We start from the raw sequence: 129,348 nt of genomic DNA, 5'->3' as shown, positions 1-129,348 counted from the left end.
AGACCTGGCCAGCAATCAGGGCCTTCCTTCATTCCATTCTGCCCTCTGGTGGTCAGCACATGTCATAATGAGCAATTGAACTCCCAGTGGGTCCAACACCCGAGGGAACAATTTGCATATTAGCCTTTTGTTAGATAGGATTAGAGAATTCTATATACTTCTTGTATTCTGCTCCATCATATATTCACTTATTTTAAATACAACCTTTGGTAAGATTCTGTAACAAATTTTTATTTTGTTCCAAACTATACCTTAAAAAAAATCTATTTATTTATTAAATATTTTTACTTTCTTACTACTGGATAAAATGGTTGCCTCAGAAAGAGGCCATATTTCTAGCCAAGGAGAAACAGAAATGGGTTCCCAGGGTTTGGGAAGAAAAGGCCCTGTAGTTTTACTCACTTATCTCAATGATCTGGACCACATCCTGACACGTTGGCCCCTGGTAGAGGCTGGTGCACTCACACTTGGCCCCATCCCACTTGCCATCATTCTCACAGACTGGGGTCTTGTCCTGGCACCGATCTCCTCCAAAGCCAGAGGGGCATTTACAGACATTTCCGTTCAATGTCCCTCCGTTGTCACAGGTGACTGAAAGGAACAAGGCCCATCTTAACCACACATATTTGCATAATACTTTATAGCTTTCGACATATTTTCACAGACATGATCTAATCAGATATTTTCAAGAACCCCTGAATGGACAGGACAGTATCATCTCCACTTTACAGATGGAGAAGTGAGATGGAGAGAGGCTAAGGTTCCACCTGGAAGCAGAGTTGACCTGGCTGTGGCGTCCTATTTCCAACATACTTTACTTTAGTACTAAAAATCAAGGAATGAAAAAGCTGGTATTGCAAGAAATGGGGGCAACACAGTCAAGACTGAGGATGAGAAAAAGGGACACAAAGACTGGAAGAACCTAGGGGGACTTGACCAATCTGGAATCCACCAAGCTTGGGAATAAGCATGTCATTGTCCCTTCAATGCCTGCTTCAGAAGAGTTTGTCCTGGAAAATTTTGCCATTGTGAGTGTCTATGACTCATTTTTATTTGCTTGGACATGAAGTTTGAGGAGGAGTGTAAACTTAGCTTAAATACATACGAAGTGGTTATAGATAATGCTCAAATATCTACACCAACCAACTTAGAATATCTAAAGCTCGATTCATTTGGCTTTTCTTAAAAGATCTGTGCCTATGAAGACCAGTATTTGAGATATGGTTCCTCTGGGGAGGCACAGGAGTTGTGCATATACTCTACAAAGGACTGCCCTACCTCTGCCTCCTGGTCTACCCTCACCAGAGCAGAGGCCACATCCGTGACAGTCACATCACACAGTTTCTGTTTACAACCTTTGGTCCAAGACAGTCTCTCTCTCTCTCTCTCTCTCTCTCTCTCTCTCTCTCTCTCTCTCTCTCTCTCTCTCTCTCTCTCTCCTGAAGAATGTTCAGGCCTGATCTAAGTGCTTAAGCTTAGGCTTGTGCATAACAGCAAAAGCAGCTGCTGGTGTGTGTTCACCTAATGCCTAATAGTCTAAAAAGAAAGCCAACCTCCAGGGGACAGGAAGAAGACAGAAAGAGACCATCTGCCATCAGGTGATGACCAAAATTAGCTTTGGGCTCAGAAGTCATGCATTCACTTGGCATTCTCTGTGAAATACCTTTGGGGCTTCCTGGGAACACAAGGTCCAAATCGCCTTTCTGAAGATGCTCAGCCCATCCCCTGAGAACCAGAGTGAACTCACTAAGACAAAGACACATTGGAGAGAAACTAGAGAACAAAGCCATATAATAGGAAGGTCAGGCAAAGCAGAACACAACAGAGGAAGAATTTACAAAGCCCCGAGAAAATGCAATAGCCAAAAGCTGAAAAACCACCTTTCATTTTTATCAATTCAAGACAGATTGGGCAGTACCCTGGACAGACATAGGTCATATATGTCTGTGATCATATCTATAATTAATTTAAATCAGTAAAACTTTCAAGTATTTTAACTGATACACAGTAAATCCTCACTTAACATCCTCAATAGGTTCTGTGAAGTGAAATAATGTATAATGAAACCAATTTTACATAAGCTGATTGATATAAACAAGAGTTAAGTTACTATGGCATTTCATTATAATAAAACAACATTGAATGAGACGTTATTCGAGGGCCTGCTGTACTTTCTTTAATGCATGCCAAAAATCCTTTTTCAATCTGATAATACTGACAGGTATAATGGTGTATCATGTTATAACAATAGGTATGGCGTGTCTCGTTCTAACCAAAGTGAAGAGAGCTGAATGAAATCTTGAGAGTCAGAGAGAAACGAAGAACGCATAAGGATGAATATTCAATGACGTGGAGGTAGAGTTCAGAACTGGTAAAAGTGAACTTTCTTTTGCTTCTATGGTGGATGCTCAAAGGATAAGATAAAACAAAATAAAAGTGAATTGTGGTAGAGAGACAGTGTCTAAAGCCACATGTGAATATTATTGACAATATCTTCCTGCAAAAACAAAACAAAACTTTGCCCTTAAGCATGTGCAAAATCAATGAGAAAAACTTCTCTGAAATATGTAAAGATGCAAATGAAAGATACAAAGTTAAGGAAATTATAATATATAAAATGCAATGGGACAGGCACTTGCAGAGCATAAAAGGAAGGAAATAGGGTGTGTGTACACCTTACTGGGGACTGAAGGTGTCCAAGGAGAGAGATAAACTGTGTTGTACAGAAGAGTGGCCTAGTGAAAGAAGCATCAAGACATATAGAGAAATAGGAAGCGCGCGTCGAGCGGGGTAGCGGCGCTGCCTGTGGAGATCCGCGGAGGCCGACCGGATTCGTTGGCTGCCGTCCCCGCTGCCGTGCACTGGGTTAAAAACGACAACTAACGCCAACCATGAAAGATCCAAGTCGCAGCAGTACTAGCCCAAGCAACATCAATGAAGATGTGATTATTAACGGTCATTCTCATGAAGATGACAATCCATTTGCAGAATACATGTGGATGGAAAATGAAGAAGAATTCAACAGACAAATAGAAGAAGAGTTATGGGAAGAAGAATTTATTGAACGCTGTTTCCAAGAAATGCTGGAAGAGGAAGAAGAACATGAGTGGTTTATTCCAGCTCGAGATCTTCCACAAACTATGGACCAAATACAAGACCAATTTAATGACCTTGTTATCGGTGATGGCTCTTCTCTGGAATATCTTGTGGTCAAGAGCAATCTGAATCCAAATGCAAAGGAGTTTGTTCCTGGGGTGAAGTACTAAAATATTTGAGTAGACGGGGCCCTCTTTTGGTGGATGTAGCACAATTTCCACACTGTGAAGGCAGTATTAGAAGACTTAATTGTAAAAGCTCTCTCGTCACTGTGTTACACTTATGCATTGCCAAAGTTTTGTTAGTCTTGCATGCTTAATAAAAGTGCTGAGACTGTTATTAAGTAAAGAGCTGTCAAACATTTACTGAAAAGTAGAATTGGCCCCATGGCTGGATGTGAAGACAGCAAGGAAAGAAGCACCAGTCAAGTTGTGTTAAAGCACCAAATTAAATGACCTTTTTAAAGCTTAAAAAAAAAAAAAAAAAAAAAAAGACATATAGAGAAATAAATGTTTCAGTGATAGGAGGCAGAGGTTTGTATTTAATGGAAAACAAGTAAGAGCATTAGAAGTGAATGAGAAAAAGTTTAAGAAGAAAACCACAAAAAGGTAGATTGAAAAGTAATTTAAGTATTTAAAAAGTGAATTCAGAAATTACTTACTTGCTATTGTTGGTATAACACTAGAGACAGTGGTGACTGTCGTGGATGTAGCACTCTGAGTGGTAGGTTTTATTCCAGCTGTTGAGGTTGAGACAGTCGTGGTGGTGACAGAGGTTCCAGAAGTGGAGGAGGCAGAGGTTGTTGCACGGGTAGAGTGGCCAGGAGTAGACATAGGTGAGGTGGTGCTAGAAACAACTGTTGAAAATGTGCTAGCTTTTGCGGTACTGGTCATAGGAGAGGTGGTGGCAAAGGAAGATGTGGTAGGTGTGTTGGGCTTAGTAGGAGTTGAAGCAGAAGTGACAGGTGTGCTGCTTGTAGGAGTGGTAGCAATAGATGTTGCAGTTGTGTTGACCTCCTTAGGAGTTGAAACAGATATGGTGGCAGCACTTATAGTTGTGGGTGTATTTGATTCAGTGGAAAGTGTCATAGGTGTAGAGCCAACAACACTTGTTGAGGGAATGTCAGAAGTAGTCATAATTGATATAAGAGTGGTGGTGTCAGAAATAGTTGTTACAGAACTATCACCTTCTGTAGAAATGGAGACAGATAGAGTGGTGTCTCCTAAAGTGGTAAGAGAAGAATTCTTATCAGTAGTGGTGGGAAAAACTGTGCTGGAGGCAACCTGGCTTGTTGAAGATGAAGTAGACTCCATGGGTGTTGTCCCAGGAGTGATGCTGTCAGTAGGAGTTGCTGAAGGTCCCACAGTTTCTGTTGTGCTTGTCATCTGGGTGGTGCTGGCACTAGGAGTTGTAGTGGATGCAGAAGCCTCTGTAGGAGTTGTCACGGGAGTGGCACTGTCAGTAGAAGTTGCTGAAGATGCACCAGCTTCTGTAGACACTGTCTCCGTGGTGGCACTGTCTGTAGAAGATGTTGAGGACACAGTGGAATCTGTGGAGTCTGTCAGAGGAGAGGTGCCACCAGAATGTGTTGTTGGTGGTGCACTCGCCTCTGCAGTAGACGTTACAGGGCTGCTGGTGTCACTAGACACTGTTGAAGATGTGCTACCTTCTGTTGAAGTTGTATCAGGGGAGATGCTGCTGGCCAGAGTTGTTGAAGATGAACCAGCCTCTGTGGGTGTTGTCCCAGGAGTGATGCTGTCAGTAGGAGTTGTGCTTGTCATCTGGGTGGTGCTGGCACTAGGAGTTGTAGTGGATGCAGAAGCCTCGGTAGGATTTGTCCCGGGAGTGGCACTGTCAGTAGAAGTTGCTGAAGATGCACCAGCCTCTGTAGACACTGTCTCCGTGGTGGCACTGTCTGTAGAAGATGTTGAGGACACAGTGGAATCTGTGGAGTCTGTCAGAGGAGAGGTGCCACCAGAAGGTGTTGTTGGTGGTGCACTCGCCTCTGCAGTAGACGTTACAGGGCTGCTGGTGTCGCTAGACACTGTTGAAGATGTGCTACCTTCTGTTGAAGTTGTATCAGGGGAGATGCTGCTGGCCAGAGTTGTTAAAGATGAACCAGCCTCTGTGGGTGTTGTCCCAGGAGTGATGCTGTCAGTAGGAGTTGTGCTTGTCATCTGGGTGGTGCTGGCACTAGGAGTTGTAGTGGATGTGGAAGCCTCTGTAGGAGTTGTCACGGGAGTGGCACTGTCAGTAGAAGTTGCTGAAGATGCACCAGCCTCCGTAGACACTGTCTCCGTGGTGGCACTGTCTGTAGAAGATGTTGAGGACACAGTGGAATCTGTGGAGTCTGTCAGAGGAGAGGTGCCACCAGAATGTGTTGTTGGTGGTGCACTCGCCTCTGCAGTAGATGTTACAGGGCTGCTGGTGTCACTAGACACTGTTGAAGATGTGCTACCTTCTGTTGAAGTTGTATCAGGGGAGATGCTGCTGGCCAGAGTTGTAGAAGATGAACCAGCCTCTGTGGGTGTTGTCCCAGGAGTGATGCTGTCAGTAGGAGCTGTGCTTGTCATCTGGGTGGTGCTGGCACTAGGAGTTGTAGTGGATGCGGAAGCCTCTGTAGGAGTTGTCACGGGAGTGGCACTGTCAGTAGAAGTTGCTGAAGATGCACCACCCTCTGTAGACACTGTCTCCGTGGTGGCACTGTCTGTAGAAGATGTTGAGGACACAGTGGAATCTGTGGAGTCTGTCAGAGGAGAGGTGCCACCAGAAGGTGTTGTTGGTGGTGCACTCACCTCTGCAGTAGACGTTACAGGGCTGCTGGTGTCACTAGACACTGTTGAAGATGTGCTACCTTCTGTTGAAGTTGTATCAGGGGAGATGCTGCTGGCCAGAGTTGGTGAAGATGAACCAGCCTCTGTGGGTGTTGTCCCAGGAGTGACGCTGTCAGTAGGAGTTGCTGAAGGTCCCACAGTTTCTGTTGTGCTTGTCATCTGTGTGGTGCTGGCACTAGGAGTTGTAGTGGATGTGGAAGCCTCTGTAGGAGTTGTCACGGGAGTGGCACTGTCAGTAGAAGTTGCTGAAGATGCACCAGCCTCCGTAGACACTGTCTCCGTGGTGGCACTGTCTGTAGAAGATGTTGAGGACACAGTGGAATCTGTGGAGTCTGTCAGAGGAGAGGTGCCACCAGAATGTGTTGTTGGTGGTGCACTCGCCTCTGCAGTAGACGTTACAGGGCTGCTGGTGTCACTAGACACTGTTGAAGATGTGCTACCTTCTGTTGAAGTTGTATCAGGGGAGATGCTGCTGGCCAGAGTTGTTGAAGATGAACCAGCCTCTGTGGGTGTTGTCCCAGGAGTGATGCTGTCAGTAGGAGTTGTGCTTGTCATCTGGGTGGTGCTGGCACTAGGAGTTGTAGTGGATGCAGAAGCCTCGGTAGGATTTGTCCCGGGAGTGGCACTGTCAGTAGAAGTTGCTGAAGATGCACCAGCCTCTGTAGACACTGTCTCCGTGGTGGCACTGTCTGTAGAAGATGTTGAGGACACAGTGGAATCTGTGGAGTCTGTCAGAGGAGAGGTGCCACCAGAAGGTGTTGTTGGTGGTGCACTAGCCTCTGCAGTAGACGTTACAGGGCTGCTGGTGTCACTAGACACTGTTGAAGATGTGCTACCTTCTGTTGAAGTTGTATCAGGGGAGATGCTGCTGGCTAGAGTTGGTGAAGATGAACCAGCCTCTGTGGGTGTTGTCCCAGGAGTGACGCTGTCAGTAGGAGTTGCTGAAGGTCCCACAGTTTCTGTTGTGCTTGTCATCTGGGTGGTGCTGGCACTAGGAGTTGTAGTGGATGCGGAAGCCTCTGTAGGAGTTGTCACGGGAGTGGCACTGTCAGTAGAAGTTGCTGAAGATGCACCAGCCTCCGTAGATACTGTCTCCGTGGTGGCACTGTCTGTAGAAGATGTTGAGGACACAGTGGAATCTGTGGAGTCTGTCAGAGGAGAGGTGCCACCAGAATGTGTTGTTGGTGGTGCACTCGCCTCTGCAGTAGATGTTACAGGGCTGCTGGTGTCACTAGACACTGTTGAAGATGTGCTACCTTCTGTTGAAGTTGTATCAGGGGAGATGCTGCTTGCCAGAGTTGTTGAAGATGAACCAGCCTCTGTGGGTGTTGTCCCAGGAGTGATGCTGTCAGTAGGAGTTGTGCTTGTCATCTGGGTGGTGCTGGCACTAGGAGTTGTAGTGGATGCGGAAGCCTCTGTAGGAGTTGTCACGGGAGTGGCACTGTCAGTAGAAGTTGCTGAAGATGCACCAGCCTCCGTAGACACTGTCTCCGTGGTGGCACTGTCTGTAGAAGATGTTGAGGACACAGTGGAATCTGTGGAGTCTGTCAGAGGAGAGGTGCCACCAGAATGTGTTGTTGGTGGTGCACTCGCCTCTGCAGTAGACGTTACAGGGCTGCTGGTGTCACTAGACACTGTTGAAGATGTGCTACCTTCTGTTGAAGTTGTATCAGGGGAGATGCTGCTGGCCAGAGTTGTTGAAGATAAACCAGCCTCTGTGGGTGTTGTCCCAGGAGTGATGCTGTCAGTAGGAGTTGTGCTTGTCATCTGGGTGGTGCTGGCACTAGGAGTTGTAGTGGATGCGGAAGCCTCTGTAGGAGTTGTCACGGGAGTGGCACTGTCAGTAGAAGTTGCTGAAGATGCACCACCCTCTGTAGACACTGTCTCCGTGGTGGCACTGTCTGTAGAAGATGTTGAGGACACAGTGGAATCTGTGGAGTCTGTCAGAGGAGAGGTGCCACCAGAAGGTCTTGTTGGTGGTGCACTCGCCTCTGCAGTAGACGTTACAGGGCTGCTGGTGTCACTAGACACTGTTGAAGATGTGCTACCTTCTGTTGAAGTTGTATCAGGGAAGATGCTGCTGGCCAGAGTTGTTAAAGATGAACCAGCCTCTGTGGGTGTTGTCCCAGGAGTGACGCTGTCAGTAGGAGTTGCTGAAGGTCCCACAGTTTCTGTTGTGCTTGTCATCTGGGTGGTGCTGGCACTAGGAGTTGTAGTGGATGCGGAAGCCTCTGTAGGAGTTGTCACGGGAGTGGCACTGTCAGTAGAAGTTGCTGAAGATGCACCAGCCTCTGTAGACACTGTCTCCGTGGTGGCACTGTCTGTAGAAGATGTTGAGGACACAGTGGAATCTGTGGAGTCTGTCAGAGGAGAGGTGCCACCAGAAGGTGTTGATGGTGGTGCACTAGCCTCTGCAGTAGACGTTACAGGGCTGCTGGTGTCACTAGACACTGTTGAAGATGTGCTACCTTCTGTTGAAGTTGTATCAGGGGAGATGCTGCTGGCCAGAGTTGGTGAAGATGAACCAGCCTCTGTGGGTGTTGTCCCAGGAGTGATGCTGTCAGTAGGAGTTGTGCTTGTCATCTGGGTGGTGCTGGCACTAGGAGTTGTAGTGGATGCAGAAGCCTCGGTAGGATTTGTCCCGGGAGTGGCACTGTCAGTAGAAGTTGCTGAAGATGCACCAGCCTCTGTAGACACTGTCTCCGTGGTGGCACTGTCTGTAGAAGATGTTGAGGACACAGTGGAATCTGTGGAGTCTGTCAGAGGAGAGGTGCCACCAGAAGGTGTTGTTGGTGGTGCACTAGCCTCTGCAGTAGACGTTACAGGGCTGCTGGTGTCACTAGACACTGTTGAAGATGTGCTACCTTCTGTTGAAGTTGTATCAGGGGAGATGCTGCTGGCCAGAGTTGGTGAAGATGAACCAGCCTCTGTGGGTGTTGTCCCAGGAGTGACGCTGTCAGTAGGAGTTGCTGAAGGTCCCACAGTTTCTGTTGTGCTTGTCATCTGGGTGGTGCTGGCACTAGGAGTTGTAGTGGATGCGGAAGCCTCTGTAGGAGTTGTCACGGGAGTGGCACTGTCAGTAGAAGTTGCTGAAGATGCACCAGCCTCCGTAGACACTGTCTCCGTGGTGGCACTGTCTGTAGAAGATGTTGAGGACACAGTGGAATCTGTGGAGTCTGTCAGAGGAGAGGTGCCACCAGAATGTGTTGTTGGTGGTGCACTCGCCTCTGCAGTAGACGTTACAGGGCTGCTGGTGTCACTAGACACTGTTGAAGATGTGCTACCTTCTGTTGAAGTTGTATCAGGGGAGATGCTGCTGGACAGAGTTGGTGAAGATGAACCAGCCTCTGTGGGTGTTGTCCCAGGAGTGACGCTGTCAGTAGGAGTTGCTGAAGGTCCCACAGTTTCTGTTGTGCTTGTCATCTGGGTGGTGCTGGCACTAGGAGTTGTAGTGGATGTGGAAGCCTCTGTAGGAGTTGTCACGGGAGTGGCACTGTCAGTAGAAGTTGCTGAAGATGCACCAGCCTCCGTAGACACTGTCTCCGTGGTGGCACTGTCTGTAGAAGATGTTGAGGACACAGTGGAATCTGTGGAATCTGTCAGAGGAGAGGTGCCACCAGAATGTGTTGTTGGTGGTGCACTCGCCTCTGCAGTAGATGTTACAGGGCTGCTGGTGTCACTAGACACTGTTGAAGATGTGCTACCTTCTGTTGAAGTTGTATCAGGGGAGATGCTGCTTGCCAGAGTTGTTGAAGATGAACCAGCCTCTGTGGGTGTTGTCCCAGGAGTGATGCTGTCAGTAGGAGCTGTGCTTGTCATCTGGGTGGTGCTGGCACTAGGAGTTGTAGTGGATGCGGAAGCCTCTGTAGGAGTTGTCACGGGAGTGGCACTGTCAGTAGAAGTTGCTGAAGATGCACCAGCCTCCGTAGACACTGTCTCCGTGGTGGCACTGTCTGTAGAAGATGTTGAGGACACAGTGGAATCTGTGGAGTCTGTCAGAGGAGAGGTGCCACCAGAATGTGTTGTTGGTGGTGCACTCGCCTCTGCAGTAGACGTTACAGGGCTGCTGGTGTCACTAGACACTGTTGAAGATGTGCTACCTTCTGTTGAAGTTGTATCAGGGGAGATGCTGCTGGCTAGAGTTGGTGAAGATGAACCAGCCTCTGTGGGTGTTGTCCCAGGAGTGATGCTGTCAGTAGGAGTTGTGCTTGTCATCTGGGTGGTGTTGGCACTAGGAGTTGTAGTGGATGCGGAAGCCTCTGTAGGAGTTGTCACGGGAGTGGCACTGTCAGTAGAAGTTGCTGAAGATGCACCAGCCTCTGTAGACACTGTCTCCGTGGTGGCACTGTCTGTAGAAGATGTTGAGGACACAGTGGAATCTGTGGAGTCTGTCAGAGGAGAGGTGCCACCAGAAGGTCTTGTTGGTGGTGCACTCGCCTCTGCAGTAGACGTTACAGGGCTGCTGGTGTCACTAGACACTGTTGAAGATGTGCTACCTTCTGTTGAAGTTGTATCAGGGAAGATGCTGCTGGCCAGAGTTGTTAAAGATGAACCAGCCTCTGTGGGTGTTGTCCCAGGAGTGACGCTGTCAGTAGGAGTTGCTGAAGGTCCCACAGTTTCTGTTGTGCTTGTCATCTGGGTGGTGCTGGCACTAGGAGTTGTAGTGGATGCAGAAGCCTCGGTAGGATTTGTCCCGGGAGTGGCACTGTCAGTAGAAGTTGCTGAAGATGCACCAGCCTCTGTAGACACTGTCTCCGTGGTGGCACTGTCTGTAGAAGATGTTGAGGACACAGTGGAATCTGTGGAGTCTGTCAGAGGAGAGGTGCCACCAGAAGGTGTTGTTGGTGGTGCACTAGCCTCTGCAGTAGACGTTACAGGGCTGCTGGTGTCACTAGATACTGTTGAAGATGTGCTACCTTCTGTTGAAGTTGTATCAGGGGAGATGCTGCTGGCCAGAGTTGGTGAAGATGAACCAGCCTCTGTGGGTGTTGTCCCAGGAGTGACGCCGTCAGTAGGAGTTGCTGTAGGTCCCACAGTTTCTGTTGTGCTTGTCATCTGGGTGGTGCTGGCACTAGGAGTTGTAGTGGATGTGGAAGCCTCTGTAGGAGTTGTCACGGGAGTGGCACTGTCAGTAGAAGTTGCTGAAGATGCACCAGCCTCCGTAGACACTGTCTCCGTGGTGGCACTGTCTGTAGAAGATGTTGAGGACACAGTGGAATCTGTGGAGTCTGTCAGAGGAGAGGTGCCACCAGAATGTGTTGTTGGTGGTGCACTCGCCTCTGCAGTAGATGTTACAGGGCTGCTGGTGTCACTAGACACTGTTGAAGATGTGCTACCTTCTGTTGAAGTTGTATCAGGGGAGATGCTGCTGGCCAGAGTTGGTGAAGATGAACCAGCCTCTGTGGGTGTTGTCCCAGGAGTGATGCTGTCAGTAGGAGTTGTGCTTGTCATCTGGGTGGTGCTGGCACTAGGAGTTGTAGTGGATGCAGAAGCCTCGGTAGGATTTGTCCCGGGAGTGGCACTGTCAGTAGAAGTTGCTGAAGATGCACCAGCCTCTGTAGACACTGTCTCCGTGGTGGCACTGTCTGTAGAAGATGTTGAGGACACAGTGGAATCTGTGGAGTCTGTCAGAGGAGAGGTGCCACCAGAAGGTCTTGTTGGTGGTGCACTCGCCTCTGCAGTAGACGTTACAGGGCTGCTGGTGTCACTAGACACTGTTGAAGATGTGCTACCTTCTGTTGAAGTTGTATCAGGGGAGATGCTGCTGGCTAGAGTTGGTGAAGATGAACCAGCCTCTGTGGGTGTTGTCCCAGGAGTGACGCTGTCAGTAGGAGTTGCTGAAGGTCCCACAGTTTCTGTTGTGCTTGTCATCTGGGTGGTGCTGGCACTAGGAGTTGTAGTGGATGCGGAAGCCTCTGTAGGAGTTGTAACGGGAGTGGCACTGTCAGTAGAAGTTGCTGAAGATGCACCAGCCTCTGTAGACACTGTCTCCGTGGTGGCACTGTCTGTAGAAGATGTTGAGGACACAGTGGAATCTGTGGAGTCTGTCAGAGGAGAGGTGCCACCAGAAGGTGTTGATGGTGGTGCACTAGCCTCTGCAGTAGACGTTACAGGGCTGCTGGTGTCACTAGACACTGTTGAAGATGTGCTACCTTCTGTTGAAGTTGTATCAGGGGAGATGCTGCTGGCCAGAGTTGTTGAAGATGAACCAACCTCTGTGGGTGTTGTCCCAGGAGTGATGCTGTCAGTAGGAGTTGTGCTTGTCATCTGGGTGATGCTGGCACTAGGAGTTGTAGTGGATGCGGAAGCCTCTGTAGGAGTTGTAACGGGAGTGGCACTGTCAGTAGAAGTTGCTGAAGATGCACCAGCCTCTGTAGACACTGTCTCCGTGGTGGCACTGTCTGTAGAAGATGTTGAGGAGATAGTGGAGTCTGTGGAGTCTGTCAGAGGAGAGGTGCCAGCAGAAGGTGTTGTTGGTGGTGCACTCGACCCTGCAGTAGACGTTACAGGGCTGCTGGTGTCACTAGACACTGTTGAAGATGTGCTACCTTCTGTTGAAGTTGTATCAGGAGAGATGCTGCTAGCCAGAATTGGTGTAGATGAACCACCCTCTGTGGGTGTTGAACCAGGAGTGACTCTGTCAGTAGAAGTTGCTGAAGGTCCCACAGTTTCTGTTGTGCTTGTCATCTGGGTGGTGCTGGCACTAGGAGTTGTAGTGGATGCTGAAGCCTCAGTAGGAGTTGTCACGGGAGTGGCACTGTCAGTAGAAGTTGCTGAAGATGCAGCAGCCTCCGTAGACACTGTCTCCGTGGTGGCACTGTCTGTAGAAAATGTTGAGGAGATAGTGGAGTCTGTGGAGGCTGTCATAGGAGTGGTGCCACCAGAAGGCGTTGTTGGTGGTGCACTAGCCTCTGCAGTAGACGTTACAGAGCTACTGGTGTCAGTAGACATTGTTGAAGATGTGCTACCTTCTGTTGAAGTTGTATCAGGGGAGATGCTGCTGGCCAGAGTTGGTGAAGATGAACCAGCCTCTGTGGGTGTTGTCCCAGGAGTGATGCTGTCAGTAGGAGTTGTGCTTGCCATCTTGGTGGTGCTGGCACTAGGAGTTGTAGTGGATGCAGAAGCCTCGGTAGGATTTGTCCCGGGAGTGGCACTGTCAGTAGAAGTTGCTGAAGATGCACCAGCCTCTGTAGACACTGTCTCCGTGGTGGCACTGTCTGTAGAAGATGTTGAGGAGATAGTGGAGTCTGTGGAGTCTGTCAGAGGAGAGGTGCCAGCAGAAGGTGTTGTTGGTGGTGCACTCGCCCCTGCAGTAGACGTTACAGGGCTGCTGGTGTCACTAGACACTGTTGAAGATGTGCTACCTTCTGTTGAAGTTGTATCAGGAGAGATGCTGCTAGCCAGAATTGGTGTAGATGAACCACCCTCTGTGGGTGTTGAACCAGGAGTGACGCTGTCAGTAGAAGTTGCTGAAGGTCCCACAGTTTCTGTTGTGCTTGTCATCTGGGTGGTGCTGTCACTAGGAGTTGTAGTGGATGCTGAAGCCTCAGTAGGAGTTGTCACGGGAGTGGCACTGTCAGTAGAAGTTGCTGAAGATGCAGCAGCCTCCGTAGACACTGTCTCCGTGGTGGCACTGTCTGTAGAAAATGTTGAGGAGATAGTGGAGTCTGTGGAGGCTGTCATAGGAGTGGTGCCACCAGAAGGCGTTGTTGGTGGTGCACTAGCCTCTGCAGTAGACGTTACAGAGCTACTGGTGTCAGTAGACATTGTTGAAGATGTGCTACCTTCTGTTGAAGTTGTATCAGGGGAGATGCTGCTGGCCAGAGTTGTTGAAGATGAACCAGCCTCTGTGGGTGTTGTCCCAGGAGTGATGCTGTCAGTAGGAGTTGTGCTTGCCATCTTGGTGGTGCTGGCACTAGGAGTTGTAGTGGATGCGGAAGCCTCTGTAGGAGTTGTCACGGGAGTGGCACTGTCAGTAGAAGTTGCTGAAGATGCACCAGCCTCCGTAGACACTGTCTCCGTGGTGGCACTGTCTGTAGAAGATGTTGAGGACACAGTGGAATCTGTGGAGTCTGTCAGAGGAGATGTGCCACCAGAAGGTGTTGTTGGTGGTTTACTAGCCTCTGCAGTAGATGTTACAGGGCTGCTGTTGTCACTAGACATTGTTGAAGATGTGCTATCTTCTGTTGAAGTTGTATCAGGGGAGATGCTGCTGGCCAGAATTGTTGAAGATGAACCAGCCTCTGTGGGTCTTGTCCCAGGTGTGATGCTGTCAGTAGGAGTTGTTGAAGGTTCCACAGTTTCTGCTGTGCTTGTCATCTGGGTGGTGCTGGAACTAGGAGTTGTAGTGGATACAGAAGCCTCGGTAGGATTTGTCCCGGGAGTGGCACTGTCAGTAGAAGTTGCTGAAGATGCACCAGCCTCTGTAGACACTGTCTCCGTGGTGGCACTGTCTGTAGAAGATGTTGAGGACACAGTGGAATCTGTGGAGTCTGTCAGAGGAGAGGTGCCACCAGAAGGTGTTGTTGGTGGTGCACTCGCCTCTGCAGTAGACGTTACAGGGCTGCTGGTGTCACTAGACATTGTTGAAGTTGTGCTATTTTTTGTAGATGTTGTATCAGGAGAAATGCTGCTGGCCAGAGTTGTTGAAGATGAACCATACTCATTAGGTGTTGTCCCAGGAGTGTCATTGTAAGCAGGATTTGCTGAAGATACCTCAGTTTCGGTTGTGATTGTCATCTGGGTGCTGGTGTCATGGGTGTCAGTAGGATTTGTAGGAAATGTAGAAGTCTCTTCAGGTGTAGGCATTGAAATGGCACTGTCAGTAGAATTTAGTAAAGATGCATCATCCTCTGTAGAGGCTTTCAGAGGCGTGGTGCCACCAGAAGGCTTTGTTGATGATGCAGTAGTCTCTGCAGTAGATGTTACAGGTCTACTCGTGTTACCAGACATTGTAGAAGATTTGCTAGTAGATGTTGAAATTGTAGCAGAAGAACTTTGGACGCCAGAATTGGCAGCCGGAATTGTTGAAGATGAAGTAGCATTTCTGGTCTTGCCTGTAAAAGATATTTTTCATGAAAATTCAGATATCAAAATTTATTGTCTGCAATGAACTGGACATAGTTGTGGACCAATTTGGGTTTTTTACCCTCTCTTTTAAGCTGTTTTGAGTCTCGTTGATCATGAACTCTCTTCCACAGACCACAGCTGATTCCCTCAAATCTTGGAGAGTTTTCTGTAAGGCCTCTGAAACTGAGCAGTGAGGGGCTGTAAAATATTTCTCTTTCCCAGCATGCTCAGTGTTGTTCCGATATTTTTGGTTGATGAGGCACACTTTGCTGTGCCTCGAGGGCTGCATTGCTTCACTTGCTCTATTGCTCTGCTAGCATTTGTGGTCCTGGAGGTCCTTCTGAGGCATATACTGTCCTCTGTTCTAAACAGCCCTGCCCTCACTGAATTCTCAGAGAAAGGGAAGTTAGTGTCCCAGAGTTATAATACTTCTTCCCTGTCTGGGGATCCTTCATTCTTTCAAAGATTTTGAGTGCTCTCACCATCTTTTGGAAAGGGCCTAGGTGGGTTAGTGCCTTGCTTGTTTCACAGTCTAGAAGTCAAGCATCATGACCTAGTACACACACAATTAAAACAAGGAATTTGGGGATGAGGCTTCACAGGCCTTTGTGGAGTTTGGGCAATGTCGCATGTTGCAAGTATAGGACAGGAAACTCCTGTTCAATTCAGGAGTCAGACTTCAGAGAAATAAGTGTTTACTTGTGACGAAGTGCTTCTCAATGGAGTGTAAGCATAACTGACTGGTGCCAGTTCTAGGCCTGGCCCATAAAACTTCCATCATGGTCCCATTTGCTCTGCCTGTTGGAGGCCAAAGGTGAGGAGGCCCAAAGGAATAGTGAAGTCTCAGGAATAAGAAACATAGATCCCTGAATCAGCACATGAAGGAAAGCTATCTGCTAACCAGGAACATCTACCTTGTGTTGTTACATGAGCATAAAAACACTTTCTATTTTGGTCAAGCCATTATATTTGGGACATATTTGTTACAGAAGATACAAAAATGTCATAATACAGCAAAGAGCTGAAACAGACACAATTACTCTCACCATCCTTAAGAAATTTAAACTTTTAGTATAAATATTTTTGTATTAAATAATCTATTCATATTAGGGATTTTATATATTTGTACTGTTTAAAAGAAGTTGGCCTATTGGAATAAATGCCAACCTTGTAGTTTCAATTTAAAATATATATTTGTGTTATTGATTTAGACCTGTCATCTTATATTAAAATCTTGCTAGGGTTGTAAATAGTATTTGAACATTTAAAAGAACTTAAGATTCACCATATAAATTTATTTATTAGGTATGTAAAATTACTTAAGTTTTGGGGAAGTTTAAAAATATATAAATTTAAGCAAATGAATGAAACTGGGTTTGTACCGTGTACAAAAATTAATTTAAAATGGATCAAAGAGCCGAAACCGGTTTGGCTCAATGGATAGAGCGTTGGCTTGGGGACTGAAGGGACCCGGGTTTGATTCCGGTCAAGGGCATGTACCTTGGTTGCGGGCATATCCCCAGTAGGGGGTGTGCAAGAGGCAGCTGATCGATGACTCTCTCTCATCGATGTTTCTAACTCTCTATCTCTCTTTCTTCCTCTCTGTACAAAATCAATAAAATATATATTTTTTAAAAAATAATAATAAAATAAAATAAAATGGATCAAAGACCTAAGTATAAGACCCAAAACATTAAGTTACATAGAAGAAAATATAGGTACCAAACTTATGGACCTTGGTCATAAAGAACATTTTATGAACTTGACCCCCAAAGGCAGGGGAAGTAAAAGCAAACATAAATGAATGGGACTATATCAAACTAAAAACCTTCTGCACAGCAAAAGAAACTGACAAAAAAATAAAGAGGAAGCCAACCATATGGAAGGTGATATTTGGAAACAGTAGCTCTAACCAAGTTTTAATTTTCAAAATATATAAAGAACTCATAAAACTCAACACCAAGCAGACAAACAACCTAATCAAAAAAGTGGGCAAACAACCTAATCAAAAAAAGGACCTGAAAATTCACTTCTACCAAGAAGACATACAAATAGGCAATAGATATATGGAAAGATGTTCAATCTCACTGGCCATTATGGAAATGCAAATCAAAACTACAATGAGATAACACCTCATACCTATTAGAGTGGCCATTATTAACAAGATAAGCAGTAACAAGGGTTGGAGAGGTTGTGGAAAAGGGGAACCCTCATGCACTGCTGGTGGGAATGTATACTGGTACAATCACTATGGAAAGCAGTCTGCCGATTCCCCAAAAAATTGAGACTAGAGTCAGCAATTCCTCTCCTGGGTATATGCCCTCAAATCTCAAAATCATGTATTCACCAAGATATATGCACTGCTATGTTCATTGTAGCATTATTCACAGTGGCCAAGACATGGAAACAACCAAAGTGTCCTGCGATGGAGGACTGGATAAGAAGATGGGGTACATATGGAATACTACTCAGCCATAAGAAAGGATGAAATAGTGCCATTTGCAACAACATGGATGGACCTTAAGAACATTATGCTAAGTGAAATAAATCAATCAGGCTGAAACCGGTTTGGCTTAGTGGATAGAATGTCGGCCTTTGGACTGAAGGGTCCCAGGTTCGATTCCAGTCAAGGGCATGTACCTTGGTTGCGGGCACATCCCCAGTAGGGGATGTGCAGGAGGCAGCTGATCAATGATTCTCTCTCATCGATGTTTCTAACTCTCTATCCCTCTCTCTTCCTCTCTGTAAAAAATCAATAAAGTATATTTTTTAAATAAAAATAAATAAATCAGAAAAAATCGTAGGAAGCAAATGCACTCTTTCTGGGCACCTGTGGTTGCAGGGGTGGGTTTAAGGGGAAAAACTAGAGGAGATACCCAGGAAGACATATGATTTCATTCATATGTGGGATGTAAAACTGAAACTCATGAACACAAACAGCAGTGTGATGATCGCCAGAGGGAAGGAGGTGGAGGGAGAAGGGAGTCCTCATATATGGTGACAGAGGAAGATTTGACTTAGAGTGGTGAACACATGGTCCAATATATATAGAAACCCATACTTGAAACCTATATGATCATGTTGACCAATGTCACCCCAATACATCTAATTAAAAAAGAAGCCAGACACAAAAGGCCACATATTGTATTATTTCATTTAAATAAAATATCCAGAATAGGCAAATATGTTGAGACAAAAAGTAGATTAATCACTGACTGGACCTTGGGGAGGAGAAGAATGCAGTGTGATGGCTAGAAGAATGGGGAACGATGGCTGACAGGCATGGGGTTTCTTTTTGTGGTGATGCAAATGTTCGGGAATTAGTGGTGATTGTTGCACAACCTTGTGACTATGTCAAAAATCACTGGTGAATTTTATTGCATGTGAAATTATATCGCAGTAAAAATATTCTTCTGTCTTAAAAAATATGAAATGAAGTCTTTAAATAGAAATTTTAATGTGTTAATTTTATAAATGCAACTTCAAATTTTAAAGGAACTTAATTAGCCAAGTATGTAAAATACAGTACATGCTAATAAAGACCCTCATTGAAGCTATTCGACTTCACTTCAGGCCAAGATGGAATAATGGGGGTTGGCTTACCCCTTCTACCTAAAACAACACCTAGCCCCTAAACAACCATTTAAACATGCAAAGGATACAAAACAATGATTTACAATACACTAGATGCCAGGCAACAAAGGGCAGTGGTTCCTGAGAAACGGGAAACAAATGGGGTGAACCCTTCAATCACCCTAGCTTACTGACTTAAGAACAAATTCCAGGTTGCAGTGCAGGGAGAGAGAATGCAGAGAGAGCCTAGAAAGCTCCCTTAGTTAAGGAGATAGAAATGAGTGTCTTAGGAGAGCTTTTAATACAGTTCCTCATGTTGTGGTGACCCCCAACCATAACATTATTTTCGTTGCTACTTCATAACTGTAATTTTGCTACTGTTATGAGTCATAGGAAGCAAATGCACTCTTTCTGGGCACCTGTGGTTGCAGGGGTGGGTTTAAGGGGAGAAACTAGAGGAGATACCCAGGAAGACTCCCTAGAGGAGGTGGGCCTTGTTGATGGAGTGGGGTTAGGGGTGGGAGAATTAGAAAAGAAGGCACTTGAGTGTATGCTCCTTAGACTACCTCAGGAGGAGGACAAAAGTAAGATGTTGGTGGAAACAGGGGATGGGTGAAAGGCCCAGGACAAGTGTGGGCAGGGGAGGATGGAAAAGGCAAAGGAGCCCTAACTAGTTTGGCTCTGTGGATAGAGAATCGGCCTGTGGACTGAAAGGTCCCAGGTTCAATTCCTATGAAGGGCATGTACCTTGATTGCAAGCATATCCCCAGTAGGGGGTGTGCAGGAGGCAGCTGATCAATGTTTCTCTCTTATTTGTTTCTAACTCTCTATCCCTCTCCCTTCCTCTCTGTAAAAAAAAAAAAAAAAAAAAAAAAAAAAAATCAATAAAATATATGTTTTTAAAAGAAAAGGCAGAAGGACAACTTAAAGACAGATGACTGAGCATTCCTGCTGGGAGTTGTAGGTGAGAGAACCCTTCCCAAGGCTGGATAGGAATGGGCTGGGTGGAGAGAACATTGTGTTTTGTTGGTTTACAATATAACCAGGGTGTGCTGGAAGAAGAAGAGATGGGCAGTGCTGAGAGGGTTTGTCTTCCAGGAAAAGACAAGTGGAGGCCACCTGACATCCCCAGCTCAGAGAAAACCCTGTTCCTATGGGTTGGTTTGAGCTAAGAACAATATTGGTTCCAGGATTATGCTCAGGTATACTTTCTTCTCCTCCTCCACCTCATTTCCTCCTAGGAGAAGAGCTGATGAGGGTCTGGGGCCAAGGCACCAGGAGCTCTCACTGCTCCTAACATCTTAGCTCAGGACAGTACAAAGTCAAGGACATGATGGTTTGAATGACATCCACCGGACCTGGTATGAGGCCCCTGCTTTTGCCTCCAAACATCCTTCCTTCCCTGGTCAGGCCACCCCAGGATGGCATTTAAAGGTGCTGGGAGTCCTGAGGCCCACGGTTTGGTTTCTGCCTTGGATCCCCTTCCTCTTCCTCTGGGGACAGGAATGGCAGAGGGAGCTCCTGGAAAGTCCAACAAGACCTTCTGCCAACCCCAGTGCTGTTCCCACAGTCATGGAGCCAAGAGTTGCTGAGTTGTAAGGACCCTAGAGGGCCCTTGTCCTTTAGGGGGAGAAAGAGGCCAGAGATGAAATCAGTTGCCCGACGGTGCAATAACAGTTTCATGAGAGGATTAGAATCTGGAGCTCCTGAAACTCCATCTTGTGCCCATTTGGCTACAGCAGTGTCCCTCTCCTGGTTCTGGGACACCCAACAGTCTTGGGACATGAAGCAGGGTGGGATGATGCAGAAATGACTACCAGGATAAGAGTTAGATCAGAGATTTGAGGCATTTGTCCCATGTAAAAAAAAAGACCATAGGCACTTAGTGTGGGATTGTGCCCATGGGATTCTACCTAATCTTCTAGTGTTAACAAGTCGGCATTCTTTTTTGTTTTATTTTAATCCTCATCCAAGGATATGTTTTATTGGTTTTAGAGGGAGAGGGAGGGAGAGGGGGAGGGAAGGAGAGAGAGAGAGAGAGAGAGAGAGAGAGAGAAACATTGATGTAAGAAATATCAATCAATCCTGTACAAGCCCCGACCGGGAATTGAACACACAACCTAGGTATGGCCCTAACAGGGAATCGAACCACAACCTTTTTAATTTATGGGATGACACTCCAACCAACTGGGCCACCTTGGGTACAAGTTGACTTTCTTATTCTCACTTTCTGGAAGGGAAACTGAGGCTGAGGGAGTCTAACTGAGACGAGTTCCAAAGCCCTTATTCTTTCCCCAAATCTCAGTGGGGACAATAGAAGAGGAGGGAGGTATAAGCTGCACCCAAGGCAGAATGTACCCCCATCTGTGCCTCCAGGAAGCAGCCCCTCGTAGGCTGTGGGCAGATCTCAGAGATGCTGCTGGGGCTGAGGCTGTGAGGGCAGTGGGGCCAGGAGCCACTCACCTTGTACAGCAGTAGCATGGAGAGACAGGAGCTGGAGAACAAGAGGCAGCAGGTAGAGTTTCGTTGTTATTATCAGTCTAGACATTGGAGCTCCGGAGAGTAGAGTGCTTGTCCTTCACCCTACCCAGAATGAGCAAAATAAACATCAGCCAAGGAACCTTAGAAATAAATAGATCCTAGAGCACTTTGCTCCCTGAGATGTTAGAGATGTAGGGCAGGGCTGAATCTGAGTCAGTCTGGGAGCTTCACACATGACAGGCCAAAGGGCAGAGGAAGGAGGAGGCCCTCCCTGACCAGGAAGCACATAGGTACAGCCCAATAGAGGGGCAGGTGCAGGGTCTGAAGCAGCCTGGGAGAACTGAGGAGACCCCTGGAGGGCAGTGAGAAGTGGAGGAGAGGGGAGTGGGCCTGAGTCCGAAAAGAGAAAGGTGCCCTGTGTTTGACTTCATCCCTCTGCTCAAGCCCTCTTCACTGCTCCTATGGATCACACCCACCTCCTACCCAGGACATAGGGAACAGATCATGGCCACATCATCCTAGCATGAATAAGAATTCTTGGGTCTGTGTGCCCAGGGATCTGTGGGTTCACAGGTGGACACGGGCCCTCATGGCCATCTGGAGTGACCTGGGCACCCCCTCAAAGTCAGCAAAGCCAAGTGCTGACTCCTTTGCTCTCACCCCTTACTCCCTGGGCCAAAGGGCCACTTCTTTCCCCCCAGAGGTAACCCTAGGCTCCTCTGCCCTAGGAACCCCAGGCTGAGGTGGGCCTGGCTCTGCCCAGCCTGGAGCAGGAAAAGGACACCATAGTCTGCATGTGGGCATAAGAAGGGGTCAAAAGTGTCCCATGTCTAGACTTGACATCCAACCGTTGCAGGAGTGCTCTGCAGGAAGGACCTTTCCAGAGACCCAGGCCTGCATTAGGCCCCTACAGGAAAGGAAGGGAACACCCCACACTCTGCTCTTTAGACTTTTTTTATTGGTAGGAAAATTCCAAAGTTAAGAATCATTGTGGATGGAGCAAACAAGAATGAGGAGGTGCCTGAGCAGTCTTGGGACTCCTGGGTAGACGGAGAGAGCTGAGAGGGGCTCACTTCAGGGTAGGGCCCAGCTTGCCAGCTCTGAGCTGACCACCTTGGGCCTTGACATCTGTTTCCTCTTAACCTATGCTGAGCTCTCTGTCTGCTACTGCCTTGTTGTCCAGATCTGGGTGAGGGTTGAGAGGCCTTGCTCCACTCTTGAGCAGTTATCACCTCCCTGGCCCTCTAAATGCACAGCTGGAGGGTGGGAGAAGAGGTGAGGCTAAAGGGACCTGCAGTGATGGCCATGGAGTATGAGTGACTGCATCTGGACCAAGTGTGCCCTGCCCTTCTCTGGAAGCCCCAGGGTGGCGGAGGGCAGAATAAGGAAATGCAACCAGTTCTTAGCTGGGGGCGGGCCCCTGAGTCACCTCTGGTCGACATTCTTCAGGGAAGGCCGGAAGCACTATATGTGGTTTCAAGGCTGAATTTATCATTCAAATTCTGATCTATAGTGAGAGGTACTGGAGTGAGAGTGAGCCTGGGAGAAGCTGGAGAGTCACAGAAGGTTGGGGGTTCCAGTAAAAGGAATAGTCCTATGTCTGTCCTAAGCTGCACATCCCACGGTCCATCCATTCTTCCACCACTGCAGCTTATGCATGAGGTGGGAGTTGGTCCACTGTGACAGGAGGGGACCAGAGCAGCAGCATCCTGATGTGTCTTGGTGTCAAAAGTCATGGACCATAGTGGGTGCAGGTCTGACTGGGGTCAGGATGGAACAGGAGGAGGAACTGCTCAGAGGTCAGCAGTGCACAAAATGGCAGGGCATGGGCTGTGCATGAACTGGAGGAGCCAAGACTGGAGGTCATCAGCGCTGCCTTTGGGGACTCAATGTCAGCTGGCTGTCAGAGCGGGTGTAAGATGAGATGGCAGGACAAGTGTCACCCACAGCCTCACCAGTTCTGGCTGAGGTGCCTTCTCGGCCTTTTACCCTCCAGGTTTGCCCCCATCGTTGCCTCAGACAAAAGACACCTTCCCAAATGCCTGTGCTCTTGAAACTTTCAAAGATGGCTTCTCTTTGTCACTTTCAAGACACACTGTACTCTTATCTGCCAACAGAAAGGTGTGAGCAGTTGGTAGCAGAGGGGGCTCAGGAGGCCCTGACACTCAGCTTCCCTATGGTCTGAGCATGGCCAAGCCCTGAGTCAGGGAAGGGTTGCCCAAAACAAAGAAAGTGCCTGGGGATATCACCATGTCCTGCTTCCCCTTTACTCCCCTCAGTGGGCTTCAGTTTCCTTATATGTGAGATGGGGGCATTGAACTAGAATCAGAGTGGCTCCCTTTGCTGACTGCCAGCCAAGGCCTGTGCTAGGTGGCATTACATGCCAACCTTCTCTGCTGGATCTTATCTATTCTACAGCTGGGGAAAGTGACGCCAGACAGTGCATTCCCAGTGTCTTAGTGGGAATGCCAGTGCCCTTGACTCTGAAGCAACCGAAGAGATTACAAACAACCAAAGTGATTACAATTTTATTATACCATTCAGGTTCAGCACACAAGTGTTAGTTTCCATTGCCCTGTCAAACCTTATCAGACCAGCAGGCTATTCTTTGCTTTACCCAGAACTGGGAGGGACTGAATCATGTGGACCTTGGATGAATCCTGCTTTCCTCATGAGGCCCAGCCCCAGAAGCTCACAAGTGCAGTTTCCTCTGGAATCATCCAAAGAAGACAGTCAAGACAATCACTGAGACCACCAGCAGCTTAGTTCACAGGTTTCTCCCCTGTACCAGTGAGTACCTGAGTTCAGACATTTGGTGTCAGCCCACCAACATCCTTCATACCCATTCTCTCAAAAGAAAAAGAAAAATCAATGTTGATGCACAGGAAACTAGGTCTCCCTTTGAGAGCAGGTTTTGGACACCTTCCCTGACTCCCCAAGGATAAGGGCAGTGAGACAGTAGATGGACCCCATTACTGCAGAGCAGGAATTCAGAATCTGAATGAGAGTGTTGGTTGCCTCATTCCAGATGCAAGATGTCCACCCATCTAATATCTAAGTAGCTGGCACCTTTATGAGCCTGTTACCATGTCTTGGTTTTGTACTTCAAATTATAGTCTCCTAAACTTACTGATAGAAGTAATAATGGCAGCCAGCTCTCTCAGATGACTGTGGGAAAGGTGCAGTTCTACCCCCAAAGAGGGTGAACACTGGACTTAGAGGGGATGAGTACTCACAGGCATTGGGGAACACTTTTCTATAGCTGGCACTTGCTCTGGACAAGTTCAGTTTCAACTTTGTCCACTGGTGCGCTTTGTCACACAGGCCAGCTTTCCATCCACTTCACCATTGGGGAAGTAGAAGAATGGAGAGTCTTTATAAGGATAATGGACTAAGATCTGACGTGGTATGAGGGTCATTGGAAAAATCAGTTGTGTTGAAGGAACAAATAGTAGTGGTGAAGCCACTGGATCCTTCAGTGAAGGTTGTGATGATAGTGGAAGGCAGTAAGACAGAACCTGATGAGGATGTGGACCACCACCAGGAGTGGCAGAGTATCAACAGAAACTGTGAAGGTGGACAAATCAGAAAAGGTGGTGTAGAGAATTAGCTTTTCCATAAAACTGTTGCTGATTGGCCAGAGATCAAGGTGGTAGGGGATAATTCACCAGAGCTTGATGTGGAAACAGGACTTCCATTAACAGTGATAGAGAAGGTGACAGATGAAAGTGGAGTGAGACAAATCAAATACGGTTCTGTAGACAGTGAATACTTCAAGAAGGACTGAGGATGTTTGCCCAGAGGCCATGGTGGTGGAAATTAAATAACTAGAATAGATGGAGGAGAACTATTTGCATGCTCAGTGGTATAGAAGGTATCACATGGAACTGTTGAATCTGAAGGAGACTGTAAAGACAGTGGATTCCACAGTAAAGAATACCTACTTGTAGTGGAAGATCCTTCAGATTTTTTAAAGGAGGTTTCAGAGAAAACAAATGATTTGGACAAATCAGAGACAGTATAGTAGAGAGTGGACTCCTCTATGAGTCATGTCTGTTTCTTCTGAGACCAATGTAGGTATAGAGTACTCACTGGGCTTGATGGGGAAGCTGGACTTGCATTGTCTGTACTGTAGAAGGAGCAAGTAAAAAATGTTGCTGTATACCTTTGAGATGGTTGTGAAATTTGATGCTGGAGGAAAAAAATGTTGGTAATCCACCAAAAGTGGTGAAGAGTCACCTAGGCTTCATGTAATGGCAATGGTGTTATCCAGAATAGCTGTATGTTTTGATGAATCAGGGATGCCCATAGAGAATCTGTAGATTTGGACAGTTTGGGGCAGTTTGATCTAGACCTTTGTATCTTCTGTGGAATATTATAGTTCATAAGAACTTTGAACTATAATAAAAACTTTGATTTTTCATGCTGAGACAGTAACAGTAGTAATACATGACCAGGGCTTGAAGGATATGCAGCATTTCCAACATCTGTGGTAGAAAAGACTCCAGAGGAAAGGGTTGATTTGGGCAAATCAAGCATGGTTGTGAAGACAGAGGGTAATACACTGAGTTGCAGCACTGTGTCCAGTGGTCATGGAATTTATAGAAAATATGTTGGGATTTAAGGGAGAATAACTTGTATTGTAGGAAGAGACAGTGGATTCTACAGCAGTAGATGTGGCTAATGGTCCTTTATCACCAGAGAGGTCAAGAATTACTGGAATCTGATATGGATACATTCTCAGTGAGGGTGATTAAAGATGACTCTGTGGACTGAGAAGCATCAGAGATGATGCTGTAGTCTGTGAATGTGTCATTGATTTTAGTGGTAGTCTGTCCCAGATAGCTGCAGCCCATGATACCGAAACAGAGCTTTACTTTACAGGGGTATGGAAAGTGTCAGGGGAATCTGTAGACGTGGGCAGTGTGACCTAGACCTTTGTCTCTTCTGTAGAATATTATAGTTCATCTAGAGAGCAAGGTGTCACTAGATAATTTGGAGGCAGAGGTTGATTGTGATTGATGAGTTAAATTGCTAGTAGTATGGCTATATGTGGGTAGCTGCCCATTGTCTTCACTATCAGAGAAGTATAGAGAAGGATTCCAGAATGCTGGTGACCCTTAAAGCTCTGGCAAAGGTCAAAGCTATGCACCCACTGTTTAGTCTAGGCAATGGTAGCTAAAACAACTTCCCCAACAGATAGTCCTGTAAATCATTACTGATAAGATAGTCTGCCTATTACTGAATTGCCTGCCTAAGGACTATGGGTGTATCCCAAACCTGAATAAAAGAGATGGCAAGGCCTGAGCAAAGCGGAGTCCTTCCTTGGGCTTCCACCTGGCCCCCAATTTCCAAATTATTATTTCTTATCTTGTCTCTCATTTGTGTGCTGCCTCCTCCAGAGCCCAAACCCAAACCCTGAACCACGCAGGATGTGGGACACTCACAGCTATAAATTTTGACAAATCTGTATGGTTGTATAGAAATTATATACATTCTGCCCTGAGTACCTGAGCACACTGGGACATTTTCATTTCCTTGGATGCTCTGACATAAATTTGAGCAGATAGTTATACTCACACTACAGCCCCAAAGATTATTTTGCTCCTAATGTTCTGTGATTTGCAGACCACACACTCACCTTCCATCATCTGGCTGATATTTAGTCTAACAGGTCTCTCTTCCCCATTCTCCTTTATATTTAAGACTCCCCTCTATCCTAGCAGTTTCCATTGAGCCAGAAGGAGGAGGAGAGCTAAGGCATAATTCATTCCCTGTCCTTTGTCTCCAGATGCTCTTAGACTAGGGCTAGCCACTCTCCCTGGAATACTCCTATCTCTATCTGGCCATCCTGTGGTCCTTGGAACCTAGCCAGGTGAGCTCCTCCTCCACCCTCAGTCCCACAACCCACTCAATGGGCTACAATTGACTAACAGTAAGAGTCCTGGGCCTGAATCCTTGGACTGGAGGGCTTCTCTGTCTTCTCTATGCCACTTAGAACATGTGACTGTGCATGTAGGACTCTTTTTTCCTATGTAAGATTGGACTGAAATAACCAAGATGGCAGCATAGGTAAGCACCTGAACTTGCTGCCACACACAACCATATCAAAACTACAAATAAAAGACAAAATGAATATCATCCAGAACCATGGGAAAGCTAGCTGAGGGGAAATTCTACAACAAGAAGGAAGGAGAAAAGTGCATTGAGCCCGGTAGGAGATGTGGAAGTGTGGAGGTATGGAGGCATGCATGAAAGGGGCTAACAACTGGGTACACTGTTGTCTTTTTCAATCAGGAGGGAGATATAAGCTCTCAACTGGTCTGAACTCCAGTTATGGGTGAGACTCTGGGGACCCAGACTCATATGGAGAGAAAATGGACTGTCTGGCATTGGGCTAAAATAGGGGTGTCGAACTCAATCAGAGAAGGGGCCAAAATCTAAAATCCAGCCTAAATCGCGGGCCGAATGGTTTACTGAACAGTCATAAACTGACAATGTTAACCAGAAATGTGAATTTAAAATGAGTGGAACAATCTTTTCCTTAACAGTGCTGTTAACCAACTCACATGCTATCAAGGATTTGGCCCGCGGGCCTTGTGTTTGACACATGTGGGCTAGAACATGAGGGTGGCTTTCTCTCAGAGGTGCTTTGCAGTGATCATTGTTCCTGCACGGCGCCGCGGGATACAGAGACCCAGGGGCCTTTTCAGGGCAGACCTGATGGGCAGCAATTGCTGTTTGCCCTGCCCTGGTGATTCCCTGAGACCTGGACCACCCAATTTACAACCCCACCTGTGCACAGAGGCTTTTGCATATGAATGGCCTAGCCCAGTGGTTGGCAAACTTATTAGTGAACAGAGCCAAATATCAACAGTACAATTGAAATTTCTTTTGAGAGCCAAATTTTTTTAACTTAAACTTCTTCTAACACCACTTGTTCGAAATAGACTCACCCAGGCCATGGTATTTTGTTGAAGAGCCACACTCAAGGAGCCAAAGAGCCACATGTGGCTCAGGAATCCTAGCCTTTTGCAATCTAAAACTAATGAACTGCAGCTGGGTCAGAGAGCCCCAGAGCTTCCAAAAGAAGGCCCAAGGCTCCATAGCAGCTTGCATTGCTTCACATCGGGGCCTTATCTAGGTACCTCCAAACCCAATCTAAGAGGAGGAATCTGCAGATCTCTCTGTAGCTTCTATTGGGTGGCCTCAGGCAGTGGCTGATTTTGCATCTCTTTGGAGAGCCAAGAGCCAGTGTACCCAGTGATCAGAGTGAGACCATCCAGATTATAACTCTTCAGATCTATAAGAGACACACTCAGGGGGGAAGTCTCAGTGAGCACCAAAGCCCCACTGAAGCAAGGGTGTCTTCAGCACAGAAGTTCTCCCAGCATAGATACAATTGGTCCTCACAGCCAATTGGCCTGGATATCAATTCCTCCCAGTGATACCAACAACAATCAAGGCTTAACTACAATAAGACTGTGCACACAGCCCACAAAAGGGTGCACCCAGAGTGTCCATCACAGATAATTAGGGAGACTGAGCCACTGGGCCCTATAGGACACCTAGCACACAAAACCACTCTATCAACACAGGGAAGCAGCCAAAATGTGGAGACAAAGAAACAAGTAACAAATAAAAGAAATGGAGGAAAGCAAACTACTGGAAATAGAGTTCAAAACCATGGTTATAAGGTTACTCAAGAATCTTCTAGAAACCTCCAAGAAATATAGTGAGACCCTCAAGGATATGAAAAAGGACCAAGCCCTAATCAGTTTGGCTCAGTGGATAGAGCGTTGGCCTGTGGACTGAAAGGTCCCAGGTTCGATTCTGGTCAAGGGCATGTACCTTGGTTGAAGGCACATCCCCAGTAGGAGGTGTGCAGGAGGCAGCTGATTGATATTTCTCTCTCATTGATGTTTCTACCTCTCTATCCTCTCCTTTTCTCTCTGTAAAAAAATCAATAAAATATATTTTGGGGGGGAAAAGAAACAGGACCAATTAGAAATTAAGCATACACTGAATGAAATAAAGAATGATATATACAGTGATCCAAGAGTAGACTAGAGGACCCCAAGAATCAAGTCAAAGATTTGCAATACGAAGAAGCAAAAAAAACACAATTGGAAAAGAAAAAAGAATCCAAAAATAGGAAGATAGTACAAGGATCCTCTGGGACAACTTCAAGTGTATCAACATCCTAATTATAGGGGTGCCAGAAAAAGAAAGAGAGCAAGATATTGAAAACCTATTGAAGAAATAATGACAGAAAATTTCCCCCACCTGTTGAAAGAAATAGACTTACAAGTCCAGGAAGCACAGAGAACCCCAAACAAGAGGAATCCAAAGAGGATCACACTAAGACATATCATAAATAAAATGCCAAGTGCAAACAACAAAGAGAGAATATTAAAAGCAGCAAGAGAAAAACAGTTACCTACAAGGGAGCACACCTAGTCAGCTGATTTCTCAACAGAAACTATGCAGGCCCAAAGGAAGTGGCAAGAAATATTCAAAGTGATGAACAGCAAGAACCTTCAACCAAGATTACTCTACCTAGCAAAGCTATCATTCAGAATTGAAGGTCAGATAAAGAGCTTCACAGATAAGAATAAGCTAAAGGAGTTCATCACCACCAAACCAGTATTATATGAAATGCTGGAGGGTATTCTTTAAGAAGAGGAAGATGAAGAAAAATGTAAAAATAAAAATTATGAACAACAAAGTGACAACAAATATATATCTATCAACAAGTGAATCTAAAAGTCAGGTGAATATATGAACAACAAATACATATCTATCAACAAGTGAATCTAAAAATCAAATGAATTAAAAATCTAAGGAACAGAAAAACTGGTGAATATAATAGGATTAGGGGCATAGAATGGGAGTGGTTTCCTGTGCCTCAAACCTTACACTAACAACTTCATTTGTTTTTTAAGATTTTTTTATTGATTTATAGAGAGAGGAAAGGAGAGAGAAACATCAGTGTGAGAGCAAGACAGCAATTGACTACCTCCTGCATACCCTCTGTTAGAGATCAAGCCCTCAAATCAGGAATAATTTAAAAAATAAATAAAAATAAAAATAAAGTGAATAAAAAATCTGATAAACAGAATAAACTGGTGAATAGAATAGAATCAGGGGCATAGAAAGGGAGTGGACTGACAATTCTCAGGAAGAAGGGAGTGGGAGGTGTGGGAAGAGTCTGGGCAAATATCGTACACCTATGGACGAGGACAGCGTGTTGGGGGGTAAGGACATGGGTGGGGTGGGAACTGGGTGGAGGGGAGCTATGGGGGGGGGGAGAAGAACAACTGTAATAATCTGAACAATAAAGATTTTTTTTTTTTTTAAAGATGGGACTATATTTTTCCTATTTAAGATGGGACTAACCCTGGCTCCTCTTCACCCTGCCTATGAGATGAATAAGATCCAATATGGAAAGAATCCTTGTGACAACAGTACCATAAAACTATGGGTTTTTAGAAATTCTACTTGGTTTATAGGGTGTTGTTTTGAGAGGGCATGGCATGTGGTGTCATCTCTCCTTCAGCCCCCCACTCCTCCCCAGAGGTACTCTGGAACTGAATCTTTCTCACTTCCCTCGTTGGCCGCTGGAAGAGTGGACCATGGAGGCGATCAGGACAGTGACACCCTTCACCATCCCTGACACCCCCATTCTCACAGTTCTGAAAGGGACAGTCTCAGGGAGAGGACAAGAGCTGGACCAGGACTTGAGGGCTAGGTAGGCAGGGAGTAAACAACTTAGTCAAAACATGTCATTCACATCAAGCATTCTAGATCTTTGGTTTTGCAGACCATCATCAAAACATCAGGGGAAGAGTGCCATCAATGATTGATTAATGCAGTTGAGGTGGGAGGTGCCTAAGATTTTTGAAATTCTAAATTAATGAAAAAAAAATTGAAAAGATTGTTTGTAAGCCAGTAATTACATTTGTTTTGCTCAATCTTCTTGCCTCTGAGTTAGGTTGGGTCTAATTCAGCATGGTGGAAGCAGAGAGGCTGAACTGGGAAGATTGCCATGGATGGTGGGGGCTTCCCTGGATGGTGGGTCTGAAGAGGATTGGGGAGAAAGCATACTTGCAGACTCTGGTCAACCCAATGCAGAGGGTGGCAGGGCTCAGAGTAAACCCAGGCCACACAGTAGAATCTTAGAGCTGCCCTCTTCTCCCACTTGTCTCTCCCTTTAATGAGGACCCTTCTGGCACTTTGAGGGGGCTTCTTCCACTTGCCCCTTGGACGGCCCCTCTGTATCTCACCTAGAGGCAACCAATCCTTGCCGTTGTGCACCTAAAGGAAAACCATTTCTCAGCTCTGCAGTCCACCTGTTCAGGCTTTCATCCAATAACAGTTACTGTGGCCGCCAGAAGCTTTCTAGCCCTGGGTATCAAAGAGAAATGAGCCCCCACCCCTCACTGGGCTCCTAGCCCCAAAGCAGGGATAGTTGAGGTCCTTGTGAAGAGAGAGTGGGGCCAACGGGGCTGGGAGGAAGGGGGAAGGAACAACCCCCCTGCCTTTTTTTTTTTTTTTTTTTTTTGTCAAGAAAAACTTAAAAAAGAAGAGTAATATCTTTCTTCTTCTTTTCCTTCTTCTTTAAAAAGGGAGTTTCATGGATTTAGGCAGTATAAATTTTATTGGAATTTTTAAGTTATGAAAGTATACAAGCAACAATGAAAAGGCATATATAGGCAGTTTACGATCATGTCCCTAACTGAATCACAAAGAATGAATAGGGATGGGGAGAGGTAGCACTTACTGGCTCTCTGTCAGATTCCCAAACTCGCCCCGTCATGGCTGTAACTGAACGACTGTGCACACACTGAGCAGGCCTATGGTGTGCCTTCACCCCTCTCGGAGAACAGAGAGGAGAGAACATTCCTGCTCGGTTCAGCCTGTCCCAGCAGGAGATCAGTGAGCACTTCTGAAGTAAATGAATAAGGAAAATTCTGCCAGATGTTTTCTCTTAGTTATTTAATTTAATCTTGTGAGCCTGGCCACGCGGGGAAGTTGATTGGAGTGTCATCCCTTCACCAAAAGGTTTTGGGTTAGATTTCGAGTCAAAGGCACAGACCTAGGGTTCGAGCCCTGGACGGGGAGCATATGGGAGGCAGCTGGCCTCTCTCTCTCTCTCTCTCTCTCTCTCTCTCAACAATGAACATATCCTCGAGTGAGGATATATGGGCTTGTGAGGTTGATATTAATATTTCTGTTTTACACATGAACTGAGGTTCGGAGGGGTTAAATACTTGCCAGCTGGTAAGTTAGAATTTAAGCACAATTTAAAGGTGATTTTTTCAGTTGGTCCGAAGGTTGTGGGTTATTGTTAAGCTGATTAACATAAAGGTGATTTTTACTTTCAGCACAAGGAAAGAGTTTGGAGAACAGAAGAAGAGAACATTTTCAAGCTGAGGGAACAGCACATGTAGAAGCTCAGAGTGCACGCTTGGGCTGCAGCTAAACACTGAGATGAGCGGAAGCAGTGAGAAAGCTAGCAATGTCGGTGGCACTCTGGACTTGACTGAGCAGCAGTTCAGAATGTCGAGCAAAATGCCATGATCCCAACTGTGCCTGGATTGACAGGACAATGAGGGCAGAGGCAGGGAGATCAATGAGACTATGGCAGTGACATAGTGGGCTACCGGGGGACCCCACCCCCACCCCCGCAAAGCCAGGATTCACATTGGGATGGACTCTGGACATCCTGCTCTCTTTTGTGTTTATTCCTAGGTTGATGTAACTCCATTTTGTTGCTATTCAGTCTCTTCTTAGCCATCTACATCTCTAAGATAGTTGCCTCTCAGGGCACACCCAAGAGTTCTGAGGGCCCGAATCCCTGTCCATCTCACCAGGCTGCTCTTCCTCCTCTGGAATCTCTTTAGGTCCCAAGACACCACCGTCTCCTACTCATCCTTTCCCTCACTTCTGCTGATCTTCCCTACTCATTAAGCGGAAGCCCTAAACTCAAGGCTGTGCTGCACCCCCCTGCCTCCAGGCAGGCAACCCCTTCCGTGCCCAAGGCTTTCACTCACTCCTGGGAAGGACAAGGAAATACTGCCCTGAACAGTGTCCTCGGTGAGGAACTTCAAACCCATCGCAGTCCAGATTCTGGTGGCACTGGTGTTCTCAAAGGATGTGGCAGAGTAGGAGAGGCTGTCCTTCCCAAAGCTAACCTTCAGGATCAGGGATGTTCAACTAGGAAGCTCAGCAAAGAAAGGCACAGACATTTTCCAAAGAAAGAAACTCAAATGGCCAAAAAGCAAATAAGAAGAAAAGAGTAAATCAAATGCACCAGTAAGTAGAGAAATTCAAAACAAAGCAAGATACTATTTACTTTTACCTATCAAATTGCACCCCTTCAGTGATGTTAGATGATAATGATAGCTAGTGTTGATTGGGACATTTTCATAGGATGTCAATGGGAGTTAATTTGGTATCATATTTCTAAAGGGTGATTTGAAAATATATATCAGGGACCATATACGCAGAGGCATATCCTTTTATTGTATTATTCTAAAAATAAATTTTATTGATTTTTTTTTTGAGAGAGAGAGGAAGGGAAAGGGAGAGCAAAGGAGGGGAGAAACATACATGTGAGAGAAATATTGATTGGCTGCCTCCTGCATGTGAACTGACTGAACTGGGGATCGAACCCACAAATGGGTATGTGCCCTGACCAGGAATCAAATCCTGTCATCTTTTGGTGTACAGGAGGATGTTCCAACCAACTGAGCCACACCAACCAAGGCAAGGCATCCCATTTTAAGTATTCCATTTCTAGTTATTGATTCCAAAATACAGTAATCTGATGCAGATTAAAACAAATTTTATAAAAGAATGTTTATTATATCATTAATTATTATAGCGGAAAAGGAGGGTGAACATGTTTAAGAATCAAAGAATGGGAGATTAGATAACTCTGGCATTCCATAGAATGGGATGTTGGTCAGCCATTAAAATATGAACTGCCTGTAGAATAAATCTAACTACACATGCACAAATAAAATGTTAACAATGTTTATCTGAGTGATAATGTTCAACGAGATTTTCTTCCTTTTGTTTGTCTATATTATCTAAATGTTCTACAACAAATATGCATTCATGTTATATTGCTTAAAACAATAAAATGTATATGCTATTAAAAAAGCCAGGTGTGCCCTGGACGTTGGAGAACCCAGGGAAAGTCACTGACTGGGATGATTCCTGAAACATAGTGGCAACCATACTTTGGTAAAAACTGCTGTTTGAATTTTAACCCTTCTAGTTTGGCTCTTGCACCTGATTAAACACTGGGGGAGAGGGGGAGAAGCTATTTACCTTAGCTTTCAGGTGGAGACCTGGAGGCTAAGGCAATTTTCCCTTGCCTGGGACCAGGAGCACAGGAGATTAATTCCCACTAACTCAGTAACCTTCAGAGATAGAAACTGTAGATAACCTCTGAGCTCTGCTTCTGTGTTATCGGCTATCACAAGATAGGGCCACATTCTAATGTCCAGCAGGATGTGACTAGCAATGACCCTGCGGGCTGACCCCAGTCTTTAAAACGTAGTCTTTAATATTTAGAATTTAGAACAAAGGAAAATTCCTGTGGTTTGAACCTTTAAAAGGGATTGCCTACCCCTGAAACGGTGCAGTCATGGAGACCATCTGCATGTGGTGCTCTCGCGGCTGTCCTGGCCAGATATTTCAATACATCTTTGCCTGCTTTTTAATTAATCATCAGCCTCCGGTGGTCTTATTTTGAACCCAAAGTTCAACCCCACAACAATTCCCACGCTGAGTTCCCCACACCCCTGTGGTCAAAAGTCTTAACGAAAATAATTTGCCAGGGTTGCAACCACGCTTGCCATCAAAGACACCAGCTCTCCTACCAAACAAGTAAAAGTTGGCACTTTCTTGCCCTGTTTGCAGTTTCTATTGCTTCCTCACAATAGATTTTTTTTTTCTTTAAAAGATAATCATTTGAGTAAGGCAGTTGGTCTGCAGGCAAGTCTTTCACATGTGGCATTCTTGGGGAAAGCCCCTGCAAGGCACCTTCAGATAAGAAATCTGAAGACTGCCACTGTACTATGAGATTGCCTCCTTCTACCACCTCCAAACGCACTTCTGCTTGTGGCGAACTCTGTCAGCCAGGTTCGAGGATGGAAGCCTGGGCGTGCCTCTAGGATCAGCAGCTACACAACTGTTGGGGGTCTTACGCAGCTAACCTTTCTGAATGTTCATTTCCCCTGGTGGTGAACGATGGTGGTGAAAATGGTGGTGAACGATGGCTGCCCTGACCATCCTGCTCATTCTAGGGTACTCTACTAGAGAAACAGTGTGGCCACTGGGATGTGGTTGGGCACCCAGTGCTGGGTGCATGTTCAGCCTTGCCCCGCACAAGCTCAGTGGCTTGGGCCTGTCTCCTTTTCTGTAAGGTCATTCCTACCTGGCAGAGTTGGCTCTTTCCTCTCCCCTGCACCCACTTGTGGAGAGTGGATGGGCTTCTTGGTGCCACCTGCCCCTGGTCCCCTGCCTTTCTGGAGAGAGAGCACGTGGCTGCTGCCGCAGCATGAGGTAATGGATTGAACTGTGTCCCCCCGAAGCTATGCCCAAGGCCTAACCCCTGTACCTGTGGATGTGACCTTATTTGGAAATGGGTGTACTGAAGGATAGTAAGATCAGATCATCTTGGACTTAGGGTGAGCCTGAACTATATACTGGTGTCCTTACAAAAGAAAGAAGAGAGACACACAGTAAAGGCCATGTGAAGACAGAGGCAGAGACTGGGGTACGCCACCACAGTCGAAGGAGCCAGAAGCTGGAAGAAGCAAGGAAGGGTCCTCCCCTCGATGGAGGAAGTGGCCCTGATGATGCCTTATTTCGGATTTCTGGCCTCCACAACTGTGAGAAAATGAATTTATGTTCTTTGAAGCCACCGAGTTTGTGGTAATTTGTGGCAGCAGCCATAGGAAGCTAACTCACATGGACACCCTGGGTTATAGCAAGTGGTAAAGAATGCGAGCTCTGGGGCCAGGCAGCGTGGGTGTAAACCCTGGCTCCTCCACTTTATGGATGGGCAACCTTGAACATGTAATTTAGCATCTCTGAGCCTCAGTTTCCCCGAGTATAAAACAGAAATCAGTAACAGCACTTGCTCTTGGATTGTTGGGAAAGTTAAATGAGATCATGGACATTTAGAACGGTGGCTCCCATAGAGCAGACCCTCAATGAATATCAGCAATTGTGATGATTAATATAATAGCTAGACTACAGGGTCAGTGTGGCTTCCCAATTTGCTGTACCCCGGGGAATTTTTAAATCAATATTCTAATTCTCTCTGTTGCTATGTATGGCTTTGTCAGTTCAGAATTCATTGAGGCCTTTGAGTAACTATTAATACTTTCTCCCTGTACTACTCAACAGCCACCAAACTCTAATGCTACCTCTCCCTCCAAACTCTAATGCAGCCTCCCCCATCACCCCAGGCAGGAGCAGCCCCGGAAATGGCTTTGTAAATAGTGGGGGCCCCTGTGAGTGGGGGCAGGTGGCCTCCAGGTACCATCAGACCTTCTGGAGTGCCCTTGGAATGGCCCATCTACACTCCTCCATCACACTAGGCCCCTTTCAGAGCCTCCAGGCTGGGGCTGGGGTTCTTTCTGCACCGTTCTCATGTCCCCACCTAAAAAACTCAACGATAAACTGCTTTATGCATTCTGCCACGTTCAAAGCACCCAGCACCTGGCCAGGCCAAGCCATGCCAGGGAGTGTTTGCTGAATGAGTAAGTTTATTACTACCGTATAAAACAGGACTTGCGTTTAACTGCTCTAAATTTATATCACAAAAGTTTCAAAGGTTGCCCCTTGAAAATCTGTTCTCACCATTACCACACTCTACCCAATTTTATACTTGTCCATCGTTTTTACTTCCGCCTTCACTTGTCTAGGCTACAGAGACCCTGCCCCAGCCCCTCCAGGACAGCTTCTGTCCCCTGCTGCCAGCCTGAGGAGCTCTCCTCTCCCACCCTCACTGTGAGCACTTTGGAACTTCGTGTACACAAAACAAGATCCGCCTCCAGTCCTCCCCTGGATACAGCACTGTCTGGACTTTGTGGCCCCTGCAGCTTATGGAGATTGTAGAATGCCATTCCTGTGCTCCCACCTGAGCCCCACACTACAGGACAGCTCCACCCAGAAATCCATGGTCACCCCAAACTCTACAGGCCCACCTGGAGGCCATTGTCAACCACCAAAAAGAGACCCTTGCCTCCCATCACGCAGGATCTTGGACCACCTGCCTTGGGGCCTCCACAGCCCATCATCAAATGGACCCTGCCTCTCCATTTCCAGGGGAGTTGGAATCAGGCCAGGATGGCTCTCGGTGCCTCTCCAATCTGCTCTGGCCAGGGCGACCCACCCAAGGAGGTCCTCTCCTGTCTAAAAGCCCCCTCTTGGCTTTAATGCTCCTGTCACCCAAAGATGTTCCCTCACCATTGAACTTAGCCACCAAACCTCATGCCCACTCAGTACATGCTCCCTTGCCTTGCAAGCACCCTACACTCTGCTCGGTTCCCCTGCACAGCCACACATGTGTTTTTCCTACTGTGTTTCCCCGAAAATAAGACATCCTCCAAAAATAAGACCTAGCGCATGGAAAGATAAAACATCCCCTGAAAAAAAGACCTAGTGCAACTTTGGGAGAAAATTTTAATATAAGACTGTCTTATTTTTGGGGAAACAGGGTACCTTCTCAGACTGGCATTCTTTCTCCTTACTGTTTACTTGTCCAAAACCCCATCAGTCCTCATTGTGAACTGGAGTACCCAGAGGAGGGTGCAGATTACGAACAAATAAAACTACAGATGCCATAGATGATCTCTGACCCGACCTCTGAACCCCTCCCTGAGGAGCCAGAATACCTTCAGAGGGTGGGGGTGTGGCAGAGGGCTGAGGGCCTCCAGTGTGGGGGTGGGGCAGCTCAAACCTAGTGTTAAATGGCTAAGGTCAAGTTAATTATTTGTTGTGTGGCCCCAGGCAGGTCATTCACCTTTTCTGAGTCTCAATTTCCTGTCTGTCTTCACTTCCTTACCCAATCTTCCTTGTGAGAGTCATATGAATTACCTGCTCTAAAATGGCTTCATAAGCCGAAACCGGTTTGGCTCAGTGGCTTGGGGACTGATGGAACCCGGGTTCGATTCCGGTCAGGGGCATGCACTTTGGTTGCGGGCACATCCCCAGTGGGGGGTGTGCAAGAGGCAGCTGATCGATGACTCTCTCTCATCGATGTTTCTAGCTCTCTCTCTCTCTCCCTTCCTCTCTGTACAATAAAATATATTTAAAAAATAAAAATAAAAAAATAAAATGGCTTCGTAAATAGTGGGGCCCTCTGTGAGTGGGGGCAGGTGGCTTCCAGGTACCATCAGACCTTCCGGAGTCCCCTTGAAATGGCCCTATTTGCCCCACCTCCTCACCCCTGACAGCTCTCTGCACTTATCATAGATGCATTTTGACTCTTTTGCTTGCTAACCGTTTCACCTGTATCAACGCCTTAGGAACAGGAGCCTTTACTTCTAAGGGTGATTGTCTCTAGTCATGGCTAGACCCACAGAAGCTGTGCACATGCTGACTGTTGGGCCCTTCTTCTTCATCATCATCATCACCACCACCACCACCACCACCACCACCACCATCCCTCTCCTCAGATAATCTAACCAAGGAGTGACCCAGAATCTGCTCAGGAGTGGAGACAGGAAGGACCCTCCTGAGATCAGCATCCTCCCTTCCCCTCCTATAGCTTCCTATTCTGTTTATTACCTTAAAGCTAATATATCTGTATGCATGTATTTTTATATAATGCCCCTAAACTCACACACTTTATACTCACAGCCCTCACTCCTCTCCCCTTAGCTCCTCCTGGCCTGTACCACTGCCCCCAGCTTGTCTGGGTAGGGAAAAGGAGGTATGTCAGGGCATGACAAGCTGAAGTGGACTCCCAGGGCCTATGCTCCCTCCTGCAGAGACCCTGCCCACTCGCCATCCTTTTTAACTCCCTGCAGGTCCTTCAACTCAAGAGTTGCCTCTTCTACCTGGGTCCCTGGGCTCCATCCCCCATTGCCCCTGGCCCCAGTGTCTGCCCTGCCCACCCTTCCCCAAAGCTCTTCCTGCCTCTGGGGAATCAAGAAACTCTGTTCTGCTTGAGGGAACCCACTGGAAATCAGCTTGCAATCAGTCACTTCCCAGACAAATGACCCTAACAAGATTCAACAAGGACTCCAGAGCCTGTCTGCCCCTCAGCCCTTGATTCATGAGGGGCTTTCCCAGGGGCCCCTGTGGCTCTCCCCAAATAAGCAGGAAGCTGTTAGATGCCTGTGGAAGTCTTCATTCCCAGGGTGGGCAGCCTGTACTGCAAATACCTCTGTGAGGCCAGAGTCCTGGCCCTCTGGGCAGAAGAAAAAGTCCCTCTTCTCCCAGGGGAAGGCCGCAGAGCAGAGGGGGTAGATTCCAGCCCCAACTTAGCCCCTGGGCCAGGAGCTTTGGGCTGGCCAACAACTGCACAACCACAGGCCACACCCCTTCCTCAGGTATCCAGGTGACTGTGTTAGCATCCCAACAGTAGAATGAGGTCATGGTTGGTGCCCAGCCCTTTGGCAGCACCATCCACTGGAAGGAGGAAATAGGGAGGCCAGCACATGCCAAAGAGCTCCAGGCCAGGCTGGGTCTCATTCACCAGATGTTGTGGCAATGGTGGGTGCTCAGAGCCAGAGAGCCAGTGGCAAGATCCAAATCACCAGTCCCTCCTAGAGAGCAGTGGCCCCCACTGCAGAATCTTCCCTATCAGGATTGACCCAGAAATGAGCGCCTGCCAGGGAGGGGTCAGCTATAAAAAGAATCCAGGAGACCTTTGCCTTGGGGAAGGACAGCTCCTGGCACAGGGTGAAGTGCAGTAATGGGGCTGGGTGGGTGGTGACAAACGGAAGCCTGTCAATCCTCTCCCCTCTAACTCCTGGAGACCTGGCCACCCAGAGCCTGGATCTTTCCAGAAAGCCAGTCACAAATGGGGCAGGGTCAGAGGGAAGGACAGGAAGCCAGAGGTGTGACGTGTGACAGGGACCAAGAAATGCTAGGGAGAGGGTGACTATGGAGGTAGGGAAGACAAACTCTGGAGGGAGCGGCCAGGAATAGGCCGGGCTGAGTGAAGGGCCCTCCACCCCAAGCCCAGAAAGGCCCCTTTTCCCTCCAGCCTTCCTTCCCCATCGTTTACCCCCAGCTGGCCCCTTTCAAAGAAGCACACACCTTCTCCAAAGCTGATGATCACCAGACCCTCTCCTGAGAGGGGCTCCATTCACACCTAAGGTTTCATGGTCCTGGTCTCCACCCCTGGCCACTGCCAAACCCTTGAGAGTCCTGGGAAAAGGGCCCAGGAACCTATCCCAAACTCCCACCAAAAAAAACCTCACACTGTCAGCCCCGGCACCCTCAGCTCCAGTCTAGCAGGCCTAGCTACCCTCGTGTGGGTGTGTCTGCCACCCAGGCTTGGGGAGGCCCAGCTTACCCACTGGCCCAAATGGCAGTGCACCTAGTCCGGACTGCCCTCCTCTCTGACCCAGCCCTAAGCTCCTGATGTCAAAAAGGGAAAAATACAGATAAAAACCCAACAGGCTCCCATGGAGAGGCTTCCCACGCCCCAAGACAATGGGCCTCCCAATCTCTATGTCCCCTATAAGAGGCCCCTTCCTTCCTGGGAAAACTAGCTTTCCCAGGCTCTCCTGCAACACCTCCAACCAAGCAGAGGCACCAGGAAGTGAGGAGACACACAGACAAACTTCGTTTGCAATAAATGTTATATTGTGTTCCAAGGGAGAATTGGAGAATTGCAGACTTCCTGTCCCCCAAAGAGATCTTCCTGTCCAGGAGGCTAAGGCTTCTGGCTTCAGAGGTTACTGCAGAGACAGGGGTGGATGCAGGAACAGGGAGAGGAGGAAGAGAAGCTGGGAAGAGGGTAGAAGGCAGGTGAGGCAGTAAGAAAGGGAGGGAGAATGAGGGGGATGAGGAGGAGGGGGCTGAGGAAGCTTCTCCATCACTTCCCCTAACCCTTGAGGATCTGGGGGAACCCAACCCCCACACCCCCACACCTCACATCTATAGGTATCCAGAACCCTTTGAAAGGAGAGGAAGGTATGGAGCTTCAGAATGGGGGACGAGAGCCTGGGGAACACAGCTGGGGGGTTCTAAGGTGACAAGGGCATCTGTACATGACTAGGGACAGGAGTGTTGGGGGAGGAAGGAAGATTTAGGACAGGGTCACTGAGGTGGAGAGTAAAGACTTAGGGCTGAGGGTATAAGGATGGGGCAGGGGAGAGTGAGTACAGATCAGGAGGAGGTCAGGGCAGGAGCGGTTTAAGAAGTGGTTTCAGTGGGGGAATGGGAGTAAAGGCTATGGCAGAGAGTTCTCTAAGGAGGGAAGGAGGCTGGGTAATTTGGGGAAGGACAGCTCCTAGCACAGGGTGAAGTGCAGTAATGGGGCTGGGTGGGTGGTGACAAACATTACAGCTGAAGATGAGGAATAGAAAGAATGGAATGCTCACAGGAAAATAAAGACTGAGGCCTGAGACCCAGCCAAGGCTGAGAGAAGCCATCTAAGCATGAGGACTGACCCAGGAATGGGTACTGGGATAGAAATTGACAGAGCACTTCTGGTTTTCACAATAACTGAGCCGGTATCGGAACAAGTGTGCTATACGAATTCTACAGGTTTGGAGAAGTTAACAGATTTTCCCAAAGTCCAACAGAGGAAGAGCCTGGGTCTGAACTGGGACTCCAGATGGGTTTCACCCAAAGTGGGAGAAAGATGGAGGTCAGAGGACAGTCAGATTTTGCCCAAAGAAATCAGGACACGGGGCTGCGTGAGACCTGGGCCATCTCTTGAACTGGACACAGTGCAGGTGGTGCCTTCCTGCTGCCTGGGACAGTGAGGAGGGGATAACACACAGCTCACAGCTGGGACAAGGCCACCTCAGGTCTCTGGATCTGTACCTGCCAGGGTATGTGAGAGAGTGAATGAGAGCAGGGAGCCACCCTGCTCAGACTGGCTGGGAGGTTTCTGCCTCCTGGTCCTCGTTCAGCTGCCTGCCCTGTGGAGAGCTCCGTACCATCCATCCCCCTTTTACCCCCTCACCTTCATATTGGTGTTCACAGTCTCCAAGGCCACGTGCAAGTTTTCCTCCTTGACTTGAGAGAGAGAAAAGCAGAGGGGAAAGCACATGGAGGGAAGGAAATGTGAGTTAGGCAGAACTCAGGGGTTCCTGTGCTTGCCCTGCTAGGGTGGCCTGTGCAGGACATTGGCCTTCGGCAGGACGGACATGGGCAAGCAGGAGGTAAGCTCCCCAGCAGGAGGTATATGTCTGTCCTGGGCAAGGGAGTCTTTGGGTCCTGTCCAGCCCCTGCCCTGCTCCTCCAGGAGGCATGACTCACCTGTTCTGTCATCTTCGAAGCCCACGTTTATAAAAGTCCCCACGGTGTACTCATCACTCAACTGGAACCATTTGCTATCGTAGTCCCAGGACCTGGTTCAGGGTACTCGCGGTCAGGGTAGGGTTGCCAGGTCTGAGACCCCTTTGCCACTCTCACCCCCAACCCCCAAAGAGCTCACCAGACTCCGCCTTGGCCGGGCCTCTTCCGGGAATGGGAGTGCACTGCGAAGACGACCAGGGCGGCCAGCAGCAGCACCACCACCACCAACATGGCCCCCACGAGGCCCCCAACCAGTGCCTTCCAGGCAACAGACATCTCGCAGCGTGGGCCGGAGAACCAGTGCGCGTCCGTGGAGAAGCAGCTGGAGGAGGGAGCCACAGATCACAGACCCTGGCCACCTCCCTGTGGTGTCCATTCGGGGCACTGGGGACACCGCGGGGTGCAAGCAGGTGGGCGGGACCCCACCTTAAGGCGACTGGGGCAGGGGAGGGGGCTAATGGTAGACCCAGCGGGCTGTGGGCGGGACTCGGGCCAGAGCGCAGGCCTCACCGGCACGCGGGCCCGCTCCGCTCCAGAAGGCACTGGCCCTGGTTACAGTCAATGGTGCCAGGCAGGCCTGACGTGCAGTTGGTGACGCAGCGGAGCCTGTTCGCCTCCACCAAGGGGAAGTACCAATCCTCATAACCCTGGGCAGCGGCTCGGCGGCAGATGGCTGGGGTGGGGATAGGGGGCAGACAGACAGAGGAATCATCCACTCTACTCAGGGGCCTGGTTATAACGACTCTGGAAATCGTTATATTTCCAAGAGTGGGGTGTGGTGGGGTAGACCCTAGGATTAGATGAGGGGAGGGCAGGCCCCCAGGATCCCCACCCTCTTCTCATCTCCTCTGCTGCCCCAGGAAGGGGCAGTACTGCCCGGGCCACATCACTGGCCTCCCTAAAAGGTCTCCCCATTCTCCCCAGGGAATTCCAATGGGCAGAAGTCCCTGGGGGAGGGGTCATGGCCTCAGGGGCCACTTAGGCCTTTCCTCACCTTTCACAGTTAGATCCGTCCTGGTGGTGTTGTTCACCTTGATGGAGTCAGGCTTAAAACACAGGGCTGGGGGACACAGGCTCAAGTGGAATCGGGTAGGAGAGGTCAAGGATTCAGGGCCAGGGAAGCAGGGCAAACACAGGGAGGGCAGCAAGGGCTTTGTTGGTAAGGGGGGTGTATGGACGGGCTGCAAGGGAAGAATCCTTTGGCCTTCCTCATGTCTCTGGGATAATCAGGGGTCCTCAGCCATCCTAGAAATCTTAAGAACTGTCAAGGGGTCTCTTTACAGCACCCAAGCTCTGGCAAGGTCCTTCTTAGCCCCACTCTTGACCCAGTTGGCTGTGGGCCTGTGTCCCTTCTCAAGACCTGTTGGAAGTACCACAGGGTTGGCACCTGAGCCCAGGAGACCCCTGTCTGAGATGGAGCAGACTGGGATGGTGGTTGTGACTCTGACTCCTCCCTCCAGCCTCAACTCACTGTCATTCTGGCAGCTGTCCTGATCCTGAGTGAAATTCTGGAGTTCCTCCTTCAAAACTGTCTTCACCTTCTCATACTCACTCCCCAGCTGGACACTGAAGGGCAGCTCCAGCAGAACCAGGTAGTCCACCACGATGCTGCCATTCCTGATGGGATCAAGGGGGTCAGGTATCTGGCCTGCGGCACAGTGATCCTTAGTAGGACACCTCTAGGACAAAGCATGGGTGCACAGGTGTTGGGAGGAAGGGGAGCAGAGGCAATAGGTAGGGATTCCAGGCAGCAACCCTGAGGTGATCAGCCTGGGAAGGCAGGACAAGGAATGATTGCCATTCTCTTGCATTGCCTCAAGCCCTTATCATACCAGGCCATCCTGGGCACTATATCTCGCTCATGCTGACACACCAGCAGACCAGGTACCAACCAGAGAGAGAACAGCTACAGTCCAGACACTAGACTTCCCACCAATCCTCAGGCACTACTCCCTACATGTCCCATGTAATCCCCTCCTTCCAATGAACTCAAAATGTAGGGATGGCGCCCAGCCGCAGTGGCTCAGGGTTGAGGTCACGGTTCGATTCCAGGTCAGCGCACATACCCGAGTTGTGGGCCCAATTCCCAGTGTGGGGTGTGCAGGAGGCAGCCAGTCAATGACTTTCTCTATCATTGATGGTTCTATCTTTCCCTCTCTGAAGGAAATAAAAAAATATACATGTTTATATAAAAAGTATGGATGGCATCCCTCTTACAGAGAAATTGCCCCAGAAAATTATTTCCAAAAAAATCTGCCATGGAGTAATTCCCTTGCATACTCTGTTCATCCCTCTCTTTATGAAATCTGATAATTCCAAAAGCAAGGATTCCAGCCTTTCTTCACAACAACTTACCCCATCTAGCACTACCTCCCCAGCCCCAGAAGAGTCTCCTACCTCAAGGACAGGATCTCCACATTCGTGAACCCCGGCACGTTTTGGTAAATCTTCTGCACCTGAAATGCCAAGGGTCCCCTGGGCTCACATTTGAACCACCAGACCTAAGATCACCAGGGACCCAAGCTGAGCTCCAGGTGAGAACCCATAAGTCCCCTCCTATTTCTCCTCACCTGATGCTTGAAGGTGTTGCTGAAATCCATGTAGGCCTTGGAAGTGTTATCATTAAGCTCCGGGGAGAATTCCTGTTGGACAGACACCTCCATGCCCACTTCGGCGTCCACTGTCTCTGTACACAGAAAGCCCTTTTCTTGTCATTTGATCTTCCATTTGTCTGACATCACCACCCCAACCTAAAGGTTCCTCTCATAGCCCTTCTCCATGTTCCCTGAGGGCTAACTGAATAGCAGGATAGATAGAGGTATGAATTCTGAGATGAGTTGTCCTAAGATGGGAGAAAGAATGAAGTCAGAATGCACAGAAGTCAAGCCAATGGTCCCTCCCTTGTCAGCCCCAATGGGAGGCAAAATAATGGTTCCCAAAGATGTCTATGTCCAGTCAAAACCAGTTTGGCTCAGTGGTAGAGCGTTGGTCTGCGGACTGAAAGGTCCCAGGTTTGATTCCGGTCAAGGGTGTGTACATTGGTTGCAGGCACATCCCCAGTAAGGGGGTGTGCAGGAGGCAGCTAGTCGATGTTTCTCTCTCATCAATGTTTCTAGCTCTCTATCCCTCTCCCTTCCTCTCTGTGGAAAATCAATAAAATATATTTTTTTAATAAAATAAATAAAAATAAAAAAGATGTCTATGTCCTAATGCCAAGAACCTGTGAATATGTTATGCTACATGGCAAGGAGGAACCAAAGTTACAGATATAATTAAGGTTACTAATCAGCTCACTTTAATATATAAAATTAACACAAATTATCCAAAGCCCAATATAATCATAAAATCCTTAATAGTGGAAGAGGAAGCAGGGAAGATCAGAATCAGTCTGAGGAAGATGTGAGTAAGGAAAAAAGTCACAGATGTAGTGCTGCTGGCTTTGAATATGGAAAGAAGGGGCCTTGAGATAAGGAATGTGGAAGGTAGAAAGGAAAAAGAAAGTGATTCTTTGAAAAGGAATGCAGCACTGCTGGAGCCTTAATTTTAGCCCAGCAAGACCCATGTTGGATTTCTAATCTACAGAATTATGATATAAGAAATTTCTGTTGTTTCAGCCACAAGTTTGTTGTAGTTTGTTACAACTGCAATTAGAAACTAATATAGCTCTGAGCAGACAGGCTGGGAGGAGACCCTAGAAGGACTGTGATCCCAGTTACTTCCTGGAGGTGAGGGTAGAAAAGAAGCATGAGATGGGATAAGGGACGGTATGGGAGAGAAGGCAGGGATAAAGGGATTGGGCAAAACAGAATGGGTCCCTCCAGGCCAACCACAGAACTGAACCCAGGGAGAGTCAGTGGCACCTACAAGTACATAGGGTGGGACCCTGGTGACTCACCCACTTCAACCTGTTCCACAGCAAACTCACAGCGGATGCCATAGAAGGTACTGGGGCAGAGGCACTTGACGCCATACCATTGACCTCCATTCTGGCACTTGATCTCCTGGAGCTCACAGCGGTCCCCAGAGAACCCTGAGGGGCAGAGGCAGTGGCCCTGTATCCAGGTGCCACCATTGTCACAGGTGCCTGGGCAGCACAGGAAGAAAGCGAAGTTCAGGAAAGAGCCTGACATTGGTGACACGGGAATTTAGTAGGATAATGGACATGTCAAACCTGGAGTGGTGGTCAATTTAGACTGTATGGTCATCTGAGTAAAGGCTGAAGTTGTCCTGGGTGGCATATAAGTTGTGGAAGTCCGAGTGGTGGTCACTGATGTCTCTAGAGTCCTGTTAGTGGTTAGGGTGGGGCCTGTCAACTTGCTTGACGTCATCATGGTAATTGGAAAGCTGCTGCTTGGTTTCATGGTTGATGGGAAGCTACTGAAATTGGACATACGTGATGTGGTGCTCTCGCTGGTGGGTCTTGGTTTGCTCGTCAAAATTGTGTTAATGGGGACAGTCCCAGGGCTGGTAGATCTAGCAGCATCAGTTATAATGCTGGTGGGGTCAGTTTCCTGAACTGAAGTAGAAGTGTCCATATGTATAGGAAATACAGTTGTCATACTAGTGAAACTAGGAGGGGTGGTGGCAAACTCAGTAGTAGAAGTAAACACTGATAATGGAATGGTGGGTATAGAAGTAACTTTACCATTAGGATCAATTTCTATGCATGGAGTAGTGGGAGAAGTAGGCACTATTGTAACTGATATCGATTCTGGATAAGGGATAGTGGAGGAAATAGTAAAAGTGGTGGTTGTTTTAGTAGAAGAGGTTATAGGAGAAAGCATGGATGGAGAAGTTCTTGTAGTTAAAGATGAAGACGTAGGAAAAGCGGTGACAGAAGAAGAACCTCTGTTTCCTGTACTGGAGGAATGTGAGGAGATAGGAGAAAGGTTAGTAGTAGTAATGAGCACAGAATTTTCACTGGTGTAAGAGAGAGAAGGGGACATTGTCATAGTGGAAACTAAAGATGAGATGATGGTACTGAAGGAAGTGGTTATTGCATTTGTGGATGTACTCAATATAGGATGAGATGATATGGTAGAAATACTTGAAGAATTATACAATGTCGTCAGGGTGGTACTTGTTCCCATGTTTGTGGACACAGTCCCTGATGTTCCTGAAGTTGAGTCAACAATTTCACTAGACGTGATTGTGTAAGGGGAAATGCTAGTAGAAGAAGTACTGATATCAGTTGTGGATGTGTGCCAGGTGCCAGAGATAGAGGCAGACGGGGCTGTTGTGGATGTGGGTGTGCTACCTGTGGAGGCGCTCTCTGAAGTAGTGATGTCTGGAGTACTTGGCATGGGTGTTGTTCTCATGTCGGTGGTAGATGTCGTGGATGTTGTCTCAGTGGAGGGAGGGAGGGAAGTTGCTGTGATGGAGGTGGCAGGGGTTGAAGTGGCAGCAGAAGTGGGTGTTTCCACTGTGGCCATGGTGATGGCACTAGAGGAAGGTGTGGGGATAGAGGTGGCCTGGGTAGTAAAGGGTGTGGTAATGAAGGTGGACACGGCGGTAGAGTTTGTGGTGAGAGTGGACACTGGCTGTGTTGCCGAGAGTGGTGGCAAAGTCGGAAGCACAGTGGTGGTGGGTGTCAAGGTCCCGGTGGTCGCTGGAGTAGAGGTGGTGGATGTCGCAGAAATGACTGTGCTCATGGGAGTGACTGCGGACGTCATTGGGGGAGGAGAAGTTATCCCTGTTGTGACAGGCCCTGTAGAAACAGCACTGGTGGGAGTAAGTGTAGTTGTCCAGGTAGATGTGGCATGAGAGGTTGTGACCATGGCCTTGTCTGTCTGTGTTGGGACTGCAGTGGAGGACGGTGTTTCCGGGGTTGTGACTGTCGTTGTGGTTGTCGCCGTGGAGTATGGGATAGACGTACTGGAGGACAGGGTGGCTGCAGTGGTTGTACTCAGTGTATTGGTGCTGGTTGCAGGTGAGGTGGGGGTCACTGTGTGAGTGGTGCTGCCAGTGCTGGTGGATGTGGAAGAGGAGTCTGCCGATGTCACTGAAGTGCTGGTTGGGAGAGAGGGAGTTGGAGTGCTGTGGGTCACGGTAAACGTGGCCGTCATGGAAGGTGATGTGGCGGAGGTTGTGGGGCCACTGGCGGTTGCTTGGGTGTATTCTGTGGTGGGGGAAGATGGGGTTGCAGTTGTGGATGTCTGCCAGGGGCCAGAAGTAGAGGCAGATGGGGCTGTTGTGGATGTGGGTGTGCTACCTGTGGAGGAGCTCTCTGAAGTAGTGACGCCTGGTGCACTCTGAGTGGCGGTTGGCATGGGTGTTGTTCTCATGTCGGTGGTAGATGTCATGGATGTTTTAGATGTTTTAGTGGAGGCCATTGTGTTTAAAGGAGTTGTTGATGCCGCAGTGGATGCTGTTTTAGGTGTAGGGAGAGTCGTAGGTTTGTTTTCTCTGCCTCCAGGAGTGGGAGAAGCAGTTTTGGGGGTGCTGAGCCACCACCACATTGTGCCTTTGGGTCGTAGGGAGTTGCTAAGAGCAGTATGGGCTGGTTCTTCACTGGGGAAAAGTGCATTAGAAGTGGATGTGGCCATGGAGGAAGCTCCTGAATGACAATAGAACAGACAAATTCATTTGTAGTTTGTTTCATCATCATAATGCCACTTAGGTTATTCACTACCCCTTTTTTCAGATATATATATCATAGAAGGCAGGAAGTGCTATCACTTAAGTCCCCCATCAAAGACACTTTGAGGCTGGGGACTTTCAGGTTCTAAAGGCCAATATCTGTCTGTTCCTCAGGGCAGCCTCTCCAAGGCAGGGGGAGGGGGCACCCTCAGTACCTTGACAGCCTCATCTGATTGTCTGACCTTCCAGCCCTGGGATGGCTGCATACAGGTTCAGCAGAGTCTCCTGCCTCCTCCCCTCACCACTCTCACACCTTCCTTCTCACACACCCAGTCCTTCCATTTCCCTACTCCACTTGCTACCTGGAAGTCCTTGTCCCTACTGGCTCTCTTTCCCTACCCTTTGGCCCATCTCTAGTGTTCTCCTTGTAACTCAGTGCTGTCTGGTGACTCTCCTATTCAGGAGAGATAGAGAACCGAGCCAAGTGAGGCTGGGGGTGGGGACACATCCTTGGTACAGGTGTCAGAGATGGGAAAGCTGAGGTGTCAGAGACGGGAAATGAGGTGTCAGAGACGGGAAAGCTGCTTAGAAAATAGCTAAGGGAAGACCAAAGACTGAAGCTCAGTCTCTGCTGAGATTGAGAGACAAGGAGAGAGGACCACTCAGGATGAGGTACACAACAGAGAAGGACACTTCCAGAGAGATACCTCAGCATGCAAGCATGAGTCCTGAAAATCTTAAGGTTTATTTTGAGTGTTAATAAAAAAAAAAAAAATAACACAGTAATTATTCAAGGCACCTTTAAAGATGACATAGCCAGAGTGAGAGATTCCCTTTGCTTCTCTCCCTGAAATTTCAACAAGTTAACCAACAATAATTCAACAAAGAATTCCTAAGACTCATGCATTGAAACATCTAAACAGGGAGAGGAGAAGGGAAGAAAGCCCAGACAGCTCGCAGAAGCAGCCCTATAGCCAGGAGCTCATGGCTCAGCCAGGGAGGGGAGGAAGCTGGCAGTAGCAGGTGCTTCCTTCAGCCAGAAGGAACAGAGAGCTTGGGGGGGAGTGGGGAAGGGGCACTCCAATAGGGCTAGTGGAGCGAACAGTGACTGTGAGCCAGCAGATGCCTGACAGAGCATGGGGTTCTGCCAGCTGCTCTCCACTTTCAGGCCTGGTGATGACGGTTTAGGCCTGACAAAGAAATGAAATCACAAGGCCATGCCAGCCCTTGGACTCTCAAAACTCGCCTTCCTTTGCACTTGAGGAGCTTATAATCTGTAAACAGCTATTGCAGTAGAACTGCTGTTTTCCTCTATGATTGACCTCCAGGTGGGGTGCTTCAGGTGAGACCCCACAGAGGTCAGGGGACACCATTACCACGAGGCAAAACAAACCCCACCCCCAAGCAGCCAGGCTATACTATCTTATGGAAGCAGTGGAGGTAAAGTCTGGGAGATGACAAAGGTAAAATATCTTATGATTCAACACCATCTACTAGAAATTAGTAGAAAGACTTTTTGGGCTATTGAACATTAATATAGACAGATATGCATGCCTAGACAAAGGAGAATTGCAAATACCATGAATACCCATGGTTATAAGGATGATCAGAAAGAGAATGAAAAATCCCCAGAAAGCAAGGTGAAACACATGGAAATATGTGATATAAATGACAGAGATTTCAAGATTGAAAATGAAAATATTCAATGAGATGCAAGAAAATACAGACAAATAATTCGATGCACTCAGAAGACAAGTCAATGAACAAGTATTTTACCAAAGAAATTGAAACTTTAAAACTATCAATCAGCCCTATCCAGTTTTGTTAAGTGGTTAGAGCATCAGCCCACAGACTGAAGGGCCACAGGCTTGATTCCAGTTAAGGGCACATATCTTGGTTGCAGGCTCAATCCCGGCCATTGGTCAGGGTCCATGCAGGAAGCAACCAATCACTGTCTCTCTCTCACATCCATGTTTCTCTCTCTTTGTCTCTACCCTTCCCTTCCACTCTCTCTGAAAATCAATGGAGAAAATATTCTCGGGTGAGTATTAACAGCAACAACCAAAAGAACCAATCAGAAATCCTGTAAATGAAGCATGCAATTAAGGAGATTAAGAGAAAACTACTGAGCATAGAAAACAGAGCCAACCAAATGGAGGAAAGAATTAGTGATATCAGTTGTAGGCTCCTATCAGGAATCTAGAAATTACGCAGAGGTAAGAAGAGAGAGATCTGAGCATAAAGAAAAATGAAAGAGCTCTATGAAAACTATCTGACTTCATCAGAAAAAGCAATTTTATTTATTTATTAAAGTATTTTTAAATATATTTTATTAATTTTTACAGAGAGGGAGAGGAATAGACAGCTAGAAACATCGATGAGAGAGAAACATCGACCAGCTGCCTCCTGCACACCCCCTATTGGGGATGTGCCCGCAACCAATGTACCTGCCTTTGACTGGAATCGAACCTGGGACCTTTCAGTCCTCAGACCAACGCTCTATCCATTGAGCCAAACTGGTTTCTGCAATTTTAGAATAATAGGCATTCTGGAAGAGGAAGTGAGGGATAAGGGAATGGTGAATCTATTCAAACAGATAGTGGGTGAGAACTTCCCAAACCTATAGAAGAACTAGATTTCGAATCCAAGAAGCAAACAGAATACCTAGTTACCTCTCTCCAAAGAGGTCCTTTCCAAGGCCCTCTTGTATTAAAACTGTCAAAAATTATTGACAAAGAAAAAATGTTCAAAGCAGCCAGGAAAAAGAAGGAAGTTACCTACAAAGGAAAACCCATCACATTCTCAGCAGAAACTCTACGAACCAGAAGAGAGTGGAAACAAATATTCAAATATCTGAAAGAGAGATGACCAGCCACGAATAATACAGCCAGCAAAATTATCCTTTAAATATGAAGGAGAACTAAAGACATTCCCAGATATACTGTTTTGCTCAGTGGTTAGAGCATTGGCCTACAGACTGAAGGATCTCAGGTTCAGTTCCAGTCAAGGGCACATATCTCAATTGTAGACTCCATCCTCAGCCCCAGTCAGGGTGGGGGAACATACAGGAAGCAACCAATTGATATATCTCTCTCACATTCATCTTTAGTTTTAACAACAACAACAACAGCAAACTTAACAGCATTGAACAGGGATAATTTGTGAAACAAAAACATAAAAGAGGAGGGTTTACTGGTAAAGGTCTGAAATGGCAAAAAAGGATGAATCAGATGCACTCAAAAGAAAAAAAAAACTGTAAATATACAACTTTATTGTTTATAAACCTAATGGAAACCACACACAAAAATCCCCAAATCAGACACATAACTTCATTTTTTTTATTTAATAAATCTTTATTGTTCAGATTATTACAATTGTTCCTCTTTTTTTCTCCTTAGTTCCCTTCCATCTGGTTCCCACCCACCCACCACCCTTACTCCCACACTATCCTCATCCATAGGTGTACAATTTTTGTCAGTCTCTTCCCCAACCTCCCACACCCCTTTCCCCCCCAGAATTGTCAGTCCACTCCCTTTCTATGCCCTTGATTCTATTATATTCACCAGTTTACTCTGTTCCTTAGATTTTTAATTCACTTGAATTTTAGATTCATTTGTTGATAGATATGTATTTGTTGTTCATAATTTTTATCTTTACCTTTTTCTTCTTCTTCCTCTTCTTTAAGAATACCTTTCAGCATTTCATATAATACTGATTTGGTGGTGATGAACTCATTTAGCTTGTTCTTATCTGTGAAGCTCTTTATCTGACCTTCAATTGTGAATGATAGCTTTGCTGGGTAAAGTAATCTTGGTTGTAGGTTCATGCTATTCATCACTTTGAATATTTCTTGCCACTCCTGGCTGGCTTGCATAGTTTCTGTTGAGAAATCAGCTGACAGTCGTATGGGTGCTCCCTTGTAGGTAACTGTTTTTCTCTTGCTGCTTTTAATATTCTCTCTGTCTTTTTCTCTTAGCATTTTAATTATTATGTGTCTTGGTGTGGTCCTCTTTGGATTCCTTTTGTTTGGGGTTCTGTGTGCTTCTTGAACTTGTAAGTCTATTTCTTTCACCAGGTGGGGGAAGTTTTCTGTCATTATTTCTTCAAATAGGTTTTCAGTATCTTGCTCTCTCTCTTCTTCTAGCACCCTAAAATTCGGATGTTGGTACATCTGAAGTTGTCCCAGAGGCTTCTTACACTATCTTCAACTTTTTGTATTCTTTTTCCTTTTGCTTTTCAAATTGGGTGTTTTTTGCTTCTTTGTATTTCAAATCTTTGACTTAATTCTTGTGATCCTCTAGTCTGCTGTTAGATCGCTGTATAATATTTTTTATTTCAGTCAGTGTATGCTTCATTTCTAGTTGGTCCTTTTTCATATCCTTGAGGGTCTCGTTAAATTTATAGGCCTTTTCTAGAAAATTCTTGAAAAACCTTATAACCGTGGTTTTGAACTCTATATCCAGTCACTTGTTTTCCTCCATTTCTTTCATTTGTGATCTTTTCTTTGTCTCCACATTTTGGCTGCTTCCCTATGTTGACAGAATGGCTTTGTGTGATAGGTGTCCTATAGGGCCCAGTGGCCCAGCCTCCCAATTACCTGAGGTGGATACTCTTGGTGCATCCTTTGTGGGCTGTATGCACAGTCTTGTTGTAGTTAAGCCTTGATTGTTGTTGGTATCACAGGGATGAATTGACCTCCAGGCCAATTGGCTGTGAGGATCAGCTGTGTCTACACTGAGAGAACTTCTGTGCTGGAGACACCCTTATGAGACAAGACTTGCAAAAGCCTCTGTGCTCAGCTTGGATGGGGTAGAGTCTCAGGGAGGAGTCTCAGGGCAGAGAAGACAGCACTGATTTTCCCGTCAGCCTTGTCCTAAGAGGTCCCTGGGTCTTAGTGTCCCATGGTAATTGCTGCAAGCACCTCTGAGAGAAACCCGCCCTCAAGTTTCGCCCGCTGCCAGACAGTCCAATTTTTCCCCAAATGAGTCTGGGTCCCCAGAGTCTCACCCAGAACTGGAGTTCAGCATAGTCAGGAGCTTTAGTCTCCCTTTTGCTCAAGAAAGCCAGCCATGTAATCAGTTATCCATCCTCTCTGTGCACAGGCATCTCAATACCTCTGCCTTCTGCAGCTCCTCTGAGTCTCAGTGTGCTTTTTTCTTTCTTTCTAATTGTAGAATTTTCACTCAGCCAGCTTTCCCATGGTTCTGGATGATGTCCAATTTGTCTTTTAGTTGCAATTTTGTTGTGTGAGGTATCAGTTTAGGTGTTTACCCCCCAAAAGGGGGTGTGCAAGAGGCAGCCAATCAATGATCCTTTCTCATCATTTATGTTTCTCTCCCTTCCTCTCTGAAAAAATCTAAAAATCATATGATCTTATCAATAGATACAGAAAAAAACATTTGATAAGATAAACATCCATTTATGATTAAAACACTCAATAAAATAGAAATAGGCCAAAGCTGGTTTGGCTCAGTGGTAGAGCGTCAGTCTGTGGTTCGATTCCGGTCAGGGGCATGTACGTTGGTTGCGGGCACATCCCCGGTGGGGTGTGTGCAAGAGGCAGCTGGTCGGTGTTTCTCTCTCATCGACATTTCTAGCTCTCTATCTCTCTCCCTTCCTCTCTGTAAAAAATCAATAAAAGTATATTAAAAAAAATAGAAAGAAAGTACCTCAACATAATAAAGGTCATATATGATAAACTCTCAGCTAATATCACACTCGGTGAAAAACTAAAAGCTTTTCCTCTAAGATCAGAAATAAGACAAGGCCCTAACTGGTTTGGCTCAGTGGATAGAGCGTCAATCTATGGACTGAAGAGTCCCAGGTTCGATTCCTGTCAAGGGCATGTACCTTGGTTGCAGGCACACCCTCAGTATGTGCAGGAGGCAGCTGATCAATGTTTCTCATTGATGTTTCTAACTCTCTATCTCTCTCCCTTCCTCTCTGAAAAAAATCAATAAAATATATTTAAAAAAAAAAAAAAGAGAAAAGAAAAAAATAAGACAAGGATGTCCAATCTCACCACTCTTATTCAACATAGTGCTGGAAGTCCTAGCCAGAAGAATAAGGCAAGAGAAAGTAATAAAAAGCATCCAAATAGAATAAGAATAAGTAAAACTGCCACTTTTTGTGGATGACATGATTCTATATAGAGAAAACCCTAGAGACAAAACCAAAAAACTATTAGAAACAATAAACAAATACACTCAAGTTGCAGGATACAAAATCAATGTGCAAAAATCTATTGCCTTTCTGTATACTAACAACAAAGCTTCAAAAAAAGAAATGAAAATAATAATTCCTTTTGCAATTTCAATCAAAAATATAAAATATCTAGGAATAAACTTAAGGAATATAAAAGACCTATATACTGAAAATTACAAAGCATTATTAAAAATAAATTGAAAAAGACATAATAAAATGGAAAAATATCTTATGTTCATGGATTGGAAGAATCAACATAGTTAAAACGGCCATGTTACCCAAAGCAATATACAGATTTAATGCAATCCTCATCAAAATTCCAATGTCATTTTTTAAATATATAGGACAAGAAATCATCAGATTTTGTATGGAACCACAGAAGATCCCAAGTAGCCAAAGCAATCCTGAGGGGGCAGAAATGAAGCTAGAGGTATCATGCTACCTGACTTCAAATTATACTACAAAGCTAAAATAATCAAAACAGCATGGTATTGGCAGAGAAACATACACACAGATCACTGTAACAGAATAGCGAGCCCAGTCATAAAACCACATGTGTAGGGACAGATAGTGTTTGGCAAAGGAGCCAGAAAAATGCAATGGAGTAGATAGTCTTCCATAAATGGTGCTGGGAAAACTGGAAAGCCACATACAAATGAATGAAATTGAATTACAATTTGTTCCCATGTACAAAAACTAATTCTCAAAAGGATCAAAGACCTAAATATAAGACCCAAAACAGTAAGTTACATAGAAAAAAATATTGGTGCCAAACTTAAGGATCTTGGTCATAAAGAACATTTTATGAACTTGACCCCAAAGGCAAGGAAAGTAAAGGCAAAAATAAATGAATGGGCTTTATAAAACTAAAAGTCTTCTGCACAGCAAAAGAAACGGATAACAAAACAAAGAGGCAGCCAACCATATGGGAGATGATATTTGTAAACAGAAGCTTTGACAAAGGTTTAATGTCCAAAATATATTAAAGAACTCATAAAACTCAACACCAAACAAACAACCCAATCAGAAAGTGGGCAGAGGACCTGAAAATACACCTCTCGCAAGAAGACATATGAACAGACAATAGATACCATAAATGAAAAGATGTTCAACCTCACTGCAATCAGGAAAATGCAAATCAAAACTACAATGAGATAACACCTCACTCCTGTTAGAGTGTCCATTATCAAAACAAACAACAGCAGGTGTTGGAGAGGTTGTGGGGAAAAAAGATAAACCTCATCCACTGCTTGTAAGAATGTAGACTGATACAACCGCGATGGAAAGCACTCTGGCAATTCTTTAAAAAATAAAGAATAGAGCTATCATATGACCCAGCAATCCCTCTCTTGGGTGTATATCAGAAAGCCTTGAAATCATGTATTCACAAAGATGTATGCACCCCTGCGTTCATTGCAGTATTACTCACAGTGACCAACACATAGAAACAACCAAAGTGTCTATGATAGATAACTAAATAAAGAAGATATGGTACTCTAGGGTTAGGGCTTGAGGGCAGACACCCCAGTTTCCTATGCTGAGTCACCCCCTCATGCTGCAGAAGACATGTTTCTCAGGCAGATCTTTGCTATCCAGGCAGTTTTTGCCTGGGGGAAAGGGAGTTACCCCACCCTATTGAAAAACCCTTTGCCCCACCCTGTGGAGTACAGCCATATGGTGCAGCCATTATAAAACAGTATGGAGTTTCCTCAAAAAATTAAATATCACTGCCATTTGACCCAGTGATCCCACTTCTAGGAATATATTCTAAGAAACCAGAAACACCAATCAGAAAAAATGTATGCAACTCTACGTTCATAGCAGCACAATTTATAATAGCTAAGATCTGGAAACAGCCCAAGTGCCTATCAGTAAATTAGTGGATAAAAAAGCTGTGCTATATTTATACCGTAGAGTACTATGCAGCAATAAAAAAAGAAGAATCTTGGAGAAACCAAGATGGTGGCGTAGGTAAACATCTAAACTGCTGCCTCGCACAACAATTTCAAAACTACAACTAAAAGACAAAACTTCTATCACCCAGAACCACAGGAAAGCTGGCTGAATGAAAGTTCTACAACTAGAAGGAAAAAGAAAAGAGCATTGAGATGTGCACAAGCGCTGAAAAGCTGAGGTAGAAAGGTGCACGAAATCAGGCTGGTGGTGGGCGATTGGATGTGCTGCTTTTTTTCAACCCAAAAGGAGACAAGCTCCTGATTACTTTGAAATCCAGTTTCTGGGGAGACATGGAGGACCCAGACTCCCACAGGGAGAGGCTGGACTGTCAGCCATCAGGTTGGAAGGTGAGGGTGACTTTCTTGCAGAGGTACGCCCAGCAATCATTGTTTACAGCGCTGGAGCACAGAACTTGGGGACTTGGAAGCGCAAAAACTCAGAGAAGGCTGACTGGCAGCCATTGCTGTTTGCCACGCTATAGACTAGTGATGCCCTGAGACTCTGCCCTGCGCAAGCTACAAACACACACCCAAGCTCCGAACAGCGTCTTTTGCATTTAAATGGCCTGCCCTGCCTATTGCAGCTTAACCAAACTAACTGCAGCTCCATCAGACAGCTTCAAAACCTCCAAACCCCAAGCAAAGAGGAGAAAACTAGTTCTTGCTGTAGCTCCTGCTGGGTGGCATCAGACAGTAGCTGACCTGCACCCCATTGGAGATCCAGAAGCTAACGTATCTAATGGTCTGTGTGAGACGGCACCAGATTTTAACTACTCTTATAAGGGACACATTCAAGAGGCAGACTCAGTGAGAACCAAAGCCCCACTGAAACAAGTCAAGGCCCATAAGTGTGTCTCCAGCACAGTAATTCTTCCGTTATAGACACAGCAGGTCCTCACAGCCAATTGGCCTGGAGGTCAATTCCTCGCAGTGATACCAACAACAATCAAGACTTACCTACAACAAGGCTGTACACACAGCCCACAAAGGGGTGAACCAAGAGTGTCCACCTCAGGTAACTGGGAGGCTGGGCCACTGGACCATTTAGGAAACCCGGCACACAAAGCCACTCTACTAACTCAGGGAAGCAGCAAAAATGAGGAGACGAGGAAACAGATCACAGACGAAAGAAATGGAGAAAAACAAATGACTGGATATAGAGTTCAAAACCACAGTTATAAGGTTTTTCAAGAATTTCCTAGAAAAGGCCTATAAATTTAATGAGACCCTCAAGAATATGAAAAAGGAACAACCAGAAATTAAACATACACTGACTAAAATAAAAAATATTATACAGAGACCCAACAGTAGACTACAGGAACACAAGAATCAAGCCAAAGATTTGAAATACAAGGAAGCAAAAAACACTCAACCAGAAAAGCAAAAAGGAAAAAATAATACAAAAAGTTGAAGATAGTGTAAGAAGCCTCTGGGACAACTTCAAACGTACCAACATCCGAATTGTAGGTGTGCCAGAAGAAGAGAGAGCAAGATACCTGGTGAAAGAAATATACTTACAAGTCCAAGAAGCGCACAGAACCCCAAACAAAAGGAATCCAAAGAGGACCTAGTGCCTAGACTACCAGTCCATTCAGGGTTAGCTTCCTCCTAAAAGCACCTTAGTTCTTAATTCTTAGAGCTGAGGTTTCTGCCTCACCCTTTGGCCCACCTCTCAGCCTAGCGTGGAGGTGTCAGGGAGGTAGAAATATTATGAAGATTCCTGGGTTAGAGCTTTTACATTCAGGAGGTAGCCCTGGAGGTAAGAGGGTGGACTGTGAGTCTCTAGGTCTGGAAGTTCTAGGATTGGGGGTCAGGAGCAATCACTGGGAGGCAGAGGGAAGGTAGTTTCAGAGGAATTGTGAGAGAAAAGATCAGGTGGGAGAGAAAAGACCAGGACCCCACACTAGCTGGTCTCAGACCCCCCCTTTGAGAACAAAGCAGACTTTAGGATCCTTCACGCCAGTCCTGCCAACAACACCTGTGCCTCCGTCACCCCAGCCCTGCCAACAACACCTGTGCTGAGAAACATGAACTCACTGGGGCTGTAAGAGTTGGAGGCAGAGCTGGAGGAGGAGGTACCTACGGCAAGAGGAGACCCACAAAAGTAGATATAAAGAGAAGGACAGAGTCCAGGGCGGATGGGGAACTGGGCATAGGGGAGGGGTCACCAGAAGAGGAGGGGATCTCAGAAAACTTAAAGTAGGAAGACCACTTTTCAGGAAAGAGGTTATTCCCACCCACCTTCCTGATTCAAGTGCAGACCCACTACAGCCTGTGGAGGAGAGCAGTACCAGCAGGACCCAACTTCCTTCTTGTTCCCCTGCCTTAATTCTCCCTGCAGGCGAGCTCTGAGGGGCCCTTCCTCAACCTCCCCTTAGACCTCCAACCTCCCCAACATCCTTGTTCTGGAACATCAGGAAGGTCTCTCCAGCCCTCCTCCCGCAGCTCACTCCCTTACCTCTGAGCTCCAGAGAGGCCCTGAGCATCCATAGGAGGCTGAGGAGCCCAAGTAGCTGCATGTGGAAGGGCTGCGGGCAGAGCATGCACCAACTCTGGGAATAGCAGCAGGGAGAGAGGCAGCCACAGTGCACAGCAGCACCCAGTTTGAATTGGAAGTCGTGGTTATCTGCCCTGCTGAGTGTGTGGGCTGAGCATATAGTCTCTTCCTTCACATTTGCACTGCCCCACCTCTCTCTTCTCTCCATATTTGACTTCAAAATTGTGGGTAGGGACACAGAAAAGATAAGACAAGCCCAGGAAATGTCCGACAGGGAGAGCTGCTGGTGGCCCAACACCCTCCCTCCACCTCCACCTGGCTGGCCCACTCAGACGTTCCTAGGACACGGTCTTTCTCCTCTCCTGCACTAAGAATTAGCAAAACTGGATGGAGAAAACACTTGACCGAGACTTTGGACTCTGGACTGGGGGGCTGGCTCTCACAGCCTCTCCTTAGTTTCCATTCCAGCTGCAGAGGACAAAGGCGGAACCTCACTCTCCTTCATTCCCGCTGCCACTCACCCTCCCTCTCTACATCCTGCTATTAGCAGGACTCTAGAGCTATGACCCCACAGCCAAAGACATGGGAGCATCCAGAATCCAACTAGAATTCACTTTACTATCTGAAAATTTGGGTGGGTCCCCCCAAAAAAAGAAATACAGACCGCCAGCAGAAAAAAAAGAACTATTAGCAACTATCGGGAAGTTAGATTCCAATCACTGTGAGGAAAGGTGTGAAGAACCCTTACTAAGTTGGTGGGGAAGTAAGTGGGTTGTGCTGCTTTAAAAAGGCAATTTGCTGCATCTAATAAAATTTTAACTGCACACTACCAGTCCATCTCTGTGTTCAAGAAACACTTCAAGGAGGCATTGATGAGGATTTTTAATGCAATTCCAATAGAAAGTGGAAACAACCCAGATAACCCTCAGTGGGAAACTAAAATGACTGAGAACCGTCACACCATCAAATCAAAAAGAATGCTACCATCATGGAAAGACTTTTGGATGTCTTGTTCAGTGAAACCAGTGCATCCATTTTGTTAAAATACACAAATATTTTTCTATCAATACATACATACATACCCATCTGTGTGTGTATATGTGTGTAAATGCATTCAAAATTTGGAAAAGGCTCACCTACCTTAGTAATGGGTAAAGTTTGCTCAGAGAAGCATGAAGGAGCTAACTTTGGGAATAATAGGGAACTGAGGCTCTACTGTATTGTAGCTTTTATTTTGACAAAGATTCTATCCTTGAACAAACTCTAGCCAGGATCCTCCAAAGCCTTTTTCTCAATTAACACTCAAACTTTGCCTATAAAGACTTGAACAAACACTAGCATAGTTTCTAACAGCTCAAGGTGACATCCCTAGGATAGCCCCAGCCCTAGGATAGCCCCAGCTCTCTTTAAAGTACCTGCCTAAGAAAACTTACGGCTGTCACAATAACTAACTGTTCCAGCCAACATCTGATGATAGGGCCCAGGCTATGGAGAGAATAGGAGTCCGAGTTTGATAAACATCACTTAGCAAACACAGACGAGTTTCACCTGGACCAACTCCCACTTTCCCCTTTTAATTTTTCACTTTCCCAACTCTACTGAGCCCCTGCTTGCCTACCTCTCTGTTCCCTCACCCTCCATTTAAAATGCCCAGTTACTTCTGTGTAAAGAGTTCAGTTCATGCTGGACTCTTTTCCCTCTTGAAATAGTAATTACTGATTCAAAATCTGTCCTTACCACTTTAACTATGTCTGACTTTATTTTCCTTTAACAACTTGGAGGCTATATTATGTGTTTGGGGACAATTTAAAAAATGATTTAGAGGAGGATTTTAAGAAGATGGTGGGATAGGTCACACAAGGAATTCATCTCCTCATCTTGACAATTGCACTGGCAGAATCTGTCTGATATAATTGTTCTGGAATTCTAGAGTCTGTCAAAAGCTTGCAGCTTCCAGGGGAAGACCTGAACAGAATTAGTTAATTTTGGTCAGTTTCAGCTTTTAGCACGGTAGCAGCTACCCACTCTCAGCCACATGGCAGGCAGCTGTGCATGTGTTCCTGGAACAGCTTATGGGAGCTAGGGTAGCCCAAGAGGACCATGTATTCCAAATATCTTAGATCCGTATTCTAATCACTAACTGCTGTTTCTGATCACAAAGGTGTGGGAAGAGGCAGACAGCCATTGTTGTTGCATCTCTTCGGCTTCTTGCAAGCCCCTCCCCCTTGCTGTGCCCTTTCCTCCCCCCTTTATTTTTTGCTTTCCCGCTTTTAGGAGTCAGACATTAAAGACTAGGACATTCAAAAACAATTGCATTCATGGGAAAAATTAGAAAGTGACTGTGCAAGTCCAGGGAAAGGATTAAAAAATGCCTCGGAAGACTTTAGACCTCATGCTGATCCATGAAACAGAGGCAGCCTACAATAACAAATAAATAAAACACAATAAACAGCCTGGCCAGTGTGGCTCAGTGGTTGAGCATCGGCCCATGAACCAGAAGATCACGGCTGGATTCCTGGTTAGGGCCCATGCCTGGGTTGCAGGCTCAATTCCCAGTAGGGAGCATGCAGGAGGCAGCCGATTGATGATCTCTCTCATCATTGATGTTTCCATCTCTCTCTCCCTTTCCCTACCTCTCTGAAATCAATAGAATTTTTTAAAAAATAAAACAAGGTATCTAGATGAGGTGGAGCTCAGAGCTAGACAGCAATACCACAGATGCAGCCCAAGGAGGGAGCTGACAGAGAGCCAGGCCATTCTTGGGGGTCCTCCATTTTGATTTGTTAACAGATTTTATCAGTTTGCAAAGCATTAAAATACTCGTTTTTGGAAAGTTTTGTTGTTTTTCAGAAGTTTCTGTGGGACTAGGGCTATGTGGTCAAGCACTTGGGCTGACTGAGATGTAAACAAAGCACTAAATTTGAGCTACTGTGTTGAGGACACAGACATGAATGGACCCCTGTTGTAAGGGACACCAGGCTCCTGGGAAGATGGATCCTGATCCAACTTCAGGCTCCCTGATTCCTTCCCATCCATCCTTTCAACTTTATTTCCCTCTGCTTCTCAAACTTCCTTCTGCTCCAACCAGCAAGCATCTAAGGCTTTCGTACTTCCTGGCCTTTGCCTGAGCTATTTCCTACGCCAGGAATGCCTTCTGATATCCCTTTCTCTTTCTATCTATTATATGAAACTCCTACCCATCATTTACTGTTTTTCTCCTTTATCTCCTCCCACCAGGAAGCCATGTATGATCAGGAAGTGACCTTGCCCGCTCCTGAAATTTAATGGCGCTTACTACCAATAGCTCTCCCATGGCTCTTAATTATCATTTAGTGGGAGGGATTACAGTTATTTGAATGCCTGCTTAGAAGGGGGAGAGAAAGGTTATATCTTTGCATTCTCAGCTAGGTCAGTTTCCAGGGAAACCCTCATCTAGTTTAGGAAGGAGATGGTCAAGAAGACTGCTGTGCCTAGCTGATTTGACTCAGTGTATAAGAGTGTCAGCCTGAGGACTGAAGAGTCCCAGGTTCGATTCTGGTCAAGGGCATGTGCCTCAGTTGCAGGCTCCTACCCGGGCCCAGGCTCTGGTGAGGGTGTGTACAGGAGGCAACCAATCGAAATGTTTCTCTCACATCTCAGATCAATATTTCTCTCTGTCTTTCCCTCTCTGTCTTCCACTCTGTCTAAAACTCAATGGAAAAATATCCTCGCGTGGGGATTTTAAAAACAAGATAAGACTGCTGTAGTCTTCTTGCTGCTGTCCAAGAAAACCCCACCCACCCTCATGATGGGGTCCAGCCTTACTTTCCTCTAGGCTGTCCACATACAACTGCAGGAAGCCAACCATTGTCTTCACTGTCAGAGAAGTGTAAACAAGGATCCCAGAATGCTGGTGACCTTGAGCCCCTGGCAAGGGCCAGTGCTGTGCACCTATTGTTTAGTCCAGACAATGGGGGGGCTCAAGCAATTTCCTGACCAAATATACTCAGAGTAAACCTTTCTAATATTTACTGACCTTTAGGGTAGTCTTGTCTGTTACAATTACTTGCCTAAAGGCTAGATGTGTATTCAAAATTGAATAAAAGGTTGGTGAGGCCTGGGCACCAGTGGAAGTCCTTTCTCTTGCATTGGGCTTGCCCTCCTGGCCCCCAATATTTCCAAATTATTATTTCTTGTCTCATCTCTTTCATTTGCGTGCAGCCCCTTCTCCAGATCCTGAACCCTGAACTGTTACAAAAACCAAAGAAGAACAATACTTACAGAGATGGAGTTACATTTATTACACGCCGGCCCAGAGAAAAATGTATCTCAAATTCTGGGCCCCAATATGCAGGAATTCTCCCTATTTATATAATCCTACCCTCTTTGTCTCCCAAATATGGAGTGTTTCCAGCCCCGTTTTGCAAGTTCTTAAAGAGCCAGTGTGTACTGAGGCCTTGAGACCTCAACCAGAGGCCTGGCCTGGCACCAGCACTGATGACCTTGTCTGGGGAAGGTTAAATCCACAGAAGCCAAATAACAGGGTTAAAATTTCAAACAGCAATTTTCATACAAGATGGATGTTTCAGAACCACGTGGGATGTGGGTATTTACATACACCAAGACCCAGATGTGGCTCCAAAAATAAACATTTTATCTGTTTGCGAAGCATTAAAGCATTAAAATAAATGGTCCCAACCAAAGTTTGAGAGGGACAAAAGGGCTCCTGGTGAGGAGACATGGGCAGAGGTGGGAAGACTGGAGGCTAAAGATGTTGAGGTTAGCCCAATCATTAGTTACGTCCACCACTGGGCCTCTTCATAGCACCTTACTCCACAGGCGAGGTAACATTACAGAGGGGTTCCCGGAGAACAGTGAGGGCCATGGGCTTTCTCCCAGGTCTCATCGTTGTCACTGGGAAAACTGTGAATCCAGGGAAGTACAGTCTGGGACCACCCTTGAAATGTCAAGGACTATGGAGAGAGTCAGGGGTGGTTGGGAATTTTAGGCCAGTATCCTCACCACCCTCTCCACTGTCATGATCTAAATTGTGGATGCAGTTGAAGGTGTGAGGGGGTGGGAGTCGACAGGCTGACCAGAGTTGTCTCTGAAGTTATGGTTGGTGGGATTGGGCAATATTGTTTTGCATGATGACAGATGAGTAACTGTGTGTAAGGCAAGTGGAAACCAGTGATAGTGGTGTTGGTATGTCAGTCAGGAGATATTATGTTATGCTGAGATAATCAACAATCTTAAAGCTCAGTGGCTTATAATACAAAGGATTATTTCTCACTTATAGTACTTGCTCATTTCAACGTCTGTGCTGTCCTCTATTTCATCTTTATTTGAGTACTCAGGTTGATGAAGCAGCCTCTAGCTGGGACATTATCAGTTTCATGATAGCAGGAAATGATAGTTGGCAAAACCTCAAGCTGGCTGTTTAAGCTGCTTTCCAGAGATAACGTGCGTCCCTCCCATCCATGTTTTGCTATCCAAAGCAAGTCACATGGTTGCACCTGAGTTTGACAAGAAGGGATATAAAACACTTCAAGGAGAGGCACCGCAGGTCTGATGCCAAGCTTAATATCAGTGGGGAGAGAAGGTATAATCTACTGGAGAGAAGGAAAGTAAACATGTTAAGCAATAACAAAACCTACCACAGCTGGCAGTGGTTATGGTTTATGCTAATCAAAATCCATCAATGCGCAGCCAGTGTGGCTCAGTGGTTGAGCATTAATCTATGAACCAGGAGATCACAGTTCCATTTCCGGTCAGGGCACATGCCTGAGTTGTGGGCTTAATCCCCATTAGGGAGCACACAAGAGGCAGCTGATCAATGATTCTTTTTCATCTTTGACTATAGACTTGGTGCATGAAATTCATGAATTCGGGGGCAGGAGGGTGCCCTCAGCCAAGCCTGCACCCTTGCAGTACAAGAGCCCTCAGGGGTTGTTCTACTAAAGGCTTAAGCCCACTCCCCGTGAGGAGCGGGCCTAAGCCGGCAGTCGAACATTCTTAACACTGTCACAGAGGTGGGAGAGACTCCCACCACTGCCGTTGTGCTTGCCAGCCCACCAGTTGTGAGCCCAGTTAAGGGCTTCTGGCTAAGTGGCGTTCCCCCTGTGGGAGCACACCGACCACCAGGGGTCTGCCTCTGGTGGTAAGTGCATGTCATAGCAACCAGTTGTTCTGCAGTTCAATAGATTTGCATGTTAGCCTTTTATTACATAGAATGTTTCTCTCTCTCTCTCCCCCTCTTTCTTTCTCTCTGAAATCAATAAAAATATATTTAAGGGGGAAAAAATCCATCAATGACATCAGCAGACAGAATCAAACCCCTGATGGGTCTTTATGTGTTTGTTAAATAAAGCTAATGGAGATGGTCCCTCTGGTGATAGAATTAGGAGAACCAGATGGCATGCTAGTGGGCTCATCCCCAACTCCAGTAATCAGAGATGCTGGAGAACTGCCCACCTTTATACCGGACACTGCAGCTATGTGAGAAAAGGGAAGGGAGAAGGGTCCCAGAACTGGGGAGATTTGACAAAGTGCTCATAGAAGTATTGGAAGTGATTACTAACAATGGGAAGGAGGTACCTTCAATATTGGGTCCTATATCAATATATGGAGTAACATGAGAAGCAAGAGATGGTAACAACTAGTGTTATTTTCTGGACATTTTGTATAAAAAAATAAGACAGTAATGGAGAGAATTTTGGTATTGGTAGGAGATGGTGGAACATGATCATATCTAAAAATCAAGAAATAGGGTAACAATGAGGATAAGAATTGGCTCACAGCAGAATATATACAGTACAACTCCATTTATATGACTTTTAAAGGCTAATCCAATCAATATTTTCAATTAATATTCCACAGGTGTATGATAATACCATAAAGAAAATCAAAATACTTATTTTTTTTAATGTAAGATTTTTTTAAATATATTTTATTGATTTTTTACAGAGAGGAAGGGAGAGGAATAGAGAGCTAGAAACATTGATGAGAGTCATCAATCAGCTGCCTCCTGCACGCCCCCTACTGGGGATGTGCCCACAACCAATATGCATGCCCTTGACCGGAATCGAACCCGGGACCCTTCAGTCTGCAGGCTGACTCTCTATCCACTGAGCCAAACCGGATTCGGCTCAAAATACTTATTGATACAAACTTCAGGATAGCAATTATTCCAAAAGAAGGAGCTATATGCAATTGGTTAGAAGAAACTAGGGAGTCTCTAAGTATATGATGCTCAATTTCCTAAGCTGGGTAGTGGATATTTGGATGCTCTTTATTATTCTTTTTTTAAAAAATATATATATTTTATTGATTTTTTACAGAGAGGAAGGGAGACAGAGAGTTAGAAACATCGATGAGAGAGAGTCATCGATCAGCTGCCTCTTGCATGCCCCCCACTGGGGATGTGCCCGCAACCAAGGTACATGCCCTTTACAAGAATCGAACCTGGTACCCTTCAGTCCGCAGGTGGACGCTCCAGTTAGGGCCATTTCCTAGTTTTGATCATTGTATCATGATGATGTTAGATGGTAATATATCATGATGATGTTAGATGATAATATATCATGATGATGTTAGATGGTAATATTCAGAAAAGCTGAGTGAAGGATATACACCTCACTATTTAAATTCCTTCCACTGTCTTTGAATCTCAGGGTCCCTATGGATGTCAGGCCCTCCTGCCCTCCTTCCCACTTTCCCGCCAAGAGTCCTCCAGCCTACAAAGAAGGAACTAGGGGAGATCTGATCTTTCCCCTTCAATCTCAATCCTTGAAAATCATGGAGCCCCAGAAAAGGGGGTGGTCTGGGTGGAGTAAAAAGGCTTCAGAAGCAGCCGCTGAGATGGGGAATAGTAAGGGAAGGGTCAGAAAGATGGATCTGGAGGCTAAGGGACCACTGTGGTGGTCTGTGGTTTCAGAATGGGCTGGGAAGACTCAGTGGGTGCTAACTTCCTCTCATCATGGTGGAGGCTGGGCATCTCCCACCCTCAGGCCCTGGCCTGGCTGAAAAGGGCTCCATCCTGCTGTCAGAAGTGCCATCCGAGTATGGTAGTGAGCTGAGACTTGAGGTCCCAGGTGGAGACGAGAAAAGTTCCCTGAAAACTGCAGAAACCATTACCTGCCTTTCCTCTCCCTCAGAGTTGGGTATCGTTCACTTGCCTTCCCCCTTCAGAATGCTGGAGCAATACCCAGGTACCTATAACCCAGACCTATTTTCAGGTCCAAGATGGCTGGAAGGTCTGACAGACCAGATCCTTGACTGAGGCCTGAGAGAGACAGAGAGAAAGGGAGGGAGAAAATAGGGGGGAAAGGGAGAGTGGGAATCAGGTAAGAAGCTGTCCCAGGAAACTCATGTAGGTACCTGCCCCACCCCTTTTCTTTTCTTGGACTCTAGGAGTTCATTTTCTGGAAGTCAGAGAAAAGGTAAGTGGCTCTGAGGCACACCAACCCCAGAACAAGTCAGAATTCTCATCCAAAGTCCAGGGCCTCCACTAGTTAGCTAGTAAAAGTAAGCAAATACTTAACCTCTCTGAATGTCAGTTTCAATTTCCTGATGGTTCAATTGTAAGGATAATAGGGTGTGCCTCCTTGGAATGTTGTAATCAGGAATTATATTGTATGTGGTTTTTTTTTTTTTTTTTTTAGCAAAGTGTTCAGGCCTGTGCCTGGCAAACAAATCCCCAGGAAACACAAACATGTAAGTAACACTGAGTCTGAGCTACTCACCAACCCCCTCTAGTGTTTCTGATGTTGTAGACATTGATCTGGGGCTCCTGCTGTCCACAGGACTATCAGCCATGGGGCCAACCTTGCAGTAAGCTTGCACTGTCCCCAGTCAAGGTGGGGATATCCCAGGCAAGCTCTCCCCAACTCTACACCCCTCTTGTGTGTGATGCTTGGTCTCCTTGGAATGAAAGCCAGATTTACCCAAGGAACCTCTACTTTGCTGCTTGCTTTAGCCTTTGGCACCATTATAGTTATGGACAGATATCAACCTGAGAAAGGTACCAATGCCTGTAATCCATCTGGAGCACTGGATATGAAACCCACTCTACCCTACCCCCAGCTAGAAAGGAAGCAAAAATAAGCAGAAGGATGCCCTATGAACTGCATTGGAAAAGACTGTAAACTAGCTAAATAGTTAACAGTATTGTGAAAGTAAAATTAGACTATCCGGAGATTTGTGTAAAATGCTCAAAACAAGCAAAAGAGCAAAAAGGTACAAACAAGATGGATGGATGGATGGATGGATGGATGGATCCAAGGAAGAATCATGTGAAATTACATAACTTAGGTTAAGTATAAATTTTATGCCAATCTTCAGAAGAGGTCACAAGAAGACGTGGAGAGAGGCTCCCCAACTCTGCAGGTCAACAGCCCCATTTAATAGGGGTTGGGACAGTGGCCTCAGACAATGGCTGCCCCCAGTATCTACTCTCTCTTCTTCCTTAGTATTAGGACAGTAAAATTTTAGAGGAGTACACCGTCATCCAGGAAGTGTACAAAAACTACACCTCTGAACCTCCTGCATAGCCAATTACAACCTTAGAACTAGGTTCTGTCCGGTGAGATATAACTGAAGGGTTGTGTGTATGGTTTCCAAATATGTCTTTAAAGGGAGGAGCAAGGCCCTTCTTCAGCCCTTCCTTCTTCCTGCTGGCTGGAATCCAGATGTTACAGCTGATGCTCTAGCAACTACATTACACTATTAAGTTGAGGCTACGTGATGGGTAGGCAACAAAATTCTCTGTAAAGGAGCCTGGTCCCTGGCCTCCAGGGCATCCTGATATCAATCTTACATGGCCTACTTCTAGGTTTCTTTTATGTAAGAAAAAAATATATTCCATTATATTTCATTCAAGCCATTATTGTTTGGGTTTCTGTATCACATAGCTGAACTGAATCCTAACCAATGAACAGAGGAGATGAGAATCCTTTTTGTTAGCAGAGGTGGGGCAAGGACTAATAAATATGTACACATGTAATACCTTAATAAAAAAATGGGAAAAAATAAAATAGGGGGGGGGGGGGGTAGGGATTCCCTGTGGTGGCAAAAGTGAGTGACAGACATGCAAGGGAAGTAGGAGTGTTCCCTGAATTGGTAGAACTGGTGGTAGAATCAATATTAATTCTGGGATAAATAGCATGGTAAACGAAGAAGTGGAAAAATCAAGGATATCCCTGCAGTGACGGCTGTGGAGGGTAGGATCACAGAGGATGCTGGGGAGATTACTATGTTGAACTACATAGGGAAAGGTATCATGGCTAGACAGGTGAGGGTCCTGTGTTGATTAGGGTTGTGGAGAGGCTCAAGGTAAAAAGAGGAATTATTCCTGGAAGTTCTATCCATTTTCAAGAACAAGCTCAAATCCTTGTCCATCTCTCTTCATGACCAGAGTTGTCCCTATTAGTTCTTGTACTCACTGACTGTCCACAGCACTTCCTGATGACCCACACAGTCTGTCAGTCCTCAGGAGGTTAGTCTAGACTGATTGTAGGGATACCTAATCCAGCATTTCTCCTCATGTGGTCCTCACAGCATCCTCATGGAACTGCCCTGATGAGTTGCTAAAAAATGCAGACTTAAGGACTCCACCCAACACCGAACGGATCAGTCCCTCTACATGGCCCCCATGATTCCGACAAACACTCAAGTCCAATGCACCATTTTACACATGGTGAAGCTGAGGCCCAGACAAGTAGTGACTTCCCAGAGGTCTCACTGAGAACGAGAGAATCCAGGAATCAGGACCTCCAGTCTACTCCAAAGCCCTGACACCTGCACCCTTTATCTGGCTCTCTTGGGTGGTCCCCTGAAATTTAAAAACCCTCTGAGGGGAAGGATCACAGTGAGATCTTGAGGCGAAGCTGATAGCCCACCCCAGCCCTGGCCCTCAGCGCTCACCTGGCCCACCCAGCTCAGCCATGATCAAAGCAATCCTCATCTTCAACAGCCACATAAAGCCACAGCTCTCCAAATTCTACCAGCCTTGCAGAGAAGATAGCCAAGCAGCAAATCATCAGGAAGATATTCCATTTGGTATCTAAGAGAGATAAAAAAGTTTGCAATTTTCTGGAAGTATAATTAGTAATTGGAGGAGCTGACAACAAACTGATTTACAGACATTTATGCAATGTTATATTTTGTCTTCTGTGTGGATTTTTCAGACAGTGAACTTGGCATTGAAGATATAATTCAAGTATTTGTGGAAACACTGGACAAGTGTTTTGAAAATGTCTGTGGCCAAAACCGGTTTGGCTCAGTGGATAGAGCGTCGGCCTGCGGACTGAAAGGTCCCAGGCTGGATTCCGGTCAAGGGCATGTACCTTGGTCTCGGGCATATCCCCAGTGGGGGGTATGCAGGAGGCAGCTGATCGATGTTTCTTTCTCATTGATGTTTCTAACTCTCTATCTCTCTCTCTTCCTCTCTGTAAAAAATCAATAAAAATATATTAAAAAATCAATAAAAAAAAGAAAATGTCTGTGAACTGAATTTCATTTTCCATGTAAGCAAGGCTCACAACATTCTTGCAGAGACAGTGATGAGAGAATGGTATTAGAGACCAACATGAATGAGATTGTTACATAAATTAATTTTCAAAAAATTAACTGGAGAAATCTGAGGCTGGCTTAAAGGGAGTTCCAGCGCATACTATAACAGCTGTGAAAAATATGAATCTTCCTGAGATTCCAAGAAATATTTGGTGACATCAGTATAAAAGTGCCAAACCTGTCCTCTTTTAAATAAAAGATTTGAAAGTCCACTTCCAGGTAAAATCCAGGGGAGAAAGTCATAAGTTTACCATGTAGTTGTTTATTAAAAACTAGAGGCCCAGCACACGAAATTAGTGCATAGGTAGGATCTCTAGGCCTGGCCTGCAATCAGGGCTGATCCCGGCTGCCAGCTGCCACCAGCCAACCACTCTTTGTGACGGTGTGATTGGGGCCCTGCTTACTCACACCCACCTTGGCCTGGTGCCTCCACTCACTCCTGGTTCCCTGTTCCCCATCAGGCAATTGGAGCCTGCCAGGAGGGACCACAGGGAGAGGGACAAAGAGGTTGGCCAGCAGGTCCTGTGGCTTGGGGGCAGCTACTGGGTTGAGCGTCTGCCCCCTGGTGGTTAATGTGTGTCATAGCAATTGTCATTTCACTGGTGGATTTGCATATTACACATATATAGAGAGATAGAAGAGAGTCTTTTTTTTTAATATATTTTATTGATTTTTTACAGAGAGGAAGGGAGAGAGATAGAGAGCTAGAAATGTCAATGAGAGAGAAACATAGACCAGCTGCCTCTTGCACACCCCCTACCGGGGATGTGCCCGCAACCAAGGTACATGCCCTTGACTGAAATCCAACCTGGGACCCCCCAGCCCGCAGGCGGACGTTCTATCCACTGAGCAAAACCGGTTTCAGCTGATATCTACTTTAGCAATAATTTTTATAACCCTTTAACTCAACAAAGTAAATAAAGGTATATCTTATCACTGTTTAAAAAATAAATATACATTTAAAAAAATTTTCTAACTCTCTGAAATGGAAACACAATCTGCATGGTGTCCTCCATCCTCACAAAAATCCCAGGACAAACTGCAGGCAGAGGAGACACCGTGGCCCATGGGCACATCTCCCAGAGCTGCTTGCAGCTGTAGGGCCCTGGCCTCCTGCAACACCTACCTCACAGGCACAGGGCTGCATGCCCTGGAACCCCATGCAGTCTTGCAGATTCATCTGAACATTCAACTGACCCCTCTTTTACCCAGAGTCTGGGAAGTACATGAGGGGTACAGGAGTAGGATACCGCCTCAGATTCCAACCCACCCACACTCCCACAGCCCCCCATACCCCCTTCTGGGCTTGCCTTCCCTTCTTCCCATCTCCCCAGGCCTGGAGAGTGGATACTGAAATAAATGGCTGCATCCTCTTCCTGCCCAGAGACTCCAGCATGTCTGGAAACTCCACTTCCCCTTCCCTCTCCCGCTGGCTGACTTTCTATAGTGCCCACCTCTACCCCACCCCTGGAAGGAATAGTTCTGACTGGCTTCAGAAGGCTCCACAACCTGCCTTGCTCTTTCTTACCTCCCACAGATCCCTCACAGATATTGCCTCTCTGAAGCCATCCCTAAGTAGGCAGGAACTGCTCTTGTCCTTGCTCTCCACTCCAGCCCCCCGCAAACACATCTGGACACCTTTTCTGACTAAATCCAGTTACCATCACCCACATAAATATAGGACCTGTCTCCCTGGGAGATTGCAGCCCACCATGTGTGTCCTGTCCTTGATTCCAATGGCAGGTCCAGGCTATGTTCAACACTGACCTCTCTGAAGCAGTCTCTGCTGGGCGGGCTCCTAGGACATGCCCCGTCCTTTCATCTTCGAAATTATCTAAGGTCCACTAGTTCCTGATAACCCTGGGCTAGAAGCTGTCCCTCCCTGCCTCCCCTATCTTCGTGGTACAGGCCTAGGGACTTTGATTATAAAAGTCGGGTGAGGTGCTTGTATGGCACAGCCCTTTTTGGAGAATGACAGGGAGGCAAGCCCTCATCACTGTCAGGACCTTTTCAGGTCAAAAACCTCCACAGCCTTGGGCCTGGAGCATGCCTCTGCTCGTTCATTAATAGTTGATTGTTATCATTCTAATAGTTCATAATTACCACGCTGGGAAACCTGTCTCACATCCTTTTCTCCTGCAGCTACACCAACTGTCCATTTTTCTTATCCCCACCCACAGCCCTAATGACAGGGGACATGATAACCACTAGAGAGCCCTCATCCAGGACGCTGAAGGCCGACTACAGGGAACCTCGGCGTCCTTGCAAGGGGTTCGGAGTGACTGAATAAAGGGGTTCAGAAAGCCAGGCGCGGTGGGAAGATAGGATGAGGGGTTCATCTCCGCATCCCACCCCAGTCTCCGAGGCCCGAGCGGCTGTCTTCCGCGCCACCTGGCGGCCGACGCCTTGAAGCGGAGAACAGACTGGACTCCCCGAGGATCCCGGGCTTGCGGAAACCGGTCCCCTGGGGACCGCGCAGCCGGGGAAAAGCACGTCTCTGGATTCGGGTGGGTCCCACGACACTCGCGAGACCCCGGCCCGGTGCATCCGGCCCCTCCCCGGGGCAGACGCGGGGCCCGGACGCTGCGGGGCTCCCGGCAGTGTAATGAGCATGCGCGCGCGCCCGCCGCTCCACGCGGGCCCCGCACCGCCGCGCGCACGCACGCCCGTTCCCGGGAGCTGGCCACCCCGAGGGAACAGGGCAGCCTCGCGCGACGCAGTCACGCGGGCGCCGCCTCACACGTTTCCGCCCTCACCTCGAGCGTGAGACGCCACCGCCGCCGGGGCCGCACTTTCCCACGGGCGACCCCCTAGAGGGCGGGGCGGGGCGGCGGCTCCGGCCGCTCACAGAGCAGCCGGGGGGCGCCCGGCCTGGCCGCTCCCACCTGCGGCTGCGGCAGCCAATGGGAGGCTGGCCCGGTGATGTCATGCCCTTAGCCGACCCCGGGGAGGAATGTCCGAGGTCACCCGCCGGGGAGCCGGCGCAAACCCACCCCAGGGGTTCCCGAAGCTTCCACTGCGGTGGAGTGCGTCCCCCCTCCTCTCCATCATGGGGGTCCCCTTCATTTCCACTGTGCGTCCCCCCCTCTCCTTCATGGGGGTCCCCTTCATTTCCACTGTGCGTCCCCCCCTCTTCTTCATGGGGGTCCCCTTCATTTCCACTTGTGCGTCCCCCCTCCTCTCCATCATGGGGGTCCCCTTCATTTCCACTGTGCGTCCCCCCCCTCTCCTTCATGGGGGTCCCCTTCATTTCCACTTGTGCGTCCCCCCTCCTCTCCATCATGGGGGTCCCCTTCATTTCCACTTGTGATCTGATGTCCACATCTTCATTTCCACTGTGGTGCCCAAGAATGTCCCCTATAACCTTCTCTCCACCAGGGCTACCTGGTCCTCTGGGGGGCCGCCTGGTCCTCTGGGGGGGGGGGGGGGAAAGCCGCCTGGTCCTCTGGGGATCACATGATCCTCTGGGGGAACGCCTGGTCCTCTGGGGGTCACATGGTCCTCTGAGGGTCACATGGTCCTCTGGGGGGGCCGCCTGGTCCTCCTGGGGGGCCGCCTGGTCCTCTGGGGGGCCGCCTGGTCCTCCTGGGAGCCGCCTGGTCCTCCTGGGGTACCGCCTGGTCCTCTGGGGGGCCGCCTGGTCCTCCTGGGGGCCGCCTGGTCCTCCGGGGGGCCCGCCTGGTCCTCTAAGGGGCGCCTGGTCCTCTGGGGGGCCGCCTGGTCCTCTGGGGGGGCCGCCTGGTCCTCTGGGGGCCGCCTGGTCCTCTGGGGGGCCGCCTGGTCCTCTGGGGGGGCCGCCTGGTCCTCTGGGGGCCGCCTGGTCCTCTGGGGGACCGCCTGGTCCTCTGGGGGGGCACCTGGTCCTCTGGGGGTCACATGGTCCTCTGGGGGGCCGCCTGGTCCTCTGGGGGGGGGCTGCCTGGTCCTCTGGGGATCACATGGTCCTCTGGGGGGCCGCCTGGTCCTCTGGGGGGGCTGCCTGGTCCTCTGGGGGTCACATGGTCCTCTGGGGGGGCGCCTGGTCCTCTGGGGGTCACATGGTCCTCTGGGGGGCCGCCTGGTCCTCTGAGGGGGCCGCCTGGTCCTCTGGGGGGTCCTCAGCCACGCTCTCACATGCCGGGCCCGCAGGCCACCCTGCTGGGTCGTGGCCGGGATGCTGATTTACTGGGTCCCCAGCCCCGGACGGAGCTGCCACCCGCCGTGTCCCGGGTGTCCGTCTGTGAGTGTCTGTCCCTGCGTTTGTCTGGCGGTCACTGCGTGAGGCCGTGACGGTCTCACGTCCGCCTGCGCTTTCTGTCCCCGTGGGCGTTTGCGCCACCGCCTCGGGGCTTTGGGTCGGTCTGTCGCCGCGTGTCTGTCCGTCTGTCGGCGGGCGGCGGTCACCGGCGTCCGGCCGGCCGCAGGGTCTCCGGTCCCCGCTCCGAGGGGGAGGAGAGGCGGCGGCCCCGGCGGCGGGGAGTGGCGGGGGCGGAGACAGTGGGCGGGGGCGCGGTGCGGGCCGGAGGGGTGTGTGCGGGGGGCCGGAGGCGGCGGCTGTCAGAGTCGGCTCAGCCTGCGCGGGGAACGTCGGCCGCCTCCCGCTCCCGGCCCGGCTCGGCCGCCTCAGGTGAGTCTCCCGGACCCTCCCCGGCCCGCGGCCCCTTCGGCGAGTGGGACCCGGGGCCTTCCCGGCGGGATCCGGGCCCCTGATCCGGACGCCCCCGGGCCTGCCCAGAGACGCCCCTCCACCGCCGCGCCACACTCCGCCTTCTCTCGGAGCTCGCCGCCGAAGACGTACGGTCGCCGGTGCGGGAGCCGGCACCCCGCCGGGCTGGCCGCTCCCGACTTCCTCTGGGGACCCCCCCGCCCCGAGCGCCCAGTACCCCGTTAGTCCTCAAGTCTGAGGCCACTGGAAGACGCCCCCTGCTTAGGGCGGAACCCAGGCCGCGCAGGTTCCCGGCGCCCGGCTGCCATCCCCCACCCCCACCCCGCCGATCCCGCGACCCCGGCGCCCTTGCGAAGCGCCGGGCGAAGCCCCCTGCCTGGCCCAGGCATCCCCCTCCCGCGGGGACTCCGTCTCTATTTTGGGGGAAGGGGAGGCTCAGCGGAAGCCCCGAGTTATAATTAGCCCCACTCGGGTTTCCTAGATAATCTCAACCCCACCACCACCACCACCACCACCCCAGCTCAGGGCGGCGGGGGCTGGGAGAGGGGTGACCGCCGCGAGAAGGGGGGAGTTCCGACCAGGGGAATTTTGATCCCTTGGCTGGAGATGCCGGAACCACAGCAGCTGCGGCCCCAAAATAGCGCCCCCGCCCCCTGCAGCCGGGGATCTCCGGAGCTTGGAGAACACAGGCGTCCCGATTCGCCCTTCAGACTCCTCCGTAATGCCCTACACCCCTCAGACCCCCGCCCCAAGTTTTCTGCTCCTTTACTTGGGGCGGGGAGCGCCGTTATTTTACGGTCTCTACTGCCCCCCTCTGGCAGCAGTGTGCACAGCATCATCAGACCAATGAGGAACGAATCCTGGGGTCCAAGGCTGGCGAACCCGTTCACCAAGGCTAGGCGACAGGGATGCCCAACTGATGGGCACCCACGGGTACCAACACGCTGTGCCAGACCGTAGGATAGGCGGGCTTGGCGGGGCAGGGTGTGGAGTAGGCAGGATTTGGGGTGCCCCAGGACCTGGGGCTCCCACATCCTGAATGTCCAACCCACCCTCCAGGGCCCCAGCCCTGGCCAACGCAGGAGAAGCTGTGCCTTCACGCCACCGCAGCCACCGCACGCACGCACGCGCCCCCATTGGCACCTCCCATCATCGAGGGCTCCACCCCTGTCCGGTGGCCTGTACGTGGACTGCAGCCTCTGGTGCGGGTGCCCACAAGGCTCACACTGGGCCCAATCCAGCCCACCCAGCTGGGGGAAGGAGGTGAGGGCGGTGGGTCCTCTGTGGGTCGGGGAGGGTATGCTTGGCAGATCTCATCTCAGTTCCTTTCATCTGTCTGTCTGGGTGTGAATGGGCCTGATCTCTATCCTCCTCCTGCTTCTCACTGTCTGCCTGCCTGTGTCCTTGTCTCTGCTTGTCTGTCTCCTTCCCTCCATTTCTCTCCTCCTCTTTGCCAATCTGCCCCACCCCCTCTGCAGCTTAGCGATAACCCCTGGGCAAGAGTGTTACCTAATCTCCTCCTGGCAGCCTCAGGCCTTCACCCTCTGCCTTTCTTTCTCCTAACAGCCGCCTGCCTGCCTTGGCAGCCATCTGCCTGCCTTGGCAGCCATGAGGCCCCCATGGTGTCCCCTGCATACTCTCTTCCCACCGTTCCCACTTCTCCTCCTCCTCCTCTTCCTCCTGGGAGGAGGGGCAGAGGCTGAGCACTCGGAGGACCCAGAGCTGCTGGTGATGGTGCGTGGGGGCCGGCTTCGGGGCATCCGCCTAATGGCCCCTGGGGGCCCTGTCTCTGCTTTTCTGGGCATCCCCTTCGCAGAGCCACCCGTGGGCCCCCGTCGCTTTCTGCCACCGGAGCCCAAGCAACCCTGGCCAGGGGTGCTAGATGCCACAGCCTTCCGAAGTGTCTGCTACCAATACGTGGACACCTTGTACCCTGGCTTTGTGGGCACCGAGATGTGGAACCCAAACCGTGAGCTGAGTGAGGACTGCCTCTACCTCAACGTGTGGACACCGTACCCTCGGCCTAGGACCCCCACTCCTGTCCTCGTCTGGATCTATGGGGGTGGCTTCTACAGTGGGGCCACGTCGCTGGATGTGTATGATGGCCGATTCCTGGCCCAGGCAGAGGGGACTGTGCTGGTATCCATGAACTACCGGGTGGGAGCCTTTGGCTTCCTGGCCCTACCAGGGAGCCGGGAGGCACCAGGCAATGTGGGTCTCCTGGATCAGAGGCTGGCCCTGCAATGGGTGCGGGAAAATGTGGCAGCCTTCGGGGGGGACCCAATGTCAGTGACTCTGTTTGGGGAAAGTGCTGGTGCCGCCTCTGTGGGCATGCACCTGCTGTCCCCACCCAGCCGGGGCCTGTTCCACAGGGCTGTGCTGCAAAGCGGTGCACCCAATTCGCCTTGGGCTACGGTGGGCATGGGAGAGGCCCGCCGCAGGGCCACACTACTGGCTGGACTCGTGGGCTGCCCCCTAGGTGGGGCTGGCAGCAATGACACAGAGTTGGTCGCCTGCCTGCGGACACGGCCAGCTCAGGCCCTGGTAGACCACGAGTGGCATGTGCTGCCTCAGGAAAGTGTCTTCCGCTTCTCTTTTGTGCCTGTGGTAGATGGAGACTTCCTCAGTGATACCCCGGAGGCCCTCATCAACACTGGAGATTTCCACGGCCTGCAGGTGACTAGTGGCTGGAGCGGGTAGAGCTGGTTCCTCTATGCCTGTTCTCCCACCTACCTACCTACCCACCCTACCCCTGGGGACCCAGCTATGGGGGCTCCTCAAGACCCACTTCCAAAGGCTTCTCTTCCCTGAGGGTCCAATCCCAGGGTGGCCAGTGGGACAGAGAGGAAAAAAATGTGGGTATATTTTTCTCCTCTCCATCCCCCAATCTCATACTCTCTACCTCCGTGGTTCTGGGTCTGTAACTGTCCATCTCTCTGACTCTTTGTCTATCTGTTTCTGTCTGCCTGTCTGTCTGTGTCTGCCTCCACCCCCACCCCATTCCTTCATCCTGTTCCCCTAGGTGCTGGTGGGTGTGGTGAAGGATGAGGGCTCCTATTTTCTGGTTTACGGGGCCCCAGGCTTCAGCAAAGACAACGAGTCTCTCATCAGCCGGGCCCAGTTCCTGGCCGGGGTGCGGGTCGGGGTCCCCCAGGTGAGTGACCTGGCTGCCGAGGCTGTGGTCCTGCATTATACAGACTGGCTGCACCCTGAAGACCCAGCACGCCTGAGGGAGGCCATGAGTGATATGGTGGGTGACCACAATGTCGTGTGCCCTGTGATTCAACTGGCTGGGCGACTGGCCGCCCAGGGTGCTCGGGTCTATGGCTACTTCTTCGAACATCGCGCATCCACGCTCTCCTGGCCCCTCTGGATGGGGGTGCCCCACGGCTACGAGATCGAGTTCATCTTTGGGCTCCCTCTGGATCCCTCGCTGAACTACACCACTGAGGAGCGAGCCTTTGCTCAGCGAGTGATGAAATACTGGGCCAACTTCGCCCGCACAGGGTTAGCAGTGCCAACGGGAGGACGGCCTCCGGGAGCCAGGGAGGCTGGGGGGACAAAGGGAAAGGGGGAGGAAGACGAGCAGAGACAGAGAGGAAGGGCCAGAAAGAAAAGGGAAAGTCCACAAAGGAAATGAGACAAAGGGGGAGAGGATGACAAAGGAGGAGGGGAAAGGAAGGAGAAAGTGGGGTGGCAGGTCCTGAAGAATCAAGGCAAAGAGAATAGATGGATAAGGAGAGACAGAGTTACCATAGCAGTTAGGAGGGTGAACCGTAAAGCCGGATTTTATTATCTGGCATACACACACACACACACACACACACACACACACTTTACCTATCTGAAGAAGGGGACAATAAATCCAGTGTCACATGGGTGTTATCAAAGGTAAATGTGATGTTTGTAGAGATAGGACTGAGCCTTGTTACATAGCAAGAGCTCAACAAATCAATTTTTTTAAATGAGAGAAACAAAGATCACGACGGGGCAGGAGAACTGAAGGAAATGGAGAAGAGAGATAGAAAGAGGGCAGGAGGAAGGGGAAGATTCCAGATGAGGGATACTGGAGAAGAGAAAGAAGGGTTAAGGCAGCAGTGGGAGGGAAAAGGTGGGGCTCCTCTTGGAGCTTAGAGGGCATGGGGTCTGGAAGCACCTGCCTCCTCCTCCTCTCCATCTCCAACCCCCAACCTCAGGGTGGGGCAGGCTTGACTGAGGCTGAACCTTCCCTTTCTTACACAGGGACCCCAATGACCCCCGGGACCCTAAAGCCCCGCAGTGGCCACAGTACACGGGGGTAGCGCAGCAGTACGTGAGCCTAAACCTACGGCCTCTGGAGGTGCGGCGGGGTCTGCGAGCCCAGGCCTGCGCCTTTTGGAATGGCTTCCTACCCAAATTGCTCAGCGCCACCGGTATGTAGGGCCAGTGGGCAGCGGCTGGGCGAAGGGGCAAGAAATGGGGCGTGGAGAAAGGGGAGTGGAAGCCGCCGGCGGGGTGTAACCCCTCTCTCCTCCCCACCAGCCTCGGAAGCTCCCAGCACCTGCCCAGGCCCCGCCCACGGGGAGGCTGCCCCGAGGCCCAGGCCCGGCCTCCCCCTGCCCCTCCTTCTTTTCCTCCTCCTCCTCCTCCTCCTCTCCCGGCTCCAGCGGCTGTGACCACAGCTCCTTCCCCCTCCGGCCTCTGGGGGCCCCTCTTCTAATGAGTTGTCGGACCTGGGGGAGGGCCCCACTCAGGGATCTCCGACCCAGTGCCCCTGCCCCCCTCAAACCAAGAAGCTCCAGCTAGACAGGGCATGGGGAGGGTTGACCTATGATCCGTCTCAGGGACTCACACACCTTTATTGTTTAAATGAAAATGGAAAAGTTCATTTTATTTTTTTATAAAATTTATTCCTTGGAGTCCGAGACTGGTGTTGGGGGAGAGGGAAGACTCGGGGCTAGATAGCAACTCCCAGTGGGGCTATAACCGTCAACCATTTCTGTCTCTTCTCTTTTCCCCATCAACCCATTGATGCTCCCCGCCTCTGATCCCTTCTGTCCCCTTGTCTTCCGGTCATTTTCTCCCCCTCTCTCTTCCCTTCCGCCAATCCTTCTCCGGCCCCACCTCTACCCTCATCCTCCCTGGTCTTTCGTGTTTCTCCCATCTACCTGATCCTCTTTCCACCATCCCACGTGCCTCTCCTTGTGTACTCCTGCACTCACAACCCCCACCCCGACCTTCTCCACATCCTCCTTGTCGGGCGCCGGGCCGCAGACACGCTGGACGAGGCGGAGCGCCAGTGGAAGGCCGAGTTTCACCGCTGGAGCTCCTACATGGTGCACTGGAAGAACCAGTTTGACCATTACAGCAAGCAGGATCGCTGCTCAGACCTGTGACCCAGGCGGGACCCCCGCGTTCCGCCGCCCTACCCTCCCCCTCCTGGTCCCCAAGTTGTATATACTATTTATCTAAGGGCTGGGATATTACAGAGGAGCCCTAGACCCACCCCAACTTTTCCCCGGAGCTTCTGGTCCTCTGCATGTCTCAGCCGAGCCCCCTACCCCGTGGTGCCTTCGCCCCTCTGGGCTGCCAATAAACTGTTACAGCCAAAGGTGTGTGCGCGACTGGGAGCGGTATGGCAGAATGCCTAACCAATTGGGCCGCGGGAATGAAGGGGTGGTCGCTGGGACACAAGGCGCCGCCCCGCAGAGAACTCGCATCTGCGCAGTAAGAAGGGAAGGGCGGTGGGCGGAGCAGCGGTGCATTGTGGGAAGCCACAGCCACTTGGTCCGCAGGGCCTGTGCTGATTCCTACTGCCTGGCGATATTGTCAGAACTTGTGCACCGGTCCTGCCCGCAGCTCACTCAAGAGTAAGTGCTAGATCCTGAATTCTCCTCGGAGTTCACTCCACGCTGCCAGACGCAACTAGCAACTTCTGCCCTTACTCGGTAACTCCGCTCCTGCCCACCGCTCTGGAGCCACTGAAGGACGTGCATCTGGGCCTTGCGCCACCAGGCCCCGGCCCGGCTCGCCTAGCCATACTCTCGGGCCACTACCTCTACTATCACTATGGCTGCGACGGCCTGGACGACCGGGGCTGGGGCTGCGGATACCGAACTCTGCAGACGCTGTGCTCGTGGCCACATGGCCGGCCCGTGGGTGTTCCCGGATTGATGGACGTGCAGGCCGCATTGGAGGACATGGGTGACAAGCCCCCTGGGTTCCGGGGCTCCAGGGACTGGATTGGCTGTGTAGAGGCCAGCCTCTGCCTAGAGTACTTCAGAGGACCCCAGGGGCGCCTCTGCCACATTCCCCGTGGAGTTGGGCTTCAGGGGGAGCTGGAGAGACTTCACTCCCACTTCGCAGGAGGCGGAGGGCCTGTAATGGTTGGGGGGGATGCGGATGCGCAGTCTAAGGCCTTGCTGGGAGTCTGTCTGGGGCCAGGCACCAAAGCTTTCGTCCTGGTATTGGACCCTCACTGCTGGGGTGCTCCAAAAAACCCCACTGAACTACAGATTGCTGGTTGGGTGGGCTGGCGAGAGGTGAGCACAACATTTGACTCCAACTCCTTCTACAACATGTGTTTGACCAGCTGTAACTCGGAAAAGCAGCTGCCTACCCAGGCCTGATATCCCCAAAACAGGACTATCTCTGGCCTCACACCCTCAAGGGCAGAGGCTTAGAGACTGCAGCATCCCAGGCCCCCAGGAAGTCCCAGTAGGCCTGGGAACTCTGGCATCAATAAAGTAGCAAGGCCCAGCTTAACCATTGCCCCAGCCAAAGCTTGGGAGGATTTGGGGAGGTATATAATAAACAGTTGGTCAGGAATCACTGCGGAAGTGCTTTTATTGGCAGTAGGGCTGGACGTACAAAAAATTCTGAGAGCTGGATGGGACAAGGCAGTCACAAGTATAGATGGTACTGAGAGTGAGGGAAAGTTGATGGCTCAAAAGAAATCCACATCATCTGGAGCATCCAGGTCACGGTATTCAACAATGGCCCGTGGATCTCCACGGACCATCCTGTGAGATAAAAAAGAGGTAAAATGGGATGAGAGTTGAGGGTCCCAGTTTGAAGAGGGCCAGAAAACTTGGACATCTTATCTCATTCTCACCTGTTTCGAGGTTTCCCAGGATAACCTCCCTGGCCTCGGAAGACATCATAGTTCCCTCGGCCCGCACCATAAGGGGCATGAGGATATGGAGGCCCTCCTGTGGGGACTGCAGGGCGGACAGCACCAGCTATGAAAAAGATCAGTGTAGAGTTGAAAACCTATGCCCTCAATTATATCTTAGCTGCTTTCTCCCTACCCCTCAAAACCACCAAGCCCTTTCAAGACCTTCCTATACTTACCTCCATACCCCAAAATAGGGGGCCGGGGCTGGCCATAGGGCATCAGGCTCTGGGGAGTCTGGTGTGGGTAGGGGAGTCCTGGAGTCAGGCCTGGGGGGAGTACAACACGGATAGGGACATGAATTACTGGGGAAGGAGGTTTGGGGATAGACAGGACACAACTAGCTGTTAGGAATATGGCCAGAAAAGACAAACTTTTTCAGAGGACAACAGGATAAAGAACAAGGAGTCCTTAGAGTCAAGGGAGAGTGAATGTGGCAGACCCTCATGGATCGTATCTTACTCTGGGCAGGACCAGGTGGCTGAGCTGGCTTGATCTCAGGCAGAGCTGGGCGCTTAGCATCAGTGAGAAAGTTGTTAAAAAATGCTACCTCTTTCTTCACTTCCTCAATTTTCTCCGAATGCTTATTGAAGATATGTTTGCGTACAAACTCAGGTCCCTGGATGCAGAAGAGAGAGTCAGAACTGAGCAAGCAGTTCCCTAATTCCCTAGACCCCACAATAATCACCCTTCCCTTCCACCTATCCCATAACTAATATCCCAGACCTTGAATTTCTTGCCACTGAGAGGGCATAGCCACTTATCCTTGCCCAGTTCCTGGGTGTTAGAGGTGACAAATTTTTCCACTTCCTGCTCAGGATCTTTGCGACCCATCTTCTGGGCCTCTTCCTCTGAAAGTGATTCCCGCACACTCAGCAGTGGAGTCAGCTTCTCCTCAAATGTCTTCTGCCATTCTAGAACTGTAGTTTGGGAAGAGGCAGACAGCAGGTTGGAGAAGGAAGTCAGAGCAAGGAATAAGCAAGGAGGGGATTAGAGGAGAAGGTGACAGCTCTGCTCCAGAGCAGAACTAAAACAGGCAACTAGAGAGAGAGGAGCACTAAAGGGGAGCTCACCTTCTCCATGACTGATGCGGTTGGGTGGCATAGGTCCCCGAACATGGATAATGCCACAACGGTTGGGCATTTCATCCTCATTGGGGTACTCGCATGTGTTATAATAATCCAGGGAATGCACAATGCGCAGATAGAGGAGTAGTTTGTCCAAAACCTAAGAGGAATGAAAAACCATGAGTTCACACTCACCCTATTTCACCCCAAGCCAAGCTCTCATCCCACTCTGCTCTCACTGGCACCTTGATCAGCTTCTCATCTCGTTCCACGTTGATCTCTGCTGGGTTTCCTTCCTTAGGAGGCTCCTCCGGGGGGGCCCCGCCACTACTCCCCAGCAGCTCTTCCTCCTCAGCACTTACTTCCTCAATCAGGTAGTCAGTGATATTCTTCAAGATTGGATTCTGAGAGGGCAGGCTCTGGTTAGGAGGGAGAAGGAAATCAAGTGAGGCAGAGAACGTCCCTTACGGTAGGTAGCCTGGGAACCTAATTTGAAAGGCAAGGTGAGGCTGAAAGAATTCAAGGCTCACTTGGCCTGTTACCGCTGCCTCAGGATTTGTCTTCATGTCTGTATTTGCTCTACAAATTAGCCCACAAATAATCACTAACACCAATCTGTTCTGCTGGAAGACCAGAGATGCCCACAGATAGGGGGTATTGGCTGCTTTTGAAAAAGTTCTATGGAGAGTCACTGACTGTTGGCAGAGGAGGTGTCCCAGGCTCAGAGGCCCAGAGCTGGGTCCTGTCGTCCAAAGTATGGATCAGCTTGGCTGCCAGCTTAATGTCATTGCGCACTATCTGCTTGTGTTGAGTAATGCCATTGATATTGCGGACGCGACGGGTCAGGTCTCTGTTCACGCCAGGACTCAGCTCACACTCCCGGAGCTGGAAAGAACAGAAAGCTTATCAACACTTGCCCAAGCAGCAGCAACTCAAAAAACTGGCCCTATTGAGAGCACCAGTGATTAGAGACTGAGTTCCCTGAGGACAGGGATCAGATGTGTTAACCAAAACAGTCCCAGAGCCCAACCCAGAGACAACAGCACACAATTAATGTGAGCAGACTAAATAGATGAAATAGGGGCCGAATGAAAGAATAGAGGGCGGATAGAAAGAAGCAATCAATGAATAAAACATTCGGGGTGTGCAGCATAGGGAGCCGCACTTCTTCCTCAAAGCAGTCCTGCTCCCAGTACTCACTCGGATATTCTGCAAATTCCAACAGATCTCTTTGATGTTAACACTGCGGTCAAATGTCACCCAGCCACGACGGAAAAACCTAAACAAGAACAAAGATGTCAACATAATCCTGGAGTGAAGGTGATGTTGGCCATTAACCTTCCCCCTGCACCTTTTCTTCAAAGTATCCAGGGTCACACTTCTCTCCATCCCTCACCTCCTCTCAGGCTGGGGCTCTGATAATGCCACACGCATAAAGCCCGGATATCTTTTACAAAGCTGGAAAAGCAGAGGAACAGAAACCCCTTTAGTAACTTAAGGAGTCACATCTTCCTTCAATCCCCCCCCATCCCCAGGACCCTAGGGAACTGCTTTTTGTCTTTACTCAGACAAGGGAAAAACAACAAAGAGCTTCAGAGTAACAGCACTTAAAGGCAAATGGTTCAACCAGGACCAGCCCTAGAAAGGCATGGGCCCATGGGAAAAGAGACTCCCTATTAGAGAAATAGGGATGTATATCAGAAGCAGTGTCAGATTATCTTCTCCCCACCTAATATACCCCCCCTTGCCTCCCAAATTCTTCCCCCACCCAACCCCAGGCAAAACATGAAGCTTGGGTGTGGTCCCTGCCCCCAATGCATTTTCCCCACTCACAGAAATGATCTCAGCCCGGGAAATGTTAGGTGCGATGTTGCGCATAAAGAGAGAGCAAGTCTTATGCAGAGGCCGGGGTTTACATTCCACCCCAGGAGCATCCTTGGGCTTCTCCCTTTCTTCTTCCTTAGGCTTCTCCTTTTCCTTGAGTGCTTCTTCTATGCAGGAAATGGTGGGAGTTAGTGAGTTTTTATTGTTGATTTTGGAGGAGATGGAGAAGCTATCAAACTCCCATCCCACCTCCCCCAAGCCCTTCTCTCCAAAAAACCAACCTCCCATCAATTTCACCAAATTCTCACCTCCCCCACCATTCATAGGAAGAGAATGGACTAGAAGAAAATAAAACCTACCAGCCTCCTCCTTCTCCTCCTCAGCTTGGCCACTCTCTGACTCTGACTCCGACTCCGACACACTGCCTTCGTCAAAGCTGTCATCACCACTCTGCTTCCTATTCCGCTTCTTGCTACTCTGTGGGAGCCACAGCAAGAAGAGATGAGCCAGACAACCAGGACCCCAGTCCTGACACTGACCACATATAAGAGATCCTCTACCTTTTTGGCTTCTTTTTCAGAGTCTTCTTTCTTCTCTTCCTTGTCCCCATCACCCTCAGATTTCTTAGTTTTGTCATCACTACAACTGCCATTTTCAACCTACAGATAGAGACAGTCACTGGAATGTCCATTTCCCCAACAATCTTTATCAAAGGACCCCTCCCACCCTCAACAACTGAGCCTAGAAGTTCACCTCTCCCCCACCCAATACACAGCCCTCTAGTTCTAGCTCCAGTGGACCCCAGCACAACTGAAACAGTTCCGTTCTCTTCCCCCGGCACTCACAGGCAGCACCCAGGGGCCCCAGCACTCAGACCTGTTTGCCATCTTCTTTCTTGTCTTCCTTCTCATTGGCCTTGCGCTCTCCATCCACCAGGCCTGGTCCAGCCCGCCCTTCCTCTTTCTTGCTGGGCTCCCCAGGCTTTCCTGCCTGTTCCTCCTCCTCCTCCTGCTCCAGGATGCGTAGATCATTCTCTGTACCTCCTTCCATCTTAATCACAGCTACCAACAAAGGGAACAGAATTCACAATCCAATGGTCCTAGCTTTCACCCTGCTTCTATTTCCCAACCAAGATCTTGGCCACCAGACACCCACTGCCAGACCAACCCACACACCTGCATCCAGCATCTTGACAATGGCATCAGCCTTGTCTATGTCCAGGAGAAGATTATCAAACCAGCCACTCTCCATGAGGGACAGGAATACCCTTAGTCGGTTTTGCAGGGCCCCTCGGGCCTCCTGCCGACGCTTCCCCACCTCATCTGGGTGGTACTTAGACCGAAACCTACAAAGGAAGTGGGAAGGGAAGAGACAAAATAGTCACTGGAGGCCAGGGCCAGGACATGGGGAGGGGCCCACGAAAATCAGAACTTTGCCCCCATCCTCTCATACCCATAAAAGATCATAAAAGCAGAGATTGGGGAGAGGGGTATAATAAAACCCCCAAAACCCCCAAAGAAACCAGAGGTTATTTTCTGAGAGGATTTGGGGGAGAGCCAGAAACTAAGAGCTCTAGATTTGGGAAGAGTAATGATTATAGGGGCCGGGGTTAGAGAGGCAGACCGATTGCCTTAAGTCTCTGGGAGAGACTAATTTAAAAAGTGTAGTTTCCAGAAGCTTCTGAGAGGAAAGCTAAGGAAATAATAGGCCCCAAAGAACCTCCCTCTCCTTGCCAACCCCAAAGTAGAATCAGTAAGAGGACTGTTCCCACCAACTCCCTTCATCCCTAGGTGGAAGACAGGGAGAAACCTGAAATTTACCAGATAGGAAAAGCCAAAAAAAGGCAGGATACCTTTATTATTCCCCCCTTGGGAAGATAAGCAGATGGTGAAGGCACAGGGAAAGACCAAAGGGAAAAACTGAAGTGCCCTTTTAACCTCGAGTACTGCCCACAGGGAGAGCAAGAAAAGAAGGGTAGAGGGTTAGGGTAGAGCATGAAAACATAAAATAAGACTCTGGGGTAAAAAACAGGAAATGAAGTATGAGAAAAAGAAGTATAAGAAAGTCCCAGATATAAAAAACAAAGGGAAAAACTGAAGATCAGACAGAGAAACCGGGGGGTGGAGGGATGGCAGGTGTGTTAGGCTGGGAGCAAGAACAGAGATAGGGAGAGAAAAGTACATGAGAGTGAGACAGAGAAAGAGGAGGACAGTGAAAGACATAACAGAACCACAGTTGAGCATAGAGGAAAGAAAAGCTGCAGGCATCACCTCCAGGATCTTTACCTTGGCCGCTTGGTCAAACAGAGCTCAAGATTTAACTAGCGCGCCCAGGGCCCATGCTGCAGGTGGGCCACCGGCTGGCTCCTGGCTGGGGTGTCCCGGCCCGGATGCCGCACCCCCGCGGGACTCCGCGGTGGGGGCCCTGTCTGACTAACTGCCTGAGCAATCACATTCAGCTAAACTGCTGCATTGTGCACAGCAGTGCCCTGCCTGTCTGCCTGGCCGGGGCAGTGCAGCTCAGCCCAGGGGCTCATGTATGGGCTGGGTATGGTGGGGGTGGAGGTGGGTTTGCTCCGAGCTCCGTCGATGAGCGGGTGTAGTTCCCAGTTCTGGCTCTTTTCAAGGAGGAGGAGCAGAAAGAGGATGAGGAGGAGGAGCAGGAAGGGGGGAAAAGATGGTTGATTAAAATTAAAACATCCACAAAAAGAAAAAAATTAAAATTCTTTTCTGTCAAATGACCCTGAGATCTTTGCTTTTCTTGTCTGGATTCACTCGTTGCTTTTAGGACACCACAGCCACACAGGGTCCCGGCGATCAGGAATGACAATGACCCAAATCCAGCAAGTGGGTAGCAGTGTGTCTGCTGCCCCAAGGGAATGGGTGGCTCTGCAGCTGCCTGGAGGTGTCCCACTGACTGAGGACAGTGGGGAAGGGAGATGGATAGGGGCTGTGGCAGACACTGAAGTGAGGAGGAGAACCCATCAGCCAAGGCTGTTGTAATTCCCATCCCCCACCCCATCCCAGGAAGTTCTGGATTGGGGAAAATGGGAAAAGGACAGGGCTGCAAGCTCCACTGGCAGGACCAGGGGAAACATGCCAGGGAAAAGACCACAAGAAAGTGGGGCACTCACCATTCCTCGTCCTTATGAGCCAGGAAGAAATCCTGCATCTGCTGCCTCCGAAAATCCAGCTTGTAGTCATTATAGCGCTTAACTGCCTCTGTCTCATCCACAGAGTCATCCAACGATAGGAGAAACTCCTTGAAGGTTTTCATTACCGGTGGTGGCACACCCAAGTCAATCTCTGCAATGCTACCCAGCCTGGAGGGTGGGGAGATGGTCAGGAAGTCTTGGTTTTAGGGGAAAAGGTTGGAGGCTGGAGAGGTCAAGGTAGCCAGCTGCCTCCCTTCCTTTGCCCACATGGACCTCACCCCAGCACAACTGCTACTACCCCCACAGCCACTCTGGTATCTAACCCGCTTCCTGACACAGTCTTCAGCAACCCAAATCATTCCCAAGCCAACAATTCCCTTCTCCCAAGAATCCTGGAACCGCAGGTCTTTACCTGGCCTGGATAGGCAGGACATGATGCTGCATGATGTGGACATCTGGGTGGCCCCAGGGCTGAGGGGGGCCATAAGTTGGGCCCCCACCACCCCCAGCATAGGGCATCTCATAGCCACTGTGGTATGGGTCAGAGCTGTGCTCATCCCTGAGGGTGGGGGACACAAAAGTCAGACAGAGGAGCAAATCATCTCTCCGGAACATAAAGGAGGATGGGACACGGAGAGACATGGAGTGTGGTCTCTCACCCAAAGGTTTAAAAAGGACAAAAAAATAAAAATGGGTTTACAAGAAGTTTGAGAAAAGGAAATGACAAAGTTCTCAGCATAAGTGAGGGAAGATAGAGAAACTGTTGCCATCTCACCAGTCTCGCCTCATGCGCTTCTGTGGGGGGCTGAGCTCATGGCGGGGAGGAGAGAAGCGTTCTCGCCGATTCCTGTCATAGTCACGATATTCACCCCGACTGCGTCGCTCCCGGCCACGGTCCCACTCTCTGGAGACAAGAAGTGACAGTAAGACACAGTTGGATATCCCAAGATCACACTCCTGAACAGGCCATTCCAATCCAGACTAAAGTCGGACACCAGACTAAAGCCAAAAATTATAAAACTACTTGCTAAACAGAAAAAGACTCTTGCCTACTTCCATCACTTCAGCTATTACCCACAAACTAATAGCTCTCAATTCTCTTTCTTCCAGCCTGGCCTTCTTCCTGAATGCCAGACCAATATCAATAATCCCCTAAAAGAGATCTGGGGGAGATAAAAGATCAACCGAAGGACTTGTATACATGCATATAAGTACAACCAATGGACACAAACCTCTGGGGAGGGAGGGTATGTACGGGAATGGGGGGGTATTGGTATATGTACAAAAATAATAATTTAATTTAAAAAATGTAAAAAGTAAAAAAAAAAAAAAAAAGTTTTAACTTCAAAGAAAAAAAATAATAATAATCCCCTAAAAGATGGCTATTGTCACCTTAAATTCAATATGTCAGAATTCAGCCTATTATTTCCACCATTATGGGACCAAACTTATTTCCCCCTCCTGTTTCCCATGCTCAGCATTATCAATATATTAGAGGCCCGATGCACAAAATTCACACACTTGGGGGGGGGGGGGCGGCCCTAGCCCGGCCTGCATCCTCTTGCAGGCCAGAAGCACTTGGAGGATGTCTGACTGACAGCTTAGGCTGGCTCCCTGGGGGGTAATGGGCATAAGCCATCAGTCGGACCCCTTAGCACTGCCACAGAGGTGGGAGAGGCTCCTACCACTGCCGCTGCGCTCACCAGCCATGAGCCAGGCTTCTGGCCGAGCAGCACTGCCCCTGTGGGAGCACACTGACCACCAAGGGGCAGCTCCTGCACTTAGCGTCTGCCCTCTGGTGGTCAGTGCACGCCATAGCAACCAGTCATTCCACCATTTGGTCAATTGGTATGTTAGCCTTTTATTACATAAGATTACCATGTATCAGTTATCAAGTATCACCCTCACCATGACTTTATTGGTTTGTTAATCCTATGCCTCAAAGCCTATCAAAGCTGCCCTCTTGCTTGTCATCCCCTAGGTAATTTCTCTTCTGAGTGCAGCATAAGTTCGGCTTACCTGCCTCTGGTCTCTCCCCACTCCTCTACAGTCAGTGATCTTTCTCAAATATAAAGCTAATCATGCCATATCCTTGCTTAAATGCCAGTACATAACGTTGTTTAAAACCTTGGTTCCTAGCTGTCATCCTAGACTCTCCACCAGTCACTAGTATCCCATCCCCATCACAACAAAATGTCCTTTGCTTTAGCCCAGGTTTTTCAAACTTCTTGGTCTCAGGACACCCTCACACTCTTAAAAATTATTAAATATCAAAAAAAATTTTGCTTACGTGGATTTAATCTATCAATACTTACTGTATTCAAAATAAGAACAGAAAAATACCTATTTAATTTGAAGTTGTATATTAACATGTTACAGATTTTTATTAACAAACTAAAGGCCGGGTGCACGAGATGCATGTCCTGGGGGGAACAGGGGCTCCCTCAGCCTGGCCTGTGCCCTCTCGCAGTCCGGGACCCCTGGGCAGACATCCCACTTGCAGTCCAGAACCCCTTGCTTCTTACTACCCGTCTGCAGTGGCAGTGTGCTGCGCTCACCAGCCTTGAGCCCAGCTTTTGGCTGAGTGGCACTCCCTCTGTGGGAGTGCACTGACTACCAAGGGGCAGCCCCCTGGTGGTCAGTGCGCATCATAGCACCTGGTCGTTCTGCCGTTCGATTTGCAGATTATGCTTTTATTATAAAGGACTAGAGGCCTGGTGCATGAAATTCATGTATTAGGAGGGTGTCCCTCAGCCAAGCCTGCACCCTCTCCAATCTGGGACCCCTCGGAGGTGTCTGCCGGGTTAGGCCCGATCTAAATCAGCAGTCGGACATCCCTCTCATAATACAGGATTCCTGGCTCCTAACCACTTGCCTGCCTGCCAATCTAATCACCCCCTAAGCACTCCCCTGCAAGCCTGATCAATGCCTAACTGCTCCCCTGCCAGCCCAATCACCCCCAATCCTCTCTGCTGCTGGCCCAGTAACCCCCAATTGCCCTCCCCTGCAGGCCTGGTTGCCCCCAATGCCTTTCCCTGCCAGCCCAGTCACCCCTAACTGCCCTCCCCTGCTGGCCTGATCACCCACAACTACCTCCCCTGCTGACCATCTTGTGCAAGGGTATGAGGGTCAATTTGCATATTACCCTTTTATTAGTATAGATGGCTATTTTACAAAAAAATATTGGTGAGAAAAGTGTCCTAGTTTTTACAATTAAAAATCTTTTCAAGGCCTGCTTTAACAGAGACAGCTAGATTCTCATATTTGCTTCTATATTTAATCTTTTGTGATATGTTGTTTGCTTGAAAAATATGAAGAAACCCTGCTCAGGTGGCTCAGCTAAATGGAGTATCGGCCGAAACCGGTTTGGCTCAGTGGATAGAGCATCGGCCTGCGGACTGAAAGGTCCCAGGTTCGATTCCGGTCAAGGGCATGAACCTTGGTTGCGGGCACATCCCCAGTAGGGGGTGTGCAAGAGGCAGCTGATCGATGGTTCTCTCTCATCGATGTTTCTAACTCTCTATCCCTCTCTCTTCCTCTCTGTAAAAAATCAATAAAATATATTTAAATTTTTTTTAAAAATGAAGTATTGTTCCCATTTTCCAAATAGCTGTGGGTTCCATCCCGTCAGGGTATATATGGCAGGCAGCTGATCCATGTTTCTCTCTCATTTCCTCTCACCCTCTTTAAAAAAAAAAAATCAATAAAAACATATTTATTTTTTTTAAAAAGGGAATACTTTAATAGCCTTTTCAGATAATTGGGAATATTATTTGGTTCCACCCAAAACTTGACAAGAGGTAGTTTGTTACATTAAAATCTATTTTTCTACCTTGATCTTTAAATAGATCTTGACACATCTCCTTAGATAATATCAAAATATTAATTCATTAGTATCAATATCTCCTCAGAAAACACTTTAAATAGAGGGAAGCTGTCAAGTTCACATGGGTAGATACAAGTTTTCCAAAACTTGTTTTCACTGGAAAGTTACACTTCCTCATTGTCAACAAAAGTGACAATTTTCTTTGAAGTAACAAATTGTTTTCAATAAAATTTCTGCCAAACACCAAATATGATAACCAATTTTGATACTCTTTTCATTCAGATTTTTTTAAAATATATTTTTATTGATTTCAGAGAGGAAGGAGAGGAAGAGAGAGAGAAACATCAATGATGAGAGAGAATCATTGACCGACTGCCTCCTAAACACCCCCTAATGGGGATTAAGCCTGCAACCCATACATGTGCCCTGACCGGGAATCAAACTGGGATCTCCTGGTTCATAGGTTGATGCTCAACCATTGAGACAAAGCAGCTTGGCTCATTCAGGTTCTTAAAAAACTAAAAAACAAAAACAAAAACAAGCCCTAGCCCATTTGGCTTAGCAGATAGAAATTCGGCCTGTGGACTGAAGGGTCCCAGGTTTGATTCCAGACGAGGGTACATGCCTAGGCTGTGGACTCAAGCCCTGGTTGGGGGCATGCAGGAGGCAGCGAAACAATAATTCTCTTCATTGATGTTTCTCTCTCTCTTTCCCTCTCTTTTCCTCTCTGAAATAAATACCTAAAAAAAAAAAAAAAAAAAAAAAAAAAAAAAAAAAGACCTGTTATTCAGCTCAGTTTAACCCCACAATGCTTTTCCTCAAGATAATCACTTTAGAAATATTCAAAGTGATGAATAGCAAGAACCTACAGCCAAAAATAATTTACCCAGCAAAGCTATCACTCAGAATCGAAGCCCAGATAAAAAGCTTCACTAATAAAAAAAAAAAAAAGCTAAAGGAGTTCATCATCGCCAAACCAGAATTATATGAATTGCTGAAGGGGGTTCTTTCGGAAGAAAAAGTAAGTAAAGATAAAAACTATGAACAACAAATATGTAACTATCAACAAGTGAATCTAAAAACTAAGGGAATTTAAAAAATCTGATGAACAATATTAACTGGTGAATATAACAGAATCAGAGGTATGGAAGGGGAGTGAACTGACGATTCTCCGGGAAAAGGGGAAAGGAGGGTGTGGGAAGAGACTGAACATAAACTGTGCACCTATGGATGAGGACAATGGGGGATGGGGAAAGGGCAGAGGGTGGGGTGGGAACTTGGTGGAGGGGAGCAATGGAGGGGGGGGGCAGAAATGAGGAACATTTGTAATAATATGAACAATAAAGATTAAAAAAAAAAAAAAGATAACCACTTTACTCCTATATGCATACTTCCCATTTGTCATGAGTATTAAAAAATGTATTTGCAAGAATCCAATTTAATAAAAGTTTAAGGACATTAAGTGAAAGTGGTCTGGTTTGTTTATGTTTGGTGCCACTGCCTTGATTTGTGCTAAGGCACCAGCAGTCTTACCATTACTATAGCACCAGCAGTGCAAATGTCAATACAGTGAAAATGACAATACTTATTTAGTATTACAGTACTATAAAAATAGTTGTATTTAATCTCACACACACCCTAGGGTCTATGGACAACATTTTGAGAACCACGACTCGAAAAAAACTAGAATATCTGCTCTTTTCTGCACCCATTAAATCCACGACTCAAAGCTGTTCACACCACATACGTCTGGGGAATTCCCACTCATCTTCCCATGTCTTGCTATAAGCATTACTTTCCTGTAGCTCTCCCCAATACACCACCTCCACCACTGTTCCTCTCCCTTAAAAGATGTTCCTTCAACGCTTGCCATTTTTATGATGATCTCTCATACATACTCATTTGTAGCATATGCCCCAGAACATTTTGCACCCTCAAGACAGTAAGTTCCTTAAGGGCAATATAGACCAGTATGTCTCTGCAGTTAAGCAGTGACCCAGGAACCAAAAAGATACCGGATTGGATCCCCAGGAAGGGTGTGTGCAGGAGGCAGCCATAATGTTCCTCTCTCATAAATGTTCCTATCTCTCTAAAATATCAACCTTTTAAATACTGTATTAAAATAAATAAAAAACTACATCTTATTCATCTTCAAAATCCAGAACACCCTTCCTCTTTCTTAGAAAATACCAAAAAAAACAAAGTGTCAGTCTCTACAGTGAAGAGATGTCTCCATAGTGAAGATGTTCCTTCAACGCTTGCCATCTTTATGATGATATGATATGATGATATGATGATGATGATGATGGACTGAATGATTTGTTATCACAATAAGTCAGCAAAAACTTTTTTTTCTGGTAATGTTTGCAAATGGAGCCACTGCCATCAGCTGATTAGATATTGGTGGCACCTCTTATATTAAAAAACAAATCTTCCACAGTTTCTCTTCATCTTGATTGTTTTTGAAATCACATCACATGTTTCTTAATGAAAGCACCCCAACTATAATTAACTAAAGAATATCCCAGAGAGCCGAAACCGGTTTGGCTCAGTGGTAGAGCGTCAGTCTGTGGACTGAAAGGTCCCGGGTTCTATTCCGGTCAAGGGCATGTACCTTGGTTGCGGGTATATCCCCAGTAGGGGGTGTGCAAGACGCAGCTGGTCGATGTTTCTCTCTCATCGGCGTTTCTAGCTCTCTATCTCTCTCCCTTCCTCTCTGTAAAAAATCAATAAAATATATTTAATAAAAAAAACAAAAAACAAGAAATTTAATCATGTTCTGCCAGGGTGCTGGTCTGACCACCTCTCCACTCAAACCAATTCCATAATACTTTGTTTGAATCAATCTTTTTTGAATTACATTTATAAATACTGCTTTTCCATACTCAAACTCTCTTAGTTCTATTGCTTTGATCTTGTGGATATTTCAATAATCTTTGGCCAATAGCAAATAGGTTTAACGAACCACATGAAACAATCAACTATGCACGACTTCACAGTTTGCCCTTATATAATAAAATAAGCGAGGAAATGCAATGAGGGTGGAGTGCAGCAGCAGGAGACGGGGGACAAAACTGAGGAAAAGTGTCTTACCGGTCATTCCAGTCGTCCCCTCGACGTCTCTCATCTCTTTCCCGCGAACGGTCATAGTCGCTGCGCTCCCTCCTGAACTTGTCCCTGCGTCTTCGGTCGTACTCATCATCACTGTCACCCATGGCGCGGTCTGAGGAGGCCTGGAGCCCAGAGAGGGGTGCTCAGGGGTGTTGGACAATGACAAGATGACAAGCTCGCCCCTACTGAGCAGCACACCCGCCTCTCCCCGCAAATGCCAGCCTTCCGCGGTCCCCGCCATCCTCTCTTCTTCCCCGGCGGGTGGACCGCCCCCACACTCCACTCCCACGCCCCCCTCCCGCCTGGCTCTCCCGCCCATCCCCATCGGCTCCGGGCGCCGGTCCCTCCCTCCGGCCTCAGCCCCGGCTCCCAGGCTCCTCCCATCCCCCCACCTGGGAGGGTCGCGACCGTTAGTCTCGCACTCCGACGTACTGGTTCTCTGGGTGACCTGCGCCCGCCCCTCGCCTCGGGCGCGCGGAGAGGACGGGGAGAGGGAGAGAGGGGGATACGGGCTCTCAGCTCCGGGCCCGAGGAGGCGCGATGAGTGTGGGGCGGTCGAAGACTGAGCGGTCGGCGCGCGCTGCTCGCGCAGCGCCTGCGTCACTCGCGGAACTGCACCTCGAACTACAAACTACTACCTGAGCGGCCCTAACTGGAACCAAACCAGAGGGGGAAAGGCCGGGAGCACAGGGGGATGATGGGAAGGTACGGGGAAACTGGGAAACCTCGCGATGTTTCCGGGGCGGGATCTGCGTAAACGTAAAGAACTACGGAGGGTGGGCTGGGCCAAGCGTAGCCTGAGGAGGGCGGTAGAGTTCTTTGGACGTGGAGGAGCGCTTCCTCAGGCCGAGGTCGGAGGTCGCACTCACCCGGAAGTGTCTGGTTCTGGACCGAGGCATTAGCCCGCCTTCACTTTGCTCTGAGTATTTCAAGACATCGGAGTGGTTCACCACTCCCCTCGCGTGGGGCAGGGGCTTGAGGAATGCGGGTGTTCAGCGGGGTAGGGCAACCATTTTAAGCATTTCCCACCATTTTGTGCTCCCACCCGAGAACCAGCTTTTTTTAGTGCCTAGTATGTGCTACCTGCAAAACCCATTATTCCCACTCTTCTTCGGCAAAGGTGCCCCTTTTGTAAGTAATACTGTCAAATCTCAGTCTCATCCCCAACTAGTACTTTGATGACAGTTTGTAGATTGAGATCTTGATCAACAGGCATTATCTAGCTTGCCCCAGAGTAAATGCACTGTCACCCCAGGAGTAACATCTAGTCAGTGGGTTGTTTGGTGAGTGTGAAGATTTCATAGGAAATGCTGCCTCCCTGGAGCATACTGCTGCCTTACTCCCAGCACTGAGAAGAGGGGTGTCTTTACAGCAAACTACATTAAAAAGAGTGTATACAGCCCAGCCTGCATGGCTCGGTGGTTGAGTATTGACCTATGAACCAGAAGGTCATGGTTCGATTGCCAGTTAGGGCACATGCCTGGGTTGCTGGCTTGATCCCCGGTGTAGGGTGTGCAAAAGGCAGCCAATGATTCTCTCGTCATTGATATTTCTCTCTTCCTCTCTTTGAAATCAATAAAGAAAATTATATATATGTGTGTGTGTGTGTGTACAGTCATCCCTTGGTGTACTTTGGTATCTGCAGGGGATCGATTACAGGACCCCCAGGGTACCAAAATCTTCAGATGCTTAAGTCCCTTATACGAAATGGCATAGTGTTTGCATATAACCTGTACACATTTTCCTATATACTTTAAGTCATCACTAGATTATGTATAATGTCTAATACATTGTAAATGCTATGTATATAGTTCTTATACTATTTAGGGAATAATGACAAGGGGGAAAAAAACTCTACGTGTTCAGTACCAGATGCAACCATGGTAGCCCTAACCACATAGTACATGTTAGCTAAATGTAACTGTTTTTAAAAATATATTTTATTGCCCTAGCCGGTTTGGCTCAGTGGATAAAGCGTTGGCCTGCAGATTCAAGGGTCCCAGGTTCAATTCTGGTCAAGGGCATGTACCTTGGTTGCGGGCACATCCACAGGGGCGGTGTGCAGGAGGCAGCTGATCGATGCTTCTCTCTCATCGATGTTTCTGACTCTCTGTCCCTCTCCCTTCCTCTCTGTAAAATCTCAATAAAATATAAAGAAAAAAAGAAAGCTGTCATTTAAAAAATACACACACACACACACACATACACACACATATTTTTTTTTTTATTGGTTTCAGAGAGGAAGGAAGAGGGAAAGATAGAAACATCAATGATGAGAGAGAATCATGGATTTGTTGCCTCCTGTATACCAACACTGGGGATCGAGCCTGCCACCTGGGCATGTACCCTGACCTCCTGATTCATAGATCATGCTCAACCACTGAGCCACACCAACCAAGCTAAATGTAACTTTTTTCTGAATAGTTTCTATGCTCAGTTGATTGACCTCAGAGATATAGAGGGCCAATTGTAGCAGAGTTGCAAAAAATTGGACCAGGGTCCAGCTGGTGTGGCTCAGTGCTTGAGTGTCAACCCATGAGCCAAGAGGTCACTGGCTGCATTCCTGGTCAGGGCACAGGCCCAGGTTTCAGGCTCAATCCCCAGTAGGTGGCATGCAAGAGGCAGCCCATCGATGTTTCTATCTCTCCACACCTATCCCTTCCTCGCTAAAATCAATAGAAACATTTTTATTTTTTTTTAACAGAACTAAGAAGACCTAGATTCTGCCACTTGGGAACCATAGAGTGTGGGGAAGTCACTTCTCAGCTAAAAATGCAGACAGTCACAACAGTTATGCCTCGTTGGGCTGCTGTGAGAATCAGATGAGACAATAGACTTGAAAGTGTCTTGTAAACTCTTGAGAGATTATTATTTCATCATTGGAGGAGGAGACAGTATTTGGTGGCAGAGTTGTAAAAGTAGATGGGAAGAGAGGATGCAGCAGGTGCTTCTGGTAAGACTCAGCAGTCAGTGGTGACGGTGGCTGAGAGCTCCTGGATACGCCAGGCACTGCAGGCCTTGCACAAGATGTGCCCATCAAGGGGGTAGCAGCCCTGACATTCACCCTCAGAGGAGAGCAGCAACCCGCACTCCTGTTAAGAAAGAAGCAACAGCTTTCCACCAGGCCAAGACCTCTGGGTCCTACTACACCCAGCGAGCCTAGAACCCAAGAACTCCTCTTCCCCTGGCCCAGGCCCCCTCACCTCACACTTGTAACAGCCAATGTGAAAACTGCGATCCAGAGCAACAATTCGCACGGTCTCCTCCTGACCTGGCTCAGGCATGATGGCACCACCACACACCGAACATCGTGGAGCAAACTTCCTGGGGTACACAAGAGAACCAAGCCCCAGGGTTGGAGGAGACTAGCAATGGAGCCCAGAGGAGGTGGGGTGCAGGAGAGAAGAGGACAGGCCAGGGATGAAAGCGATGTTAACCAGAACACGGCATGGCATGGCACGGGTGGGAAGCAGGAGGGGCTGGTCCTGGGACAGGAAGAGATGAGAAAGATCGGAAAGGCAGACATCCTGAGACAAAGGTGGGGGATCCGGCCTGACCTGTGGAAGTCCTCAATGCAGTGGATCTGGCTGGTGGCATCCACCGTGAAAGGAATGCCATCAAGCCCGCGGTGGCACACCACACAGGTGAAGCAGCCAGGGTGATAGGCCTTCCCCATAGCCCGAAGGATCCGGTCCAGGATGGGCTGAGAGCAGGTGGAACACTTCTCCAAGGTGGCCTGTTGGGAAGGAGGGCAGGAAGGTTGGAGTCTGGGGAGGACCACGGCAGCCCTACAGGCACCTGCCAGCCCACCCACCTGTTTAGCCCCCTGCATGTGATTTAGTGAGAGATGGCTTTGAACAGATCTAAGTACAGATCTCATCACTGCAACTTCTGGGACAAGTTCTGTAGCCTCTCTGAGCTTCAGTCCCCTTCAGTGTATGCCTTACAGTGTTCACATACTCCCTTAACTCTAAAATAAATGCCTCACATTTGTAAAGGGCTGTTGTCCTTCCCCTTCAGCAGCCAGTATTTAGCTGCCTAATTTCTCCCTCCTTGTATATCAGTTTCAAGATGAACTGAACTTGTTCCTCATGGACATCTAGTTTCCACCTTGGAAGGAAGCCCCTGCCTCTTCTGCTGGCCCAGCCCCCAGTCCCAACCACTCACCACATAGCAGCTCTCACAATACGCCCTCCTTTCCACGGCATAGAAATGTTGGCCCCGAAGCTGGGCACGGCACGTAGAACACACAAAGCAGCCAACGTGAAAGACGCGGTCCAGGGCGACAACCCCGGCCCCATCCCCAACCACGTCTTCTCCACAGCCCCCACATCGGCCTGGGGACAGGGAGGGACAGGGTCAACCTGCATAGGCCAGGAAGCCAGAGCTGGTGTCCCTCTGGCTCTCCGGTCCCCCACCCTTGTCACCCACCCTCAGACTCAGCTCACCGAAGTACTCCCCACTGGGCAGGTGGCTCATGTCATGCACCAGCTTCTTAGTCAATCTCTCGAGCTCCTCCTCAGGAGGCTGGCTCAGGGGACCCTGGGGGTTGAGAATCAGGAGTTTGGCACTTCCTCTAGCTCTCAGTGCTGTCAAAATACCTGAGGGTGACCATGAAGTTCCACCTAGAAAGCTCATTGGAGCACATCCCAGGGTCCAAGGGCATGACTTAAAAAGCTAGTGTGACTCCAGTTCCCCTCCCTCCCGACATTTCCTGACCTGCCCCACACCCCTGGGGGGAGAAAGGTAAGTGCGGAGCTCTGACAATCCAGGTCCCTGACAACCAGGACTTAGAACACCACCCCCACCCCTCGCAATCAGTGTCCAGGTGTCTGAGGACTCCAAATCCCATCCCCGGGGCTCACCTGGTGCCCGTACCCACTTCCTCTTCCAACTCCGAGAGGACTGGAGCTCCCAGCAACCTCCTCTTTACTCCCAAGCCCTGGCTCTCGGTGGCTCCTATAGCCAGCCCCCCAGACGTCACCTCGGCCTGAGAGAGGAAAGTGGGGGCCCAGCAGGGGCCCTGAGGCCTGAGAGGGTCCCCCCCTGGGAGGGCCACAGCCCCTCACGGGCTGTGCCACCTTCACTTGCACAGGAAAGGCGGGGCCGGCAGGAGTGCTGGCGGTAGCATAGGAGGCTGGGGTGGGGCCCCCGTAGGGGGATGCCGGGAGCAGCGGCGGAGGAACACCCCCTCCATTGGGCTTCAGGGAGCCTGAGCCAGGGCGGTAGGCAGAGGGCGGAGGGGGCTCGTAAACCTGGGGAGAAAGGTAGACCAAAAGGGGTGAGCAGGCCATTATGGGACACGCGTCTGTGGAAACCCACCCCCACCCATGTGTGCGTCACCCAGGTGAGGGCTGGTTTCTGACAGGGGCCCACCCTTGAGTGGCTGACAACCCATAAGCTCTGGTGGCCCAACTCCTGAGCCGGTGTGTGCATCGCTTACACAGAGAGAGAGGGCGGGCGGTGGGGGTGTGCAGGGAAGAGATGAGGCTGAGGGAAGGGGGACAAGGGAGAAGGGACAGGGGAAGAATGAGAGGGTCACCTGCCGGTCAGGCCGCCGTGGGGCATGACCTCGACCCCCATCCAGCTCAGCCAACATGTTAGTGAGGGAATCTATCTCAGCATCCAGACTTCCTGGGTGCAGCCGCCCCCGGTCTGGGGGGAGTCCCTGGGGATAGAGCAAAAGCAGGGAGAATGCAAATCACAGGGCTTCCTCTCCTGCCCAGGGTGCTATGCACACAACCCCCCCCCCCTCAAAAAAAAAATCTGTTTCTTACCTGCGAGCGCTGGGGTGCTCCACGGCACCCCACCCAGGCCGGCCCCCGGTCCTCCAATCCCCCGGGGGCCTGGTAACACTGCTCCGGTGGGACGGGGCAAAAATTGACCCTGGGGTGGGGCTGGAGTGCTGGGATGAGTTAAAACATCGAGTGAAGATGGGGAAGGGGATAAGGGTGACATTTGTGGAGGCTGCCCTCTCGGGTCCCTCTTTCCTCCCCCTTCATCCCACCCACACCCACACCCACACCCACACCTGGGATCGGGGAAGGAGAGCGGGGGCCGCCGCGAGGGCAGGGTCCCTGGCTCCAGCCCCGCTCGGGGAAGGGGCGGCAGGAGCCGGCGGGGCGGGATGCGCTCGGGCTGCCTTACCCGCTCCGTGGGCTGGCGGCGGCCCGGGGGCGCCTCGGGGGAGAGCTCGCCCCGGAGAGGCTCGGGCGGGCTCCGGTTGCCTTGGGGGGAGCCAGGTGGGCCCCGACATGGCCGGGAGCGGGGGCTGCACGCAGCGGCAGGGTCCCGCGGGGCCCCAGGCCTCCGGCCTGCAGCCCTCCTTCCGTCCCACTCCTCGGCTGGGACTCCAGGAAAGAAACTTTTTCTGGCTTTTGAACGCCCCCTTCCTCCCTAATTTGAGGGAAGGCCACGCCCCCGGTGATGTAAGCACATTCCTGGGGGAGGGTCACGTGGCCCCCCTAGGCTCTAAGCTGCGTCCCTTCCCCCTTCCCCTCCCCTCCCCCAGAGCGGGCCCCCTGCTGTCCAGAAGGCAGGCTTTCCGCAGGAGCCCCAGCCCGGGACTGCGGCGGCCTCCGTTCCCACAAGCTCCCCAGGCTGCCACCGCAGCCCTGCACGTGGCCTCCTCGCCCTGGGACACTCCAGAGCTCCTCTTTCCCACATGCCCGCCACTCAGACCTCTCCCTCTTCCCGCCCCACCTACCCACACCCACCCCCACCCCCCCAGCAGGGCTCAGCCACAGCAGTTAGTGTTTTGGTCTTTTATTCAGTTCAGCAGTTAGAAAAATAAAACAGAACAAAAACATCACAACCTCAGGGGGTCAGTGAGTCTGTCAGGTGAGGGAGAGACTGAGGTAGCCTAGAGTCTCGAGCAGAGACCTAGCCCCCATCAAGGCACCGGTGAGGGGAAGGAGGGGACAGAGCTGACTCCCTCCCCTGGCGTGGCAGGGTCGCCGCCCTGCGTAAATTAGTGCATCAGGGCCCCTCTCCTAGAGACCCAGAGCTGCGCTAGCCCAGGATCCCCTAACGCTCCGCCTGGCCATGTGTCCCATGTTCAGGGCAGGCGGGAGGCAGCCCGTCCCCTCCTCGTCTGCTACGAAGGTGGGCTGCCAGACTGGCCACTCTATTCCGGAACGAGGCATCAGAGATCAGTGCAAGTGACAGGAGTGACACCATGAATGAGCAGCGTGGGGCCCAGATCTCGGCTCAGAATCTCCAGCAGTGCCAGGTAGTGGGGGTATCGGGCGGGATCAGCAGGTGGCCGTGGCAAGTACAGAAAGGTGAGAGCCGTGGTGGGCCCCTCCTCCCCATCCCCACCCTCGGGCCCACCAGGGCCTCCTCTGCCGCGCCCTTGCTGGGCCCGAACCAGGCAATTGGCGCTGCATGCCAGGGCCTCTGCCTCAGAGTCTCCACGCCTGCTGTTCACAAAGTCCCCTTCCTCCTCCTCCTCAGGCTCTCCGGACCCAGCCCCATCACCCCACACCACCTCCTGCACCTCAGCCCGGATCCTCAGCTGGCTCAGCAGTACCCGAAGGCGCCCCTCAGCAGCCCCGGGGGCCTCTTGAGGCCCAAGGCACAAGAAGATCCGGAGCCGGGCACTGTGCCAAGCAGGTACCATGCCCAAGATGGTTGCCATCTGCAGCAGGAAGAGGCCACAGACGTCCACGTAGCCGGGGCCACCCCGAGGCCGCAGCAGGTTGAGGGGCCACACGTCCACATGATGCTGCTGAGAGCTACTGCCAGACCCCCGGCTCAGCCGCTCAGGGGGCAGGGCCCCACAGGCCCGTGCCAGAACCACATTCTTGTTCATCTTGAGGGCGTCTACCACTGTGGCCACGTAGTCCTGAGGACTTAGAGAGCGGGGGCTCCCAGGAGCCCGGGGTGGAGGGAACAGGGTGCTCAGGGCTGGGGACCCGCCCTCCTGGGTACCATTAGCAGGCTCAGAGAAAGCCGGGTCTGTCAGGAAGTGATCCTGGGGTACAGCATCATCGTAGAAACCCAGGACCAACGTGTTGGGCTTCATGCCACCTGGGAGCAGAGAGGGGGAGGCAGGAACAAACCAACAGGAATCAGACTCACCGGCCGAGTGTATACCACGCCATACGCATCCACTCATACCTGCTGATGGCAACACCGGGTATGACATTTGTTTGTGCTGTGCTTGGTTCTTAAGGCAACATTATGCAGGTTTGCATAATGAGTTTTAGTTTTCCCAAACACTTTCTCATGCATTTATTTGATTCATCTCCATGACTAATCCCCCCATTTAAATGGGCTAAGTTTCACCTTAGGATTCTTTTAACTAACGAGCACTTTCAGTGGCAGTGAGGTGTATTCACTCCAAGCTTCTAGCGACACACATTTTTCATGATGGGCAGTGAAAGTGTGACTCCACTGGGCAGACCGGACCCCTGATTAGTCAAGCTGATGGCCTCAATATCCGAGGAAAACGGCTTGCAGACTCTGCTGGGGGAGGGTGAGCACTGGGTGCTGCACTATCTGTTTCCCTAATGATCGCATGTCCAAAGCATGATCCCCAGGAAAGGGACAGCTGCCTTCTGCACGCTAACCAGGGGCCATATCCTGTTAAAAGCACTTTGTATTTTATTTAACCCATCAATCCTTGAAGCAATGCTATTTCATAGGGGCTATTTACTCACTCCCTTTTATAAATAAGGAAACTGAGGCACAGAGCAGTGAAGTCACCTGCCCAAAGATTCGTGGCTGGTAGATACACAACTCACTCAGCACCAGAGCCCATTCTCTGAGCCACTGGGCTGGTGTGCATACCAGCCACAATGCCCAAGTCCCTGCCAACAGCTCCTGGTTTTTTATTTTTGAGCAACTAGTGTGGAATCAGATAATCCCCCCCTTAAAGAGGGCCGACTCTGAGATCTCTCCTAAGATCCTTTCTCTTGAAACAAATGGGTTGCCAGGAGAATTTGTTTAAAGGAAATCATTTTGCTTTTATTTGAATCACTTTCTGCAGGATAAATTTCCTAAAAGTAGGTCTCTTGCTTGGCACAGGTTTCCCCACAAAAGAGATCAGGCCCTCAGATGCTCCAGGGTCTATCTCATAATGCTTGATAGCATCCCAAAACACCTCAACACCTGAACTCTGGCTGATCTTACTAGTCATATCAAACTAAGTCACACCCCCTCTTGAGCATTTGCCAGGGTTCTGATTTACACCCAACAGGGCAATGTCCAACACTTGATCATTAGCCAGGTTCTCAGTGGAGAAGGAATCTGCACTCAGAGGGGGCACAGAGGCCAGTGCCAAGATTAAGAAAAAAGGAGGCAGCTGAGCACAGATTTGGAGGAGGCTGGGGTGCAAGGCCAGAGGCCTCAGCACTACAACAATCACAAGCTGGGGATCTCCCACTCCACCCAAAAGCATCAGCCGCACACACCCTCCGAATCTTTGTGGAGGCCATATTACAGACCTCCCTACTTCTCCACCCCTTTCAAGGCCCAGCTGAGATACTATCTCATTAAAAACCCTTTGCTGGCCACATAAGGGCACACTGGTCTTCCTTTCTCTGGACTCAGATGGTTAGAAACCAGCTGTCACAGATTTGGTGGGGCAGCCCCAGCTTCAAATAATACTCTCTTTGTCCCCAGAAATACAAATACAGGCTCCTTGTCTTCAGAGCCTGTGCCCCAATTTTTGGATCAGAAAAAAATAATGTGTCACCCAACTCTAGTCCTTAAGCGTCTCTTCCAAGACCCGTCACATACTGTCTTATTATCTTTGCGTGCCACATCTTATCTGCATTAGATTGTGGGTTCATTTTGGGGTTTGCGGTCTGTAGTTTCCTCTCTTGGGTGGTGGAGGGGAGGGAAGCAGAGACTGAAAGGGGCCACAGAGGGGTCCGAGGGGACCGAGGGAGGAGAAGCTCACCGAGGCCTGAGATCCGCAGCAGGTGCTGAGCCCCCTGGCGCACAGAGGGCGAGAGGGTAAGGTCCACAAAGGCTTTCACTTGGGCCCGGTCCACAAGGCTCAGCCACGCCCCATACTGCGGCTGCACAGGGTCCGAGGGCAGGCAGTCTACGAAGAAGGAAGGCAGCAAATGGGGGCCAAACTCAGGTTCTTTATCCTAGAGTCCAAACCCCATGTACGCAGAAGAAAAAGTTTGGGCAGGGCCGTGTGCTGGATGGAAGGGTCATCTGGGAAGAAGCACGAGGCCTCTGGGACTCAAAGAATAACAAGAAGCAAAGGAGAAGTGGAGGGCAGCTCACCAAGGTCCCCCAGCGTGACGTGGCCCAGCACGTAGAGGCCTCCCTTCTTGAGCTGGTTGGCCAACCGAAGCAGAGGCAGGGCGCCCCGGGGGTTCCCCACCAGGAGCAGCAGCTGGGGTCTCCAGAATTTCACATGGTCCTTCCGCACGTCCAGCCGAAGCAGGTATTTACGCACCTGGGGGCGGGGGCGGGGGTGGGGGAGGGGAGGAAGGACTCAGCCGGGCAACCCTCACTCAGTGCCTACCAGACAGGAACCCCAGCTCTAGCCGAGGGAAGAGGAAGCTCTTTGTAGGGTGGGCTCTCCCAGACTGCCTCCTCCCCTCCCCACCCTCCCCTGAGATCCCCCAACCTGGTGAAAAAGCAGGGCCTGGCTGACGTAGCCCCAGCTGCTGGGGCCGCCTCGAGCTGTGAGCAGGGCGCAGAGCAGGCCCATGAGCAGCAGGGAGCCGCCTGCGGCCCCAGGGCTGATGAGAAACATCATGAGGAGGCAGGAGGCTACCCCCAGCAAGCAGGTGTGCCAGGAGAACAGGCTGAAGGTGGGGCTGCAGGTGGACAGAGAAAAGGAAGGACACTCAGGGACAGCCCTGAACACCAGGCCACTCCGTTCCATCCCCAGATTTACCCCCCCCTCCCCCTTGGTCTGAGTCCTTCCTATTCTTCCTCTTTTTCAGGGGACACAGGCATTCTCTCACCGGAAGTTGGGGGCTGAGGCCCACTCCAGGCTCAGGCAGGACAGGTCCACTGCAGCATAGGCCACCAAGTAGAAGACAGTAACCACAGCAGCCAGTGTGTTCAGCTTCCCAGCTAGGAGCACCAGCTGGACAAGGACCAGAAGGCTGGGCATTTGAGCTACTCCCCACCATGACCTACTCCCCATCAAATGCCAATGCATCCTGCCTTGTCATGTATATCTCCCAGCCCACAACGTAGCTCCTCCTGATCCTGCACACACACCCAGCGAGGGCTTAGGGTGAGGGGAAGGGCAGGCTAAAGAGAAAGGCTTACCTGTACTAGGGCCCATGAATAGAGCACGGCTCCCCAGGGGTTCCCCCCTTGGGACACCACCTTGGCTGGTGCCAAAATCATTCCTGTGCAAACAGAAAAGCAGCAGCACATTAGCCTGGGCCAAGCACAGACTGAGACAGACACAGAGGGCATGCTCCGAGCTGGGCAAGGAGGCAGGGGACAGCGCACCAAAGAGGTCGTCCTGGGCCAGGGCGTGGAGGATGCGGGAAGCACCAATAAGGGAGCTCATGGAGGCCGAGATGGATGTGGCATAGATGCCGATCAACACCAGTGGGGGCCACAGGCTGATGGCACGAAAGAACCCGTAATCCTCCTGCAGCAGGGTCCTTCAGGAAGGGCAAGAGGAAGACATGGAAGAGAAATGTGCAGCCATCTGGGGTCCTTGTGAGAAAAGCACTCACCACACTGTGTGAGGTTAAGAAGCCAGGGTTCTCAACTGATCCAGCTCTTATCTCAAGGACCACAGGAATAGATCGAGTGTGCCGGGGGGTAGACTTGACATTCATTGGTTATTGTTGGGCTGCAGTGTATGAACAAGGAGCCAACTGTTCATGGAATTTGACTGGAAAGGCATGCCCCACCCTCAAACCAAGTGCTTATAACAGTACCAGCCACACGGCAAATGCTGGCTGCGGGTTATCTATCAGCACTTAGCCAACCCTCCCATTGGCGGCAGCAGCAGCTCAATCTCTCTTCCTTGGGAGAAACAGTTCCCATTTTCCCATTTACCCCAACAGCTTGGGTATCTGTCCCCCAGCCTGTGCTCTCTTTGGCAATCCAGGTGCATCAACCTTGTCCCAACAACCCCCTCACTCCCTAGAGGGCCAGACTCCCCCCCTCCCCAGGCACCTGTCACAGGTAAAGCTGGAGAGGAAGAAAAGCAGGATGTAGATGAAAAAGGTGTAGGCAACAGCCACAATGGTGCCCAGAGGAATCGCCCGGCTGGGGTCCTTCAGCTCCCCTGGAGGGAGGGGAGCAGAGGGAGGGAGATCAGCCTTTCACCATCCACTACATCCCTGAGTCCCCCATACCCAGGTAGGGGCACAGGGAGGTAGCCCCACACCCCCAAGAGGCTGTAGGCAGGGTCTCACCAGACATGTTAGCCCCAGCCATGATGCCTGTGCAGCCATTAAAGAGGACGGCAAAAACGCTGGCGAAGGTCATCATGGCCCCGGTGGTGTAGTCCTTTGCGTAGCCAGCTGAGAAAGGATTGGTCCCAGGGAGGAGGTGTTACCATCCCTCCCTGATCCAGGAGTCTTGGCCCTGCCCCCCAATCCTCACATTCCACAACCCCATTTCCCCCACCAAACTCACCAAAACCCCACCCCTGACCCATCATGGCCTGGCTCAGCTCCTCACCACCTCCTACTCCCGGATCCACGGTTCCCCCCTCCAGGCCTTATCCATGCTCTTTCTTGAGACACCTTCCTTCCGGCACCTACCTGAATTCCCCAGCCTACCCCGGGCCCCCTCCAGCTCCACCTGCTCCCACTTCCCCAGTCCATATTCCCATCTGGCTCCTCTAGCCTCCTCTGTGATTCTTGTCTACTTGAATCACAGGCCGTCTATTATGCTACTTAATTGTTTCCTGAATGTACATCTTATCTCTCCAACTAAACAAGTTCCTCTAAGGCAGTGACAGCCTTGCGGTCAACTCTTGCGGCCTGCTGGGCCAAACACACAGCAGCCAACACACACCAAGCAGATCTTCTTTAAACTGCTCTGCTCCGAGGCCCAATCTTCTGCCCCCGATTATCTACCACATCTGATCTCATGCAGGGATTCCCACACATGCTTGCCCCGGCACCCAGGAGCCCAGCTTACCGCCCAAGTTGGCCTTCAGGGTGCTGCTATTGAAGCCGGTGAAGTGGCCAACCTGAGGTGGCAGGGAGGAGCCATTGGGGCCAGGGCGAGGGGTCAACTGGATGACCCTGGGCCCCACAGCCACAAAGCTGACCAGCACTGAGGCCAAGGAACCAGACACCAGCAGGAAGGTGAGGAAGGAGGCTCGGGCGTAGAGGCCAGCCCCCAGCGTGCAGACCCCACCCACCAGGCCTAGAAGCAAGGTGCCATAAAGCAAACTCCAGCCATAGCCCTGGGGCAGGACTCGGAGCCCACTGGACCCTGTGGCATCTGCAGAGGAAGAAACAGAGTTAGAAGGCCAGGCCCCTTGGAGGGACCCTAACCATGACACAAAGCAGAAATAGACCCCCCTCTTTGGCCCACCTATCCTCAGGCCATCTTCCCTGTTCCCTCGCTGAACCAAATCCCAGCATCCAAGCCCTGCCTGGTGTGGCCCACTAATCTTGCAGTCAATCTCAGCGGTATTAGCTGGCCTCTGAGACTAGATGGTAAGCTCCCTGTGGGCCAGGACAATCTCTTGAACATCTACACAGGGCTGGGCACATGGCAAAACCTCAAGAAAGACAAGCTAATGGGGCACTTTGCCCCTCTCCTGGAAAGGGCCTCTTTCCTTCCAGATTCCAGCATGCCCGACCCTGCCAACCCACAGAGCTTCCGTGACAAGGGTGGGGAGAACAGACCAGCCCCGAAGACATCAAGCATGGACTCCACCAGCCCCAACAGGGAGACAGCACAGCCACAGACATTAGCCAGGTAGAACATGAGGCCGATGCTGCCTCCAACCTCGGGTCCCAGGGTCCGGCTGATCATGACTAAAAGTGGAAACGGGGTGAGTGTTAAGGGAAAAGGAGCATGAGGAAGGGCCCTGGCATGGAGCGTTCTGCAGCTGACCCTACAGGTCTGGTCTTTCTATGTGTGATTCCAAGGGACAGCCACCCCCAAGCCTGTGGCTTCACACAAGTTCCTGGTGCTCTAGAATTCCAGGTTCCTCCCCTGTAAAACGAATGCAATCTAATCAACAAGTTAGGAGGGCCAAAACCGGTTTGGCTCAATGGATAGAGCATCAGCCTGCGGACTGAAAGGTCCCAGGTTTGATTCTAGTCAAGGGCATGTACCCTGGTTGCAGGTACATTCCCAGTGGGGGGGGTGCAGGAGGCAGCTGATTGATGTCTCTCTCTCTCATTGATGTTTCTAACTCTCTATCCCTCTCCCTTCCTCTCTGTAAAAAATCAATTAAAAATATATTTTTTAAAAAGATTAAAAACAAGTATCTTTTTTTTTTTTTAATATACTTTATTGATTTTTTACAGAGAGGAAAGGAGAGGGATAGAGAGCTAGAAACATCAATGAGAGAGAAACATCGACCACTTGCTTCCTGCACACCCACTACCAGGGATGTGTCCGCAACCAATGTACATGCCCTTGACTGAAATCGAACCTGGGACCTTTCAGTCCACAGACCGACGCTCTACCACTGAGTCAAACGGGTTTCAGCAAGTATCTTATTCTTAAAAAAAAAAAAAAGACTGTTACCGATAGGAGGACCAAAATGACAGCTGGAAGATTCCTGGTGGACTTGAAAGTGGCACTAACATGTAGAGCCATGTGCGTCACCTTCCCCATATCAGCCTGCCTCCAGAACATTCATCAGAACTTGCTTCCTCTTGCCCTGCCCGCCAAGGGATGGAGAGAGTGACCCCTTCGTCCTCCCTACAAGATGGAAGAGCCCAGACCCCAAATCCATCACTATTGGAGGATACAGTAGGCTCCACCGCCCCGAACAGCTCCGTTGGTGGCGATGGCGCAGACAGAGAGGACAGTGAGCGCCAAGATGAAGTAGGCAACCAAGAGCATGGCCAGAGCCTGCAGCAGCCCAGCGTGGCCCACCACGAATCCTGGAACAGGAGTGGCAAAGCAGGTCAGAGGGTGGCTCACTCCCCCCAACTCCCACCCCTCACCCACTGGTCTTCAGTAACCTCCAGCCCTTCCACAACCTCATCCCAGACCCCCTCTCCCCACTTCACCCCCTATAAGCCCCTCCCCACATCCACTCACCAATCCTCAGGAAGACAACTATGCTGAACATGGACAGGACGGTGGGCACCACCACACCCAGGAAGGTGGACAGCTTCCGGGCAGATTCACCTCCAAGTCCTCCAGCCCCATTAGCAGGGAAGGCAACCCCCTCCTCCCCCAGGAGCCGGTAGGCCAGCAAAGGAGAGTTTTCACTGGCCATGGCTGAAGGCAGGTGGAGGAGCCAGCAACGGATTATGAGATCTGCACAAGAGAGTGTGCTGAATGGAAAGCAGCTCCTGAGCTCCCCCTGCCCCCCAAACACACCTCTAAGCAAACACCCAGATGCCTTGCACCCAAAGGGAGAGCTGCAAGGAAACACACATACATAAAGAATTAGTGTGTGTGTGTGTGTGGGGGGGGGGGGGCGCCTGACTGGCCCTGGCCACTGCCCCAACAATGGCAGAATTTGGGTATCAAGGCCCCTTTCAGCTTTTGAGGGCCACACCTTCCCCACGCCCCTGAGACTAGGGATGACCGGGATCTGGGAAGGGGCAAAGATTCTCTTCCTCCTTAGCTAGCCGCAGAAGAGGAAGCAAATCCCCCAAAAGGGAAGTGAGTTACGGGGCAGGAAGCCCTCCTCACCCCTACCTCCTCAGGAATGAGGCGACCCCTTCCCATGCAGCCGCCTAACGACAATAAGAAACTTCCAAATCATCCCACACCCCACCCTCCGTCACCCCTCTTCCTCAGCCCATCTTAAACCAGCTCCTCTCTCCCTGGGCCCCATCAGATGCTTCTGCCCACATGAGGCACCCCCCGCCCCACCCCAAACACGCTCATCGACGACCAAAACAGAAAACACAGGCAGGCAACACAAGGTGGACCCTCCTTCCCCCACTGGTTCCTGCCCACTTTCTCCCGGGGCGGGTAGGAAGGGGCCGCGATCCCCTTCTCCCCGGCCCTGAGCACCCGACAGCCGGGGTGCGGCGGGGCGCTCACTCACCCACCCGGAGGCCGCAGCTGCTCGGGGGCGATCCCCGAGAGCCAGGGGGGTCCGCTGCGGGCGGAGGGGGACGCGCGCCGGAAAAGACAGCTGCGGCTACCGGGATGCCAGGCCCGGAGCCTGCCCCCCGCCCCCCGCACACGCGCCCATTGGTCCCGGGGCCCGGCCCCGCCCCGTGGGCGCGTCCTGGGAAGCCCCGCCCCTTCCAGGCTCCATTGGCCGGCGTGGCTCCCTCTCCACGTGCACCCGGGATGCTACCCTCAGCAGGCGCTCGTCTCCTGCTGGGTGTAGGCCTAGGGGCTCCTGCAGCACCCATCACCCTGATGCAAACAAGCGCCCGTTGCCCGAACAGGATCCCTCTCCGCGCTTGGAGGCGTCCGGGAAGAGCCACCGCTGAGAGGGGCGTGTGGTTACGGCTGCCAACCACCTGCATGTGGGCGGGGTGGCGACACCTGGCCTAGGTTTGACCCCAGGACGGCGGGGCCTCGTGGGTCCATGCCTTCGGGGGTCCTATTCCAGCCTCTTGGATCTCCGGGATGTCCGCGGGGTGCTGGCCTCATTCCTCACTCTCGATATCCTTTCCCCAGCGCCCGATCCAGCCCACCAGCTGCGCTTCTTATTTCCGCCACCGGAGGGAGCCATTGCCGCGCAGGCCATGGTGGGTCCTCCCGGTGCGCCGCCTGCTTTTGTGCCTTCTTTCGTGGTGTTCTCCCCTGGAGCAGAAATTAGAGGATTTGTGAACCTCCGGGAGTTAGGACCCTCCCCCAACCCCCCTTTTTCATTTTCTTCAGGTAACAGCAACATCACCACCTGGCAACGTTTTTCATCTGTAAACTGGGGATTAACTAAAATCTCCCACATAAGGTTACCGTGAGAGTTAAACGAACTAATAGGCACTTGAGAACAATGCTGACATGTTCAGTGTTACCATTTGCATGCAGTACCTCATTAAATATGCATCACCACTCTGTGAGGTACGTAGGTTCTGCTATTATTTCCATTTTTCATTAGGAAATTGAAGCTTGGAGAGCTTCAGTAATTAATTCCTAACTTTCCTTTATGGTTACACTGTCATTTGAGCCTCAGAAAATGACTACTTTTCCTCCCACTCATCTTTGGCTGCATATTATCTGCAACATTTATTTAGCAGAGGAAGGGGCTCCAACCAGCAGGAATGTGGCCAGGAAGAGGTCTCGTGAGTAAACTGGCATTTTCAGTGCTCATCTCTGCTGCCCACGACACGGAATGTGACTCCTGCATCTCACCAACACCCCCCTGCCACCGTGTTTGCGGACTTCAATATCCACATTGATGAGACTTCCAACACCCTGGCCTGGCAGTCACTTAAAATTCCACTTCCACTCTGGCCGGGTTGGCTCAGTGGATACAACGTGGGTCTTCGACTGAAGGGTCCCAGATTCGATTGTGGCAAAGGGCACAGACCTGGGTTGTAGGCTCAAACCCCAGTGTGGGGTGTGCAGGAGGCAGCAAATCAATGGTTCTCTCTCATCTTTTATCTTTCTATCTCTCTCTCCTTCTCCCTCTCTGAAATCAATAAAAAATACTATATTTTTAAAATAAATTCCACTTCCTCCTAGAACTTAGCCTCACCCTACCCAATGGTCCTTATCAATAACTGCAGTTATTGCCAAAACCGGTTTGGCTCAGCGGTTCAGCATCGGTCTGTGGACTGAAAGGTCCCAGGTTCGATTCCGGTCAAGGGCATATACCGTATTTTCCAGTGTATAAGACGACTTTTGGAAACAAAAAAAGTCAAACGAAAATCGGGGGTTTCTTATACGCCGAGTATATCCTGAAAATAGGCGAATATAGGCCTAAACCTACGTTTTAACTGTAAAATTAGGGGGTCGTCTTATACGCCCGGTCATCTTTTCCGTTGACTTTTTTCATTTCAAAGGTCGTCTTATACGCCAGAAAATACGTTACATTGGTTGCAGGCACATCCCTGGTAGGGGGTGTGCAAGAGGCAGCTGGTCGATGTTTCTCTCTCATCAACGTGTCTAGCTCTCTATCCCTCTCCCTTCCTCTCTGTAAGAAAAATCAATAAAATATGTTAAAAATAATAATAAATAAATAACTGCAGTTATTCTTTCTTTTCCTTCCTCCCTCCCTTCTTTCATTTTCCACTTAGAACATGACAATCAGCACAGAGTCTCTGTCCACCCCTCAATAAGTTCATCATCTGTGGTTTCTGGAAACTAGAAGCCTAAGGAGTTGTCCCCAAATGAACCAGACATTTCAGAATGAGGACTCAACAATCCACCAAAAGTCTCCCCTCCTGCCTACTGCTTTAATTTCGGCACCTCCCAGTTTGGCAGGAATTATAGTGCCAAGCTCCCCCACTCAGGGTCCTCATGGCCCAAATGCTCCTGGACTCCAATCTAGATTAGCACTGAATCCAGAAATAATCCACAGCTTGAAAATTGTCAGGCCCGCCCCCACCCCTCCCAGCCCAGCTTCCACCCCAAGGCCGCTCACCAGCCGACCAGTTGGTCCAAGGCCAACCACAGGCCTCTGTGTTTCCCAAAAATATGCCTGATTTTCAGAACCCACTGAGTCCCACTGCTCCCAGAACAGGTCTTCCCTCTTTCTGTTCACCTTATCTAGTAGACCTGTTGAGTAAAAGTTAACTAGCTGTTTGTTAAAATGATAAGAAAGACTTTATTTAGAACTATTGCAACAGGTGTCAAGACTCCATAATAGGGGAGTGAGATTGAGTGAAGCTCAATCCCCAAATACAGCAAATTTTATACCTAACAAGCAGGATGAGGGGGCCAGTAAATGGAAAATTACTGCAAGGAAATACCATGAATAGGGGAAGTCTAACTAAAAACACTAAACAGGATTCTTGCTGAAAACAGGCCAGGGTGACCAGATATCAAAACATCAGTTATCACCTGGCTGGTATGGCTCAGTGGTTGAGCATCTACCTACGAACCAGGAGGTTGAGGTTTGATTCCCAGTCGTGGGGCACGATACCAGAGGGGGGGCCTGCAGGAGGCAGCCTATCGATGATTCTCTCATTATTGATGTTTCTATCTCCCTCTCCCTTCCTCTCTGAAATCAATACAAATATACAATATATTTTTAAATTAAAAAAAAATGATATCAGATATCTCTCTAAATTGGGCTGGGCAGGCCCAGCAAGGATTGGGGGGTGGGGGGTGGGGACGGTCATGGTCAAGACCTAGTCCAGAAGAGGGTTCAGAGAAACCTGACTGAAATTTAGTTAAGGAGAGGTCAATTCTCTACTTCACTGAATTCCCAATCCATTGATCCTGCCCTCTTTCCACTCTCCCACTCACTTCCTTTTTTACCCAGCTTAAAGGTCACAGTCAGTGAAAAGCACTCCCTTGCCTCTCTCTCACTTAGTTACACCTCCCGGCAAAACCACAGCCCTGGTAAACACAATTTTTTGTCTTCTCTGATCCTGCCCAAGCAGCTGAATGAAGCTGGTGAAAACACCCAACTATGGCAGCCAGTCTCATTTCAAATTCATGACCATGAAACATACCTGGGTCCTTAATGCTGCCCAGCACTCAGACAGGATCTCCCTAGTCCATTTACTCTCCCACACTCCCAGATGACTGTTAAACCTTCATCTCTCTCCTCCACAATCCTGTGCTTCCCCCGCTGTTCTCACTCTCAGCTCACTGCCTTCTTTCCCAACTGAGAAAATAGAAGCCATCAGATGATACTCTAGGTAAGAGCTCCTATCTGCCCTCCCTGTTACTAGGGATGAATTCATCATACTCCCAGTTAAGGTTAACCAGCCACTAGGTCCCATGTCATCATTTTGTTTTCCCTTTCCATTTAGTCATTCCCACTAGTATAAATATGCTTTTATTTATCTTGTCTTAAAAGAAAACAAATTTTCTTGAATCTACTACACTCCCCCATCATCACTTTATTTTTTGTTACTAACTCCTTGTAGCAAAACTTCCCACATGAGCTGTCTGTACTAGTCATTTCCAGTCCCCTCCTCTGTTTCTTCTTAAACCCACTACACTTAGGCTTTAGCCCCCCAGCAAAAGGGAAACCGTTCATCAAGTCAACAATGACTTCCAGTTGGCCAGTCCTCATTTTACTAAACTACCAGCATCATTTGACATACTTGATGACTACCTTCTCCAACACCTTCTCATGTGGTTCATAGATTTCCTCCTGTTCTCTCTCTTATGCTGGTTCTTCCTCAACTCTCCTTTTTAAAAATAAAATAAAATTATATATATATTTTTTTTTCTTTTTTCTTTTTCTTTTTCTTTTTCTCCCCCGCCCCCCCCCCCCCCCCCGAGGAAGGGGAAGGGAGAGAGAAAATAGAAACATCAATGAGAGAGAAAATCATTGATTGGCTGCCTCCTGCATGCCCTCTACTGGGGATCTAGCAACAACCCATGTGCCCTTGGCCGAAATTGAACCTGGGACCCTTTAGTCCCCAGGCTGAGCCACTGAGCCAAACCAGCCAGGGTAAAAGCTGAAAGCTTTTCTTCTAAGACCAGGGACAAGACAAGGATGTCCAGTCTCACCACTCTTATTCAACACAGTGCTGGAAGTCCTAGCCAGAAGAATGAGGCAAGAGAAAGTAATAAAAGGCATCCCAGTAGGAAATGAAGAAGTAAAACTCACTTTTTGCAGACAAATGATCCTGTATATAGAAAACCCTAAAGACTACAACACAAAAAAAACTATTAGAAACAATAAACAAATCAAGTTGCAGGATACAAAATCAAAGTGCAAAAATCCATTGCCTTTCTGAATACTAACAACAAAACTTCAGGAAAAAATATGGGAGAAAAAAATCCTTTTGCAACTGCAACCAAAAAAATAAAATATCTAGGAATAAATTTAACAAAGAACATGAAAAACCTATACACTGAAAATTATAAAGTATTATTAAAAGAGATTGAAAAAGACACAACAAAATGGCAAAATATCCCATCTTCATGGATTGGAAGAATCAACATAGTTAAAATGGCCATATTACCCAAAGCAATATATAGATGTAATGCAATCCCCATCAAAATTTCAATATCATCTTTTAAAGAAACAGAATGAGAAATCATCAGATTTGGCCTTGGCCAGTGTGGCTCAGTTGGTTGGAGTGTCAACCTGTACAACAAAAGGTGGCAGGTTCGATTCCCAGTCAAGGCATGTGCAGGAGGCAGTCGATCAATGTTTCTCACATTAATGTTTCTTTCTCGCCCTTCCTCTCTCTAAAAACCAATTTAAAAAAAATCAAGTTTATATAGGGACAGATAGTTTTTGACAAAGGAGCCAGAAACACGCAACGAAGTAGACAGTCTCTTCAATAAATGATGCTGGAGCCCTAACTGGTTTGGCACAGTGAATAGAGTGTAGATCTCTAAACTGAAGGATCCTGGGTTCAATTTTAGTTAAGGGCACATGGCCTGGTTGCAGACTTGATCCCCAGTGGGGGGCGTGCAGGAGGCAGCCAATCAACAATTATCACTCATCATTGATGTTTCTATCTCTCCCTCTCCCTTCCTCTCTGAAACCAATAAAAATATATTTTTAAATAATAAATGTAATAATAAATGGTGCTAGGAAACCTGGAAAGCCACATGCAAGTGGCTTTTGGACAGCAATTTGTTCCCATGTACAAAAATTAATTCAAAATGGATCAAAAAGCTAAATATAAGACCCAAAATAATAAATTACATAGAAGAAAATATAGATACCCAAGTTATGGACCTTGGTCATAGAGAACATTTTATGAATTTGACCCCAAAGGCAGGGGAAGTAAAGGCAAAAATAAATGAATGGACTATAACAAACTAAAAAATTTCTACACTGCAAAAGAAACTGTCAACAAAACAAAGAGGCAGCCAACCAGATGGGAGATGATATTTTCAAGCAGTAGTAACTCTGACAAAAGTTTTTAATTTCCAAAATATATAAAGAATTCATAAAACTCAACGCCAAACAAACAACCCATTCAAAAAGTGGACAGAGGACTGAAAATACACCTCTCCCAAGAAGACATACAGCCAATAGGTATATGGAAAGATGTTCAGCCTCTCTAGCAATCAGGGAAATGCAAATCAAAACTACAATGAGCTACAACCTCACACCTTTCGAGTGGCCATTATCAACAAGACAAGCAACAACAAGTGTTGGACAGGTACAACAGAAAGCAGTCTGGCGATTCCTCAAAAAATTAAGAATAAAGCAATTCCTCTTCTGGGTATAAATCCAAAAGCCTCGAAACATCGTATCTGCAAAGCTATATACACCCCTATGTTCACTGCACCGTTATTCACTGTGGACAAGACATGCAAACAATCAAAGTGTCCTGAGATGGAGGACTAGATAAAGAAATGATAGCCCTAGCTAGTTTGGCTCAGTGGATAGAACATCAGCCTGCGGACTGAAGGGTCCTAGATTCAATTCCAACCAAGGGCACATGCCCAAGTTGGTAAGCTCCATTCCCAGTAGGGGGCGTGCAGGAGGCAGCTGGTCAATGATTTTTCTCTCATCATTGATGTTTCTATCTCTCCCTCTCCCTTCCTCTCTGAAATCAATAAAAAAATATTTTTTTTTAAAAAAGAGAAAAGAAGCTAAGAACCATATGATTTCACTCATATAGTGGATATAAAACTGAAACTCATGAACACAAACCTCAGTGTGGTGGTTGCCGGAGGGAAAGGGTGGGGGTTGAAGTGAGTCATAAAATATGGTGACAGAAGATCTGACCCTGGGTGGTGGGCACACAGTGCAATATACTGGTACAGATCTTACACCATAGAAACCCACACCTGAAACCCATATGTTCATGTTGACCAATGTCACCCCAATAAATTTAATTTTTTTAAAAAGCACAACTTTGATCTGCTGCCTCCTGCGTGCTCCCTACTGGAGATCAAGCTCACAATCCCAGCATATGCCCTGACCGGGAACTGAACCGACAACCTTTTAGGTGCATGGGAGAATGCACAACCAACTGGCTTACACAGGCCAGGGCCCATCTCTCCTCTTTAACTCAGGAGCACCCCAAGGTGTTGGAGAAATATTCAAGAGGTCACTGTAGACTGGCCACTATATTGAGGACTGAAGCTCAATCCTCAGATTTCTTTTCACCATTTATGCTAAGCATGTCAAACTCAAAGGCTAACATAGGTCAAATAAAAAAGGTTTAAGTTTATGTGGGCTGCAAAAAAACAAAAGCTTTAATTTTCATATAAACGTAATTTTGTTTTGATAGAGACATGCTAAATACAAAGGGTTGAAATAAATGAGTAATTGTTAACATAAAATAATAGGACATTTTACTAATAAAAATTAATTTTCCTTAAACATTAATTTACCAGGCACTGAATAACTGCACAAATTAATAAGCATAATGCAAATAAACCTATTTTTCTTGTTCTCTGAAAGCAAATATTTCCTGTTGCACATGTCAAACAAGTCAGTCCAAGACTAATTGTTCGCTGCTAGTATTAGTGGAGAGAAATGGTGCGCCTGCATATAAGGCGTGTAAGGGAAATGAATGTAACACAATTATAGTGTAGAGTAACCAGTCATTAGTAAACATTGTAGTTCATTATTAATAATTATGTATAAAGGATATTGTAAAAATTAAGTTACAAAGTTTTTAGTAAAACATTTCTTACCATTATATCGGCTGGGCCACAAAAATATTGGTTGTGGGCCACATGTGGCCCATGGGCACAAGTTTGACATGTTTGATTTACACCCCTTCTCCTGATGATCTCATTCAATCTTATAGTTTTATTTTATTTTTTTAAATATATATTTTATTGATTTTTTACAGAGAGGAAGGGAGAGAAATAGAGAGCCAGAAACATCCATGAGAGAGAAACATCAACCAGCTGCCTCTTGCACACCCCCTACCGGGGATGTGCCCGCAACCAATGTACATGCCCTTGACCAGAATCGAACCCGGGACCTTTCAGTCCGCAGACCAACGCTCTACCACTGAGCCAAACCGGTTTAGGCTCAATCTTATAGTTTTAAATACTATCTATCTAAATATATAAAAGCTTAAACAATCATCGCAACTGAATGGATAACTGAACAGGCTGCATGAGGCGACTAGGCTGGCATGGGGGGCTGATGAGGGGCAACCAAATGACTGAGTAGCAGGCTGCGTGGGGCAACCAGGCCTGCAGGGGGGGGCAATTTGGGGTGACCAGACCAGCAGGAGGGACAGTTAGGGGCGATCAGGCAGGCAGGCAGGTGAGCAGTTAGGAGCCAGTGGTCCTGGATTTTGAGAGGGATGTCTCAGATTGGAGAGGGTGCAGGCTGGGCTGAGGGGACCCCTCCCCCATGCATAAATTTCATGCACTGGGCCTCTAGTCTAAATATATAAAAGTCTAATATGCAAAATGTCCCCTTGGGAGTTTGACTGACTTGAAGTTTGATCGCTCACTATGACATGCCCTGACCACCAGGAGGCGGTATGGAATGAAGGAAGGCCCAGACAACAGCTAGGGAAAGGAGGCCCCAGTGGGCAGCAGCTAGGAACTCTACCCATGCGTGAATTTTGTGCACTGGGCCTCTAGTATCTATAATAATGTCCCCAAGAGTGTACCTCCAGCCCAGATCTCTACTTTGAATTTCAGACTGTATGTCCAACTACATACGAACTTCTCTGCTTGGCATCAAACAGACAACTCAAACTTGGTATGTCCAAAATAAAATGCTTAAACTTATCTGTTCCTCTTCTGATCCTCCCACCTTACCTTTGGGTTGTGCTTGAATATTCTTTCTCATGCCCAACATCCAACTCATTAGCAATTCTTTTGCCTCTACTTTTAAAATATAAGCAGCATCCATATCAAACCACATCTTACTACCCTACTACAAGCCACCATCATCTCTTTTTTTCTTTTCTTTTTTTTTAATATATGTTTTTATTGATTTCAGAGAGGAAGGGTGAGGGAGACCTGGAAACATCAATGATGAGAGCGAATCATTGATAGGCTGCCTCCTGCACGTCCCCCACCAGGGAGACAGAGCCCGACACCTGGGCATGTGCCCCTGACTGGAATCGAACCCGGGACCCTTCAGTCCACAGGACCACGCTCTATCCACTGAGCCAAACCAACCAGGGCCCACTATCATCTCTTACCTGCATTATTGCACTAGTCCCCTAACTGGTTTCCTACTCTACCTTTGCCCCTACAGTCTATTCTCAATAGAGCAATTAGAGTGATGTTATTAAAGCAAATATTAGTCATGACGCTTCTCTTTTCAAAACTCTCCAGTGGTTTCCCATTTTCCTCAAAGTAGCAGTCAAAGGCCCTTATGCATAGGGTATCCGTACTCACCTCCTGATTCACTCACTACAGTCCTACTATAAGTTTATGCCCGTTGCCTTGTCATATGCATGGACAGCGCTTCCTTTGCTCAGTCATGACCCAGAGCCGTCTACACATTTCATTATACAGCCAGCCTACCCATGAAGCCCTCCTGAGGCACATCCTTTCCCCTCCACCTTGCTCATCTGCTCCTGCCCCACAGTGGCCCGGGGCCTGTCCCTAGAAAGCGCTGTGGTTCACAGGGCGTGAGACTCCCTTGTCTTCTGAACTCAAATATCATCTTTGGTGAAATCTTTTCCGCCAACCCCATTTAAAATGGAGCCATGTTTTCCTTCCTATCCCCTTTCCTACTTTTAAAAAATATATATTTTATTTAATTTTTACAGAGAGGAAAGGAAAGGGATAGAGAGCCAGAAACATGGATGACAATCATCCACCAGCAGTCTCCTGTACTCCCACATCCCCTTCTCCCCTCTAGCCCCCCCTCCCCCCGCCCCCCCTCACACACACACACACACACACACACACACACACACACACACACACACGTAGGGGATGTGCCCGCAACCAAGATACATGCCCTTGACCAGAATTCCGGAATCAAACCTGGGACCCCTCAATCCGCACACCGTCGCTCTATGCACTGAGCCAAACCGGTTAGGGCTCCTTTCCTAATTTTTTCCCCCTTGTAGCCCTTAACACCATCTAATATATGTCGTTTACTTGTTTATCTTGTTTGTTGACTGCCTCCTCTCAAAATAGAGTTAAGATCCACAAAAAAGCCCTGGCCAGTTTGGCTCAATGGATAGAGCTTCGGTCTGCGAACTCAAAGGTCCCAGGTTTGATTCTGGGATTCCGGTCAAGGGCATGCACCTTGGTTGCAGGCACATCCCCAGTGGAAGGTGTGCAGGAGGCAGCTGATGGATGTTTTTAACTCTCTATCCCTCTCCCTTCCTCTCTGTAAAAAAATCAATAACATTTTTTTATTTTTTTAAATATATTTTTATTGATTTTTTTTACAGAGAGGAAGGGAGAGAGATAGAGAGCTAGAAACGTCGATGAGAGAGAAACATCCACCAGCTGCCTCTTGCACACCCCCTACCAGGGATGTGCCCGCAACCAAGGTGCATGCCCTTGACCGGAATCGAACCCGGAACCTTTCAGTCCACAGACCGACGCTCTACCACTGAGCCAAACCGGTTTCGGCACATATTTTTTTAAAGCCCACGAAAATGTAACTTTTGCTTTCTTCGCGGCAGCACTTGCAACAGTCCCTGCACTCAGGGGGCCCTCGCCACCCTTCTCCCCCGCGAAGGGACCCCGCGGGGCCGGAGGGACCCCGGGACCTGGGCTCCCCTCACTGGGCGGCGGCCCCGCCCCTCCTGGGGGGGAAGATGGCGGCGCCCAGGGGAGGCTGCGACCAAGAGGCCCAGCCCTAGAGCGTCCCGCCGCCCCGGTGCGGGAGCTGCTGGGAAGGGCCGGCTCTGGGCTCCCGCGCCGGGCCTCCCCCTCACCATCCCCCGGCGCCGGGGAAGCTAAGCTGCTCCTCCGAGCTCGCTGGGTCAGCCCTGCCCGGCGCCTGTCCGCCGATGGCATCCCCGGGATCTGGTCTCTAGGTTCTTCACCCCCCGCCCCCCCCCCCCCCCCCGCCCCCCGCCGCCGGTGTTGGCTCCAGGCTCATCGTCGGTGACTTCCGAGTTTGGGCCCAGTCCCCGGTTCTAAGGACCCCCTGACACATCCCCAGCCCGCCCCCCAGGGGCGAGGAAGTCCCATGCGCCCACCCCCGGAGAGTCCACTCCGAGTCCAGGCTCCAAATGCTAATCATTCCTGGTGATGCACCCTCCCCACCCAGCCGGGAGCTCCCCAGGGGTCAACCCAATGGGTCCGGACCCCCTCCCTCCAGGCCCGGGACAGATGAGCCCTCGGCCACCGCCCCTATAATTTCCTGCAGACCCAGCAAACAAAGGGCTCGGGAAGAGAGGCGAGGCTGCGGGGCGCCCTTCCTGCAGGAACAGCTGATGGAGCAAACTGGCCCGGGCGGGAGCGGAGGGGAGGGATGAAATTCTGGGGGAGGGATGAAAAATCCTAGGGTTCCTGTAGGACCGCGGTGGGAGGCCAGGCTCTAGATCTCGGGGAGGTGGGAAGTCCAGGGAAGTGGAGGTGGAAGACCCAGGCATGCCACCTGAGTCTGCTGGGCTCTCCTGGGTGCCTCCTGCCTTGTGGGAGTGATGTCAACCTTGGGGAATGGAGGGGGTGGAGGAACAGGGGTTCAGGTGAGTTCTCGGGCCCGCGGAGGCTGGGATGGTGGGGGCTGGGACAAGCCTGAAGCCCTGCGTCATCTCCTCTGAGGCCCAGCCTACAGCCCCCTGGCCTGACCTGCTACCCTCGGTGCTGGCCCCACCCAAGCGTGATTTCCTGCTCCTCCCCAGGCACAGGGCTTTCCCTTGCCAAGCTCCATCTCCGTGAACCAGCCCAGGAGCTTCTTGTCCCTTCAGGACCCTGATAGCCTACCCCCCACCCACAAATAGTCCTTAAATTCCCTCCTTCAGCCAATGTCCCTGCCCCATTCCTGTCAGGGACACAATGGTAAGGGAAGGGCCACATCCAGTGGGTGGGGGGATGTTGGCATGGAGGGGGGGCTTGGCCTCATATCCTGTCAGGCTGCCAAGGAAAGAGAGGAAACAAAAGACTTCCCCCTGCTAGGACAATGAGCCTCCCACTACCGCTCCCCCTTTCTACTCTCCCCGCCCCCCGCCGCCCCCCCCTTGCCCCCCCCCCCCCACCTCACAACAACCTCTCCCTTTTAGCTCTGATCTCCAGCCTCTTTGCCTCCTTCTAACCACCACCTCCTTGCCCTCAGGTAGCCTTGGCCTCTGCGGTGAGCTCTGCCCTTCCCCTTCCCTCCTCCTTATTGGGCCCCTCTAATGCTCATTCCCAGTCCTAGCTGTTTCAGTCCCTGCTATCCCATCAGTGCCCAGGGGCCCTTCTTCTGTCCCCAGCACCAAGACTGGAGGCTGGATGGGCAAGGCTCTGGTGAATGTTAGTGGGGAGGTCACACCCCTTCCAAGGCTAGTGGAAAGTAGAAGCTCTGCCAGAGAAAGGCTTCAAGTCTGAGGGAGGGAAGTGCCCTCGGCCTGCCCTGGGTGAGAGGAAGAAGGAAAGGGCCTGGGAAGTGGGGCTGGAAAGCTGCCCCTGGTGCAGTGGGAGAGCCTGCTGACTACTAGTGAGTGCAGTGGGCAGGTCACTTAACCGTTGGAGCCTGTCTCATCTTTAAATTATTTATTTTTATTTTTTAAAACATATTTTATTGCTTTTTTACAGAGAGGAAGGGAGAAGGATAGAGAGTTAGAAACATCGATGAGAGAGAGAGACATCAATCAGCTGCCTCCTGCACACCCCCCACTGGGTATGTGCCTGCAACCAAGGTACATGTCCTTGATGGGAATTGAACCTGGGACCTTCCAGTTCGCAGGCCAATGTTCTATCCACTGAGCCAAACCGGTTTCGGCTTTAAATTATTTTTGATCATCACCTGAGAATATGTCTTCATTGATTCTTTAAAGAGAGAAGAAAGGAGAGAGAAACATTGATTGATTGCCTCCCCCACACACCCTAACCAGGGATGGAACCCACAATCTTTTTGGTGTATAGGACAATACTTCAACAAACTGCACCACCAGGGTGCCTGTCTCTTCTTTAAAGTAGATGTCATAATAACACCCATCCTGCCTGTCTAACCAGGTTCTTAGGATGATCTAAATATGATAATGTTTGTTTTTTTAAAGGTGAAGTACTAGGGTTTTCCTCAATCTTTCCAATCTATAGTCGCCTCCACACCCCCATTCCCACTCCCTGAAGCTTACATCACCACATATGCTCAAAACTCCCAAACTTGCATCTCCAGCCAAAAAGCTGTCTCTGAACTCCTAAATAATACACAGCAATCTCAAATTCAATAGGTCCATCATCTTCCTCCCCCATGGTCTGGCTCACTAGCTCCTACCAAGCTGCCCAAATCTGAAACTTGAATCATGCTTGATTTCAGCTTCCCCAATCCCCACAGCTAAGTTGTAAGTCCTGTCCACTTTAGCTTTTTGATATCTCTTAAGTGCTACCCTAAGATACACACACACACACACACACACACACACACACACATGTTCATCCCAAACCTCACTGTCATTTGGAGAACTGCATTTAGTTTCTCTGCCTTTTTCTTTTTAAAAATATATCTTTTTTAAAAATATATTTTATTGATTTTTTACAGAGAGGAAAGGACAGGGATAGAGAGCTAGAAACATTGACAAGAGAAACATCGACCAGCTGCCTCCAGCACACACCCTACCGGGGATGTGCCCACAACCAATGTACATGCCCTTGACCGGAATCAAATCTGGGACCCTTCGGTCTGCAGGCTGATGCTCTATCCACTGAGCCAAACTGGTTTTGACTAAAATATATCTTTATTGATTTAGAGAGGAAGGGTGATGGAAAGAGAGATAGAAGCATTAATGATGAGAGAGAATCATTGATCAGCTGCTTCCTGCATGCCCCGCACTGGAATCAAGACTGAAACTGGGGCATATGTTCTGACTGGGAATCAAACCGTGACCTCCTGGTTCATAGGTCAGCGCTCAACCACTGAGCCATGCCTGCTGGGCTCTGCCTTCAGTCTTTATCCCTTTCAATCCATTCTCCAAAGTTGTATAGTGGGAACTTTCTAGACAAATCCACTGATGTTTCTTTGCCTTAAAATACTTCAATGGCTCCCAAGGTGTTCAGAATAAGTATATACAATACTTCTGGAAGATCCTATAATGGCCAAGGTTGGCCTTGCTCACCTCTCCAGCTCATCCATTGTCACTGTCCTTGTACTCTACACTCTGGTATTATGAACTCTTGGCAGTCTGGGAGCAATCTCACCATGTTTTGCTTTTGTATCTGCTCCTTCTTCAGCCTTTAAAGCAACTATTCCTGCCAATCTCCTTTATGACTCATTCAGGCAGCATTAGCTTCTCCAGAAAGCTCACCTTCACCCTGCATGCTGCATAAGGTGTGCTTCCTTCCTAATCCCATAGGACCTTTGTATGCCACCATTTATGCTCAACACATTTCCTATGTTGGAGGTTCCATGCCTATTTCTATCTCTGGCAGTTAACTAGAAGGCAAAGGATGACTTTGTGTCCCTAACTCTGGCCCATAGTAAAATGTTCCAATAAGTAATTTCTGAATAGCCCTGGCCAATGTGGCTATGTTAGTTTATATACCAAAAGGTTTCAAGTTCTATTCCAGGTCAGGGCACATGCCCAGATTGTGAGCTCAATTCCCAGTGGTGGGCATGCAAGAGACAGACAATCAATGATTGTCTCTCATCATTGATGTTTCTGTCTCCCTCCCTCTCCCTCTCCCAAATCAATAAAAATATATAAATATTCTATATAATAAAAGCCTAATATGCTAAGTGATCATCTGTTCAACCAAACAAAGTTTAATATGCTAATGATATGCTAAGACTGCTCAACTGCTTGCTATGATGTGCACTGATCACCAGGGGGCAGACGCTCCAACTAGTAGGTTAGCTTGATGCTAGGGTTCAGTTGATCAGGACTGAGTGAGAAGGGCGTGACATATCTTGGAACCCTCTCTCATCCCTCTCTGGCTCCAATCGTGCACTGATAGGGACCCTAGGACTGGCTTGTGCTGTCTCACAATCCAGGACCCCTTGGGGGATGTCAAGAGCCAGTTTCATTTTGGCCTGATCCTGCAGGCCAGGCTGAGGGACCCCATTGCTGCATGAATTTGTACACTGGGCCTCTAGTATGCATATATTTATTTACTAGTATTTACTATGGGCCAGACAGTATATGTTGAAGAGCTGCTTTCATGAAATTTAGGGCCACATGCAAGTAAATATATAATCACTAATAAATTAATAAAGGCTTTTATGTGTGTGTCTAATACAAGTTTGTATATGATGATTTCAGAAATATTTGTGGTAATCAGAGGAGGGTAAACAAAATACTCAGATTTTGTCAGTCCTGATGTTTATATAATTTGGGGAACCCTTTTTAAGAAAACAAAATTATGAATATAAAATTAGGTATAAAAGTTAATGTTTATTTAGATTGAGAAATCACAACCAGTTGCAAGTGTTAGGTGATAAATACCATAAATATTACAAAAGCTAGATAAGAACTTGTTTATGACTTAAAGATGTTAACCATATGTCATACATTGCAAATGAAATACCATGTGTCTTGCTATCATTTTATTGTGGTGTTTTACATTTTGGTTGTGCGAAAGTTGTGTATTCAAATGTAAATGTAATCACATATTGTTTTTTAAAAAGCTAGATAAACAACCCTGGCTCAGTTGGTTTGAGTGTCTTAAATAACTACTGACTACACCTTTATAATACTTTCATGTCCTGCTCTGGCTGGTGTGGCTGGGATGGGCTTTGTCCTGTGTACCAACAGGTTGCTGGTTCAATTCCTGGTCAGGGCACATGCCCGGGTTTTGGCTTGATCCCCAGTAGGGGATGTGCAAGAGGTAGTACATTGGAGATCAATGTTTCCCTCTCTCTCTTCCTCTCTCTCCTTAAAAAAACAATTTAAAATATTCTTTAAAAAACATTTAAAAATACTACTTTCACGTCCTACCTTTTTTTTTACAGGTGTACTCTTTATCTGATGATGATTTTGTATTATTATTTTTTATTCTCTCTGTATCTGTCTTCTCTCTAATATGAACAATTTCATTTTCCCTTCCATTATTGAATTTATTTATTTATTTATTCTCACCCAAGGACATGAGGACATTTTTTTAAAGAGAGGAGAATTAACAGAAGGGAGGGAGAGAAACATTAACAGGAGAGAGACACATCGATTGGTTGCCTCCCACAAGGGGCCGGGATAAACCCTGAAACTGAGGTACTGCCTTTGGCTGGGAACCGAACCAGCAACCTTTTGGTCCAACACTGTAATCTCTGAGCCAAATCAGCCAGGGCCCATTATCGAATTTATAAAAACTCTTGGCTCATCATTGGTGAGATGAAAAGCCTCTATCAAATTCCTTTCCTACAAGAGGTGTAAGATTCCAGACCATTTCAAAGGTTCTCATGCAGTGACTCACCTTAAAAACTGTTTAAATAGATGGCACTCATTAACCAGGGCTTTGGGAGGAGCGAGGTAGGGGAGCGCTGCTGAAGGGTAAACTTCAAGCGCTTCCAGGTAAGTTTAACTTATCAGGCTTATAGGGCCAGAGATGGGGGCTGGGATATGGAAAGAAGAGTGACAGTTTCTACAATATATGGTGAAAGGAGATGATCCGTTGTGGGTTTTTTTTTAGTATGCATAGGAAAAGTTCTAACTCCAGGACTGCTACAAACTGTAATGATGTGGGTAGCAACAGGAAAGCCCTGCCAGCTGTGAGGGGCTGCTGGGGGATAGGGCGCTCCACATAGGTATTGCCATGGCGACACACGACAGCAGCATATTTGGGGTGGGAAGACAGTGACGTGCCCTAAGTGCTTTCTTTGATAATGAAGAAAGGATGGCTTGAGGTTTGTTCAGGCTGGTTTAGGTAGTGATATGGCTGCTCACCTGTGTGATAGTGGATACTGAGTTAGCTTGCCTAGGAAGTATTCTTGGATTGTCAGAGGTTGAAGGAAATGACCTCACACCTACAGGATAGACCAAGGGTGGTTTCTCTGAGCATTGATTGGAGTGAAAATCTCAGCCAT

General features: G+C 48.9%; 9 protein-coding genes, 1 long non-coding RNA gene, 1 other non-coding gene and 1 pseudogene across 27 annotated transcripts; 4 read left to right on the top strand and 8 right to left on the bottom strand.

The window, feature by feature from the left end:
* Positions 1-2,775: 2,775 nt before the first annotated feature.
* LOC118703286 (polyadenylate-binding protein-interacting protein 2-like) lies at positions 2,776-3,444 on the top strand. The gene has a single exon (XM_036410118.2). The coding sequence runs from the start codon at positions 2,892-2,894 to the stop codon at positions 3,264-3,266; it is 375 nt and encodes a 124-aa protein (XP_036266011.1). The 5' UTR covers positions 2,776-2,891; the 3' UTR covers positions 3,267-3,444.
* Positions 3,445-4,032: 588 nt separating this feature from the next.
* On the bottom strand, positions 4,033-9,080 carry LOC118703677 (mucin-17-like). The gene is made up of 10 exons (XM_045571723.1): positions 8,727-9,080; positions 8,604-8,666; positions 7,785-8,267; positions 7,389-7,448; positions 6,956-7,052; positions 6,813-6,835; positions 5,487-6,632; positions 5,361-5,426; positions 4,580-5,024; positions 4,033-4,112 (listed from the first exon to the last, which is right to left on the bottom strand). Exons 1-10 carry the CDS (start codon positions 8,931-8,933, stop codon positions 4,033-4,035), a joined length of 2,670 nt encoding a protein of 889 aa, XP_045427679.1. The 5' UTR covers positions 8,934-9,080.
* A 1,048-nt stretch (positions 9,081-10,128) lies between these two features.
* LOC118703283 (cell wall integrity and stress response component 1-like) lies at positions 10,129-14,534 on the bottom strand. Of its 2 annotated transcripts, XM_036410114.1 has the most exons (11): positions 14,340-14,534; positions 13,920-13,979; positions 13,536-13,583; positions 13,104-13,177; positions 12,720-12,767; positions 12,288-12,361; positions 11,892-11,951; positions 11,472-11,531; positions 11,076-11,135; positions 10,656-10,715; positions 10,129-10,295 (listed from the first exon to the last, which is right to left on the bottom strand). In XM_036410114.1, the coding sequence occupies exons 1-11, from the start codon at positions 14,511-14,513 to the stop codon at positions 10,219-10,221; spliced, it is 795 nt and encodes a 264-aa protein (XP_036266007.1). In that variant the 5' UTR covers positions 14,514-14,534; the 3' UTR covers positions 10,129-10,218. The 2 variants fall into 2 exon arrangements, with proteins under 2 accessions (XP_036266007.1, XP_036266008.1); XM_036410115.1 differs by lacking the exon at positions 11,076-11,135.
* Positions 14,535-41,639: 27,105 nt separating this feature from the next.
* Positions 41,640-59,918, bottom strand: MUC3A (mucin 3A, cell surface associated). 2 transcript variants are annotated; one of them, XM_036410112.2, is made up of 12 exons: positions 48,778-48,940; positions 46,738-47,823; positions 46,462-46,650; positions 45,137-45,252; positions 44,964-45,022; positions 44,038-44,183; positions 43,561-43,626; positions 43,077-43,239; positions 42,706-42,888; positions 42,528-42,619; positions 42,232-42,284; positions 41,640-42,089 (listed from the first exon to the last, which is right to left on the bottom strand). In XM_036410112.2, exons 1-12 carry the CDS (start codon positions 48,896-48,898, stop codon positions 42,048-42,050), a joined length of 2,316 nt encoding a protein of 771 aa, XP_036266005.1. In that variant the 5' UTR covers positions 48,899-48,940; the 3' UTR covers positions 41,640-42,047. The 2 variants fall into 2 exon arrangements, 1 of the variants encoding a protein (XP_036266005.1); XR_006739650.1 differs by lacking the exons at positions 41,640-42,089; positions 42,232-42,284; positions 42,528-42,619; ... (1 more) ...; positions 43,077-43,239; positions 44,964-45,022 and adding an exon at positions 59,763-59,918 and having other exon boundaries at positions 48,778-49,122.
* Positions 59,919-64,880: 4,962 nt separating this feature from the next.
* LOC118703288 lies at positions 64,881-74,362 on the bottom strand. Its single transcript, XR_004982975.2, has 3 exons — positions 74,108-74,362; positions 70,704-70,842; positions 64,881-65,296 (listed from the first exon to the last, which is right to left on the bottom strand). It is a non-coding gene; the product is annotated as an uncharacterized LOC118703288 (long non-coding RNA).
* On the top strand, positions 70,724-71,833 carry LOC118703285 (annotated as a pseudogene).
* Positions 74,363-75,800: 1,438 nt separating the features above from the next.
* On the top strand, positions 75,801-81,586 carry ACHE (acetylcholinesterase (Cartwright blood group)). Of its 6 annotated transcripts, XM_045571144.1 has the most exons (7): positions 75,818-75,957; positions 76,821-76,904; positions 77,056-77,259; positions 77,583-78,672; positions 79,019-79,503; positions 80,239-80,408; positions 81,250-81,586. In XM_045571144.1, the coding sequence occupies exons 2-7, from the start codon at positions 76,843-76,845 to the stop codon at positions 81,369-81,371; spliced, it is 2,133 nt and encodes a 710-aa protein (XP_045427100.1). In that variant the 5' UTR covers positions 75,818-75,957; positions 76,821-76,842; the 3' UTR covers positions 81,372-81,586. The 6 variants fall into 6 exon arrangements, with proteins under 6 accessions (XP_045427101.1, XP_036266002.1, XP_045427100.1 ...); XM_045571145.1 differs by lacking the exon at positions 76,821-76,904 and having other exon boundaries at positions 75,801-75,957; XM_036410109.2 differs by lacking the exon at positions 76,821-76,904 and having other exon boundaries at positions 75,801-75,957; positions 77,563-78,672.
* Positions 81,587-81,743: 157 nt separating this feature from the next.
* UFSP1 (UFM1 specific peptidase 1 (inactive)) lies at positions 81,744-82,803 on the top strand. The gene has a single exon (XM_045571146.1). The coding sequence runs from the start codon at positions 82,149-82,151 to the stop codon at positions 82,602-82,604; it is 456 nt and encodes a 151-aa protein (XP_045427102.1). The 5' UTR covers positions 81,744-82,148; the 3' UTR covers positions 82,605-82,803.
* Positions 82,804-96,818, bottom strand: SRRT (serrate, RNA effector molecule). 9 transcript variants are annotated; one of them, XM_036410099.2, is made up of 20 exons: positions 96,524-96,818; positions 96,114-96,253; positions 89,970-90,098; positions 89,607-89,753; positions 89,174-89,362; positions 87,216-87,385; positions 86,917-87,101; positions 86,601-86,699; positions 86,400-86,517; positions 86,050-86,207; positions 85,613-85,674; positions 85,417-85,495; positions 84,913-85,101; positions 84,462-84,635; positions 84,223-84,376; positions 83,876-84,069; positions 83,612-83,768; positions 83,329-83,430; positions 83,090-83,216; positions 82,804-82,941 (listed from the first exon to the last, which is right to left on the bottom strand). In XM_036410099.2, the coding sequence occupies exons 2-20, from the start codon at positions 96,233-96,235 to the stop codon at positions 82,938-82,940; spliced, it is 2,559 nt and encodes an 852-aa protein (XP_036265992.1). In that variant the 5' UTR covers positions 96,236-96,253; positions 96,524-96,818; the 3' UTR covers positions 82,804-82,937. The 9 variants fall into 9 exon arrangements, with proteins under 9 accessions (XP_036265992.1, XP_036265989.1, XP_036265987.1 ...); XM_036410096.2 differs by having other exon boundaries at positions 82,804-82,997; positions 83,329-83,418; XM_036410094.2 differs by having other exon boundaries at positions 82,804-82,997; positions 86,050-86,204.
* A 2,156-nt stretch (positions 96,819-98,974) lies between these two features.
* On the bottom strand, positions 98,975-102,546 carry TRIP6 (thyroid hormone receptor interactor 6). The gene is made up of 9 exons (XM_036410113.2): positions 102,279-102,546; positions 101,909-102,036; positions 101,674-101,799; positions 100,997-101,386; positions 100,580-100,673; positions 100,299-100,468; positions 99,689-99,867; positions 99,335-99,455; positions 98,975-99,223 (listed from the first exon to the last, which is right to left on the bottom strand). Exons 1-9 carry the CDS (start codon positions 102,385-102,387, stop codon positions 99,092-99,094), a joined length of 1,449 nt encoding a protein of 482 aa, XP_036266006.1. The 5' UTR covers positions 102,388-102,546; the 3' UTR covers positions 98,975-99,091.
* A 334-nt stretch (positions 102,547-102,880) lies between these two features.
* Positions 102,881-112,421, bottom strand: SLC12A9 (solute carrier family 12 member 9). 2 transcript variants are annotated; one of them, XM_036410085.2, is made up of 14 exons: positions 112,285-112,421; positions 111,321-111,542; positions 111,026-111,160; positions 109,946-110,077; positions 109,227-109,535; positions 108,494-108,601; positions 108,252-108,363; positions 107,571-107,728; positions 107,382-107,464; positions 107,069-107,193; positions 106,726-106,918; positions 106,377-106,551; positions 106,039-106,185; positions 102,881-104,162 (listed from the first exon to the last, which is right to left on the bottom strand). In XM_036410085.2, the coding sequence occupies exons 2-14, from the start codon at positions 111,499-111,501 to the stop codon at positions 103,276-103,278; spliced, it is 2,745 nt and encodes a 914-aa protein (XP_036265978.1). In that variant the 5' UTR covers positions 111,502-111,542; positions 112,285-112,421; the 3' UTR covers positions 102,881-103,275. The 2 variants fall into 2 exon arrangements, with proteins under 2 accessions (XP_036265978.1, XP_036265980.1); XM_036410087.2 differs by having other exon boundaries at positions 112,289-112,419.
* Positions 112,422-114,429: 2,008 nt separating this feature from the next.
* LOC118703992 lies at positions 114,430-114,492 on the bottom strand. Its single transcript, XR_004983230.1, has one exon. It is a non-coding gene; the product is annotated as a small nucleolar RNA SNORD43 (small nucleolar RNA).
* Between the last annotated feature and the right edge of the window lie 14,856 nt (positions 114,493-129,348).

This window comes from Pipistrellus kuhlii, unplaced genomic scaffold (assembly GCF_014108245.1).
Source record: "Pipistrellus kuhlii isolate mPipKuh1 unplaced genomic scaffold, mPipKuh1.p scaffold_m20_p_4, whole genome shotgun sequence".
Classification (NCBI taxonomy): domain Eukaryota; kingdom Metazoa; phylum Chordata; class Mammalia; order Chiroptera; family Vespertilionidae; genus Pipistrellus; species Pipistrellus kuhlii.
Note: the sequence above shows the minus strand (reverse complement) of the source record. Positions and strands in the feature narration are given on the sequence as shown.

What these genes read in the sequence shown, in the direction of transcription:
- LOC118703286 (XM_036410118.2), top strand. Translation starts at nt 2,892, where the DNA reads ATGAAAGATCCAAGTCGCAGCAGTACTAGCCCAAGCAACATCAATGAA.
- LOC118703677 (XM_045571723.1), bottom strand. Translation starts at nt 8,933, where the DNA reads ATGACAAGCACAACAGAAACTGTGGGACCTTCAGCAACTCCTACTGAC. An exon ending in CTACTGCAGAGGCTAGTGCA is followed by an intron (nt 8,667 to 8,726) that starts CCACCAACAACA and finishes GATTCCACTGTG; the next exon opens with TCCTCAACATCTTCTACAGA. An exon ending in CAGAGGGTGGTGCATCTTCA is followed by an intron (nt 7,449 to 7,784) that starts GCAACTTCTACT and finishes ACTGTGTCCTCA; the next exon opens with ACATCTTCTACAGACAGTGC.
- LOC118703283 (XM_036410114.1), bottom strand. Translation starts at nt 14,513, where the DNA reads ATGTCTAGTGACACCAGCAGCCCTGTAACGTCTACTGCAGAGGCGAGT. An exon ending in CGGAGACAGTGTCTACGGAG is followed by an intron (nt 12,362 to 12,719) that starts GCTGCTGCATCT and finishes CAGACTCCACAG; the next exon opens with ACTCCACTATCTCCTCAACA. An exon ending in CTACAGAGGCTGGTGCATCT is followed by an intron (nt 11,136 to 11,471) that starts TCAGCAACTTCT and finishes TCCACTGTGTCC; the next exon opens with TCAACATCTTCTACAGACAG.
- MUC3A (XM_036410112.2), bottom strand. Translation starts at nt 48,898, where the DNA reads ATGGCCTCCACTAAAACATCTAAAACATCCATGACATCTACCACCGAC. An exon ending in GTGGAGATCCTGTCCTTGAG is followed by an intron (nt 44,184 to 44,963) that starts GTAGGAGACTCT and finishes TGATCCCATCAG; the next exon opens with GAATGGCAGCATCGTGGTGG. An exon ending in CGGAGCGGGCCCGCGTGCCG is followed by an intron (nt 42,889 to 43,076) that starts GTGAGGCCTGCG and finishes TCCCTCCTCCAG; the next exon opens with CTGCTTCTCCACGGACGCGC.
- ACHE (XM_036410101.2), top strand. Translation starts at nt 76,603, where the DNA reads ATGCCGGAACCACAGCAGCTGCGGCCCCAAAATAGCGCCCCCGCCCCC. An exon ending in ACCAAGGCTAGGCGACAGGG is followed by an intron (nt 76,905 to 77,055) that starts ATGCCCAACTGA and finishes CCCACCCTCCAG; the next exon opens with GGCCCCAGCCCTGGCCAACG. An exon ending in CACCCAGCTGGGGGAAGGAG is followed by an intron (nt 77,260 to 77,582) that starts GTGAGGGCGGTG and finishes CTGCCTTGGCAG; the next exon opens with CCATCTGCCTGCCTTGGCAG.
- UFSP1 (XM_045571146.1), top strand. Translation starts at nt 82,149, where the DNA reads ATGGACGTGCAGGCCGCATTGGAGGACATGGGTGACAAGCCCCCTGGG.
- SRRT (XM_036410090.2), bottom strand. Translation starts at nt 96,235, where the DNA reads ATGGGTGACAGTGATGATGAGTACGACCGAAGACGCAGGGACAAGTTC. An exon ending in AGAAAGAAGATGGCAAACAG is followed by an intron (nt 86,700 to 86,916) that starts GTCTGAGTGCTG and finishes CTCTATCTGTAG; the next exon opens with GTTGAAAATGGCAGTTGTAG. An exon ending in CCCTATTTTGGGGTATGGAG is followed by an intron (nt 83,217 to 83,328) that starts GTAAGTATAGGA and finishes TCTTTTTCATAG; the next exon opens with CTGGTGCTGTCCGCCCTGCA.
- TRIP6 (XM_036410113.2), bottom strand. Translation starts at nt 102,387, where the DNA reads ATGTCGGGGCCCACCTGGCTCCCCCCAAGGCAACCGGAGCCCGCCCGA. An exon ending in ATTGTGAGAGCTGCTATGTG is followed by an intron (nt 99,868 to 100,298) that starts GTGAGTGGTTGG and finishes CCTTCCCAACAG; the next exon opens with GCCACCTTGGAGAAGTGTTC. An exon ending in TGCATTGAGGACTTCCACAG is followed by an intron (nt 99,456 to 99,688) that starts GTCAGGCCGGAT and finishes TGTGTACCCCAG; the next exon opens with GAAGTTTGCTCCACGATGTT.
- SLC12A9 (XM_036410085.2), bottom strand. Translation starts at nt 111,501, where the DNA reads ATGGCCAGTGAAAACTCTCCTTTGCTGGCCTACCGGCTCCTGGGGGAG. An exon ending in GCCTCAGCCCCCAACTTCCG is followed by an intron (nt 106,919 to 107,068) that starts GTGAGAGAATGC and finishes GTCCACCTGCAG; the next exon opens with CCCCACCTTCAGCCTGTTCT. An exon ending in GCTGCGGATCTCAGGCCTCG is followed by an intron (nt 104,163 to 106,038) that starts GTGAGCTTCTCC and finishes CTCTGCTCCCAG; the next exon opens with GTGGCATGAAGCCCAACACG.